The sequence below is a fragment of the Aulonocara sp. 'chitande type north' Nkhata Bay genome, linkage group LG11, assembly GCF_057382095.1.
Source record: "Aulonocara sp. 'chitande type north' Nkhata Bay isolate Kocher_YH1m ecotype deep benthic linkage group LG11, A_spYH_male_GT1.1, whole genome shotgun sequence".
Lineage (NCBI taxonomy): Eukaryota > Metazoa > Chordata > Actinopteri > Cichliformes > Cichlidae > Aulonocara > Aulonocara sp. 'chitande type north' Nkhata Bay.
Window position 1 is genome coordinate 11198824 of NC_141354.1, and position 117290 is coordinate 11316113.

A 117290-nucleotide genomic window follows, 5' to 3' on the forward strand; every position below is an offset into this window, starting at 1 on the left:
AAATATCTTCTTCATAATAATAAGAGCTATATTTTTAAAAATGTGCAGGGAAAACATCTTCTAGATTGGGGGTCAATAGTGCTAACAAACTAAGCTAAACGTGTGCTAACTAATAGTGGCCCTACCTATGTAATACACTTCACTGTTATTTTACCAGTCTGTTGTTCCACTGAGAGTCAACCTAGTAAGTGTTTTTCAGGATTACATTTACAGTAAGAACAGTAAGTGGAATCATTAACCTTGAGTACCTTGAGTGTTTCACACGGCTCTTTAGCATAACTATAGAGCAGCAACATTAGCTAAAGTGCGTACACCTTTAAAATACTGCTATATGCGGATTCGTTTATTTATTATTTTATTCCTGAGTTCCCTCTATCCAAAGTTTATTATACCATATGTCAGCTACTTCTCTATCTTCTATCTGGAAGTGGCTGACATCCAGAAATCCTACCAGTGGCTGGACAAAGCTGTACTGAAGACACCTCTGTGACATAGAGGCACTAATCATGGCAGCACAGGAACAAGCTCTAAGTACAAGATCCATAGAGGTTGGGGCCTATCGCACCAGACTAATGCCCCGGTGCAGGCTGTGTAGAGATGTTCTTGAGACAATCCAGCACATAACAGCACAGTGCAAAATGCTAACAGGCAGGGCATAGTATACAGAAACATCTGTGCCTGAAAGTCCTGAGGTTAAAATGGGAGATGCCCCCTAGCATGGTTGAGAATGACTGAGCTAAGATCCTGTGGAACTTCCAGATACAGACAGACAAACTGGTGATGGCTAAGGTGGCAAACCGGCACTGCATCCCTGCTATAACTCATACCTCTAGCACAGAAACACCTGATGTTATTCTTACTGAAGTGCAAACATGGTTAGCTTTATGTAATGCAAATGACCTTGTGGCACTGAAGCACATTATAGTATAAAATTGTATAGTGACATGTACAAATTGCTTAAGAACTGAGAGACTGGAGGATAAATGGGCTGTTTTGATTATTTTTCTGCTTTCTCAAAGAACCTTTCCAACAATCGGAATATACTGACTTGCTAATTCTCCACTTCTGAATAAAATCAATTCATGAGCTATGAAGGAGGTCACACTGCGGTCTTGGGATACAAGTCTTCTTTTATCTAACTGCAAATAAAGCCCACCACCGCTTCAAGGTTTGTGCTACAACAAAATTTTCCAGTGGAGAAAACTGGAAACTCAACAAGGGCAAATTCAGACACTTTTGACCGTACACAGAGATTTTCACAATTAATCTTGCAGTACTTCTGGAAAAGGTAGTTTGTAGGTGTCACAAAGGTGAGAGACATCTGAGGTGGGCTGTAATTGTGTGTAGACGTATATGTGGTTCCTGTGAGGATTTGAGGGGGGGTTGCAGCTACGGGGAATCTTTCTGGCCATTTAGCCCAGCTAATAGCCTTTCTGCCATGCCAAATCACCCTTCTTGCCAAACATTCAGACCTGAACTCCTGACATCCCCTCAGGGGACCGAAGAAGCGCTTTAATTGATATACTGCATCTCAAAGCCTTTGAATGTAAAGGAAGGAGGAAACTGGTAGACGAACAAAAGGCTACAGCCCAGAAAGCAGGATTCATCTTCTTCTCAGCATTGCTGGTGTCACACTCGGTGTTCTTGCTGCCTCAGATCTCCACAGCAGGGATAATGCTGGCTGTGCCCTAACAAGACATACAGTTATGGTTGATTTCTTGTTTCTCAGGTCTTCTCACAGACTGGAAGAAAATACTCACTTTATTCACTTCAAATGCGGTAACTACACCCGTCTGCTTGTTCTTTTGACATGTGAAGAATAAACAGAAACCTCAGATGAACAAAAGACCAAAATCACCAGCAGGAATTAATATGCTGGATTTTCTTTTCGTACAGATTTTCATTTGGATGGTCGGCTTGTCTGTGACTGTTTCACATTGCTTATTACAGCAGGGAAGTGAGGCATGTAATAGTCATCCCTTCAATAACCTCTGAGCCATACAAAAGCTGTTAAGTCTGGAAGAGAGAACAGCACGAGTGCCACTACGCTCTCTCACGGCAGGTAGTTTTACTGCGAAAATCAATAACAAAGACTTTAAGACACTTAAAGGCTGTGGATTTTGTATTAAGAACTTATTGGCATTAGATTTGAATACACTCACTAAGGGTTAATATTACTAAGGGTTAGGATTTTTAATTTTTAGTGCTTTGTCCAAACCACCGAGTGAAAGTGATGGCAAAGGAGTGAAAACACATTAAAGGAGCAAGTGAAAACAAAGCCCCTAAAAAACCACACAGATCACAGCTGACTAACTGATAAAGCTTCAACTTGGCCACTTCCAAATGAAGACTTTAGTCCTCTTTAAAGGAGGACTGGTGTCTCTCCGTGTCCTCTGCACAGAGGCACCAAGGCCAAAGGACAGAGATTACTAGCAACCTCTGACAGAACTTGAGATCAATATGATTCAGCAAAATGTTGCAGAACACAGAACACATTGCTCCCATCACAGCAGCAAATCTGCTGTGATGGGAGCAATGTTGTCAAGAAGAGTGGGTCAAAATTCCTCCACAATGATGTGAGAGACTGATAAAGTCATACAGAACACCATTACTTCATGTTAATGTTTCTAAATGTTTTTGCACTAATTTACTCCAAGTTGCAGAACCACAAACCAGTATGTCACACAACGTCATACAACGTCTTCCTTGTCAAACAGTGGGTCCTACATTACCCATGATACATCTCCCTCACCAACACTGTTGATTTAGGTGCATGCTAGTGCATGTTTAGGTAGCTTATAGATGAACAAATTAGAAGCTGCACACAGTTGTTAACAGATTTGTCTCTTTAGAATTGTTTGTTTGAAAGATTTTGAGTAATTAGTAAGAAAGACCAGATAGAGAACCATGGCTTGTATTAAACACATTTGTGATTAGATAATAGTGTTGGAGATAAACACACACATGCACAGACACAGTTGTCGTGTGTATTACGTGCTAAGAAACCGTGGCTCCTAAATATCTATTTGCCGCCTGCAGGCTGAAACAGGTCACAGTGTCACGCTCATTTGGCCTGCCATACTTTTCACACTTGTACACGTGCCGGCTAATTTACCATAATTACCAAATTAACTGGTGAATAATTTCATTTTAATTATTACATTTTTTTCACTTCTCGTTCCTTCATCTACCTTCATAGTGTTGGATTTAAAGATGAGGCCTGTTTCGAGTGTCATGTTCAATAAAGTGGGATGGGAAGGGACCCAATTAATATCAGATAGCTGGAACCCTCAAACAGAAAAAAAAAAAAACAGACTCTAACAGGGACATTTCCTCAGGACATATCTGAGCCTGACTAGACTAGCTTTAATTTGAGCAGTGAAGCCCACAGGGTATAAGGTTTGTCTTGAAGGTAAGCACTTTGGACCGAGAAAAGACCCGAATTAATAATAATAATAATAATAATCTTCCGATAGTAAGCTATGCACCTGCAAAGCTCCTGTTGTTAGCAGGAGATGTGGTTAAAAGAAGCAAATCTAAAAAAATGAAAAAAAGAAAGCACATGCTTCCATACTTTCCCACCATACCCTGTTATATTTGTGTCACTTTAAGGATATCCAGCTCTGACCTGATTAATGATCAAGTTCATGCTCATTCATTGATTTGGTGAGCTCGTTTTTTTGACAGCTACTTTAAAACTCGGACATATTAGATGAATCCACATGACTATACATGGCTACAAAGGTGAAAGGCAATTTTTTCTATGGGTGGGATGTCACTGTAAAAGAAAAAAAAGGAGAAAATGTAATATTTAAGTGTACCTATATTCTCTAATAGTAATTTTCTGCATTGAATAATTTTTTTAAATGACGCTTTGACTTACATTTTCAATGAAGGGGATTTTCTCGTAACAGGTTACTTCTGTTCAGTGATGTTGTCACTATAACGAAAGAAGAAGACTTCAAGACTCCTTCCACAGTTTGTGTGAGCTCCTTCGTCTTTACAAAAGATGTCTGTGCAAAACCTCTAAAACTCAGACAAATATTTTCGGTGCTGTTTTGGTGCAATTATGATTAAATACATAAAAACTTAACTGAACCCTAGTGAAAGCTCAAACCCACCCTGTGCCATGAATGACCAGTGCAGAAGTTGCTGTGAATGTTTTTCTGCTGTGCTTCCGCTTCTGCTTCCACGTCCCAACCCTCTCGCCTCTTTCTGTCTGTCATTCTGATACTCTAATAGCTCTTCTGCTCCCTGGTAGTCTTAAAAGGATCTCTGCGCTGTGGTCCTTCAGCTCACATTACCCAAGGCTAGTCCACACTCTTGAAATTGTAACCTTATGATTCTCCAGGCCAAAGTTAATGGGACACCAGAGTCCTAACCCGCCCCAACCAGCACCGTGGATTAGTGCTACTCGGATCCAATCACATCCAGGCCCGTCACAGAGGCACTTCAGACCAAGTAGCTGCAAATCTGAGGTGGCAACTCTGGGCCCAAGACCTGCCTGAGTTTACCCATAGCCCCAGGTCATGTGGCTTTGCTCACCAGCCTTTGATGGCCTCAGGGGACTGAAAGAGCAGAGGCAGAGAGAGGAAGACAGCTAGACTGACCCAGAAAGTCTAGCATGGTGAGACACATGATGGTCCCATGGTGATCTCCCCTGGTTTTCAGTTGACGAAGATGTGGACTAAAGAACATCTGGAAGGCATCCCCATGAGCAGCAAGAGGCATGTCTGTGGCTGAAGTAGGGCTGGTCAACAGACCAAGATGAGGGAATGCTTCCTGTGGGTCACAGAGGTAATCTAAAGTGAGCATGTCGATAAGGTAATCTAGCTAAACTCACTACCTTACGAAACAGTTAGCCACTAAAATAAATACCATTAGCCCTATGAGGTGAGTTGGTTGTAAAGTCTGTGTCCTTTTTTAAGATACAGTCATGTGACAATACAACCGCAGATAACCTACAAAAATTGATATATATGCACTGTGTTATTATTTATTTAGCAAAAATTGAGCCAAAATGCAGTAAATAAAAAGCTTAGTAATGCTTCCATTGGAATAGGAATTAAGAGGGTAAATAGCCGCCAGGTGCTGCAACATAACCACCCCTAACATAAGCAGAGGATTTGGCAGTTTGTTAAGGAAGAAAGATGCAATGAGTTTAGATAAGCAATAGTTGCTGCCCATCAATCTTTGACTTTTTAAGACAATTTCTAAACAGTTTGAACTCCATTAGTGCAGTGAGAAAGATTATTCACAAATGGAAAACATATAAAACGGTTGCCAGCCTTCCAGGAGTTGGAAACTCACTCCAGTAACCTCACTCCAAGATCAGACGGATCTTGTTTCCTCAAAGAAACAAGGAGAAAGCCTCATCTCTCTAAAGAACAGTTCAGCATGATTTAGATTTGCAAAGTTGCATCTGAACAAACAAGACTCCTTGAATAATGTCCTTGGGACGGGTGAGACAAAAGTGAAGACGTCCGGCCACAATGCAAAGCAATATGTTAGGTTTAAAGGTTTGGGGTGGGCCACAAGACCTGGGCACCTTGCAGTCATTGGGTTGATCGTGAGCTCCTCTGTACACTAAAGTGTTCTGGAGTTAAATGTGACTATGACAGCTAAAGCTGAGCTAAAACTGAGTCATGACATGGTAATAATCCCAATCACAGCAGAGCAATGTTGTCAAGAAGAGTGGGTCAAAATTCCTCCACAATGATGTGAGAGACTGATAAAGTCATACAGAACACCATTACTTCATGTAAATGTTTCTAAATGTTTTTGCACTAATTTACTCTTAGTTACATGGCACTCGAAGTCAGAGGTAAAGTCACAAATGAAGGATAAAGTTGTATTCCGGAGGACGACACTCTTAAGGTCTTTTTGATCAAATCTTGCCAATTTATTCTTAATGAACACAATCTCCAAGCCTTATTTTTTCCAAATACTTCTAAAAGTTCCTCAAAAGCCACAGAAAATGTCAGATGATGCCATTATCCCACTATTACACCTGTTTTGGGGTTTTTTGTTGTTTTTCTTAATGGCGCCCTTAAATCCGTAGACAGTAGAAGGCTGATGTATGCTGCTTCCAGGTCTGTAAAGAAAGGCTATTATGAAAGTACCTTAAACCTTTCGTCACCAGCAGGGGGCAACTCCTGTAGTTGCAAAAAGACTTCCAGTTATGTACAAGTCCATGTGAAAACAGCCCTTGGCTCACTCAATCCATGCCCTCAAGTAAACACTTTCCTGATGAGATTATAGGCTCGATGACTAGTTTCAGGTCATACTGAACAGAGCTGGATCACTGCGACTGTGAACCTGTTTATTTTCACCACTGCTTCATTAGTTTTCTTTGAACATCCACAGTCCATTTCACGGACATTCAAGACAGTGTGACCGTGAAGCTCAACAGCTGAGCAGCAGCATCCACGAGATGTCAGATACTACAGTAACCAGCCAGTTGCCTTGAATGAAAGTGCACTGTAGAAACGAGGACAAATCAGAACAGAGGAGCCACTTGGTTACAGAGACAAAGAGATACATTAAGAGAGTACAAAGACAGAAAGGGAAAGCGAGGTGAGGCTGATTGCAAAACTCACTTAAAGAGAACGTCAAAAGAATTAGGTCCATTACATCCGACTGAGCGTAATGGAAGCCAGCGGGTTGACGGGGAGCTCGTGAATATGCGGTGGGCGTGCAACGGCTGAAATAGCAGGCAAAACTTGTATGTTGACTAGTCTTTTATTTGACTGGATTAATGTTACTTAGCCCACATGCAATGAAGCGCATGTAATGCAAAGATCTTCATACAGACTGACTTGATTTCTCTTGTTGTTTTTAACATCCTTAAAGATCAAAGTGTAGAGACATACACTCAATGACCTGTATGATGGACAGTTCAACACTTGTCATTCAAAAGACCCCACAGAACTGTTCTAGTTCTGATTTTAGTACCAGGACGCTCATATTAGGGCCACATTGCTCAGTCAACTCAGCGGGAGCTTAATGCTAGTGAGCTGATTCATAGCATCCACGGTGAATCAATCAATCAATCAATCAATCTTTATTTATAAAGCACTTTTCATACAGAAAAAATGTAGCACAAAGTGCTTTACATAGTTAAAAGCAGCCCACCCCACCCTCCAACTCACTCCCCACACTCTCAATACACATATATCCCCCCACCCCCACCCACACACACATACACACACGCGCACACTTAAAGAGTAAAAATTGGGCTGGGCTCGCATGAGCCAAGTGAGGAAACATTATAACAGAGAGCCGTCTGCACCTGATTCTGCATTACGTTTTGTTAGCACATCTGTTAAAGTCATACAGTGGTTGTTTATGTTAGTTGTCAGTGCAGTGTGATACAAACTACAGTTTGAAAATCAGTCATCAGTTTCACTGCTGCAGCCATTCATTTATGGAACATGCTCCCACCTTCAACACATAAAGCCTTTCGTTTTAAAAGCCCACCTCCCTATTCATCAGCGTTGTCATTGTGAGACAACATGGTCATGCTAGGCCGTGTTTTCAATGCTGTTTACAGGTATTGTGTTCAGGGCTATTGGGCCAGCGTGGCCTGGCCTCCAAGCCATTGTGCCTGCCCACAATAGATAATGAGCTATCCACCCATATGCAGCCAGCAGAATATGGACATACACCCACACACGCACGCAGTATGATTACACCAAGACAGGGACACAAGCACTCAGTCGGTGTTGTCCACAGATTTCATTGATTGAGCTATTCTGCTCACAGTTATTTTCTGTCATGAAATATTCTGACCAGGGCAACTTTGTCAGAGTATTTGGATTGAGATTTGTGCCTGAAAGCATTCAGCGGAAGGTCAAGAGCCCGATCAGGTGTTGTTCACAAGCCTGTGAGACATTCAATGACCAGCACAGTGGATGATTAATTTCAGCCACCTTTGGGGTGTAAAAATGGTTATTCAAGCTGCATGTTTTGAGAAATTTATATTGCAGCAACTTTATAATGAAATACCTCACATACTGATTGTCAGCTTGTCAAGTTGATATAATAATAACAATAACACATACAAGCTTATGTTTCTGATGCTTCAACTGAGATTAAATATGATGATCTGATTTTGGTGTTAAAATATTATGCTAAATTACTGGACACAATTCAAATGCAGCCATTAGAAGTTTCACGTGAAACAAATGGCCTGAATCTTCTTTAAACCTTCATACTACACTCTCAGAGTCGTGTAACAGTGGTTTGCTATTCAACATTGTGACATATTCGCATTCGCATCCGCTTATCCTTTTCAGGGTCGCGGGGGGCGCTGGAGCCTATCCCAGCTGTCATAGGGCGAGAGGCGGGGTACACCCTGGACAGGTCGCCAGTCTGTCACAGGGCCAACACACAGGGACAGACAACCATTCGCACTCACATTCACTCGCACATTCACACCTATGGGCAATTTGGATTAACCAATTAACCTATCCCCACTAAGTGCATGTCTTTGGACGGTGGGAGGAAGCCGGAGTACCCGAAGAGAACCCACGCAAACACGGGGAGAACATGCAAACTCCACACAGAAAGACCCTGGCCTGATGGTGGAATTGAACTCAGGACCTTCTTGCTGTGCGGCAACAGTGCTAACCACCGTGCCCATTGTGACATATTGACTTAAAAAAATAATACAGCCTTTGTAGGTAGGTTCTTTAAATTACCCACCAGGTGGACAAACTTAGATCCTCGAGCAGTTAAGGAGGTAACACAGCAAGTGGATTTACATGCCGCAACTGATGCAAAAAGAGAGGCCACCTCGCTCACGGCGGCCACATCAAAGGGAACCTGGTTATTAATGGGCACTGGAAGCTGCATTACCATCACATACACCTCGCTGTCCTCATTTACTCTCAGCAGCACACACAAATACGCACTGAACATATGTGCGGCAAGATGGAGACACACACCACGACCACACAAGCTACGAGGGACAAACTGGGTTCTATAGTCAGAATAACCAGAAGCTGTTGTTGCTTCACAATTAATTAGGCAACTTATTGAGCTCAAGATGCAATATGCATGTTAATTTAATGGGTTATGTCTGGTTTTAGAAAATAGAAAAAACGCTTTGATGTTCACAAAACTTGGCAGTAAATCACTGGCAGCAAACAATTACAGAATTAATGAAGATGGAGAAGACAATAGCGCAGGCTATTGTTGCAAATACATGCATGTTATTATCTTAAAACGCATGCATGGTAAATGGGAATCAGCCAGTATTGTGCCATCGTGTTTATTCAGGCTTAGTATCAATGCTCTCTTACTGGTCATGAGTGCATCAAGTGTGATGGTGGGCTCAGCTTTCTTTGTTGATCACTTTGATTTATTTTGGAGCGGTTCCATACCATAGACTGTATATAAATGATGGATGTGGCCACTGTGTCATCACCCAGTGCTTTGTGAATTGTCATTTTGAACTTTTCCTTTATGTTTATCATCATGTTGTTATTTTTGGAGCCAGAAATGACATGACTTTGACACTTGAAGCTAATTTTTCAGCTAATGCTAGTAAGCTAGGTTAGCAACGCACTTCCAAAGATACCTGCTAATAACCAGGAGTAATTTACAGGTATAATACTAGTATTTCAATCATTCAATCACCAATACTGGAACTTAGTCTTCTTGGACAGGTTCTTAGTACAAAACGATAATAAACAACGCCCCCTTACACACACACACACACACACAAACATTTTCCTCCACTATTCAACCAGACAAACGGAATTGGATTAAAAAATACCATTCGTGCTGCTTGCCTGTGCTCTACATGGACATCATCACCTCTCTGCACACCTTCCTGGCTGAAGAATTGTAAAATATTATTACTTCTATAGTTGAATAAATATCTACTATATCACCAAAAATTATTTACTATTAGCTGACAGTGCTAGGTGGTGGAGGAATGTTTCAAACCATTCCTTTAAGAAAAGAAGCAATAAAACCCCATGAAAACACCTCATTAGGTATAAAACTGCATTACTGGAAAATTATGCATAAAATATCAAATATGAAAATAATTATTTAGCTGGAAAATGATCCTTATCAGTGTTAAATGTATTAATATTGCTGCTTTACGTTGCCTGTTTTATTATCATCTTGTTCAGAGACGCTGTCCTCTCTCCATCATTGTCAGAGCGTTTCTTGCTAATGTACTAAAGGAGTTATTAACAGCTTTTTTATACTTCATCTTCTTGTGATGCTAAATCACTGACTTTCCTTTACTTGCTAATGCTAGCTGTGTTTTCAAATAAAAGTGCCAATCATAACTGATCTCATGCGCCCCAAACCATCTGTGAAAGAACAGAGATTTATCCACAATGCCCAAACCACCAGAAAACAGATTTCCCAGCCAACCAACTCAAGTCAATGCGATGGTATATGGACTCGGCTGTAACACAGAGACAGCTACATTTTCCTATGAACATGGAACGAGCAGAGCTTTCAGGGACAATAGCTGACTGTGGCCACAAGATGGCAATAACGTGGCGGTAAAGGATGAATCCAAACAGGCGAGGAACTTTGTGACAGCACTGTGTGAGATGAAAGGAGAGCGATCGCTTTACTTTGGCAAGATTTAGATTATGTCTATGTTTAGATTTCATTTGCCTTGCTTATCCTGACAAGAGGCCAAAATCCCAACCCAACTGAAAGGTCCAGTTTACTAACTCAAAGTATCTACCATACCTGCCAGTCAGTCAGTGGGCAGACAGTAAGCAGAAAAGCCCGTAACTTTAATAAACTTTAATAAGGTTTAAATTTGTAGGCCATAGAGACAACAAAATAATTTAGTTTTTGATATTACATAGACCTACATGTTCTTACATGTAGATACAATAAGGCACACCAGTAACGTTTTAACACACACATTAACATACAGTGGGGCAAAAAAGTATTTAGTCAGCCACCAATTGTGCAAGTTCCCCCACTTAAAATGATGACAGAGGTCAGTAATTTGCACCAGAGGTACACTTCAACTGTGAGAGACAGAATGTGAAAAAAAAAATCCATGAATTCACATGGTAAGATTTGTAAAGAATTTATTCGTAAATCAAGGTGGAAAATAAGTATTTGGTCACCTCAAACAAGGAAAATCTCTGGCTCTCACAGACCTGTAACGTCTTCTGTAAGAAGCTTTTCTGTCCCCCACTCGTTACCTGTATGGATGGCACCTGTTTGAACTCATCATCTGTATAAAAGACACCTGTCCACAGCCTCAAACAGTCAGACTCCAAACTCCGCCATGGCCAAGACCAAAGAGCTTTCGAAGGACACCAGGAAAAGTATTGTAGACCTGCACCAGACTGGGAAGAGTGAATCTACAATAGGCAAGCAGCTTGGTGTGAAAAAATCAACTGTGGGAGCAATCATCAGAAAATGGAAGACATACAAGACCACTGATAATCTCCCTCGATCTGGGGCTCCACGCAAGATCTCATCCCGTGGGGTCAAAATGATCATGAGAACGGTGAGCAAAGATCCCAGAACCACACGGGGGGACCTGGTGAATGACCTGCAGAGAGCTGGGACCAAAGTAACAAAGGTCACCATCAGTAACACACTACAACGGCAGGGAATCAAATCCCACAGTGCCAGACGTGTTCTGCTGCTGAAGCCAGTGCATGTCCAGGCCCGTCTGAAGTTTGCCAGAGAGCACATGGATGATACAGCAGAGGATTGGGAGAATGTCATGTGGTCAGATGAAACCAAAGTAGAACTTTTTGGTATAAACTCAACTTGTCGTGTTTGGAGGAAGAAGAATACTGAGTTGCATCCCAAGAACACCATACCTACTGTGAAGCATGGGGGTGGAAACATCATGCTATGGGGCTGTTTTTCTGCCAAGGGGACAGGACGACTGATCCGTGTTAAGGACAGAATGAATGGGGCCATGTATCGTGAGATTTTGAGCCAAAACCTCCTTCCATCAGTGAGAACTTTGAAGATGAAACGAGGCTGGGTCTTCCAACATGACAATGATCCAAAACACACCGCCCGGGCAACAAAGGAGTGGCTCCGTAAGAAGCATTTGAAAGTCCTGGAGTGGCCTAGCCAGTCTCCAGACCTCAACCCCATCCGGTTGTTCAGTGATGACGCGACGAATCCTACTTCCGGGTCTAAAGTAGTCTGCGTTTAATATGGCTTTTGTGTTGTTAACATGTTTAATGTTACGTATTTTCTTCTATTTGATCTCAAAAAGCTCCTAAAACAGTCAGTGATCACTGTTGACCTCCCTCGGCTTTTATTACCGCTAATCATTTATTTAAGCTCAGTTTTTAAAACCTTAGGATGTAACTACAGCCCAGCCCATGCAGCAGTATATGAATGACTAACCTCGTATTGTGGATGGATTATCTCAGTTGTTCTCCTGGCTGAAGTTTGGTCCTTTTACAGCATCCTGCCATGCGATTACATTTGTTCCTGACCACCGACAACACTCACGTTAACTTTTATCGAGTGGAAAAAAAGTTAGCTTGTTTATATTATGCTAACATAGCTGTGTCGCTAGCGGTCAAGCAGCACATCATTATATACCAGCTAGCCCAACTTCAGTAACCCTACAAACGTCACTGCTGTTTAGTTTTCTGTCTTCATTTATGTTGGAAGTGATAGCAGAGCTGTACGTTTTAATTTGTTTCCAAAACCCCGCAGTCAGGACATGCTATATTGTATTTAGATAGAAGCTAGCGAGCTAACTCCCTGCTAACTTCTAACTCCGTTAAATGTCATAAATTCCGTTTTCATGGATGCCTGGATGTTAAACTCAATTGTTACACCTGGTAGAGCAGAACGCTGATCATTTTATTAAAGATGAAAGACTTTAGACAGTTTTTCAACTCTCAGTAATGCCATAGTGATCGTTTGATATATGGACCTGCAGCGGAGTTTAGACCCAGACATGGCTAGTGACGTCAGACTGAACAACCGGATAGAAAATCTGTGGCGGGAGTTGAAAGTCCGTGTTGCTCGGCGACAGCCCCAAAACATCACTGCTCTCGAGAAGATCTGCATGGAGGAATGGGCCAAAATACCAGCTACTGTGTGTGCAAACCTGGTAAAGACCTATAGTAAACGTTTGACCTCTGTTATTGCCAACAAAGGTTATGTTACAAAGTATTGAGTTGTATTTTTGTTATTGACCAAATACTTATTTTCCACCCTGATTTACGAATAAATTCTTTACAAATCCTACCATGTGAATTCATGGATTTTATTTTCACATTCTGTCTCTCACAGTTGAAGTGTACCTCTGGTGCAAATTACTGACCTCTGTCATCATTTTAAGTGGGGGAACTTGCACAATCGGTGGCTGACTAAATACTTTTTTGCCCCACTGTATATCACATAATACCGTTACACTTAACTTCAAATTCAAATTATACTTCAAATTATAGCTTCAAACATTTACAAAAATCATTCAAACCTAAACTATATTTCTTGAATTTCCAAGATGCGCTCTAAATTCTCTGTAGGTTATATAGGTCTCCATGTGTTTCTTTTATCTGTTTATTTAATCATTTGTATTAGTGTCATTTCAGTTATCACATTATATGCAATATAGTATAGTAGAGGTGGGACCAAGTCATTGTTTTGCAAGTCTCAAGTAAGTCTCAAGTCTTTATCCTCAAGTCACAAGTCAAGTCTCAAGTAATGTCAGGCAAGTCAGAGTCGAGTCTCAAGTCACTGGTGTAAAAGTCCAAGTAAAGTCACAAGTCTGAAATTTTGAATTTCAAGTCCTTTCGAGTCTTTAAAAAAAAACGAAAAAATTATGTTGCAGTTATATGCTAAATGTAAATATTAGACCATGTAATTTTTAAATCTGTGTTTTTCTCAACACATGACGAAATAGTGAACGTAGAAAATATACACAAATTGTGAAATTGCACCTCTATACAATGCAGCTCAATTAAACCTAGCTCCTAGAATAATTTTCACCGACGGTTCTGAGATAAGCTGCATGTTATTCTTGGATGCGGTTGTAGGACTGGCTTTAAAATCGCATGACAAAAATATCATACATATTAAAAAAAACTGCATCACCAACGTAGCCTGGACAACATTTGCTAGTTAGATGAAGTCAGCTATCTCATCGTAGCATATTTATATGCATATTTATAATCATATGGTTCTTGGAGTGAGTGCATACACTCATGAAGTTTAGTAACTTCAGGTCACTGCAACAAGCCCAGGTACAGTTTACCGACGGATGGGTGCAGGACCTTGAAATGCACCGTGTAGAAAGTAAAGACCATCGTACGTATCATAAGTTTACCAGTCTCACAAATCGTCGTCATAAATACACATTCGTTAACCGTTTATTAATAGGACCTTTGAGCTCAATGGTAATTAATTAGTAGTGGAAATAATTTCTGGTTCGCATTACAGAAATGTAGCAGTGACAATAATATTGTATGCTGTAATCGCACTGGGCAATTGGCAGAGGTGTGGACTCGAGTCACATGACTTGGACTCGAGTCAGACTCGAGTCATTAATTTTATGACTTTAGACTTGACTTGAAAAAATGTTCTAAGACTTGTGACTTGACTTGGACTTTTACACCAATGACTTGGGACTTGAATTGGACTTGAACCGGTTTACTTGAAAAGACTTGGTATTTCACCCCAAATATAAAATTTAACATACATATTACACTCAACAAAAATATAAACGCAACACCTTTGTTACTGCTCCCATTCCCCATGGGATGGACGTAGAGACCTAAAATTCATTCCAGATACACAATATAACCATCCCTCCCAAACAGTGGTCACAAATCAGTCCAAATGTGTGGTAGTGGGCACATCTGCTATATTGAGATAATCCATCCCACCTCACAGGTGTGCCACATCAGGATGCTGATCTGACATCATGAGTAGTGCACAGGTGTACCTCAGACTGCCCACAACAAAAGGCCACCCTGGAATGTGCAGTTTTGTCTCACAGCAAAATGCCACAGATGCCACAAGCAATGAGGGAGCGTGCAATTGGCATGCTGACAGCAGGAATGTCAACCAGATCTGTCGCCCGTGCATTGAATGTTCATTTCTCAACCATAAGCCGTCTCCACAGGCGTTTCAGAGAATATGGCAGCACATCCAACCGGCCTCACAACCGCAGACCTCGTGTAACCACACCAGCCCAGGACCTCCACATCCAGCAGGTTCACCTCCAAGATCGTCTGAGACCAGCCACCCAGACAGCTGCTGGAACAATTGGTTTGCACAACCAAACAATTTCTGCACAAACTGTCAGAAACCGTCTCAGGGACGCTCAACTGCATGCCCGTCGTCCTCATCGGGGTCTTGACCTGACTCCAGCTCGTCGCCGTAACAGACTTGTGTGGGCAAATGCTCACATTCGATGGCGTCTGGCACGTTGGAGAGGTGTGCGCTTCACGGATGAATCATGGTTCACATTGTTCAGGGCAGATGGCAGCTGAGAATGTCCCAGTTCTTGCATGGCCAGCATACTCACCGGACATGTCACCCATTGAGCATGTTCGGGATGTGCTTGACTGGCGTATACGACAGCGTGTACCAGTTCCCACGAATATCCAACAACCTCGCACAGCCATTGAAGTGGAGTGGACCAACATTCCACACGCCACAATTGACAATCTGATAGACTCCATGCGACGATGTGTTGCACTGCATGAGGCAAATGGTGGTCACACCAGATACTGACCGGTTCTGGGTCCCCAGACCCCCATTTGCGCAAAAAACTGCACATTCCAGGGTGGCCTTTTGTTGTGGGCAGTCTGAGGTACACCTGTGCACTACTCATGATGTCAGATCAGCATCCTGATGTGGCACACCTGTGAGGTGGGATGGATTATCTCAATATAGCAGATGTGCCCACTACCACACATTTGGACTGATTTGTGACCTCTGTTCGGGAGGGATGGTTATATTGTGTATCTGGAATGAATTTTAGGTCTCTACGTCCATCCCATGGGGAATGGGAGCAGTAACAAAGGTGTTGCGTTTATATTTTTGTTGAGTGTATATAGAGATTGAAAATGTGACGTCATTCAGGGGTAAAACCGCAAAGGATTCTGGGAACTCGTGGCAAGAGGTACTAACGCACGCAGGCTTTCAATTGAAATCAGTCACACAGCGATAAAAAGAAACACAAAAATGGCAAGAAGCTGTTGTATTATTAACTGCAATAGCCGGTCGCATGACAGCCACGGGAAGCCGACGGGTAAAGAGATCGGTTGTTATCGGATTACGTCGTTGAAGAGAAATTGTTCGAGCCATGTTTCCGAAGTGACAAACAGGCGACTGGATTGCAGCCATTCAAAGACCAAATATAACGTCCCAGAACACTCCAGCTCACAGGTTAGTCTGCTCCAAGCATTTACACGAAGGTCAGTGTTTTTTAGTAGTTAACACGTCATTTTCATAACATAATTGGTGATATAGGTTACAAGCAAGTCTGGCGCTCAACAGAAATTGTCGCGCTATGCTCCTTTGTTTATTGTGCATAAATGGTGAATTGTCCTGACACAATTTTGCGTTTCGCTTCTGTTATTATGGTACATTGACAAAAACATATACTTTTATTCACAGGGTAAAACAGTTTTTTTGTATCACCAATTGCCCAGTGCGATTACAGCATACAATATTATTGTCACTGCTACATTTCTGTAATGCGAACCAGAAATTATTTCCACTACTAATTAATTACCGTTGAGCTCAAAGGTCCTATTAATAAACGGTTAACGAATGTGTATTTATGACGACGATTTGTGAGACTGGTAAACTTATGATACGTACGATGGTCTTTACTTTCTACACGGTGCATTTCTTTTTTTTTTTTTTTTTTTTAAATGACATCAGAAACAGCAGTATGTGACATTACGTGATGGCAGAGCTTCAGTTCATCCTTTGTCATTTTTTTTTTTTTTTTTTTTTAATAAATAGGACAGGGGGAATGAATGAGAGAGAGAGGGGGAGAGAAAGAAAGAAAACCAAAGGGGAGAAGAGACGGTGAGAAGGGGGGGGAAGAGAGACAAAAAAAAAAACAAAAAACTCCTGGGTCACCTGTATGGAGAAAAAAAAACAAAAACAAACAAACAAACAAACAGAGGAGACAGCAAACAACAAAGAGCAACATAATAATAGAGAAAACAAAGCACCATCACAATAAACTAGCTAGTCATAGATATCAGTATTTACTAAGTAATAAACGATATTGTGCAGCACGCAAGATAGACAGCGCACAGTGTGCTTTGAGGCAGCAGCCAAGAAAGCTTTAGTCCGCGTCTGTGAATACCCATGTGTGCATACCTGTGTGGATCAGCATGCTTGCATTCCAAAGGTTTCTCCATGTAATGATCTGCTAGGGAGTGTGGGGGGGCCACAGCCCCGTCCTCCAGGGTGTGAAGCGGGTATGGAGGAGATCAAAACTCCAGACATCCAGAGGCCCCCAGAACACGGTGCATTTCAAGGTCCTGCACCCATCCGTCGGTAAACTGTACCTGGGCTTGTTGCAGTGACCTGAAGTTACTAAACTTCATGAGTGTGTGCACTCACTCCAAGAACCATATGATTATAAATATGCATATAAATATGCTACGATGAGATAGCTGACTTCATCTAACTAGCAAATGTTGTCCAGGCTACGTTGGTGATGCAGTTTTTTTTAATATGTATGATATTTTTGTCATGCGATTTTAAAGCCGGTCCTACAACCGCATCCAAGAATAACATGCAGCTTATCTCAGAACTGTCGGTGAAAATTATTCTTGGAGCTAGGTTTAATTGAGCTGCATTGTATAGAGGTGCAATTTCACAATTTGTGTATATTTTCTACGTTCACTATTTCGTCATGTGTTGAGAAAAACACAGATTTTAAAATTACATGGTCTAATATTTACATTTAGCATATAACTGCAACATAATTTTTTCGTTTTTTTTTAAAGACTCGAAAGGACTTGAAATTCAAAATTTCAGACTTGTGACTTTACTTGGACTTTTACACCAGTGACTTGAGACTCGACTCTGACTTGCATGACATTACTTGAGACTTGACTTGTGACTTGAGGATAAAGACTTGAGACTTACTTGAGACTTGCAAAACAATGACTTGGTCCCACCTCTGGCAATTAGTGATACAAAAAAAACTGTTTTACCCTGTGAATAAAAGTATATGTTTTTGTCAATGTACCATGGTAATAACAGAAGCGAAACGCAAAATTGTGTCAGGACAATTCACCATTTATGCACAATAAACAAAGGAGCATAGCGCGACAATTTCTGTTGAGCGCCAGACTTGCTTGTAACCTATATCACCAATTATGTTATGAAAATGACGTGTTAACTACTAAAAAACACTGACCTTCGTGTAAATGCTTGGAGCAGACTAACCTGTGAGCTGGAGTGTTCTGGGACGTTATATTTGGTCTTTGAATGGCTGCAATCCAGTCGCCTGTTTGTCACTTCGGAAACATGGCTCGAACAATTTCTCTTCAACGACGTAATCCGATAACAACCGATCTCTTTACCCGTCGGCTTCCCGTGGCTGTCATGCGACCGGCTATTGCAGTTAATAATACAACAGCTTCTTGCCATTTTTGTGTTTCTTTTTATCGCTGTGTGACTGATTTCAATTGAAAGCCTGCGTGCGCTAGTACCTCTTGCCACGAGTTCCCAGAATCCTTTGCGGTTTTACCCCTGAATGACGTCACATTTTCAATCTCTATATAATATGTATGTTAAATTTTATATTTGGGGTGAAATATCAAGTCTTTTCAAGTAAACCGGTTCAAGTCCAATTCAAGTCCCAGGTCATTGGTGTAAAAGTCCAAGTCAAGTCACAAGTCTTAGAACATTTTTTCAAGTCAAGTCTAAAGTCATAAAATTAATGACTCGAGTCTGACTCGAGTCCAAGTCATGTGACTCGAGTCCACACCTCTGTAGTATAGTATGACCATGTCTAAGCTGACAGGAAGGAAAAACTGCCAATTGCCTCACTAATTTTTATTTTTCTCAGTACTGAAAATCTCAGTTAATGCAATGTTCTAATCCAGGACCTTTATAAGGGTGTCTTTGGACTGACTCGTTTTGCATGGTGGAGCAGAAGTGATTTAGTGAGTGATTTAGGTCACATGCAAATGTCTTGCTTGTAATATTTTCAGCATGTGTTGATCCATCTGGAGCTTGCAGCAAAATAATAAGCACAAGCCTGGCTAGCATGTGCCGACATTCAAAAGGCGGCAAAGACATGCTTAAGAGCTAAAGGCGCTGTAGAGAGACTTTACAGAAGTAGGTTAAAACATTTTCCTCCTCTTGAATTTGTAAAACACTGAACAATGATCAATGATAAACCGCACATTTGGACCTATCACTTGTTGATTTTTGTCTAAAGAGCAGGTTGAACTCGGTAAACGTTCACGTAATTGTTCACAAATGCTACAATGTGGCCTATTTTAGTAGAACACTGTTTTGTTTGGTGGCGAGAGCTGCAGGGAATGATGTCTGCGCACCCTGTGTTGCAACAAAAATTAATTAAACACGACTTTGGGTCGTGATCACACATGTCATGTTAGATTTCAGTGCGAGAATGCCCACGCTGAGCGCAAGGCCTCATCTAATTATGGAAAGGTTGTCAAGGCGTTGGCGCTCCTGCTTGGTATCTGCGCGTGGTACCCGCCCGAGAAACAACAGGCTGTCGGAAACCTGCGCCCACCACTGCCTCTCAGGCTAAAACCTGTGCGACGTGCAGGCCTCACGAACTGTCTGCGAAACAGAGACGTCCCTCCGAATTAGTCACAGAATCACTCACAAGGATGGCTGAACGGTAGGGAGCTGCTGAGCAGAGGTTCCTTGATAACGGTCCTCATTCAGTCTACTACCAGCTAGGTAGGGCACCGAATTTGCTGAGAAAATAAAAGTCGGTTTTGGTAGCAACTTGTGTTGACTTGCATCACAAAAGGGGTTGTTTTTGTCGTGATTGCAGGAGGTTAATTAAGTTTTAGCTACTAAACTAAGGCCGAGTGTGCCAATCTGGTGTCTACTGTCCACACATCAAGATGCAGATTTCTGTCGCTACAATCCTTTTGTGACACAGTCACAGGTAGGAAACGTTGATATTTGTTGAAGAAGTTTAACGTTGTTGTGAAGATAAACACAAAGTTATAGCAAATGAAGAATTTTATTTTCATTTTGTTGCGAGCTTTTGTGCGGTGATCCTTTCACACGCTGAGCAAGGTTAATTCAAAAGGACAGAAAAGCTGCATGTTGGTTGCGTCCTGTTCTTATTTAGCGGTGGTACTTCACAATCAATACATTTCAATTTTTAATGCAGCCACCTTTATTGAGGAAGAACAAAAAGTGGCATAGTGGTGCAAACAGAATCCTTGAAGTGTAAACTGCTGTCCAGATGACAACAGAGCTGCTTTAGAATTCACATAGCAGATGTTGCTAGCTGATACACAAACAGGTTACACAAACAGGTTTTACAAAACCTTCTTCTAAATACTTTATTTTCTTGCCAAGGCTTATAAGTTTGTGAATGACTTGGGGTTTTATACAATGTACTTACAGACAAATCAAATTTTGGCAATAGAAAAAGATGCCTAGAGAATTTGTTTTCTTCAGTATCCACTTTGAGCTGTGAGGTCATGCAGTGTCTTACCTACCAAATAATTCGATTTAACATTTAAAAAAAAAAAAAAATCATCTAAACCTTAAAAATTACAGTTGATAGAGAGGTGATGACACGCGCAAAATAGCTTCTGTTATTTGATATATATTTATTTAGAAAAATCTTTCCATTCTATGGTAAAGTACTCAAAACATACTTTAATATAATAAAATATTGTTCAGAATCAATAAGATATTAAGTGATGTATTCTATTTAGGCAATATTAACCAGTTGTTTTCCACATACTGTCGATGATTATTAAACTGGATAACACCATCTCCACCACTGCCCTCGAGCTGGTGCAATGAAGGAATCTCTTCATTCTTTTTTTAGACGTAGGTGGTGAAAATCATGGAGGACTTCGTTTTTGGGGGTTATTACTGTACGTATAGTAGTCATTATCTTCATGCATTAGCTACACAAGTTGCAGTAGATGTAAGGGGAAATGACAGTAGAGAAGGTGCTGCTTGGTTGGAAATATAAAAGATGCACTGTGGTGACATTTAAGGCCTTTTATCGAGCTCTGCTTGAACAGTGAATAAAAGCGCCCTCTGCTGGCACAACATCACCTGAGCAAGAGCATTTTTTTTTAAAAAGTGTATAAACACAGAATAGTAAAGGCTGGTGTTTAAGCCCTGGGGACTGTTTCACAGCATCAGGCGATCTCTGCTGATGCACAGGCATCTAAAAACTCACAAAAAAATTTCTTTATATTGTCATTAAAGTCCAAGGCTGACTGAACTGTGGAGACAAACTCAGACAAATAGGAGAAATTGCATGTCCTGTGAGGAATGAAAGTTATTCTGACCAGTTGTGCGGCCTGGTGGATGTGCAGATGGGGGAGGTTGTTTTGATAAAATGTCAGACAGGCGAGTGGGAGGATGGGTAGACAGATTCACGCGGGCGACTTTCCCCTGGGGGTCTTTACTGATTGGCACTGATCAAAAGGTCTTAGCAAGGTGCCATTTAACATGAGACTGTAAACAAGGTCAAAAGGATGTCGGGTTACAGCTGCCTGTTACCATGTGACCAGCAAGGTGCTAGAGAGGGCTGCAGGGTGAAGCAAACATGGAAAGGAAGTAAAGGAGCACAAACAGAATAAAGTTCAAACTAAATAAATAAATAATTATATTTCACCAGCTATAAAATCTCTGTGTCTATTTCTCAATGTGGAAATCAACTAGTTACCTCAAAGTAATGAAGAACTGTTAAATCTGTTAGCTAAAAGTCTCAAGTTTACCTTAACCTCCTAAGACCCAAACTCTTTCATGGCATGCATTTTTAATTTCTCTTTGATATTTGGACTGATTGGGACATGATGAATGTAAAAACAAAGAATTACCTGATTTTTTTAACATGATTTTTGTTTCTAAGAAAAATGAGAGCCACATATGAGGATATTCGTTTAAAATTTCAATAGGACAGTAGCAGTATAATGTCCCCGTAAGTGGATATCAGGCCCTTGTATAGCAAAATTGAGTATTTTGGTCTAAATAACCCAAAATGTGATGTCCTCATATGTGGACACCAGGTCCTAGAAGGTTAAAGAATGGTTGTAGCTGCATGAAGTAAAATAGCTCAAATCGTTTACAGTACCCAAGCTTATCTTAGAAATTCTGAAATGGCTAAAAGTAACAGAAATACAGTGAAAGCTGCTGAAATATAAATAAACAGTTCAGCTAGCTACCAGTAATAAAAAAGAGCTATAACAGCTAAAAGTAACGGACAGCGAAAGCATCAGTTTTGTTAGCTCATGGTAACACATGCTAAAAATATAGAGCTAAAGCTAAAACAGTTCAAAAGTGTAATAGTAGGTAAAAGTATTTGTTAAAAATGCTTAAAGATACGTAAAAGTAATGAATAAACAGTATAAGTATAAATAAGTTGTATATTGTTTGAATTGAGATACTAAAACACTAGCTAAATAGTTAAATAGCTAAAGGATAGCTAATAGAAATATTACATTTTTTAAAAAGGAGGAAATGTTATCTAAATGTTGTTACTGGGTTCTAATCAATAAAGAAATGATGCAATGAGATCAAAAACTGAAACAATAGACCGTCTTGCTACATGAATACATTTGAACCTGACAATGAGGATAAAGGGTTTCTTCCTCAATAATAGGAAGTGCTGTTAACATTCGGCATTTTGCACATAACTCATGGAATTACTGGTGTGTTCTGCTTGTGCGATTCTAAGGTTGAATTATATCCTTAAAAATTTTAACCATGTTAAAATTTCCATATTGTGCTTTTATGTTTGTGAAGACACATCTTGAGTAAAATAAGCAGTCAGCAGCACCACTGATGAACATTTACACCTTTGAACTGCATCAGGAACAGGATTTACTTGCCTTTAATGACACATTAGTGGCTGTTTGATAAAGAGGTCCTGGGAAGTAGTAGAGGGGTTGGCTGAGACTGTCCTGTGGACTAATTTGCATATTGACAGACCTGCACATACAAAGGGGTAAATCTAAGCCTTTTTAGGGCATGGAGAGACACGTTTTTGGGGAAAATCTAAACAACAAAAAGGTAATTTAATTAAAGAAATGACCGGTTTAATTAATTTTGAAAGAGGAACTTGAAATCCTTCCCATGTCTTTTTACAGTCTTTATCAAACACCTTCTAGTAGCAACTCTTCACTTTTTAACCTCAGAAAAAACATTTGGTCGGTTATTTTGAATCACCGACTTCATTTGTTCTAAAATAAGGTTTCAAAAATGTTTTTTTTCCCCCTTGGAAGATAAACTTTTTGTTATTCTTTGATGTTGTGGAATTCTCTGTTTTCAGCTCTGAATTCTTTTTGAGTGCTACAACTCTGTTAGACTGTCTGGCAATAAGAAGATGTTAATCCTTTTATCTGCCTACAAACCAAACACAGCCTTACAAAAGTCAATTATGTGTTAGTTTTATAGCTCCTGGGGCTCGCACAGCCACAACTAATAACTGGATGGTGTTGACATTGAGACATATTGATCCTCAGGTCAGAGCAGTGGTTGCCCAGGGCAGATTTGGGGATTTTAAATGGAGGCTGGAACAGTGAAAGTGTAAGGGGAAATTTTTGTTTTTTAATAAAGATTGTCTCTCAGTTTTTTTGCCCCGGGCGAGACGCTGAACACTGGATGCTGACTGGTCTGGTTGTTTCTTTATTGATTTCAGACTGGGATTGGCAGTGGGCTCACCATGGCCTCTGGTACTGACTGTCTGGCGAGTGATTGATTAATTAATTCATGTAAAATCCTCCTCAATTTAATTCAAAAGGCACCAGAAGGACAGCAAATCACAGCTGGACAATAAAATATTTGGATTGAATTTGGCTCTCTTTGATACATGTGTGCCTCTTTTTTTCTGCGTGACACAGTTTGTGAATGCATTTCTTTGTTTGAATTTGCTATTAACAAATATGCGCCAAACGGGTTTTCAGCTCAAATTACATTACTAAAAACATACATAGAGAAAGGTGATTCAAAAGCCAAGATATGTTTAAGCTCCCTGTTCCACTGCAATGACATAAGGTGGCCCCTAGAGGGAGGCACAGCACCATATCGTTCAGTGGCAGGACCTTTTACACAGCGATTCTCTACAAAACTCAGTGAAGGTTTTATTCAAAGTCTCTGTCCATCTTTGCCCTTTTGTCAGTACAAATGTGATCACTGAACATGGAAAATATTAATCAAACAATGTTTATTTGAGAAAGAATTTTTTGATTTCCACTGGTACAGTCATAATGCAACATCATGTTACAGACTTTCCTCAGATTATTGTGAAAAGATGCCTTTGGTACAACACTTCATGACTGCTTTGTCTTCCAGTACTTTTTTTAAAAATTCCAGCGCTTTTCAATATTTATGTGTTGTCGTCACTTATTTCACAGTAACGCATATCAATAAGAAAATTCTAAACAGAGCTTCTCTCATATCCCAACATCACATCTTGATGATGACAGTGCACATCAGTAGTCACCATGCCTTCCCAGGGTTTGCCTGGTCTCTATATCCAGTGCATTAAAGTTTGCATGACTGCACACTCATGCTGTCCTCAGGCCAGCGGTACGAGTCAACAACAAAGTCATCATAGTCACAGCTGTAGGACAGCGAGCGTATATAGGCTCCTTTGTCGGACGGTTCAGGGCGAAGTGTGGCCATGTTGTGCTTGTAGGCAAACTCCATGATCTGTAACACATAGGTTTTCATTGTTTCATATAACTGCACCCAGATATGACAAGATGTATCTCCTGCACTGTGTGCATCTGCTGAGCTCACCTTGACTGCCAGTTTGAAAGAGACATCCCTGATGGTGCTGAGAGGAGGATACAGTCTTCCCTCTGCTAGGTGCTCCTCAGTCACCAGCTGAGCAAGAGCCTGTTTCAAAGCAAAGAAAGAGCAGGTACTAACAGAGAGCACAACAAATTGAAAAGGATGCATATAGACTATAGACTGTGTGAGTGAATGTTTCACCTCTGCTGCAATGAGGAATATTTCCTCAGTAATGTGCGGCAATGAGCAGGCAGTGACGCCCAAGCCCACACCAGGGAAGATGTAGGCATTGTTTCCCTGACCTGGGTAGAAGGTCCTCCCATCAGGCAGTGTCACAGGATCAAATGGACTACCACTGGCAAAAATGCCACACCCCTGCATCACAGAAAAGTATTTATAAAGTATTTACAATGCCTGTTTTCATTAGGGATGATCCTTCAAATTGGACACGCATTGGGATGCACAGTCTTCAGCACCTCTGTGAATGTATAGCACTGTTCAGCAGTACATTCAGCTTTGCTGGTCGGGTTGCTGAGGGCAAAGATGATGGGGCGTTCATTGAACGAGGCCATGTCCCTGATGATCTGCTCAGAGAAGGCTCCAGCAACAGCTGCCACACCTGGGACAGTAATGTGCTGTTTATTCCATTTGGCAACTTTTAGTTGTTTTAGTCTTCATTTTCAGCATATTCAAAATGACCTCACATTCTCACTGTAGTCTACAAATGCATTGGTGACAGATAACATCATACAATGTTTTACCTATGATAGCTGTAGGTTTCAGTTCCCGCACCACATCCTCCAGTTTCTTCATCTGTGGGTGCTCATGTGCGAAACTCTCTTTCTCATGAGTCAGGTGGTCCCGACCCTAAGAATGAAAATTAAAGGTATTCAGTTATTAGTAGAAACGTCAGAGAACAGAAAAAAGAATGGGTCTGAGTTAAATATGCATGTTTATAACAGATGTTTGCAGGTTAAGTAAGGTACCTTGACAATGAGACCTTTAGAATCAACCATCCAGATCTTTCTCATGCACTCCTCTTTGGAGAGCCCCTCCTTCACCATGGCCATGGTGATCAGTTCAGCAATCCCCATCGCTGCCTGTGAGCAGACAGAAAGGATAACAGCTGATTGGCAGATTTAGTTTCACATGACTAATCCTGCCATAAAATCGCATCAACCTCACAAAAGAATATTAAACCGTAATGTCTTCTTTGTGTTAGAAAGTGCTGCTAACTGTGGTGAAGAGGATTGAGAACAGTTTGATTAATGGTAATGAAATCACTGTACTGTTCACTAGTCAGAGTGCTGGTGCTCTCTTTTTACAGCAGAATTAGGTATGTTCTGTCAGCATTAACAAGTCTCTTCTTCAGAATGAATTTTGCACTCACCTCTCCTGCTCCTTGGAACACGACGGTATGGTCACTCATTTTGCTTTTGGTGATGCGAAGGGCGGCCAGTAGTCCTGCTACTGCTACTGCAGCAGTACCTGCAGATTAAGACAGAGGAACTTTAGTGCTTGGAGATAATGCAGCTTCACAGGATTTTTTTTTTTTTACCAGTTTTACATTCTGTGTGATAGAAACATGATTCCATAACCAAGCGGGACACATGGGATAAGAGACTTTGTATGCGAGCCTGTCACATGATCACGTCATGTGTCATCCAATCTTAGCTGAATGATAACTAAAGTATGAGCTATTGCAGGACACCAAAGTGGTATAGAGCCCAGATATTGAGAGGTGAGGTGTGCATTTAACTTTCTGGGGACACTGCATCATTTTGACTGCAAAGCCAAGCAAGTGACAAGACTCTCAACATAAGTCAGCAGAGGCATGTATGAGGGTAGACTGCTAACCTGAGTCTGCTGCTCAGAGGCCAGGAGAACTCTGCTTTGAGAGACATTTTTAAATAGAATCTAATAACTATTTTTGAGATTTTCTGACTCATTCTTATCAGGACTCAGCTTATCTTAAAGACCTCATAGTAACATATCACCCCATAAAGCACTCCTCTCCCAGACTGCGGGCTTACTTGTGGTTCTTGGGTATTTGAAAGTAGAATGGGAGGCAGAGGCTTCAGCTTTCAGGCCCCTCTTCTGTGGAACCAGATCCCAGTTTGGATTTGAGACACAGACACCCTCTCTACTTTTCAGCTTAGGCTTAAAACTTTGCTTTTAAGCCTAAGCTTCTAGTTAGCGCTGGATCAGGCGACCCTGAACCCAAGCGTAGTCACATTTCTATAGGCCTAGGCTGACGCTTAGTTCTACTTTACTAACCTCTTTTCACTCTATTGTATTTATACATCACTCTGCATTTAATTATTAGTTATTATTAATCTCTGGGTCGGTTTGACAGCGTGTCTTTTGTTATGTCCCTCTCTCCTCATCCCCAACTGGTAGCAGCAGATGGCAGCCCCTCCTTGAGCCTGGTTCTGCTGGTGGTTTCTTCATGTTAAAAAGGAGTTTTTCCTTCCCACTGTCACAAGTGCTTGCTCATAAAGGGCCATCTGATTGTTGGGGTTCTCTGTATTATTGTGTATTGTATGGTATACTGGGTTTTTACACCTTGAGGCAACTGCTGTTGTGATTCTGCACTATAGAAAAAAGATACAATTGAATTGAAATGTAACTGAATTTTTTTAACAACACCTTACAGAATCCAAAGAGGCTGTAAGTAGAGCAGAATGTGAGCAGATATTCCAGGAGCAAACTTCAGTGCTGACTGATTATTGTTACTGCTTGTTTTTATTCCTATTGACTTAATTTTTTTTTTTTTACTGTATTCAGTATAAAACCTGAAGTTAAAGTAGGAGTTTACTATCCTTATAAAGTCTGACTGTTTTTCATGTGCAATTAGCTGCCCTCAGTGATGTAAAAGTAGAGACTGTGACTCTGCAGTAACATTCCCTTCAGCAGTAGAAATGTACCTACAGCTAAAAAAAAAAGCTGCCCACTTTTTACATAGCAGGAAAGCTGTCATTAACTTAAGTGTTTTTTAGTCTTCTTAGGGCTGGTTATTAAGGATGCTAATGAAAAAGTCACAGGGAAAACTTTTGGAAAGTTAAAAAATACAAGAGCTGAAGGGCAGTTTGGTTTTGACATCTGGTGTTTTTCCTCAGCTTTTTATCAGCTGTACTGACAACTGGTTTATCCATCCTTGTGTGCGTGTGTTACCTTGGATGTCATCGTTGAATGTGCAGTACTTGTTGCGGTACTTGCTCAATAGGCGGAAAGCGTTCACATTGGCAAAATCTTCAAACTGAATCAGGCAGTCCATTCCATACCTGTGAACACAAGAGCCGCATTACATCAGGCTGAGCCAAAACGGAGGATGAAAAGGAGCAGGGGAAGGAGAGTCGCTATCTTAACATCTCAAATTCAGCCCACACGTGTACAAAGAGCATTTTTTTCACTCCAGAGGGAGGTGCTCGGCAACAGCACTGCTGGCTTTTTGGTGCAAAAAGTTAACAACTGATTGAAGGTCTCAGCTTACAGAAGAGCACTGCTTTGTAAAATGTACAACAGCTGGTCACAATGAGCTTCAGTGAGAGAGGTCAAACATCCAATAAAAGTCACAAAAAAGGTGAGATCGGAGCAAAAGAACACCGAGCAGTGTTGGGCTCGGACCGCCTATCACATGCAATCAACACAGGAGCCGGAGCTTATGAGCTCCTACAAAAAACTTTAAACAACCAACCAAACATCAGCCCAGCATTTCACATCTGTAAACAAGATAAAGCAGCCAAATGAAAGTTTCCACGTCTTTCAGGGATTTCCTGATTTTTGGAGAGCAGAAAAAGGTTTGCAGATGTAGGAGAAGGAAAGCTTGGCCTGGTGTTTGTTATCAGCATACTCGAGCTTGTTTTCTTTTTTTAAAGTGTTACCTGTCTTTGACACTTTGGATTATTTTTATGTTAATTTTTTATTTCTGCTTATATTTCATTATTGCTATGTTATTTGAGTTCTGATCCTCTTTAGTTTTCTAGGGTTTTTGTACCAGTTTAATTAGTATTTAAATTCTTGGTTTCCATTAAGCATCAGTTCCTAACCCAACCATGAGGGGCTACAAGCCAGTGTACTCCTACAGCAGTATTGAGCCCAGGCCTGTAACAATGTGGAGGTTTGCATCAGGATGGGCATCTACTAGAGCTGGGCGATATGAGATTTTTTCATATCACGATATGTTTTTTTCATTTCAGGCGATAACGATATCTATCACGATATGAGCCAAATAACTATTTGTAAGATTTAAATGTGCCGTTGCTCACAAGTAAAATGTGAAATAATCAGCAGCTTGTTTTTATTTAAATATTTATTTCCCATAATAAGTTCAACTTATGTACTTAAGGAACATGAGACTTTTTCAGATAAAGGCAAATATTGCAAACTACACACAAGGCAGCCGCTAAAGCGTTTAAGTTTCAAAATAGAACAAACGAAACAAACTAAATTGTCAATTCCACTTAGAAACAAAATATTAATTCTAAAAATAAATCTTAGTTTGTTTTACAGAAGAACAGACAAAACTGACTAACTTTTGTCAATATCAAATAAACTGAGAACTAAAAGGAAAATCTCAATCTCTCCTTGTTGTATAGCTGAGCTTTTCAAACAGTTTTAACAGTTACTTTAGTCTGACAAAAGCCGAATGACGAATCAGCGCTTCCAGTCAGAGACTGAGGCTACGTCCACACGTACACGGGTATTTTTGAAAACGGAGATTTTCCGTTTTCGTTTTAAAAAATAATCCCGTCCACACATAAAGGCAGAAATGAAGGAAAACGCTGCTATGAACATGCCAAAGCAGCAGGTGGAGCTAGATTCCTAACCGTGCCGAAATGTTGGCCAATCAGAAGTCTAGAAGCCTCGGTGGGAAAAAGTAAACAAAGCTGGGGCATAGAAGCAGAACCGAGTCGTATGTGTGGAGGGACAGTAACTGTGTATATGTAAGCATTTAAACACTGCAGAGAGTAGAATTAACAGTAACAGTATTGTAGAAATTCATTTCACCGAAACAATAACGTGGCGCACAGTGTGACGCATGCACCAGTTTATTGTATTTCCAGACTTGTTTTCGGCACAATTTACAGTGCACGCTACTCTATTTTTTGTCAGACTTGAAATAGCCGAAATACCTTCACACTACGGAACTTCTATGGCTCTTCCGTTTGACAATCTCTCCGGCACTGGAACCATCATCTGTTTTCTCTTCGGTCATGCTCGGTTGATTTTTCTAGTCGGCACACTCATTTCCTCCATTACCCGCTGGCTGCTTCCCAAACAAACACACGTGCGGCTTGGCACTTGTGCTGTACGTAACAAGTCACGCTACGTGACGCTGCGGCTGTGATTGGTTCGGCTCTGCGCTACTTAATTTGGATTGGCTGACCTTTTTTTTTTTTTTTTTTTTTTTTTCTGAGGACAAGAGCGGCGAGGTCTATCGCGATAGCTTAATTTCTCTATCGAGTAAAAGTTATATCGCGATACATATCGTTATCGTTCTATCGCCCAGCTCTAGCATCTACCCTAAAATCTTTACTAAAGCAGACATACAGATCATGAAGAATAAGATTTCCATACACTGGTTAACAATGAACACCACCGGTTCTGTTGACTAGCGGACAAGCCGCTTTGGTGACCCCTAAAGGGAGCAGCCAAAAGAAGAAGAAGTATTACGTTCAATTTCTTATTCTGAGTTTCCTCTGTGTTTATCACTTAGTAAACTGGGTGAATGATGCTGCATTCAAAGCTGAACTTTATTGACAGCTCTAGATGGTCCAGCTAGTGCTAAAAAGTCCATCTATGCTGAAATTTCAAGGATATAGCTCTGTAGTCAAGAATCACGAACTTCTCTAATTTTGTAAGAAACAGCTGTCACAATGGCTCTTAATCCTTTCTTTTTTAAGCATTTTATGTAAAATACAGTCTTTAAATAATTTACACCAAATTATACTCTCTTAAAAAAGCAAAAAAAAAGCACATCTCTCATCCAAAAAACTTCAGACTCCTTGGGCTCAAATGCAACAAGCCCACCAACTTTGAGTTACATCGCATGAATCGATGTCATAAAAGTGAAAAAACAAGAAACCACACACCTGCCTAAACACAGATTCCTGAATTTTTAAATGAGATGGCACTCTTACCTAAGCACACACTGTAAATAGCTGTGTTTTTATTTGCTCCCAGACATTCGCTTTGCCCCGTTCTTCTGTGAGGAAGAAGACTAAAACAGATACAGATGTATATAGTCGCAGGTAGAGAGCTGAGAGCTTTGCCATTCTATTTTATTTTGTAATGGTGTTTTAATGAAGACAGCTGGAATCTATAGTAATGATTGTGAAGCAGTAGCACATGAAGCTAGTAGCTGCTATCCATGAATGTCCACTAGCTCCAAACATGCAGCTTTTTCTCTTTGAAGAAAAGCCTTGCACTAAGTAACGTTACAAGTAAGACCCTGCAGCAGACTTTGAAACTCTCACATTAACAAAAGATGTGTGAGATTACTGCATCAAAGTGCTTTAAGTTATGCGACTCTCTAAGAGTATTCAAGAACAGCAGAGAATTGCTTGTGCTCTAAGTCAGTTTCAAGACCATAGGAACATTAGGAAAGGGTGAGCTTGTCCGAAACCCGTATGAAAAGCAGAGCTCATGTTTCAGCAACTGAGTGATGGAGGAAATTGGGGACAGGCCAAGCAAACAGAGCGAGTCTCTTCTAACACCTGCAGCCCTGTCAGTGAACTGAGCAGAGAGAGAGGCCAGACATTTTAAAATCCAAGTTCCTCACTTTCTTTTTTCTCTCCCTTTTCAGTCATTTCATAAAACTCCCATCTCGGACCACAAAGGTGTGAGATTGTCTGCGCTGTTACGCAGACGTCTCACTAAAGCTGTTTCCCACTTGTTCCAGTGGCTGCTAAACTGCTTAGATTTGGAGGACGGCGGAGGATGGAGCTGAGCGGAAGCGAGGCTGTAAAAGAACGCATGAGAAGCAACCTGAGTTCAGCTGTAATAAAACCTGATGTCCTTGTGAGAGAGTGCCATTCCTTGGTCAGTGTTAATCCTCGCTGCAGCCACCAATGTCTTGTGTAGAGACTGACAGTGTAGCTGACTTACTGCCAAGACTACAGCAGTGCTGAAGAGAGAAATGTGTTTTCTATAAAGCAGTGAGCAGCATTAAAGCACTGAGAGCCTGTGCAAAGAGGAGGGATAATGAGGCCAAGAAGGCAGCTATAAACTTTTCATTGTGTTTGGGCTTCAGGAAAAAGGAGACAGGCGACGGGCGAGGATAGATGTGGCCTTGCCCAATCGCCAGCACAGCGCCCTCTGGTACGGTTTGGTGTAACTCTCTGCCGGAGAGGTCACACCAGTTCACGTAGAGCAGAGGGAGCGTAGTCCTCTGTGAGGGGATAATAGTGCTCACTCAATGCAACTATTCTCAGCAAAACCGTCAAAGCGCTGACAGATCTGGATTCAAGATCTGAATTCAAGACAGGTCTTTTGAGAGATATTTCAGAATGACTAAGCTGGAAACACACGCATATTTATGTGCATTCACTGACCATAAACTACAGACTGACTCTCTGTGGTTGTGGCAGAAAGAAACGAGCATCTTCCTGCTCCAATAAAGATAGGGGAAGTGTTTCTGACAGCATATATTTGTGTGCCTTGCTTAAAACACAGCTCACATTGGAGGCCGTTTGTGAAAATCTGTTTTTTTTTCTTGATGACCTGCTGAAACCTGACAATGTACTGCTTTTCCAACTGAATTGAAAAAGTGAGGAAAAAAACTGGACAAAGAAGCAGGATTTGCTTTTATGTCTGCTTTAAAGTATCAAGGGCAGAAACCTAACCAAGCCCAGGCCCACCCAAAAGATGAAAAAACATTCGCCATACTCCTGACTGTGCTGTGAAAAATGCATTAATCTCTGAGCACAACTGGGGAGAGGTGCACAGGCTGTGCTAACGCAGAATGAGCCGTAATTGTACAAAAACAAAATGCAGACGTTTAAACAGAAGGTTCCACTGTGGATCCTGTGCCATCGGTTGTTACGGGTTGGCAGCAATTAAATTAATCAGTCATTCAAGTCCACTTTAAACTTAAGTAACACCATCAATGAAACAGTCAGTGGGCATCAGCACTGGAACAAAGAGCCGTAAAAAGAAACAGGAGAGTAGTAAATGCTGAGAACAAGGAGTGAAAAAGCTGGTATTTGAGGGCAACTCACATGTTGTTTTAATTAATGTGTACTTTTTTAAACACTTAAAGGGCTGTGCCTGGGTAACAACACAGAAAAAAGGGTCAATGTAACGTTGATAATATCTCAGTGTCATTTAGTTTTACAGTTATTTGTATGAAGTATAATTATGAATCCTACTAATATACTGTAAAATAATTTATATGTTTCTTGCATTTACTATTGCTTTAAAGTTCAGCTTTGAAATGCTGAAATGTAGTGCGTAAGAACCTTACAATTCAAAATGAAGAACAGGACTTGCTGGGAGGTTTTGCGACTTGATGCTCATCTACATTATATAAAACAGTGACTTTTTTTTTCTCTGGATAGGGGTGAAAGGTCACGTTTGGTCTTGGAGCCTTGCATTGTCAACAGCGGTGTCTGTTCACAGAGTTTCTGAGTACCAGAAAGGGCCTCGTGGGAAAGCCCTCAAAATGGGACAGAGGGTAGGAAAAATCAAACAGCTGTTTAAGAATGTAAAACAAGACAGTGAAAAGTGTCAATTCTCCTATGGCTGAAACCAAAGACTGTATACAAAAGATGGACTTTAACACCATGAACCAGAACAGTAGCTAACAGCAACTTGTGGCACATAGTCATTGTTTAGTCTGGTATAGAGTTTCATATGAAAGTTACTGTTTTATTTAAACCAATACATCATTTTCAACTGTAAGACTAAGCAAAGGACAGTCATCAGCCCTCAAATTTTATATACCATCCTTATCCTACACCACTGGTTGTCTCTTTTATTCCTTGATTATGCTCTTAGAGGTTTCTGATGCTGACTGAGAAAACTGGTTTTCAAAGCTTATTTGAAGATTCTGCTATATTAGTGCTAGCTTTTAGTGTAAGCCAATCATTCATCCTCCAATTCAACAATATAAATGATCATGTGAAAGCAGGTGTTTTAGTCAATTTAAATGTATAAAAACAGGAAACAACCACACAGGCAGTAAAGCCTACAGCCCAAGCTTTCCTTTCATGGGACAGGAATCTGAGCTAGTGGATTAGAAAAAAATAGGTCCTATTTTTACTTAAAACCTTCTTTTCCCTGTGATTTGTGACAAAATGTTGTCAGAAAAAGAAAAGGAAAGACTCTCAGGCTCATTGTTTTCAGATTTTATAGTCTCTTGGCACTTACTGCGAAAGCAGTCTAATATATTGAGAGTAAGTGCTTACGACAATAATATGAATGTTTGACAGTATATAAAAAAAGAGAGACAAGAGCCGACAGACGCATTCCCATGTGGCGAATCACTCAGACGTTTGGTGTTATGTCTGTATTTCTGAGGAGTTAACGAGTGACCCAGCTCCCACAGGAAATGTGATCTGGCTTCATCTGAGACTTAATGAAACTTGACTCTCCACTAAGAGGAAGTAGGTGGAAGTCATTTATGCTCGCACTGGTCGAGGAGGGGGAGACTGAAATCAGAGGAGAAGATTTGAACTTCCTTTGGTGCATTCATGATGGCTGCAAGAGCCAAGGTGGACCTCAGCAAAGAAGGTCACGGACAACGGTGCTCTGTCCAAACACAGCTGTCGAACCAGTGTACATACACGTGTGTTTGTGTACACACACACGGCTGTCTGCTCCCTCCGTCCCTACAGGGGTTTGTGGCTGAGGCCTTAATAAATTCCCAGCCCCTTCTCACTCTCCAGAGAGCAAGCATCTCTCAGCACACATTATTTCCTCAAATCCCTGAGCCGTCATTAAAAAAAAAGGCACATTCTGCATTCTTTCTCTTTTCCTCTGTTGGTCCTTTTATCCATATATACATCCATCAGTCTGTCTGGCTGTTCCTTAGTCTCTCATTTCAAAAATTTTAATACATTTGATTGCACTTCTATAGTTTTTGCATGCTAGTCAGAATTATCCATGAAATACCCTTAAGTCTATTTCTGTAAAATATAGCACAGCCCTTCCTATGAAATGAACAACACTATATAGTATGTCAGAGAGTACTTTGGCCTCCAAGGGTCTTTTAATGAAATTTATTCACCTAGGGTGTTTTTGATTTCTCCTCTTTCAGCTCTCTGCATGGTTTCTTCATACAGGAGTCTCCAGGTAGGGCCCTAAAACTTTTTTGGGCACACCTTGCAGGTCTCCAAATCGAGCTCAAATACTTTTGGCCTATCCATTGTCTTTCTCCCCCTCCTACGATCCATGCCTTCTGGTTATTAGTCTGTTTTTACTTTCCATAAACTGACTTTTATCTGATTATTGTCACCCTAACTGAAACAATCAAAGGAAAATTGTTTTCCCCATTTGCAATAATTTATGCTTGGCTGTATGGCTCTGTTCTGGGATCTCCTCTCACTCTAAGCATATGTGAAAAACATCAGGTAAGGACAGCGGCAGCAAGAACAGCGTCAGTGACAACACAAAGCAGATGTGGATGTGTGTGCATTGCATTGAATCATATCTGTTATTAACCTCTGTCTCTCTTCCACAGCATGTCTTTTATCCTGTCTTCCTTCTCTCACCCCAACCAATCACAGCAGATGGCCCCACCCCTCCCCGAGCCTGGTTCTGCCGGAGGTTTCTTCCTGTTAAAAGGGAGTTTTTCCTTCCCACTGTCGCCAAAGTGCTTGCTCATAGGGGGTCATATGATTGTTGGGTTTTTCTCTGTATCTATGAAGCACCTTGAGGCGACTTTTGTTGTGATTTGGCGCTATATAAATAAAATTGAATTGAATTGAGTATTTCAGTCGGCTATCTGTTATATTAATTATACATTATTTAATATAATTCATTATCATCTCAGTGTGTTGGTCCAGTACAGGACTGAATTCTTGAATACAGCTTACTTTAGGCCTTTCCTTTTTGAATTCCTGTGTCTAATACTAAAATGGCACAGATGGCATCTAAATCAAACAATTTCCATTTACTTGTTTATCTCACTGGCTTCATCTGATTTTTATTTATTTATTTTTATTTTTTTGCCCAAATCTATCTTTTAAAGTAATGAACACTTTATTGTGACCTCTCTGGGTTTGGATAACTTTCTCATTCAGACCACTGTGGACAACTGTGATTTCACAATAGACCACAAACTTGCACAAAGGGCAAAGATACTCTTTTGTGTCAACCCCACGTGGCCTTGTGCTGGTGGTCACCACTGGTGATGGGACGCGGCTATGACCCACAGACAGAACAACCTAAAAAGTTGAGATAATTCTTAACAAATCCAACAGAAAAGATGTCTGCCCCAAACTTGGCTCTGTGGGACTAATATTTAAATTGAGATGCACTGTTTTGACACAGTGGAAGAAATCCAGGGTACACCAGAGTATGCAGGTAGCCATCTAAAAGTAACAGCAGTACCTGAATAATCACAGTAGTTCAAAAGGAGCTGACCTTTAAGTAGAAAGCAGAGAAATTTAAATCTGGTAGCCTATGTTTTGGTCTTTTTATGGCCATTTTTAAAATGGTATTCTTTTTTTACTTGAGTCTAAAAAAGTTTAAATCATTTTCCAGCTTTTTAAGGAAAAAACCTGTAGCGCTGCAATGACGGTTGCAATGAAATGAAAGTGGATTTCTAAGTTTGAAGTAAATTATCAAAATGCTGCGCAGAAATGTGAAGTTCAAAGTTTCCGAACCTCGGCAGAGCTGTGGCTTACCCTGTGCTGTGGGTGTGTGCAGCAGCAATGAGATTATGAGATAATTACTTTCATTTCTGCTAGCAGACAAAAGCACCACTGAACCTGATTCTTTTGTGGAGTTGGGAGTCTGGCCTGAAATCAAACAGCGGGTTGCATCACCAACCATTTGCCTTCGAACTAAGAAGTATTTCTGAAACAGCGGATTAAAAAGACTTCTTCTTATTGATGATGAGTCAATCTGGAGTATTTTAGTTCACGTTTAGTTTCTTAGAAAACTAAACATGAATATTACTTAAAAGACTGCAGAGCTGTAATCATTCATTGAATCTCTGAGCCCATAATTATTCATTTTCCGCCAATCTGGCTCCTTTGGGGAAAAAGCATTGCTGTTCCCTGTAGTTGGGAAGCTACCCGGTTATTAGAGTCGTGGCTTGCTGTTGCCAGCTGGAGGAGGCCCAGACCCAGACTTCTCCCTCTGGACTCCAGCCTCCCTGGGTTAGGATGAGGCTCTACCAGCCGTGTGTGTGTGTGTGTGTGTGGTTGTAATGGCTCCATGGTACACAGACATGTCTGAGACTCCAGTAAACACAGGAGGTACCAGTCCCAACAAGAAGCAATAGCACGTCCACAATAATTTTAGGTCAGAAAAGCAATAAACTTTAGCTCTGATAATACAAATCAAGTAAGTGACCATATAAGACACTAAATAGTTCAGTGCCTTACTGTGGCTCCAAGTGAAAGAAGCCAAAGCTAACCACTAATAAGGTTTTGCATGTCAACATGACATCACAGATCTCAATTACAAATTCTCTTTGATTGGGAATAACACGACCAGATACTTTCCCTGCACTGGATTACTGGGGTAAACACACAGAAAAGGCACATTCCTCCACAAACCAGAGGTCTCCACCAGTTGTGTGAGCGTCTTTCACATTCTTTGTCACATTCTCCAACCATTTAGTATAAACCAGTTTATGACAAACAACAAAGCTTTCCCTTTATCCTTGAAAGAAAAGAGCTCGATCTTGATTTATTAATAAGAAACAAATGTTTGTGGACAGGTCCAGAATAGTTGCTGCCTACTCAATAGCTAGTCAGCTGGTTTCAGTCATCTGTCTGAAAGAAACATGCCAATAAAATAAAAAGCTTCACTGACTCTCTGATCACTTCTCAATAAGCCAATGCTACCACTCAGCCAGTAAGCAAGAGTTTTGATGAATATTTCTTAGCAACCTAAACTTCAGAAAAGTTCAAAGAAGGTGAATCAATGTGACTCAAATTCCAGACCCCTGAACCCCATGAAATTTGGCTGCATGGTAAAGCATGCACCGACCATGCTAAACTGCTTAACGTTTTCCCTTTAAGAGCGCAGCGCGCTGAAATGGCGATAGCAGGCCCCAAAGAGGAAGTGGGCAAATAATAAATTGAAGGTAAATATGACCATACCTGTCTGATACAGCCTTCATAAATTCATCCAGCAGGTCATCGTAGGCCTGGCCTCGCACTCTCTTATGTCTCAGTCCGATGTAGAGAGGGTCTTTCAGCAGAGCCTGTAAAATCACAGGAAGGAGAGGAAAGGGCAACACATGAGAGAGGAACGTAAAAATCCTAGGAAGACTGAAGCTATGCAAAATAGCACTCCTAAACTGATACTGCAGAAGCAGAGATATTGCCTATTTTTTTTACCCTATTCTTTGTCAAACTATGCAGTAGTTTTGGGGTTTTTTCTAACTAAAGATTGTAAAGTGAATCCAATTAAAAATTTCCACTTTTCCATCATTTACAATGAAAGATAACAACTGATGGTAGAGACAAATGAAACTAAGAATGTAAACGTGTGACTGCGTGAGCTATAAAAAAAAAACTGTTTTCTAAATGTACAGCAACTAAACAGTCAAAGGGACCCTTCAGGCTGAGGAAATGAAGGATTGACCTTTGACCTTTGAGTGAAGTGATAAAAGCAAGTGTGTGTTTAAGAGACGGGGAGCGAGGGGGACACTGTTGTTTGTTAGGTGAACCAAAATTCCTCACTAGAGTGACAGAGTGCCCACAAAGTCTGCTTTGATGCATCAGGGCATATTTCACCTGAAATCTGACATGGTCAGGGATGGAGGAAACAAATTACAATTGCTCTAATGTCAGTGACAAAGCTGATTTTCGTGTGTGCACACACAAAAATTAATTGGCAGGAAAACCTCTGTAAACACTCTTCAGGAGAATTCATGAGCTCAGTTGCAAGTTTTCAGGTCATGAAGTTCATTTTGTAAATGATCAAGTAAATGTGTAAAGTAGTACTTTTTAAGAACAAACATGACAAAATGTGTTTCGATACAAAATAAGATAAAAAAAAAAAATTGCTTATTGGGTAACGACTTTTCAGCTTGCAATGTCCTTGTTTTCATGGTCTTGTTTCCCCCATTTGTGAAGTCTATTTCAATACCAAGATAGCGACAGTGAGAAACCGTTTCATCATTAATGGTTTGTTTTTTGTATCTCGTCGTCCAGCAAACGATAGCTATCTAGTTTTGCTTACTTAAGCCTGAGTTACACCCACCACCATTCTGGCTTGATCTACAACCTGCTTCAGATGATAGATAATGATGGGTGAAGAGAACTAAAATTTAAGACATTTGTAATAATAATATCCTGTGATAACAAGTGTTTTCAGAACACAACCTGAAGCACAAATTCAGGTCTTTCATCCTCCAGCATGGTGCACCTGTCACATGCAGTGTCTAATAATACAAAAAACAATTTCTAGCTAAATCTACACGTGCTGCACTCTATAAACACTGACTTCATTTGTGATGTCCAAATTTGGGGGAACTGCTCCACAGTGCAGTCATGCCTCGCTGGGACAGACGACCTTTACTTATGGAAATGGATAATTAAAGGGTGGCACTACGATCAACGCGGCTTGGAGAAGGGAGAAGCCACCTTTCCATGGCAGGGTCAATAGTCACCATGTCCAAGAACAGCTCAAAAAGCTTATTTAAGACAATATTTATTTGAAGTTGACAAGTCATTTCCTGGCAGTAGTGGCCAAGTTCAACTGTAACCAAAACAAGCAAAACATTTTCATGTGGTCCCACAAGAGTTCTGATATCCCTGATATCCGAGGGAGCAGCAAAAGTTTTTTGTGTCACTCAGTTCATTTAGTAACTGCAAAAAAATCAAACCCCTGCTTTTTAAGGTGAAAGAGAAGAAGTCGTGAGTGATTTTCAAGTGTTCTGACCCCGTTGACACTGTGCTGAACTGTTGACATGAGTTGTCTTTCTGTCCCAGATTATCTGCTGCTGATTGGCTAAGCTGTCCTTTGTGCTGCGCAGGCCCTCTTCTCTCAGAGGGGATTAGTCCTCGTGTATGGCTTTACAGTCTGTGCTTGTGAGACACAGGAGCTCCTATTTCACTCGTTTCCACACTAAAGACTTCAACTTCAAGATAATAATATAGATCTATATTCAAATGACTTGTTGTGCCTAGTTGAGTTTATATACGTGTCGCATACAACATTAAACTTTGAATAAGAGGTGAAACAAAACTGAACATTAACACTGCACATCTTCTACCTGTCTGAGCCAGAAGACACCCAAGCGCTGAAGTCTGATAGCCCACCCAGGACTCGCACAAACAGCATATTGTTCAGGATGACATCACACTCTCATTTCAGCATGAGTCAGACCCAGAAACAGACAGACAGACACAATCAGGGGAGATAACAGGGTGAAGCAGAGAAAAAAAAATGAGACTACTGGAGAAACTGTTTACTTTCCTTCATGCTGTGTATCTGTTTCTGAAACCCTCTCCCTGCAAGCTCAAGCTGCTTTGTTCGCATCTTCTCTGTGCGAGAAAGCAATAACAACTGTCCAGATACAGATATTTTATTGCCGGGTCTCACTATAGTTTACACAGCTCACACATGTGCTGCTTAAAAAATAATAGCAAGATAGCTACAAAGCATGCTCATAAACTAGCCCAGTTCTAGTTATTAGGAGGAGCGGGCTCAACACTTCCTCGCAATCCATCCATTATCTTAAACACTTTTTAAGTTCAGGGTCACAGAGGGTGCTGGAGCCTATCCCATCTGTTCTAGGGTAAGGGCAGGGTACACACTCGACTGGTCGCCAAGCTATCATAACAGTCGCTCACACCTACAGCCATTTTAGAATCACCACTTAACTGGGGGAAGTCTTGGGACTGTGAGAAGAAGCTGGAGTATATAGACAAAATGCAAACCTCACACAGAAAGACTCCAGTTTTGATTACAACCAGCACTGCTGTGAGATGTCAGTGCTAACCAGCACACCACCAGGCCAACTAAATCTAACATATAAAGAATAAAAGTGCATTCTAATTCCTGCAGTGACTGCTGTCCTTCAGTCCAAAGAAAGCAACATACAGCTGCAACACATAAATAATGGAGCCATTGTGCTCGCCGTGTCGTGTGCCGAATTTGGCATCACATTCTGTGTTGCGCGCCACAATCTTTGTGCTTCGGCCAATCGTGCACCTCTCGATTTTTGTAAACTGGTACGCTGCGCCGTGGTGAAGACATGAGTTTACAATCGTGTTGCTTCAATGATTTTGCTGTACAGAAGCTCAGAGACATACAGATATACAGAGGGAGATGTTGGGACAGTTTGAAAACTTGAGAGTTTGTGGAAAAAACATTGCAAAAAAACACTCGAAAAAGTCTTGGCTTCCAGTTCTTAATAATAGGGTTCTTAATATTTGTAGGTTGTTTTACAATCCTTATTTGTGTCGTGGATTATATACAAAAAGCACTCATCTCAGGGATGCTACAGGAAACCTCCACCATACTAGTTGGCTGCTCTAACCTCTGGTCTTTTTTTCACTCACAATTTTTTCACCCACCTAGGGTTTTTAGCTGCCCACCAAAATAGCTAGATTCAGCACCTCTCATAAGGTGAAACTATCAATATAATGTTAGTTAAATTCAGTTTTATTTATAAAGCATTCAAATCACAACAACAGTTGCTTCAAGATGCTTTGTATTGTGGAATACAGTATTAACAAGAAAGTCCAAATATCAGACAGCCCCCTATCCTCATGCACTTGGAGACAGTGGGAAGGAGAAACCTCCAACCGAACCAGGCTCAGCCGTCTGCCATGACCAGTTTGGGGGTGAGGGGACTGAGACAGGACAAAAGACGTACTGTGGAAGAGAGCCAGAGATTAATAATAACTAATGATTAAATAAGTGAAAGGAGATAAGAGAAGAAGAACTACGCCCCACAGTAGTCTAAGCCACTCTGATGTTTGTTATCAAGACAAATATGGAGCTATAGTCAGAGGCTGGTTAGCTTAGCTCAAGCAGAAAAGGTGGAAACAGATTAAAACACCAAATTTACACGCTGGTACGGATTACCATGTAAGGTGTTGGAGTGGTGTGAGTTGACTGTGTTACCTCTGGACAGAGACGTGCTTTGGTTTTGCTAAGCTATGCTAAACAGTAAAGCTGCTGGCCTTACAGTGGCAGCAATCTTTTCATCTAACTCTTGGCATGAAAGAAAATAAGTCAGTGTCACAAAATGTGAACTTTTGGTTTAAAGAAAAAACAGAGGTATGTCTAGCTTGTGGGGGCCTGCATTCTTGACTGTTTGGATGGATGCCTGCCTCTCTCTACCCCTACATCCACTCAAGGACACACATAATCCCATAATAACAGCCATTTTAATAATTAGCTAGTGCTACCACTACCACATAGCCTTCCACCTCCATCTGCTCCCATCATTCCTGCAGAGTGAAGCGAGTTACCAGTGGCAGCAGGCAAGCCTCCCTTCCATATCAAACTGGTCCTGAAGAACCACACATGTACACACTCACATAGCAGTCTATTTATCCTATTACGTCTCATTTATTCTGTCATCTCTTTAGAATAACAGAAAAATGGAAGTCACCCATGGCCAGGCAGACCACAGCAAAAGCTCTTGTACAGCTATGCATAGGTTGAATGAGCAGCAGAAATATATATCTGTATGTTTGTGAGTGTCAGACATGTATAGTAAATCTTATATCTAACACAACATTAAAGGAATGTGCTGACAAAGAAAGACTCTTGAGCTCCTTTTCAAGATTTAAGAAGATTAATATAAATCTAATATTCAGTGGTGGTGAAGTCACTTGAAAAAGCAATACATTTATCAGTGTATGTGACTCAACATGGAGCAGCAACACTCAAAAAAAATCCATCTGTTTCATAAGGCCTTCAATCTTAAACATAAAAATAGTCTGAACATATAAATATGAGATATGTTGAGTTCTCCTCTTTGTACAAGCTAACAAAGCATCTCTGAAATAATCAACATCCAACTGAACTGAGATTAGCACTGTACTACAAGAACTTTATAAGATGGCACATACTTAAGCAGTCAAAAAACTGTGTCACTGTTTTGGAATGAGGTAAAAAGACACTCTGGGATAAGAGCAAGTATGGCTCAAGACATTCTATAAAGACCTGTTAAAGCTGTGCTGTGATGCCCATAAATGTCTAAAACTGCTGTCATGTACCCAAAGATCCGCAGACAGTATTATCACCCTAAAACAACATCACTTAAACAGAGCAGAAGATTCAATGTGGAAAACTAGAGTCTGTAGCGATGACAGTACGGGAAAAGGTCAAAAGGTAGAGCAGGCTTATAAAGATAAAGAACTGAGGTGCAGGACTTGGAAGAATGACTTATTCCAGTTAAAATGGCAGGAAAAAGACTAATGTAATATTTTTTTTTATGAGGTTTCTAGGAAGAGAGCAGTGTTTTTGTTGTTCTTATACAGGGGATTTTTGCTGTGAGCCTAAATTCTCTGATGACGACTGCACTGAGAAAATGTTGTCTACAGTTCATCAAAGAAGACATCACCTGCATGTTCTCAAAGGTTTTCTTGGCCTCTGTCCAGTCTTACTGCTCTTTGAATTTCTTCCTGCTGCTTAATATTTCTTCCTACACTTTATTTGCGCACTCCACTACTCTTTGAAACGTCTCATCCTTAATCCACTTGAGACATCTGCTTGGAATGAAACTAAAGCCCAGGACTGAGTCATCCAAAGATGGTCTTGGAAAAATGAAGGATATCTACTGACGGATGGATCTCAGCTGTGCTGGGCACACAAGCATCTGAGTGTGCCACGCCCTTAGCCAAGGCCAAAAGTTGTGTATATATAGAAGCACACGAAGACTATTCTTAGTCTGTTTAAGGCTACACAAACACGTGCTCCATGCCCGGTTTGCATCGTCTTTCAGAGCTGCTGACATGCAGAACAGGGTCCATAGATGGATGACTACAGCTCTGTTGGCTGCTACTCCCACAAACTGGCAAAGAGGAAAGGTGCTTTCCCAACTGGCACCCATCAATGGAGCTGCTAGCCTTGGTTAGGTAAAGGGTATTTCCTGGTTGTAAAGTGTGAGATTTGTTTTCCTTTCTCGGCTGACTTCTAGTCTTGCCCACCAATGGGGGGATTAACCGCTCTAGCCCAAGGCTATTTTATTGAATTAGTGCCTGAAAAAAACATACCTTAATTTAATCTGTAAAAGCCCCACACTGTTGGACCAACGTGAACAATCTTGGGCTTTATGGATAAATGACACGGGAGAGAAGTTTAAAAGACGTTTTTCACCATGGCCACAAACGAAAACAACTTCAAGAGGTCAAATACTTCTAAAGAGATACAAGATACTTCAAGAGACAACAACTTAATGAGCCCGTGATACAGAAGTCATTCTTCATCATAACCATGTAGACAGCCAAGTGTGCCATATTTTGCACTGCTTAGGGTTTAATACTAAATATCTCTCTCAAAGGTTACAAAATGCACCTCGCAGTACCTCTAAAGCTCACAAATCAACATGTCTGTCTGTTTGTTTAAGTTCTTTTCAATTCAGTAGAGTATTATAAAAGTACCAGAAAAGATAGAAAAGATGCTGCTGTAGGGACTCAGTCATATTCAGAGCTCAGCTCTTACCTCATTGTCTGTTCCAACGTCCAGCATGACAGGTAGGCACTGCTGTGGTGGCATACCTCCACAGGCTGTGTAAAGGGCCAGCTTGCCAACTGGGATTCCCATGCCATTGCAGCCGAGGTCCCCCAGCCCGAGGATCCTCTCTCCATCCGTCACGCACACAGCCTGTTAATAGATTAAACTGTCAGCCATAAAAACAGCATACAGAGGTCACACCAGAGATCTTATTATCTTATTATTTTTATTAAAAATCTGTGCGTGGTTCAGCTACATTCTGGTTAGAAGAAATCACTCAAACCTTTTTTTCCCGTATTGGGGATATCAGATTCTTGCTAGCCACATTAAATCTGATTAAATAAATGACTTTGCTTCACCTTATTTTGTTTCAACTCCAAATTTCTTCATCAATACAAGTCCACCCCACTACCAGAAAACATGTTTTTTTCCTCAGAGTGAGCCAGGCACTCCTACACCACCTGGCTTTCCACTCACAAGTCACTTTACTTATTAAGAGATAAGTTTCTCAGTGGGTTGTTTCCACAGTACATATATATCTATATATAAAACAGTTGTGTAATGTTTAATATCAGCAGCAGAACAGTTTAATGCAAAATGTTCCTAATTTGGAGCGTTTTTCTGTTTTTCTTTTTTTCTTCAGTTCTTTTTTCCAGCATTGCTATGACGCAGAAAACTCTGGCCCAGGGATTTAACAGCCTTTTTCTCCCATAATCTGAATGTTTAAAAAGTGCCGCTAGCTTTCTGAATTTAAAATCCACAGCACCCTTACTAAATACCATTAGCAGCTTGTTTTTTCTATCACTTGTTAATATGTGACAGAAAAGCAGCCAAGTCCTGTCAGTGGATGGCTACCTTGGCTCCAGCGTGCCCTCTGTTAAAGTAGGGCATATTAGGCGAGCTTATCATAAGACCACCCTGACAACGAGAGGCGGCATGTCAGTGCCGAGGTAAATGCCCTGCTGTTGACAGCTGCGAACAGGTGGCTGAGGCTGCAGGTATATTTGACATGCCAAGAATGCCTTCTGGTGTCGTCATTCTAAATATGGCTAGATTATGACTTGCACATAGTTGTGCTATACACAAGATTAAAGAAATAGTTGAGGTTTTTGGGAAATTGGCCAGTAAGACGGGTCAAGGGAATCAATGCCAAAGTCTTCCAAGCCCCAGAGACTACTGGATTTAGAGAGAGCCCCTCTAATCATCTTGAAATATTTAGTGTAGTCATACTGTATTAAATGGATAATCATGCATCTCACCATTAAATATCACCATCTTATGGTTTGTATATGGTCTTATTTTTAAAAGAAACACCTTCAGTATACTTTAGTAAACGGTTCAGTATTTTATTTTCTTTGCATTAGCAAACAGTCAGTATTCATTTAATTGCATAAAAGGACCAAAGCCAATACTTCCCAGCTTCACAACCCTGTCATGTAATAATGTCAAGTCCCATCTTTCATTTATCATGAAATCTCCATATAAAACACAATGTAGCTGACACATGGTCATGCACATTTCCATACCTCGTAAATATTTCACATCTTGCCTTATTTCAGTCACCAGTATTCTTCCGTCCAGCTGGTAATCACTTCGCCGGCTTTCAAGTTGAGTAAAGTTAAACACACCACCCATTAGCTTGTTCTACATCAATCACCACAACACTACAGCACTACTCTCTTTCTGTTTTCACACCCCTTAGTGTTAACACAGCACACAAGCACTACACATTTGAAAGTAGTGGTTTTTTGCTATGCTGTAAATCTCCATGCATTTCAAACTGACATGGCCCTGGGTCTGTGACCCAGCATTTTATGTTCTGAATTATCATTAATAGTCTCTGATTTCATTGTTATTTATAGTTTCTGGTCTCTTGGTTTCTGTCTCTGTGCTTCCCCTGTGTTCCTTGTGTCACGTCTAGTAGAAGGATGTTTTCATGTCTGTACTTAAGATTGTTTCAGTGTCAGTCTGTGTCTCTGCGCATCTCTTGTGTTTCCTGTTTTACTTTGATAGTCTTAGTGTTTTCAGTTTTGCTTTCCCCGGTCTCGTTGTGTGCGAACAAAAGAATATAATAACAATCGTACCAGACTTTTTCTCTATCTGGAACACATGACAGCAGGTGACCAGAAGACATCAGAAAAATAGACCTGAGCCAAAGATCACCAAAAATAATTACATAATTTTTGCATCAGTGTTTTTATGACTCTATCACTGCTAACCTTATGTTTGAGTTATTTACCCTTATGTCCTTTTCTGGCCAGTTCTGTAGTATTGAAGCAATGTGACCACGGTCGTGAATAGTGATAAACAGCCCCCTAGAACAGAGAAAAGCAGACATTTTACATTTTTAGATATTAGACAGTTAACCAGAAAATCCTCTTTCTCAGTCTTTAACTTTGACCTTTCTGCTCTATCAAAGCAAAATGTCACTAAGAAAGTCTTGGCAAAAGAATGGCAACACATCAACACTTTGTGCTTAAAGAACGAGCCTGAAATCTTTACCTCAGTAACTGTTTGAAGTGAACCGCTATTTCATTTCTGCTTCCTTTCTTCTGAACAAAACTATGTTGAGTATTGGAGTAATGTTAAGCCCAGGGCTTCTTCAGGGACTTTGCTTTGGACCCCAAATATTCACTGATCTTAGTCCACCTAACCCACCCAACCCTACCTCCCTTACCAAACCTCCGTCTTTGTTTTTTTCTCACTTACATCAATGTCCTTTGCTCCAGGACAAGGATAAAGAGATCTCCTCAGTGTGTGGGGTCCCACTATAGTACCTTTCCTATTTTACTGACCCATCTGGTTATAGTATGTAAGGGCAAAACCTCCCTCGTATGCCAACAACAGTAAAAACATCACTATTTATAAGGATCTGCTCATAAAATGAAAAAAAGCATCCCAGATCAGTGCTTATGGTGGAAACCAGGAGGAAAATGCAAACAGTATGAGACGCTGTTAAATCTAAGAAAAAACAGAGTGAGATGAAGAGAAAGACATAAAAGTGTCAAATAAAAAAAAGGCTGTGATATGGCAGGAAAAAAACACAGCAGAAAAGATTATATTAAAAATTCAGTGGATATCCCACATGTGAACAGCCTTGAAACAGATGCTTTAATTAAGTGCACTCGATATAGTTGTTTTCCTTATTTTAAAATAAACTTTAAAACTCTATCTATGTATCTATATATGTTTTATTTATAGGCAGACAGGTAGATAAACAGATAGATCCATCTTCAAATAATGAGCGTAATACTAATTGTGAATCAGTTAGTGTAATACTCTGGTACTATCTGTGAGGACAAAGCTCAGACTCAGGGACAGCCAATAAGAGGAAGGTTGGGTTAGTGGCAAAGTGGCAGAGTATAAGATAAATATGCAATATTTTGAATTGTGAATCAAAGGTACTCTAGCAGAGTCCTGGAAATGAGCAAAATGGATTCAATTTAAACAGCTTTAAAACCACATGCTCAATAGCAAATCTTTTAAACCAAACCATCAGCTTTTAGGATAAACTTTAGCCACTTCTGAATTAAGATGTGTGTGTTTGGTTTAAGCAGGGTAGCTGATCATGCGATGACCACATTTAAATGGAAGAGATGCTTATCAATCAATCAATCAATCAATCTTTATTTATAAAGCACTTTTCATACAGAAAAAATGTAGCACAAAGTGCTTTACATAGTTAAAAGCAGCCCACCCCACCCTCCAACTCACTCCCCACACTCTCAATACACATATATCCCCCCACCCCCACCCACACACACATACACACACGTGCACACTTAAAGAGTAAAAATTGGGCTGGGCTCGCATGAGCCAAGTGAGGAAACATTATAACAGGGAGCCGTCTGCACCGGGAGCCGGTCACAGACCGCAGCCTCCGGGCTGGGCACACAGCAGGAGGGAGGCCAAGGAGCCCCCCAACCAGGCTGAGAGGACCCCAGAGACCCAGCAGCCACGGTCAATAACAGCCCCGGTGCAGAGAGCGCCCTCCGAGGAAACACTGGAGATATGACGCAATACGATATATACAGGGTAAAATGATAAAATAAATAAGAACAGGATACAATATAAATATAAATATAAATAGAGTAAGAAGATTAAAAAATGAATAAGAATAAAATCAAAAAATATTAGGTAAATCCTAAATTAATAATAGAATAACAGGATAGAATAAATAAGCATAAAAAAATAAATAAACGCTAAGTAAAAGCTAAATTAAAAAGGTGGGTCTTGAGCCTGTTCTTAAAAACACGTACGTTCTCTGCGGCCCTGAGCTCCTCCGGCAGGCTGTTCCACAGACGAGGACCATACCACTGAAAAGCTGCCTCTCCGTGAGTATGTGTCCTGACTTTAGGGACAATCAAAAGGCCAGTACCAGAGGACCTCAGGGTCCGCGAGGGTTCGTATGGTAAAAGCAGATCTGAGAGATAAGAAGGCCCAAGACCATTAAGACATTTAAAAACCAATAAAAGAACTTTAAAATCGATCCTGAAACACACGGGGAGCCAGTGCAGCGATTCTAAAACCGGTGTAATGTGGGCCCGCCCTCTGGTCTTCGTCAGCACACGAGCTGCCGAGTTTTGCAAGAGTTGTAAAGTTGAAATATTCTTCTTAGGAAGACCAGAGAGCAGGGCATTACAGTAATCAATGCGACTGGTAATAAAAGCATGCATCAGCATCTCCGTGTTGGCCCGAGAGAGAATAGGGCGGACTCTGGCTATATTTTTTAGATGATAAAATCCAATTTTGGTTACATGTTTAACATGTGGGATAAAACCAAGCTCAGAGTCAAAAATAACACCCAGGTTTTTCACTTGTAGCGAAGGACATAGTGAAAATGCCTCTAATTTAGACAAGAGTTTCTCTCTCTGAGCCTCAGGACCGACAATTAAAACTTCAGTCTTGTCCTGGTTAAGCTGTAAAAAGTTTTCTGCCATCCAAGATCTTATATCCAAGATACAGTTAAAAAGGGCATCCATTGGTCTGGTGTCATCAGGAGACACGGAGATGTACAGCTGCGTGTCATCAGCGTAACTGTGGAAGTTCACTCCATGCCTCCTGATGACACTGCCGAGAGGCAACATATACAAATTAAAAAGTACAGGGCCTAGAACCGACCCTTGAGGCACACCACATGTCATTTTATGGATCTTAGAGGAGCATGTATCCATACTCACCATAAAAGTTCTGTCAGAGAGATATGAAGTGAACCAGTTGTGTACAGCACCAGAGAGGCCCACCATGTGTTTCAGTCTGTTTAAAAGAATAGCGTGGTCTACTGTATCAAAGGCTGCGCTTAGATCCAGTAGCACCAGGACTGAGAGCTTTTGGGAGTCCCAGTTACATCTAAGATCATTTAAAACCTTTAGGAGAGCCGTCTCTGTGCTGTGGTTCACCCTAAATCCAGACTGGAATATCTCCAGGATCTGTCTATCATTGAGAAAATCAGTAATCTGAGTAAAAACAAGTTTTTCTAAGACTTTACTTAAAAATGGTAAGTTGGATACAGGTCTGTAGTTATTAAAATCATTACAATCCAAATTGCTCTTCTTCAGAAGGGGCCTCACCACCGCCGTTTTAAAGGCAGCAGGGAAGACACCCAACTGAAGAGAGCAATTCATCATGTATAAAAGCTCAGCCTCAAAAAATCCATAAAGTGTTTTAAAGAGTGAAGAAGGGATTGGATCTAAAGGACATGTGGTGGGTCTCACTGTGGAGAAAACCTTCTGAAGGTTCTCAGCATTAACCAGGGCAAAGCTGTCCAGTGTCTCCTCAGGTACAATCGAGGCCTCAGATGTGTTTACAATCATATCGCGATTAGATAAAATATCAGATCTGATGGCGCTGATTTTTCCCCTGAAGTGGTCTGCAAACTGCTCACAGAGCGAGTCTGTGGGGGTTCTTTTGGAGCTTTTAAAATCAGGGTTAAATAAATGATCTATGGTGGAAAAGAGGACTATGGGATTATTTTTGTTAATACTGATTATTTTGGCGAAGTATGAATTTCTTGACTTCCTTAGTGTATTATTGTACATTTTAAGTTGCTCGGAAAATATTTGATGGTTGATAGTATTTTTATTTTTCCTCCATCTCCTTTCTGCTGCCCTGCAATTTCTTTTGAGTTTTTTGACTTCTTCGTTTCTCCAGGGTGATGCATGTTTTACGTTAATCTTTTTGGTGGTGAGTGGAGCAACGGAGTCAAGGCTTTTCTTCAGTTTGCTGTTGAAATAACTAAAAATCAAATCGCAGGGTGCAGGTAAAATCACAGGGGGGCATTTGACTAAAACCCTGGTAAAATTTGCAGCCACTTCAGAGGTTAGATAGCGCCTCCTCACAGTTCGCACTGAGGTCTTCCGCTGAATAAAACCGGTGATGTTAAAAAACACACAGTAGTGGTCAGAGACAGCCAAGTCAACAACAACAACAAAATTATCATATTATATTTTGAATGTATGTTTGTTAAAAATTCTGAGAATTCCTTGATAAAAGCAGCACTGTCTTTAGGTGGTCTATAAATTGTGACAGATAAAACTGGAGGGCTGCTGAAAACAATAGCATGGAATTCAAAAGTGGTAAAATGATCAAATAGAATTTGTTTGGTGGTGAGTGTGTTGTTGGCTAAAGATGCAGTCCCACCACCTCTCTTACCACTTCTAATAGAAAAAGAGAAACTAAAATTTGGTGGGGAGGCCTCAGTGAGAACAACTGGTGCATCCGAACCCAGCCATGTTTCAGTTAAAAATAAACAGTCAAGTTTATTATCTAAAATTAAATCATTAATAATAAAAGACTTGTTCGACAGAGAGCGTACATTTAAAAGTGCCATACTGATTGAGACTGGTGGATTATTGACAATAGAGTTGGATGGATGTTGATATTTTTGAAGAGGCCGGAGGTTATTAATGTTTTTGGAGTTACTGGATTTATGATAATTCTGTTGCTCTCTGTTTGTGATTATGACGGGTATTGTGTTGACTGTGGGAGAGAAAGGTCCTAGTCCAGAGTTTTGTGTATTACTGTTAAAAGTGGAACAAATATAGGAGCTGGGACCAGGGGAACATCAGTCAGTGGCAGACAGTGGCGATGTGCGGGAGTGCTGTACGCCAAATGCCAAATTGGCGGACAGCAAACGGCGTCCCCAGGCGTTGAGGTGGAGCCCGTCTGCCCCAAAAAGATGCCTCCTCTCCCAGAAGGCATCAAAGTTGTTAATAAAACCCACGCCGTGGGAGACACAGGCAAAGGAAAGCCAGGTGTTAAGGCTGAGTGGTAAACAGCATCAGTAGTCCCGCGGCTCTCCTGGCTCTCCACGTGTCCTTCTTAATCTGTTATCGAGGAGGCCGGGCTCATACACAAAACGCTTTTTTGAACTTGTTGTTTTCAGGCTTTTTGCTTTGTTTTATTTTATAGCCACTACACACAGGGCTCACCTTTAAACATGACTATTGGATTTACTATACAGCAGTGCAACTACTCCATGAAGCAGATACTTCAAGTGTAGACAGTAGTGTTTTGTTGTGTAGCATGGCAAAAGCTGACATTAAGAGACCATACGTTTGCAAGAAAGTAAAATGTCAAAAATGTCATACATATTTTTCTTAAATGTTTTTTGAGCAAGACCCCAATGTATTAAAACTCAGTCACACCCAACTCTGTGAGCACTCCACCCTATACCAGCTGAAAACCTCAGACCTGGAGTTGGTAGTTCTCATTCTTACCATTTCACGTTTCTCAGCTACAGACTGCCCCAGTGTAAGCTAGAAGTCACCACCTGATGAAGCCAAAAGAATGACATCATCAAACTCCCATGCACCCTTAATAATCATGAAGAGGACAAAGAGCTGATATAGAGTTCTACAACCAGAACAAAAAACACATTCTTCCTCTTGAATCTTAGTTCACCTAATTGGACAGATTCTCCTCTTCAGTATCTGGGAGCTTCCCAGAGAGGGTGAGGAGTGAGATCCCCCTGAAGTTACAGCATAGCCTATCAGCCATGACCTCCATGTCATATTGGAAAGAAACATCAGCCAGGACAGCCCCACAACATCCAGAGCATTAAAAAAAAGCAGGACAACTGTCATACACCCCAGGCACCCTGTCACTTAGAAGTTGTTTAACTGCTTCAGTGACAGGCGGCCTGGATTGATGGATGAGTTTCTGCATTATGTCCAGGAAAAAGAAAGTTTATTGGACAACAGATACACAAATAATAAATCTGTCAGGCTCTAAATAAAACAAACAGCATGAATGACCTAAGACACTGCCTGTTGCAAAGCCTTTAAAAAGTGCAGTGGTTCCTCTAATAAAAAGAGGCCTGGAGGTCAAATAAAGGTCACATGGCCACAGACATCTGGCATTCAAAAAGTTTTAACTCTTCTGACGCACATCTGCACGCATCTGCACATCTATGCACAAAAATGCTTAAGAGCCGGTTCAAAAGCAGCGCATTAAGAGAGTCTGCAAAATGTCTGCAGCTGTAAGGGGCTGTAGGGATCAGGACAAGAGCGAGGAGAAGGAGTGGCCTGCTGTGTGTGTTTATGTGAGGCCAGAAGGACATGAGCCACTGCCAGCAACAGCATTATGATGAATTTTTGGGAAAAGAGAGGTGATGGAGCTGAAAGGTTGACCTCAAAATATGACTGTTGGAAAACAATTTCATACAATGAATCAAAGCAGACAGGCTGGCTGGCAGTAATTCCTAACCTCTGTCAACCTGAATATTACCAAAAACATTTCAGGTTCATGTTTTTCATTATTTCTCTTCCTCCAATACTAATTTTCTGACACTTTGTACTTTCCGGGGAGCTGTAGACCTCATGACCTGAGCCACTCCTTTGAGCTTAATCAGGATTACAGCTCATAGAATAGTAAATAAATGTATCTCATAATGTCACAAGTCATAGTGTTTTAAATCCATCATCACTGTCTATCTAGGATAATACATCTGGAACACTGATTTTACATGAACAAACCAAGCTGGATGAGTCACTGTCAATATATGGTAGCTGTAAGGGAGTTGTGTACGATATGAAGCCTTTCACCCACAGATCAGGGAACAGTACTGTAAACTGTGTGTGCAGTGGACATCAACACACAAACAAAAGGGAAAAGAGTGTGTCTTGCATATTTGTGTGAGAACATTGTTGCAGAATGAAGTCATTGCTGCTAGTTATAGGTTCCGATTTGGGTTGAGGGTAAAGGAAAATTCCACCCTCTGATAGTTTGATCGTTGCTTAGCTAACAAGAAAAAATAAGGTGAACCGCATAATTTCTTGGCCATAAAGATTTGTGGCCAACACTGATATTGTTTTTCCTACAACAATGATTTCAAACTTTCTTTGTAAGAAGTAAATCTGCTGCTCTGTCAGATGAATTCAAAATGTCTTGCAACTAAACCTTTCAGCAGTTATTTATTCTGTGTATTTATACCACATTTTTTGTTATATTCGTTTCCTATTTGAATAGCTCATACATATTTATATCAACCTTTCATAGAAAGTTTTATGTAGTCTGGAGTTTTAATGTTTATTCTTATCTACATTTAGTCTTTCTACCATAATTTCCAGCTGAGGAATAACCAGCGTACCCTTTTTTACTCTTTTATTCATTTTATCTAGCTATTTCACTATTAATGCTAAATGGACTGATTCTTATATAGCGCTTTTCTACTCTTTTGGAGTACTCAAAGCACTCTATACAACATGCCATATTCACCCAATCACACCCAATTTTACAAGCACTTCCTCTAAACTGAGTGATCCTAATTCAGACATTCATACTCCGATGAATGCATCGGAAAGCAACTTGGGGTTAGTATCTTGCCCAAGGATACTTGACATGCAGACTAGAGGAGCCAGGGATCGAACCACCAACCTTCCGTTCAGTAGGTGACTAGCTACAGCTAAGATCATCCCTAATGTATGTTTGTTCCCTACTTTAAGTTAACCATTCTGGCCATCTATCTTATCAATTTAAAGCTTAACAATTAAATGTTTCCTCTAACTTTTTACCTAATGGTTCCTCCAACTTTTAGCTAACTTTTAGCTAAGCAACTTTAGCAATTGTTTTCACCAAAAGATTAACAATAACTTGGCAACTATAACTTCAATTCTTATTTAATGGGTAGTTTTTCCAACAATATAAATTCCTGTTGTTTAGGTGTAACACCTGAAGCAGTAAGTAAACAACATTTTAAAAATATTTTCACAGTAGTTGAACAATCTTTAGGCCCATTCCCAACCACTGGAGTAAATATCTCTGGTTAAGAGGCACATTTTCATCCTCGGATTGATGCTTTGGCTTCTACTAAATGATTTCAATATTCCATTATTTTAAAGTTTGCTTTTTAATGTGCCTGTTTGTGTGTGTGCATGTGTCTGGCTGCTGCTCATATAATAACCACAATGAGTACCAGACGCCCTATTTTCTAGATGAGAGGACAGCCACAAAGCATTGAGCAGCCACGTCTGGCTCCTCCAGTGTAAGAGTGTGGAGTGAACACAGAAGGTAAAGAAAACAACCTGATGGGCCGAAACAACCCAACGGCTGACCTGCAGCCCCATACAAAACACACCCCAGGGATTGTGGCTGCTGGACGCCGTCGGGAGGGAAAGCTGCTTTCTTCACCATGACCCCAAAACACACCAGAACCCCACGAGAAAAGCAACCTCCAATCTTTGACCCGTGTCCACACCAAACCAGCCACCATTCTTCTCTCCCGCTGTGTAACCTTAATCTTCACTGTGCTGGACGCCCTCAGTTAGCAAGGTTCAACTGACACAATGGACACAAATCACTGAGAAAGAGTGTGAAAACAATGTTAAAGGTCACAGCCGCGCAATATGAGAATTTGACAACTAATTAAGCAACAAATCTAGCATGAAAAACTTTTTTATGGTTTGTCTCTGGCGACTGAGGAAAAACAATATGACAGGATTTAGTTCTTGATTTTAAAAACTCCTTTGAAGAGTCTAACTGAAGCTGAATGTTGCCTGCATGTTATTAGTGTGACTTTGCCCAGAGTCAGGAGGTAAATGTCCATTCAGTCGAGAGGATCCAGTGGTGACTGTATGACTTCAGGTTTTTCACTTCAAAACTAAATTAACGAGATTTTCTTGGCAGAGCCTTCAAACACACACAACACACAGCATAAAGGCTACTGATTCATTTAACAATTAGAAGTTTATTTAAAAGGTATTAAAGAATAATTAGAGATTAGAGTTAGGTTTTACAAATTGGGCACAGTTTTAAAAGAACTCTATGTAAACCGAATCTTATGTTTCACTTCTGACCCCACCTTTTTTAGCATTTATTTTGCTGTCTCTAGGCCACAAGATAAAAAAATAATAATACACAATATTTTAGAATTTTAGTCTAGCTGATCCTTCCTTAACTGTGTACACTGTCTAGTAGGTGCATAATGTAATATGCATATGCATCATGGAAAATTCTGGGCTCACCAAAAATTGTATTTGGTATTTAACCAAAGTTGTGATAAAAACAAATGGCACCAGGTCAAAATGGCATTCCATAAATTTCTAGACTGCTTATCCAACTTGGGGTTGCTAGAGCCTATACCAATTTTATTTTAGTTTTTAGATGCTTATTTTTATATACAAAAGACTGTAAATCGCATGACTAGAAGGCTAGTCATGCAATTTAGTACTGAGCTGCTTGAGATCACTGACATGCAAAAGCTTAAGGGTTATGTAATGAGAATAGGTATCTAAGTTGTATAGCAGTAACTGCATACCAACAGATTCACACTGGGAGGTACAGAAGGAAAACACATTTAGCTCATTAAATGACATAATTCCATTTCACCTTCACATACTGTAGTGGTGCTGCATATGCACTTAATTACCAATGACTTGCATCCTCCATACACAGATGAGGACAAAATTATTAGCCCCCCTGCATAAAATTTTAAATGTTTGTTAAAGTTTTTTTCTAACATCTTTCCCACGAATTTCAAACATTTCTCAGCATATTACTTTTCTTTAGAAAGCATACATTATTTTTCTTTGCACCCAATAACAGAATTATTTCAGAAATAAACAAAAAATACCAGGATCAGTACTATTTGTCCCTTGACAAACTAACCTTTTTACTGAGCCATACTGTACCACAAACCACTGCTGTGCTCAAAGCAGCTTCTCTTTACACAGTAAAAAAAACAAAAAAAAAAACTTTAGCAAGTGTTGGAACTGTCAGTAAATAAGACATCATGCCAAAAACAAAAGAATCTGTTTAGATTTGAGAAAAAGAATCGTTGATGCTCAAAAAACAGGAGATGGATACAAGGTTCCTACAGCATTTCCAAGTGTCAAGAATTGGAGTATCATAAAGCGACCCACACAGTACATAACAAAACTGGCAGAGGTGGGAAGCCCGAGATTTCAAAGATTCTGGAAAGCCGGAAAACTAGTAAAATATGTGTCTAAAGACCCCAGAACAACTGCCAAGACATGAATGAATAACTTAGCCAAGTTAGGACTGTATTTTCAAAGAAGACATTCACTAGAACCCTGCACAGGAATGACTGCGAGGTTACAGACAAAGACAATCTTCAATTCTGCAGAAGAAATACCTTCGAGCATGAATGACATACGATGAGGAAAACCTGGAGAAAGAATATGCATACTGGAAGTGCATCTTTTGGACTGAAGAGAAAACAAATACGAGCTCTCTTGCCAGAGGAATGGGCATACAACCCAAAGAACTGTGTGCCACAGTGAAACACAGAGGTGGGAGTATTATGCTGTGGGAACGCTTTAGTACATCTGGAACTGTGAATCTCATCAAGGTGGAAGGAACCGTGAAGAACAAAGGATGTGTGAAGATTTTGAAAGAAAGCCTCAAGCAGTCAGCATCAAAGCTGTGTCTGGGTCATCACTTCGCTGTCTTCTAACAATACACAAGCGGAAACATCTCTCTCATGCAGAACTACCTCCAGAGAGCCAGTGAGAACTTTGTTGACTGACGTGCACAAAGCCCTAACTTGGATCCCACTGAAAATCTAAAGATCAATGTCCATGCCAGAAGGCCGTCAATTCTGGATCCCCTTTGTTCTCTTGAGAGATTCACAAAAGAAGAATGCTGAAAACTAGCCATTAAAAAGTATACACAATTAACAATTAGCATCAGGGAACTAATGACTGGTAGTTTTTGAATATTGTTAAATAAATGTGTTTTTGTATGAAAAGTAAAATAATGGAAATAACTGAGAAGATGTCATAAAAGTTTCTTGTTCTGTTTAAAAGCACTCGGAAAATATAAAAGGGGGCCTGAAAATTCTGTCCCGGTCTATATAGCTGGGGTACATATTGAGAATGAACATGTCATTCATTAAACTGCAGTTAGCACATTGGGAAACCTATAATATACAAAAGCTAAGGCGCTCCAAAAACACTTTTCACTGGAAAATATTTATTCAGTGCTTGAATTCTCTTGATATCATTGGCTTTTCAAAACAGATTCAAAGACAGAGTATTTATTTCTGAAAGACCAATGGCTGAGATATTTAAGGTATCATTTTATTAAAGTTGGGAAGGTCAACAAACGATCACAGGAACAAAAACAAACCATTTCCCATTTTTTCATCAGAATAGATTAATCAGTTGGCCAAAGGGTTCAAGAGATGAAGAGTTAAAAACACAAAGATGAACCACAAATTTAAATGTAATGCAACTGGATACCAAAAACACTGCTTTTTTGAAAAACTGTTAAAATAACAGTATGAAAGGAGTTATTATTTCAGCGCAATCAGTTCAGAGCTTAAATTAAACTGGATTTACACTGATGCAGAGCAATGAAGATATTCTACAAATACACTGACATATGGAGTCCGGTCTACTCAGGAAAAGAAATTAATGGACTATCAACTAATTAAAATTGGTCCTTTAAAAACTGACCAGATTTGTTAATATTTTGAAGGTATCGTGGAAGCCAAGTACACTACATGTATATAATGGTCCGTTCCACATAAGGTAATGTTAAGAAATAAAACAAGAGACTATGAAAACAAGACTAAATGCTGAAATACTAAAAGACTACCATCCATTTTCAACATTTTAAGGCAGTACCAAACAGGAAATCAGCTGATGACAATTTTGCAGGTATTTAAATTTTTGACTCCAAATTTCATGGTGATCCAACTCCAGATATCCTGGGGTCATATCCATCATCTTGAAAATCCAGCGAGGAACTGTGCAGTTATTGAACAAACCAAATTACATTCAGAAATCCACACACACATTTTCCTCCTCTCCAGCTGCTTAACTTGCTTTAGTTGTAGCTCTTCTGACATGGGCGTGTGCACTTAATGCCACAGTGAATCACCACCAAACCTCCATTGCACCTTGGTTTACCAACATTAAAGGAGGAAAACACAGAGACATAAAGGGAATTGAGCCTCCAGCTTCTCATTCGCCACAGGGTCAACCAAACAGTCAGTCCTGATTGTGACATGAAGATAACAGTGTTTTGAATTTTTCTGCATGTTTCAATTTGGATTGAACATCAGTCTCCTATTGTAATTAGACCAGAAAGACAGTCATCCTTCTCTGTAAGTGAGTTCAGCATCTTCTACGGCACACTCATAGGCGGACAGAGGCATTTCTGTTACTGGATGTGGTACCACCACAAGCTGTAGAGAAGGACAGACAGCACAATACTTAAGGAGCAAAACTGCCGGTTTCGACTTACTCGCTTCCTTTGCTGAGAGGTATTTAATAAGTTAATGGCTTTCTAAGAAAAGAGAAGAAGATTTTTGTGGAGAATAGCATTGCACAGCAGAGATTGTTTTTTTATTTTATGACAAAATGTATTTTTGTCCTTAGCTGTAAGTTAACTACCGCATCCATATACTATAAAAGCAAAACAGGAAAAAAAATCATCTCTAATGCTTAAAAACTGAGGTCATGCTGTTTGTTTTGGTCGACTGGTCATTTCCAGAGCAATTTAGTAAGTGAGGCCAAAAGGAGTGAAGCTGTCGGTATTAAAATAACACCCTTATGCTGCAGCACCTCGAGCAGCCAAGCAACTGACTAATCCAATAGCGCAAAAGAGGAAAACTGTGAGAAGACCAGGTCTGGCAGACCCAATCAATAACCATGTTCCTGCTGCTGCTGACGCCAATGCTGTCCACTTTTAAAATAACTAATTGCAATGGAAATGATGACCATCAATGAAGCAGGGAAAAAAAGCAAAAGCGCTCTGGGAATGGGTAAGAGAAATTTGCAAACACAAAAACAACAGGACATGGAATCCACACAGTGGGTGAATAGTTTAGAATTATAATGAATAAATTCGAATCAGCTCAACAAATACAATTCCTATTTCCCTGTCTTAGTACAGCCACTCGGTTGTTGTTAGAGCAGAAAAAAATGTTTTGTCGTGTTTCTTCGAGGAATTTATCATAGCAGTAAGTGAACTGTGCACAGAACTTTTGCTCAGCACCTCTCTCATGAGTCGAAAATGAAATGTGATGGGAAGGATTCTCTTTCCAGTTCCTTCTTTTTTCCCTTTCTCTTCAAACCCATCTCTCGAGGCACTGTGACTCTCCAAAGACAATGCACTCTTCTAATGCTTCCCACTTTCCGTGGCACGCTCACACTTTGACAGGATTCCATCACATGAAGAGTGTTCAGCACGCTGCCTGATTCGCCCACAAGTGAGAACCAGCTCCAGTGTTTGGCCTCAGACACTGGGGCTGCCCCCGCTTCATTCCACTGCAGCCCACTGATGTTAGCCGGGGCTTCGTATAACTAATCTGTCATGAAGATTTCGTGACTTGGGAGCTGTGCATGTGGGGGTTAGCGCTAGGAAACTCAAGTCCAAAATGAACACAGCTCAGCCAATTTGATCAGCCTTTCATCACTCCAGATATCGTGCTGAGGCAAAACATAAGAAGACATGGAATCTCTGACAAAGGCCAACCTGCAGGTGACAAAAATAGCAAGCAGCCAGTGTGAGAATCTGGGCTTTCATAGCCAGTCGTCTGCTCTAACTGTCCGGGTGAAGGACTGTCCAGTTTCTTACATAACTAAAAGGGCAAGAAACAGCAGGAAAATCCTGTTCCAGCACAAAGGCCCTGCTAAAAGAATCAGAGGCACAGACCTGATGAACCCAGCTGGTTATTAGATGAGTTTCAGTCCTGTGCAACCAGCTTTTCCATTCATTTGCTACTTTTCACACACATCCTGACATTTGATTCATGCCAATGACGTTTTATGTGGGATGCAAACTCAAATTCAACTGGTTTTGCCATGGCCAAAAAGTGTAGAAACTGGTCAAAGTGTACTGTGTTTATTTGCAAATTCTCTGTCTTAGCAACACTGTGTTACGTGAAGTATGCAAGAAGCCTAAACTATATAAAATTCAAATAAAGAATAGCTTCATGAAAAATCAGACTGATGTTTAGACAGAAGTGCTCTAAAATCACTGAGCACTCTATAGAACGACAATGATTTATGACCTATTGTATGCTCAGGCTTTCACAGAAAAAATGTGGATTGCATTTTAGGGATGTCTGGGGTGGTGGCAGACTAGATGCCATTGTGTTCACTATTAACCAGATGGGAAAGTACTTTCAGAGTATCCAATTCTTCATGGCTTAGAGCTGCAAAGATAATTCATGTAATATGTGACATGAAGTGAGAAGGTAAAGCCATTACTGTATATTTTACAAAATATTACAGGTCAATGCTAAATGAAAGGTGCGTTTTTCTCTCCATAGTCATGGTCTCTGGTGCTTTTAAGTCAGCCAAAAGACAGTCCAGTGCTGTGAAATTCATACTGTCATTTGATAATTAACTGGAAACTTCAAATAGTTCATAAACCTGGTTGTCTGGTTTTAGAGAACGTTAATAAGAGATTGTGTGGTTCTGCAGCAGCTCACCTGACGCATGAGGCAATATAAGCATACTAAAGCTGTTCATCCTGACTTTCACTACTGAGATATGGGTTTGTGCCATTTGAACCCAAGTAAATGTGAACTTCTTTTTAGACTTAATGAGCCTATTATTTTCAGTATCTGCTTGTACCTTGGTTAGACTAAGGCAAAAATAAAAAAATCTTGGTTTGGTTTAGGAAACTAGAACAAAAATAGGATGGAAAATTCTGCTTGTTGAGGTTATTAAGCATGGCTCGTTGAACAACTGCAGTTACTCAGTGACTGTCAGACACTGAATTCTTTGCACATTCTGCGACTAATTGCAAGCAGTTGCAGCAACTAAGTGACCACCGTGAGGTTGAGCATCTAACACCTTCAATCTCTGGACACCCACGGGTCTCCAGTCACGGTCTGAATTGGGCTGACTGCCGTCACTCTCAGATAGATAGTCAAACTTTTGGAAATAACTGCACTCTAATTTCGAAAAACAGATTGCCAACATGTTGCAATCAGTCTAAGTCAGCCTGGTTTAGTTTTTCAAATCTATGAGGTTCTGGCTGGATTTTGAGTGTAAGGAGTTAATGTGAATTTCTGTGCATGCAGACATCCACAGATTTACATTTTGGATAATTTATCACAGTTAATTGCCCTATTTTTAAAAACAGATTACATGTAACTGCCAACTTAATCCCACTCCAAAGAAAACTGATAGCAGACTGTCTAACTGTGCTATTCTTCACGCACTAAATTTGTTTTGAAGACAGCAACTGGCTACCAGTGACTGTAGACTTGATCCCCATCTTTGAAGCAAATATTTCAAAGCATTGTGTTTGCAAGTACATTTCACACAGTTGCAATACTTTTGCTTGTCATGGTTATACCAATAATTATGTGGTTAAAATGTCCCATGTTAAAATCAGATGTTTTGGGTTGTTTCACTATAAAACATAAGGAATACATTGATGCAGCACTTAAGCTTTTAGGTTACATTAAATGAAACTAATTAAAAAATAATAAAATCTTTGTTCTGTGTAATTTCACATAAAAAGAAGCATTCAGCTCAGTGTGATTTAACTACAGGTAAAATATTAAACCAAGTCACTAACATTTTGATTATAATTGATTTCACTTAACATATCTACAGACAGAATTGTAGAATGGATTATACTTGTGTTAAAGAAGCATTTGAGCAAGTCTACCCAAAAGAAGAATGTGTGCCCTGTTAATATGCTCTAAGAAGGAAACTGAGCTCAGCCCTAAATCAAAGTGAACGTTCAGGGGAGAGTTCAAGTGTCCGATAATTAAAACGGAAGAAAGGGAGTCACCTGGGGTCAAACCTTGTTACTGCCGAGGTCACACGGCATGCTGAAGAGGTGAGGTGTCTGCAATACTACTTACTAAGATTAGTCGTAATAACCACAAGGTCAAAGTGCATTTGGTGTCCTGTAAGTAGACACTGAAACCCAACACACCTCACTTGAAGTATTAACAAGAATGTATATCACTGTCATAGCCCATGTCATACACAAATTCAATCAATATAACAAACACTTTATGCAACATTTCTGTGTTCTATGCCACACTCCAGAGGAAATATGAACGGTATGAAACAGCAGGATGGTTTCAGGCAATTGACTTCCAATGAGCTCTGCAAAAATACACTCTAAGTAAATCATGTCATGTGTATTTACAGTATACATCTTGGTGTTACAACACATTGGCTGGGATCAAATAGGCTTGAGCAAGATAAACCAAGGTTTATTGTATTTATTTTATCTACAAATAAATTATAACAGCAGATGCAACAAACTGTGCAGCAGGTTTGCAGAAGCACGTCGACTCATTAGGCGCTCAAAAATAAGCATGCCTTTGCCTCTCATGTCAAGTAATCTTGTTGTACGTTTCTGGCTCACTGCACAGGGCCTTTGAGTGCTTACCATAATTCTTACAGCAATCACACTGAACAATGAATAATCATTATTTATTTACTGGACTGAGGTGCAGCGCTCTGGTTTCCGCTCCATTTAAGCCAACTTTCTTCTGATTGGTTGACCTTCCCAAACAGAATATTTGAACAGCAGGTAGGGTGGGGCTTCTGTGCTCATAACTACAGCTGTGTTTTGCCTGAGATGACAATATCCAGGACATCAACTCTCAAGCTAATCATTTAGAGAATTTTGACTTTGCTTTGAAAAAAAGAAATGAAGCTGTTGTAATCACTAAAGACCTCCAAACTCTGTATGTGCTGCACAAAGCATGCTCTTTAATCAATGTATTCTTAACACTTGACCATTCTTAACACATTTAATAGACGTGAGTGTTAGTAGAATCCATTATTGTATCCACAGTCAGATGGACTGAATCATCTCCAATTCCCACTGCCTGGAAGTACCGGAAGATGTGAGTTCAGGCCCTCTGCAAACACAAGTGTTTGAAATGACATGGTTTGATTTCCCAAGAGCTGCATTTAAGGCTGTGTTTATATTAACATTATACTATGTTCTCCAGGACAAGCACCACAGGAACTAACAGGGACAGTTCATGGAGAGCGGTTCACGTTCCTGCACACTCACAGAGAGGTTTCCCACTGTGCGACAAAAGTTTGGACAGATTAATGTATTTTTTATTGAAATAAACTGAGTTCTGACTGTCTCAGTTGAAAGTGAAATACCTAAAGCCAAAAAGCATTCCCTAATCCTCTCAAATAACACACTTTAAATGCAGTACGGTGATTGTGTGTGCAAAGCAATCCAAGTTTGGAAGCCGTTTGACTGATTCCACAACTAATATGGCCCATAAGTGCAGATGGATATCTTCAAATTTTCCATTTCTAACTTCAGGCCAAATATCTGACAGGTCTACAAGCGCTCAATGCCAAAGTTGAGCTGAGAGCTGATGGAGCTGTCAAAACAGAGAGAAATTAGCCTTTAGTGCTTTCTCACCATTAGCTACAGTAAGCAGAGGAGACTGCTAAACTGGCTAATAAGAAGCAGAGCTGTTTAAATATATTGGTGTCAGATATCGTAGCATCTCATATTTCAAGACAAATGGTCTTCTCTAAGTGCAAATATGAAAGCAGTGATTAATGACTGATCTGTTGACTTAGTTCTTATCAGTAAGGAGGGTGTCCCATGTCAGAATGAAGCTGACCCAGTTTCAGACGTAAGCTGCACGGCTCTAAATTAAGATTTCATACCATTCTGTACACACCGAATAACTAAGGGGCAACAACAGAGGAAGATTCTAGCTGAGTTGTAGCAACCACAAACCACTGAATATGAATGAAATTCAGTGACCTTTAGCAATGACAAGCAAAATACAAGCAGGCAAACTTTGAGTTTAACTGTTCTCATCTTTGAAAGGATACAGCTTATTGACATATGAGGGGGTGTAAACACATCATAGAGTTGCCCACATAACCCACATGTTTTTTTCCAATTGTGAACAGAATATATTGCTCAAGAAAAATGGGTCATTTAAGACCATGACAGGAAATGACAAACATGATCCTTAGTTGCAGGACGTACACAGAGTAATTCTTGGTAACACAGAAAAATAACTGTATATGTAGCTGAAATTCTGCCACACCTGGAAAAACTCGCATCATAGCAAATCAAACAGGCAGTTGTGGTGTACTGTCCACAAACTGTCAAGCAGACTCAATCCAGCTCCATTAGACCAAGACTGAAGTTATATAGTGACACTATCCTTCTGATGTTGTTTGGTGTGTCCCAGTGTTTGCATCATGCCATTTGGTCACATGTTTTTTTGGGTTGTTTTTTTTTGTTTTTTTAATACCAGAACAGAATGGGAAAGAGAACACCAGAGATTATAGGTGACAAAATGCAGGCGAGCTTGGATTCAGAGTCTGGGAAATTTTGCTTTGGAATTTCCATTTAATCCAGGGGGAAACAAAGGTGGATTCAGCAAACTTCTCAGACACTTTCCCATGTGTGACGCTAAAGATTTCTATGTACCACCTCTAAGATACAACACCAGTCTGTTTACAGTGTATTCTCTATGTATTTTAACCCTTAACATTAAAAATCTTAAGTATAATTTTTAATTCAAGCTTATTTTAAAGCTGACTGCATTTTTCACTCTGAAGTGTGGCTGTGGAGATTCCTTGGACCATTTTCATTTTCAGAAAATAATATAGAAAATAGTAATGAAATAGATAAAGATACCCCACTCATTTCCACAAATCTAATCCGTCATGGGTTGGCTCTTGATAAGGTACTGCATTAGATAACACACCTGTCATTATACATTACACAACAGTGAGGCTTGTGCAAGCCAGCTGTGTAAATCAACTCTGCTGAGGTCTGGGCAACCCTCGTATACTAGCTTTGGACCCCTCCAACATCTATTTGGGCATCCAAGCAATACACACACATTTGAGTCTTGACAGGTATAATAAAGAAATGATATAGTTTTGTTTCAGTTTGCCGTCTGTCTGTTTATAGGAGCTCTGCGACAGCAGGCTTAGAGAAAACATAACATTGTTAAAACAGAGTGCTAAGTAAGAAGTGGAGGATGTGGGCAACAGTGAAAAATCGGGCTATCCCATAAGGCGTCGTATATAACTCGTCACCTTCTGCTGCTTTTCACTTTTATAGTTCCATCACGTTTTCTTAAAGAGATGACAGCTGCATCAACTTTGTTCTAGCTGGGCTGCATTTAGCCATTTGCGCAACTTCTTTGACTCACTGTCATCAGATTTATTATTGCATTTTTTTTCTCTCATCCCAAGGCTCTGTGAAATTCCCATTAAAGCTGTGAGAGAAGATCTGACCTTTCAGTTTGTGTGACATATGCTCAATACATTTTCTGCTGCATGCTGCTAAGGCACCACTGGGTATGCTTTAAAACTGCAAACCAGGCCGAGTGTGATTTACAAAGAGTATCAGATAAGTTTCATGGGGATGGTCAGCAAGTCGTGTTTTCCAGTGTGGGCTGGTGAAATATTACTATTCTGCGCCAAAATCTGAACTGTGGAGATGATGTGGGGGGGATAAATGCCAAACACAACTATGGTCTGTAATTTTTGTGTTTAGAAGAATAGGGACTTTTACTAATATGTCATTTGGCAGTTCCAGTAAGGTCGGACTGAAATTGATTTTTTTTATTCAGCTCCTTTGGAGCTGTGTGTACACTTCACTACTGATGAGCTAGGAACTGGCTGTCTTTTGATGGACATCATCAAAAGACTTCTTTCGGTGCTTTGCTACTGGAAACTGAATTTCCTGGAGGAACCCACCCGAGGGATTAATAAAGTTTCATCTAATCTAATCATCAGTAACACTTGCATTTACCTGCTATTTCAAATCAAAACGATTGCCTGCAAGACACCTGTACTGTGGTTCCTGTGTTTTTGGGAAAAGACACTGTTCATTTTAAACCAAGCCATCAAAATGTGATTGAAGTGCAGACTTTCAGCCTTAATTCAAGAGGTTTAACAAACGTATTGCATTAACTGTTTAGGAACATATAAACATATACACTGCATAGAGAATGTCACATCATATAGTAGAGCTAAAGAAAAATCATCACCTACTGTTATCTCCTGATCCATCCTGTCTCTGTCTGTGTTGAATATGGCACAGGTTTCAACACTATTCAAAATGCAGTTACTCATACTAGTTTGTGTCTAATATTAGCACTGTAAACACCAGCAGCCGTCAATGTCCACATAATTTTACTGAAGGTGGTTATGCATTGAGAGACTGAACTGAAAAACTGACCATATGTCAGTTTATTCTGATGCCATCTATATACATAGCAACGTGTAGAACAAAAAACTGCTGATGATTTTCAGACATATCACGATACACTGGCAGTAGTGTGTTGTTCTTTGGGTTTGTGTAATGTTGCTCAAAGCAGTTTCTGAGGTTTGAAATTTGGGCATTTTAAGCAGATTTTTTTTAAACAAAGTCAGAATCTGAAAAGCAGTGAGTTCAGACCGTGACTGGATGTAAACCAACAGAGAGTGTGAGACTATAGCCAAACTTGAGGTGAGACTTGGACAGAACTGGCCAGGCAGGCTTTTAGGCTGACAGCCATTAGCCAAACCAAACCCCAACTTAATATCACAATGATTTCATGGTCATTTCTTAAAGACACAGGACAGCAAGCATACTTTCTAAAAAAAAGAAAAAAAGAAAAGAAAAGGCCAAATCCAACCACCTGGGTTTTCAGGCAGGCTACACTGCTCTCAGTCGTGGAACGTTATGGCAGTTTAAATTAGCAATGGTCCCTGATAATGCAGGTCAAAGACGATTCAGCCAGGTAGTCTTAGTCCAGTACACACAGTTATTCAAAAGATATATTTAGTCTGATTACTTTCCATGTTTACACAGTAAATTGTAACACTAAAGTGTATTTAAACTGTATATGAAATCATAAAAAGGGATAGTGCAGGAAAAAAGGAGTTAGGTCTGCTGTGTCCGAAAATTTCTTTGCTTTCACTGGCTTGAACATTTCCTTGGACATAAGCTCTATATTGTTATACAAAGTCCTCAAAGTCCAGAGTGGAATTATTTCCAAATGTTTGCCACTTTCTTCATGAGGTCAGTGTAATTCCAAACCATTTCTCTGCTCCCCACTTCTTCATTACTTCTCCCGATCAAACAAAGCATATTCTGAGTTCTCTCATGGTCTACCAAAAAGAAAAAAATGCAGTAAATAAACTCATCATTAAAAGTCTTGCAATCACTCAAAATCTTGAAAGAAATTCCCTTAGACTCACATATGTGGGGTAAGTGAAATTTCTTTTACTTGTGGTTCATCACGGTTCAGTAGTCCTGTGTGGATTAACAATTCAGAAGAAGAATGTAGTTCTTTTTTTTAATTTGTCCTGCATGCTTATCAATCTAAATGCACACGCTTGCAGTGTAACACTGTGTGTGGGCCTGAATAATGTGAAGTCACAGCTCAAAAGCCCATAATCTGCGATGTTGGAACACTTCATCATTCAGCACGTGTCCCTTTAGGGGCGGCTTTAAGTCTTCAGCTGATGCCTTTCATTATAACCTCCTGTAGCTCGACTTCTGACTTAATCAAAGAACAGCCACTCAAGACTTAGCTTGGGTCTGTTGAAGTGATGCTACAGTACAGTTTTTATTATAAAGAAAATGTATACACACAATTAGATTTAAAACACAAAGCATAATTAAGACACAAACCTCAGCTTTCAGGTTTACATTTTAATACTTTAAACCACTTCTGTCCCTGCTAACCTCATTCTGTCCAGTCATGGCAAAAACAATCTTGATCGAGAGCACAATGCAAAAGCACATGAGAAACTCAGAGATTTGGTGACACAACCAACTGTGGACAACTGTTAGTGATCGATAGGTTTACCTACAGAAACCTTTTACGATTTGTAAATCTTCTAGACAGATCTTTTTTAAGTTGAAATTCAGTGTGAGTGAGTTTGGGCTATCAAGGACTGATGAAAAGTGCAGTTACCTTCCAACTTAAGTCAAAATGAGAGTGTCAGAGGAAAAAGAAATGTGAAAAAAAAGAATAATTTCATTACAATAAACTCATTTTTACATTGTTCATTGAAAATAATAACACAATCCATCTTTGAAAGAGCTCAGTGAAAGGGCCTAAGGGCTAAATGTATAGGAAAAATAGTTTCTATATATAATATCACATGGTGCACACTGGTGCTAAGAAGAAAAAAAGGTTCTTCACCTTGCCTTCAAGAATGCCTCTTAGTTTTAAGAAAGCCTCCAGCTTCTGACAGATAAAACTATACAGATCTCCTCAAAGTGGAATCCACTCCATCTCCATCAGGATAATGGATTGGTTCGTATCGTTTATGACAAGGGCCCCTTGAAAAGGCACGGTTGGTAGTGGTAAAAGGGCCTATGAGGATTTTTTTTAGACACACCAAAGAGGTCACAGGAGCACTGGAAATGGCTCAGCTAGAGGTAATTATTTTCAAACTACACTTGGAATCATGTTTCTGCTGAAAAACATTTTCATTTATCACAAGTGGGCTCTTTCAACTGTCAAACAAAAGTACACAACCTATATTTATGGTGAGAACAGAAACAAACTTTGTGTGATGAAGACAGGCTAACATTATCTGCTAAACACTATCTGCTCACAAGCTTACAAACCAACAAAAGTAAGCAGAAGCACAAATCTTCTCATGATGTGAATGTATTCCTTTGTCCGACTGTCTCTCTCCTATCTTAAGATCAGTGAAAAAAGCCTTGGTTTGACAGTTAATAGTGTTCAACTTTGAGCCTCTGCTACAAGTCCTGGTGTCAGAGTGTTTAGTCCAAGAGGTAGATTAGCTGCTAATCAGATGAGACAAAGAGGGGTTCCTGCTTCCACACAGAAAGTCTTTATACCTGAATGCCAGTGATTAGAACCTAATCTGCTGCCAGGGTGGTCAGTATAGAAGACATTCGTGTACATATGCACTCACACACATGGATGCATGGTGACATCAGTAATCCATTATGAAGATTTCTCAAATTTCCTTTGAGTAAAAAGCAAAAACAGAAGCATGGATTTTTACACCAGATGTACCCAGAACAAATCTGAAACCTGACCTTATCCTTCAGGATCATAGAAAAAAAAAACCAAACACCAAAATGACGGCCACGCGTCCTCAGCAGTAACACATAGCAAATTGTAAAGGTGGTGTAGTTCCTTACAGTCAAGTCCATGGAAAATGCTATTACTCATATTTGCTTGTGGTTTTTCAATATGACACAAAGGACGTGTTCATTAAACTAAGATGTCCACTTTTTGCTCCATAACGTTACAGAGAAAAGACAAAACAGGAGAGGGGCTGGAGGAAAACAGGTGAAAGAAGAGTTTATTCAAAGGATCTTTAAAACAAGCACAGCCCATGTTACCATAAGTCTGTCCAGTGGATGGATAGTATGCTTTTGCAGCTTGTAGACTGGAAAAATCACCCTCGCAAATGATTTATGTTTGCCATTCACAAGACAGCAAGACAGCAACTAACCATAAACTGTCCCAGATCTGGTCTCCTGTCTTCAAAGGCAACAATATTGTAGCTCATTGTGCACAGTTGGAGTAATTTTGGTCATGCCATGGTCTTCGACCACTATTTTTACAAGTGTGACTCCAGGATTAGTTGCTTACAGCAATCATTATTATAAGTTCTGGCAAACTTTTTTCCCCTCTTGTTGACATAGTAATTCATCAGTGTTCATATTTAAATTTTATTTGATCTGCAAAGGGACATGTATCACCCAAGTTTCTCCAAAAGGCATCACTTCTCCTCAGCAGCAGCTTTTTTCAGGGTACTTATATGAACCACAGATTATATGAGATCATCATGCAATATAACCACCTGCAGCTGTTAAAATAAAAAAAAAGAAGCTCACTGGGATAGCAAATGCTGTTCACTTATTTAACCTCTGCTGAAGGACTTCTATAAAACTACAGACATTTGTTTTATAGAAGTCCTTCAGTACTTCAAGTCTTTCAGTCAGCATGGGATTTAAAATGCAGCAATCTAGATATCATTGTTCTTTTCTCAGGCTATGTCAGTACAGAGCAGCAACCTGGCTGAAAATCCAAATCTCTTAGAGCCTCTTAAAGGCAGTCGGATTCGTCCCCGGTATATTCTGCTAATCGACCCACTGATGCGCACTCAAAGAGGCCAAGCTCCCAACCCCGGAGGCTCTGGCAGCACGTTCTGGCTCACTCTGCTCTGAGACAGAGGGAGTGTATAAAATGACTCCTCCAGGCAGCTCAGTGTGAGAAGAAGGCAAGCATGCTAGGAATATTTTCCAAATAGTTTTGCAAGGATGGGGAAACAGCAAGATGTTGGATAATGTTATGTGCCTGGGAGAATTTTGGTTTCCAAGCACCTTAAATGTACCAGAGGTAAGTGTTTAAAATAAAACTGTTTGGACACAATTTGGAAAACTGCGGTTTCACAGCTCATCCAAAGAATCCGAAGAGTTTGTATGAAACCAGGACTCAAAGCAAAATTCTCCCGCTGCTGCAGACCAGATTCCTGATAGCAGGGAATACTGGTAGATCCCCATTGCTACTTGGTATCTTTAAAATATACACTCCCCTTCTGACATCATTCTTTGATTTCTAAGGTTATTACTGTGTTTCAGTTTAGGTCAGTTCTGTTAGTACACTACATATGTAGCTATGTAGAATAAGACTTTTTGAAAGGTTAGTGTTGTCTTAGATTGAGTGAATGGGGTTATGTCAGTGAGGGTATCTGTGGTAATCTCCTGAATGAAGTTTGTGGAGTTACCCTTTGTAACTTTGGAGTAGCAGAAAGTAACTGCTTCCAAGACATGATTGTAACACTTGTAACACATGACTATAACTGTTGTGGTAGCTACTGCAGCGTGATTATCAGCTGTACATGTTGTGCTTCTGACCACACATAAAACTAGACAGTTCTACAATAAAGGTGACAATTTAACACACATAACAATTCTAGGATAAATGTAATATGTGGTTTCAAGTGCAATCAGGCACTGTTAGCTAGGTAGCTTATATTGGCACAATCATTGGTGTAGACAACATATCCTCCTTTTACTTCCAACTGCACAGCCAAAATGGCGACCTTTGAAAGTGAGCAATGTACAGCATTTCATGTTCAGCAAATGACTATTATGAGTACTCAAACCAAGTACTTCTGGAGCACGTGTGGCTGTAGTTGACATTGAGGGCACATCTCTCCATCGGACAAAGCATGTGTAAGTATGGAAGGAAGTAATGTAAGAGCAGTGTAAGTTTTACCATTCTATCAGGTTAACTGTCTAACTCCAGCTTCTTTGTTAAACTATTTTAGTAGTCACCTTTAGTTAACCCTGTTAGTTAGTTATCAGTGATATCAAACCCTAACCCTATGTTTTGGAGACAAGAAAGTCTCTTTTGGAAATATGCAAATGGTTTTTGTGTGTCACTTAGAATGATTGTATTTTCACCCATGATGGCCTAGACTTGGGATAACATTTTTTTCTAAATGTAGGTTCCTAAGATTAAGGTCATCATTGATGAAGATTCATGTATATTATGAAGGTTTATATTTTTTTACAGCTCCTGACAGTAGTTTACTAACAAAGAGTAGGTTTATATGTCTATATTTAGGATTACATAAATACTATTAATTCTTTCACCTTAAAGTGACCAGTTGATATCATTTATGACCCGAGGTCCATATTTACATGTGCCACTGTGATATTTTAAAATTGCCAAGCTGTTTCCAACCATGCATTTGTTAGTCTAATTCCAGACGTTTTCATAAGTCTTGTGATTGGACCATTGGTGTGATGGGGTTTTTTATGACTCAAGAATTATACATATGTTTTGTACATTACAGATTTGGATTTTATTGTAATTTTCTACTTCTAACTGTTGCCTTGTAATGTTTTGCAGTGACCATGGCTAACAGATAAAGAGCACAAGATTTGCAGCTGCAGAGAGGTAGCTACTTAATACCTAAATTAGCAACGATGAAAATAGTTCAACCGATGGAAAGGAGTCAATTAAGTGAATTTGTTTTGCCTTAAAAATGACTGAAATCATGGAAAACAGAACAGTTACAACATGTGTTGTAAGAATGGCTAGAGCTTTGATAAACACAAATAAAGCCATTGAGAAGCATTCCACTTGAAAATATAAACTGTCATAAATGACCCCACTCCTGTCATTTTAGTAGTTAAAATTGCTTGGTTGCTTGAGGCTGAACAGAGTCAATAATTATAATTCCAGTTAAGTGAGGTTAAGGGCCTGTGGAGGACAGTAAAATGGTGGCCTTTTTCAGTGGGAAGCAAACAGAGCACTTGTAACCACCTGAAAAAGGTTAAATGCAAGGAGAAGGATCCAAGAAAAACAGAACGAGAGTGAAAGCAGTATCAGCTCAATATCTAGTAGTAGCTGCTCAGGGAATTTATTTGTCAGATAGTGAGAGACTTGGACCAGATGAACCTAGGTGAAAGAAAACAGATACAATCAGAGAAATGTGTGTGCATGTGCGTGTGTGCGTTTACAGTAGAGAAGAAAGGGAAACCTGTGAATGTCTGTCTGCAAGGAGCAGAGATCCAGTCAAGGTAAATGCTGGACTGATTTCAACAGCTTACTGCGGTTTTGCCTCAAGCTGAGCAGTCCAACCAAACTGCAACTTTAAGGCCTACCGCAACCTCCAAGTTTGTTTCAGATTTTATAGCATCAAAGAGTCCAGTTCCAACATAGCATACACATAGGTTAAGAGTCTTTGAGCTTCTGGTTTTGTTACAGTACAACCAGTCATTTGTTGGCACACATGCTTGAACATTTATATGGCTTTTAGCCTTGGGTGAAATAATGATCTACACAATTGATTAAATCCCAGATTGTGCTATTCAACAATATTATTGTTGCTGCCTGTCAACTTTTTTAGCATATTGTCTCTCCAGTGAATCTCTCATCCTTTTTGAACACCATAATCTATCTGCCATGTACATTTAGATTGCATTTTGCCTTTATCCTTATACCATCAGTCTATGGTATGTTACTAGCTGACACCTGTGACCAAGCACTTCTTTTCAGTGGGACTCGGTGTGTAAAAGGGCAGCCTGAAGCAGTGAAATATAGATGCCACACAGCCAGCAGTAAGAAAAAGACAGAAAGAAATACTGGCTGATACTGAGCACAACAACCAGTACCATAAAACACTTAATAACTGAGTGTTAAAAGACCAACTGAGGGATAACAACATTGCCTGAAATAAGCTGATAATAAATGTAATGTTAAGTGGGTTTATTGGTTTAGGAATGTACCATTTCACAATATAAGAGGAAGAAAAACACTGTGAGAGTGACTCACCTAGGCCTTTGGAATATGAGGCTATACTGTTGGCAGGCCAGACCCACAGTGGGGGTGTAAATGATGGGCATAAACCTTTCGATGTCTGACAAGAGCACCCGATAGAAGAGCTTCTCGTTGTGGTCCTGGAGCCCCATTAGGAACACATATCTGGGAGTGACAGAGAAGAAAACAGAGCATGTTAATCTTAAGCATCTTGACAAATGGTAGCTGCTAACCTAAGCTTATTGAAGTCAGATGTTAAATCCTGGATGTTTGCGAGAGACTATCAAGGAGACTGAGGGATGAGAGAACACTGTGTTCACCTGGCTGCAACAGTGCACAAACCAGGGAGATTAAAGGAACTGAAGCTACTGAAAAAAAAACGAGAAAGAAGGAAAAGAAGAGAAGTATTCCCCCTAAAACCTGATTTGTGAAGAAATTTTTTACTTGTGTTCCAAATGACTGAAACAAATAAAGAGAATAAAAAATAGTTCTCAGATAACCTACACAAGCTTTTGACTGTGATTATAGATTTACTGGGAACTGAAGGTTTGCATTTGAACCAAATTAAGCAGAGCATGCCTGAAAGGGCTCTACTCCTGATCACAGAAGTTTCCATGAAGTCAAGAGCACAAGGGTGCCTCTTGTTGAGACGATAAAAAGCATGCATGGCCTCTCTGCTATAGGTTAGGCCACAGCACCTGCACAATGCACGGTGCTGACAGCTGCTCTTGAAGAGATGTGTTTTCATATTGATTAACCCAAATATAACCATAGAACGGCTTGCTTTTGCAGTATCATATAATTAAAAAAAGTTTAATTAATGTAGCCTTCAATGTGTTATTTACTGAAGACTCAAAAACCGTATGTATCTGTTTCCTACAGTAAGAACCAAAGTGATGAAACCGTGTCCATGACACCTGAGCAAACATGATCTGCTGAGGAGAACCAAAAACTACAGGAAAAAAAGCTGCCCTTGAGGTTTTCTGGGGGTTTTTGCTCAATGGATTTGTTTCAGGCGAAATGACAGATTCAAAACTTCAAAACTCACAGTACTAAAAAAAGAGAGTGGAAAATGTTACTCTGGGGCTCTTTGTCTGGCCAGAGTGGCATGATGAAAGCTTGTCTCTGTTGCTGAAACACTAGAAAGAGAGTCTGTCTTTTTAAAGGGAAAAGGAAATGGTGACAAAACAGTTGTGAATGGTTTGTTCTAGTTTATACTAATGGCAATCTCTAGGGCTGAAAATGAAGAGAACTTGGAAGTGCCAAAAGCTGCAATTCCAGAAGAGCTGATTCCAACAGACTTTCACGTAAAAGCTCACAGATTTGCAACAGAAATTCCTCCATAAATAGTGACAGTTTCTGCAAAATGATTTCCTGCTTAGCAGACTGGTTGAAACATTGGCAACCTTTCACCAATCTCTTTGAGAATGATTGCAGTCAGTCCAATTTGACCTTGACTAACTGAAGACAGGTTGCTTCCCACCAGGTGACTTGCTTTATCGCCTTGCAATTTAAAGCAAGTCACCCACAGCCTGAGGGTGTTGCATGATGGGTGACCGGTTGGTACCCAGAGGTTACCAACTGCAATTCATTAATTGGCAGGTGTGCTGACACAGTCTATGGTCCACACTTAAAAGACACTGAAATGTTTTTATACTCATATAAATAGCCGTTAGTAATGTCATTTGCTGATAACATGTGAATATTTATTTTTACCTTCAAAAGCTGCTATGGAACAGTACAGAACCCACATCAGTGCCAGGGGGAAAAGTAGAGAGTAAATTATGGACTTGTAAAAAAGGAAATTAAAAGATTTCCTTTTAAAAGAAAATTTAAGCAATGGCTGAGATTAAAGCTATGTAAATTAGTTTTTAGAGTTACAGAAAATCATTCACACTCATCAGGTTTTTCAGTTTCATGCAAATAGCAGATAAGCTGTGTCAGATATATAAATTTCCCTCTGGAGTCAATAAAGTTATTATCATTATTATTATTATTATTCTTTTCTAGAAAGCTTTCTAGAAAGTGTCTAATTGGCTCCAGTTTTCATCAACACAAACCCACTGGCCCTGCAGTAAGAGCATACCTGGGTAGAAAAACACACAATGGAGCACTGTCAGTCATGGATGGGCCTCCCCAGAGCCCGGAGCTCGACATTATTAAAGCAGTGTTGGATCTTGACAGAGAACAGAACAAAAAGCAGCTAATGAAGAGTTTTAAATGTCCTTCAAGAAGCCCGGTGAACTATTCCTCAAGACTACTTAAAGAAATGACAAGAAAGCTGCCTCAGAGAGTTCAGGTGTTGAATAAAGTTCATGCAAAATATTGACTCTCAAGTTCTGCTTTTGCCTTATACACTGTATTTCCATGTACAGTGGGGCAAAAAAGTATTTAGTCAGCCACCGATTGTGCAAGTTCCCCCACCTAAAATGATGACAGAGGTCAGTAATTTGCACCAGAGGTACACTTCAACTGTGAGAGACAGAATGTGAAAAAAAAATCCATGAATTCACATGGTAGGATTTGTAAAGAATTTATTCGTAAATCAGGGTGGAAAATAAGTATTTGGTCAATAACAAAAATACAACTCAATACTTTGTAACATAACCTTTGTTGGCAATAACAGAGATCAAACGTTTACTATAGGTCTTTACCAGGTTTGCACACACAGTAGCTGGTATTTTGGCCCATTCCTCCATGCAGATCTTCTGGAGAGCAGTCATGTTTTGGGGCTGTCGCCGAGCAACACGGACTTTCAACTCCCGCCACAGATTTTCTATGGGGTTGAGGTCTGGAGACTGGCTAGGCCACTCCAGGACTTTCAAATGCTTCTTACAGAGCCACTCCTTTGTTGCCCGGGCGGTGTGTTTTGGATCATTGTCATGTTGGAAGACCCAGCCTCGTTTCATTTTCAAAGTTCTCACTGATGGAAGGAGGTTTTGGCTCAAAATCTCACGATACATGGCCCCATTTATTCTGTCCTTAACACGGATCAGTCGTCCTGTCCCCTTGGCAGAAAAACAGCCCCATAGCATGATGTTTCCACCCCCATGCTTCACAGTAGGTATGGTGTTCTTGGGATGCAACTCAGTATTCTTCTTCCTCCAAACACGACGAGTTGAGTTTATACCAAAAAGTTCTACTTTGGTTTCATCTGACCACATGACATTCTCCCAATCCTCTGCTGTATCATCCATGTGCTCTCTGGCAAACTTCAGACGGGCCTGGACATGCACTGGCTTCAGCAGCGGAACACGTCTGGCACTGTGGGATTTGATTCCCTGCCGTTGTAGTGTGTTACTGATGGTGACCTTTGTTACTTTGGTCCCAGCTCTCTGCAGGTCATTCACCAGGTCCCCCCGTGTGGTTCTGGGATCTTTGCTCACCGTTCTCATGATCATTTTGACCCCACGGGATGAGATCTTGCGTGGAGCCCCAGATTGTGGGAGATTATCAGTGGTCTTGTATGTCTTCCATTTTCTGATGATTGCTCCCACAGTTGATTTTTTCACACCAAGCTGCTTGCCTATTGTAGATTCACTCTTCCCAGTCTGGTGCAGGTCTACAATACTTTTCCTGGTGTCCTTCGAAAGCTCTTTGGTCTTGGCCATGGCGGAGTTTGGAGTCTGACTGTTTGAGGCTGTGGACAGGTGTCTTTTATACAGATGATGGGTTCAAACAGGTGCCATTCATACAGGTAACAAGTGGGGGACAGAAAAGCTTCTTACAGAAGACGTTACAGGTCTGTGAGAGCCAGAGATTTTCCATGTTTGAGGTGACCAAATACTTATTTTCCACCCTAATTTACGAATAAATTCTTTACAAATCCTACCATGTGAATTCATGGATTTTCTTTTCACATTCTGTCTCTCACAGTTGAAGTGTACCTCTGGTGCAAATTACTGACCTCTGTCATCATTTTAGGTGGGGGAACTTGCACAATCGGTGGCTGACTAAATACTTTTTTGCCCCACTGTATGTTTCATTGTGTGTGAAATTTAAAGAGAGGCAAAAGTGAGATGGGATGATCACATTTGTTACTTTTCACAATATAATCCTTTCTTTCTTTGGTGGGCTGAGAGAAAAGTAAAAGATTTGAAAGTAAACTGGTCTTCATGAGTAAAATCAACAGAGATCCCGAAACACAAAGAAGGGCACGACTGAGAAAAAAGGTGGAAACTGCGTCGACACGTAGCTTCAGTTGAGCACAATAATAGACATTTTACATTTTTCTTCAACATTTTAATGACTTCAATTGTGACTGTCAGTCATCAAACAGAACCACACAACTAGTTACGTCTCCATAGAAAATCCTAATAATTTCCTGTGGGGTGATATGGTTTGATCTGATGCTGGCAAATGTTAAGAAAAAATTCTTTATCCATTTTTAACCTTAAAAGGGAGCACACTCCCACACCCAGGAAACAGCAATATTTACAGTACACACTGCTTTATAAAGCAGTATCCCTGCTGACTTATTGGATGCATTGTTTCCTTTAAAGTCAACCTAGTGGGGCAGCTGACTTAGGACCTCATCTATCTCTTCCTTTATCTGTCTTAGCATGAGTGATCAACAAGCTCTGCTCAGCCTTGGCTCATTTTAAATCTATTAATGCCTTTTAACAACATCACTGGATGTGAAGTTCCCCTTCAGCTGTACCATTTTATGTCCTGCAGTATTGTGCTTGGCGAAGGCTTTGAACATCCATTTCCTGTGTTGACGGTGCAGTCACAGCAAGCATTCGAGTCGCTCCATCATCTCAAATGGCAAACGCATGTGATCACAGTGCCGTTTCTCTTTTTTCAAAAAATTCAAAACCAAGACAAATTCCACACGTGGGATTAAAATAGTATGGGAAGATGACATTTTGAGTTATGCTCAATAAAAAAATGAATGACAACGTCTAGCGTTAAACACCAAAGAAGGATTCAGAGTCACAGGACAGACTGTATGTAAACACAGCATGCTTGAGCAACGACAGGCAAAAGCAGTCTGTGATCTACGAGAGCAAAACTCATAGTTTGGAAGATGCTCAAGTCCCGGAGAGATTGTAAATGACACCGATAGGGCATGGGAATGGCAATGTCAGGCTTGTAATAACTGATTTTATATGCTGACGCTGCACTGTTGCTATGGTGAGAAATGAGGAGGCTGTTAAGAAGCTATCTACAGTAATTCCTGCTGACCCTGAATCCTGTCTCACAAGCATTATAGTGACAGCTAACTAGAGCAAGGGGAAGCTTCACAAACACATATTATTCAGTGCGCTGCAGATAATTCAAAACAGTAAACCAGACGATGACTTTGACTGATCAAAGAGCTCGAACTGAAATGTTTGCAAATGGCACTTTCATTGCACAATGGTAACAGCATTGAGTCTAATGAAGCATGTAAAACTGTCTGCACTTTTCATTTGGACCACATGGAGGGTATGACAACAAGAAAATCTGGCAGGAGAGATGGGGAGAATAGCGTGCAGGTTTGTTAGGTAACATCTATGGGGTTAGGAGATGGATGTGGACTTTAGAGGGGTGGATCACTAATCCCTTCCGTGTCTTGAAGGCTTCCAGATGTGGAACTCTCTGCGTGCACTAGGAGGATTAGTTGAAATTCAACCCTTCATGGGCTGCTGATTCGAAGCTGATAGAAGGTAAGGTGGGTAAGTCATTGCAGCTTGACTGTGAAGAGATTTCCCATCTGTGTTAGACTGTGCCAGTCTCACCTGTCCAGATCATCTCTCTTCATGTCATAGTTCTTGAGCACTCGCAGCAGCTGCATGTCCTGACTGGCGAAGCAGGGAGGCAGCAGGCCGTGGATCCCCACCTGGAGACGCTCCTCCAGGGAGAAAGCCATGCCCTACAAACACACAGGCACAAAATAAACACACAATCAAAATCCACTGTCTGCCATCATAATAACACACACACATGACCTTCAGACTGGGCGAAACCACTGACTGAGTCCCAACTATCTGGTATAGTAAGCATACAGGAATGCAAAAGTCTGTTTTACTGAGCTCTTAGTATTTGACTCTCCGTTAATGGCAGGTAGGCATTTTTGGAATTTTCTAAATGAATCATAAGAACCATTTAGACACACACTCATGCATCAGTCTGAGTGCATCCCTATGTGTGAGCTTCATGTCTGACTCAGCTCCTCTGTCACTTTTCATTACCCTCAGCAACTTTTCCAATAACATTTACTTACCAGTCACTGTGCGTGTCTGTTACACTGTTACTGTTGACCCTAAACAGCAATACTGTGTATATAAAAACATTTTATGCCATGGTCTCTGTTTCTAGTTTTGGATTAAGATATTTAGCTATGATCCGTGATGGCTGTTCCTAATCCAAAAGAGAGCTCACTCTGGGGAACCTGTGTGTATGAGGCAGAGGCAGCTTTCTGCAGCACCGAAAAATTGAAATGGATTACATTTGAAACAGCAGATGAGTGTAGATCGATTGGTTCAACCTTAATTACTTTCTTTAAATGATAGAATTATTTGTGTTTTTCTGCATGTCCTGCAATTAAAGCAGCACTAATCATCATGGTGTGTGTTGCAATACTGCTGTGAAATGTGAATAAATGAATATTTTATGGAACACATTCACCACTTATTTGTGTTAAGGTGGGTTAAACTTGTCCTCAGCTCCGGCTGACTGCTTGCTCTCAGACGGGCTCCTCACTCTCAGATATGCCGCTGCTAACTCACATTCTGGTGTGATGTCAACATTTACTGACAAAGCCACGTACATAACGGGGCTCAGGCTAATGACCTGTTTCAACTTTGACCTCTGCGTTGGCTTTTATCTTGTTCACCCCCTGACCTGAACTGGAATACTGGAAAAACATGCATGAGTGGAGCATACAAAGAAGAGACTGATCACACTCAGGAGAAGTAATGCATCTTAAAGTGACAGTAGAAAGAGGTGGGGTACTTTGGATACTTCAGCTCCTCTGAAAGGATGGCTGTCCCCAAAAAACCCATAACAAGCATCAAGCCCACGTTTAAGACTGGAACAGCTTTGACTATTCTCTGCAAGTGAGGCATGATACGTCGAGCATTTTCAATCCATAAAAGTGCAGCGACCTCAGAAACCTCAGCTTCAGCACGCCAGCTACTGTTGCTGACTAGTAAGACAGAAGCGAAGCCCGGCTGTAAACGTCCCTGTGCTGGTTTCCATCCCCGGGCCACCAACTATTTACATGCAACCCTGCCAAACCTCTGGCACATTTATGTTTCTGGTTATGTTAAAATGGTTCTGAAGTTGTTAAAAAAAGGCACTTGATCACAGGACCCGCTGCTAAAGAAAAGCAGCAAAGCATGAGACACAGAATAATAAAATTCTGCAATTTTGACGTCACGTGAACCATCAGTGCTGACCACAGACACGCTTCAAATTAGCTTTGCATTATTTGAATAAAAAAGCAGATGGTTTCCAAACTGTTGGTTTTAGATTTAATCTAAATGATTCTGGGTAATGAGGTGAAAGAAACAAGCAAAGACACGCCTTTGCCCTTTTTGGCGGGAGATCTGAAAGAAAGGGATTTTGTGTTTTCTTAATTACCTACCAGCAAGCAGGAATTACTGTATGTAACTACATAAGTTAACAGCATGTAAACATGAAGTCTCATAAATCTGTTTTCTTTTTTTTAGTGACAGTACTAAATCTAAACTTGACTCAGGGAAAAACAAGGCATCAGTCATTTGAGATACTGAATTATGCACCCCAATCCGTCCGTCGTTAGCCGAGGCTCTGTGTAGCCTGTACTTAACGGACCTCAAAAGGACAGAAGCAGTTCTGAATTACAACCTTCCCCAATTATCAAAAGAGATTTTCTATTTTTCAGAGAGCCAGCTGTTCTCATCAGACTCTATGTGAGTTTGGAGCAGCAGCTGGACATGTCTGCAGCAGCAGACTATGCGAGAGTCTTAAAATACACACGGCAAAATGAGCTTAATATGAGCCTATAAAATCAGATTCCTCACAATGTTCCTCCATTAGCTGAGATTCACTGGCTGCAGCACACACTGGTGTCCTCTGGGGACTGGCTGCTTTAGACACAACTCACATTTGAACACTAAAGTTAAAAAACACTCAACACACACCCACATAAACAGACAAACGGGAGCCTTTAATTAGCCGAAACACGCTTTATTTGCGCTGGCTTACACTTCCTTTGGGAGAAATGGTTTTCTTGCACAGATTAACTGAGCAGATTTGCACACGTCTAGCTCTATAATTAGCCTGCCCAATTGTGCGCTTACGTCCTACTTTCACAGTGCTTTCACAGCTCTCAGACTCATTAGATTTCACTTTCACACTGTCAGATTGTATGTGCAGGAAGGGTTTTAAAACAGCATTTGCATGCTAACTGAGTGATGTTTTTGGCTGCTTAATGACTCAAATCAAACACGCCCAAAACTTGTCCTGACTGAGGACATTTCTGCTGTTGTTCATTTCAGGCTATTTACAATACGCATGTTCTATTTTTACCTCAGTTTACAACAGATACACATCAGTCATGAGACTGTACTTTAAAGAGCCAACATATTAGTGCACTTAAACCCAGCGACACCTATTTTTGGTACTTCTAAAGAACTTTTTTTACATGCTAAAGTAAGCTGATTGTTCCTTTAGTACGAGGAATGCTAACCACTGTGGACATTAATAAAGGATGCACTCCATTCCTGCATGCACTTTGTCGCGAAATCGATCAATGTAGAGCAGTGTCACAAACCACGGAGGCCCCAGAAAAGTGCAATCAAACATTGAGTTTATTAACAGCCTGGAGAAAACATCAACATATGTCTTTTGACCAAAATACATGTTGTGGACACTTATAAAGCAGTGGGGTATGATGCAGATTATATGGCAGCAATAAAAGAATTTCTGTATCTCCACAACTTCCAATGTTAGAAAGTAACAGAGCAGTTGTGCTTATAGTCTTGTGTTGAATCTGGTGCATGTATCTCCACTGAACTGCAGCTGTTGATGGCAGCCAGCAAGCTTATAATGGGCATACTTAATCCAGTTCAATTCATTTGAGTTTTATTTATATCACAGAGCCAAAAATAATACAGAGAAAAGCCCCAATAATGGAACAGCCACCTATGAGCCCGCACTTGGCAACAGTGGGAAGGAAAACTCCCTTTTAAAAGGAAGAAACCTGTAGCAGAACCAGGCTCAGGGAGGGATAGGATAAATGTTTGCCTTACTCTGCTCTGCTGCCTTGGTGAGCTTTGCAAAGCAGCACATGAACCAGTTGTCCACCTACTGGAAGACTACTTCAGCATGGTTCAGGCTGAAACAGCAGTTGAGACCGCCACATCTCGTCTAGTTCGCAGACAGGGAAACAAAAGACAGAGATATAATAGTGTGGAAGGAAACTTTGCAGTCAGATGTGCACGGCGTACTTTACTAAGGTGGATAATAAAATTAAATATAAAAAAGTAGGTCATCAAATATAATTTTCGCATAATGTCTTAATCTGTTCGCTTTAGGTCTCAGGGTCTAAAGAGAAAAGAACAGAAAAAGAAAAATACACCAGAAAAAAGCAAATATTGAATTTACACTGTACAATATATCACAGCTCTTGCCCATTGCCACGCTTCATTAAGAATAATTACCGACATGGTTCAGAGGCAACCAGTTTCACATGTGAAACAGATACCATCCACTAAGTCTGGCCTTAAATGACCAATTAACATCCCTGACAAAGGATCGAGCAGCTCAGCAGTCCAGAGAGGGGAAACACTGTGCTCCAGAATCATTTCATGATTAAAGATAAAACCTAGCGGCCGGGTCAGACCTAGCCACTTGGGACAACAGAAGAAGAGTGCAGGGGTGGGGTGCATAAGATGGCTTTATGGTAAGAAGGATTAGCAGTACATGGTTCAGAGAGTTTGGCAGGGCAAAGCATGGGAACCACTAACACCAGATTTGACATCTTTTTGACTTATGACTTGAATATTGACTCTGCACCACCCGTGTTGTCAGCATGACAACAAGAACTGCCAATCTCTTCAGTCCTGGCGTCTTGTTTGTCTTTCCCTCAACATGCTTGTCGATCGACCTAATAATGTATAAAGAAGACCGTTCTCTCAACACGAGCCAGGGTAAATACATTTAAGGAATGGTGGCCTGAGCTTTCATCTAACAGCGGAAAAGTTAAGATAGCTGCACATGGAGAAAAATGTGGACCATTGCTCTCCTTTAGTCCAACCGAAAGTTTGCAGAAGAATTTCAACCGTCACTCACATATATAGCTCAGTTAATTATGTAAGAAAGTCTCAAACTAAATGACGCAGCATGCTAACAAAAGATCCACATATTCTTAATAGAACAAATATCAGCATTTGTCTTCACTATATTTTCTTGGTTTATATTCTTTAAAATGAAAGTACAGTGACAAACGTAGACACTTGTGTATACACACAAACCATCTCTATGTTTGTTTGTCTAAACACAGGTTTCTGAGTTTCACTGCTGCTGTTCGGGAGCCCTAAACTGGGCTGGGCGGGATAAACCCTAGAAAGCTTCCACATGGCCCTAACCACATCTGAAGTGCCCGCACCCTGTGCCAACACATGTGATGCCCGCAGCCTCATGTTCCAGAAGCCGCAGTAGCAACCTTAACCTGTAATCTACCCACTGGGCAGTGCCAGCTCTTAACCTTGGACTGGTGCCATGCCCACCCCTAAACACTCAGTGGATAGAGGAAACATCTAATTAGATGCCAGAAGGCTAAACAACAGAGATGAAAGTACAAGTCCTTTGAAGCTGATAAAATGCCTTTCTGTTCTTCCTATGGAGTTCAAAGGGTGGGCTTGGTGCAACTTTTCAGCATGAAGATTTAGAAACCTAAACATTCTGCTGTCTCAGCCTTTTAATTTCCTTCAGGCCACTACCACACAGAGTTCAGTCTAACATTGAGCTTTTAAGGTTGACAGTAAAGCCACTCCCTTCAATACAGCCTTCAACTATTCCTTCATGTAGAAATTCTTTAATGTCACGAGAGGAGAGGGCTTCTTATCCCAACAATAACACGGTCCAGAAACACTTTCTCACACTGATATTTCACTGTGAAAAGCATGCAGTGAATGCTGTATGATGGAATTTCCTGCACACGATGACAAATTACAAACATGAGTGAAACAAGTATATGACTGTCATGCATTCAATGCAGTGTGATATGAAACAACTGTTTCCTCATGGGGCTGATAAAAGGGCTGTATCTGCTGGGACAGGCGAAGCATTTTAAAGCTTAACAGAGTCATCAAGGATAACTTGATTTGAACTAACTTATATTCCGAGGTATAAACAAACATCAGATCCAGTTATGTTACGCAAAGAAACAATGTGATATAATTAATAATGTAAATGTAATGTTGTAGTTCATTTTAGGGAAACTGAGTTCTGGCTGCTGAAGTGAACAGAACATAACAAATCAAAGCCTTCCATCACATCCACCAAATCAGATAATCATGTAGGAATTGAGCTCTGTATTAGCTGTAATGTGAGCTGAAAAACCAAGCCCACCGAGGAAGCAACCCGAAAAACGACATCAGAAAAACAAACAAACAAGGAAAAACAATTCTCCCTTCTGACATCTGTACATGTGGGAGACTTTTTAACTCTCTTATTTAACTTGCATTACAGGTTAAAGCTGCATTTTTAGTAATGTGACTGCTTGAGTAACAGGTTAGTGCCACCAGCTCTTTCCCATATTTCAGTGTAGCGGAACACAATCTCACAACCATGCCTGTGGTGTTATTGTTTTTACTGGCATTTTTTTCAAATATGAAGCTGTCAGGCTGGAGAAAAAGAGGAAGGCCACAGAGAAGATTCACGGATGTAGTGAAAGATGACATGCAGAGGATTGGTGTGTCAGAAGAGGATGCTAGGGACAGGCTGAGACGGAGGCTGATGATCTGCTGTAGCAAGTACCGACACCATTTAATATCATAGACGCACGTTTTATTTTTAAATAATAGCCAGCCACACAGACTGAGTTTCATTTTTCTCCATTTCTTATTGTGCTCCCTGAGCTTCAATGTTTCTCTTGCAGAGACAGCCCCTATTGAAAGTGACCAGAGCCTAGCACGAAACGGAGGCCTTTCCCCATTGAGCCTCTCTCAACCACAATCACAGATCAGACAGGGGGACAAAAGCCCACAGGCCTTTGACAGGGAAAGGGCTCAAATGTTTGGCACTGAGATAAGACCTGGCAGAGATGTGTGTGGTCACAGAGCACTTCTCTATTCAGGGCTGTGTGGGAGAGGGAGTGTGGGAGAGCCAAGGCAATACACAACATGGCCTTCATGTACAACATGTTTAGCACATAGCACAGCATAAACTGCTGGATGAAGGTGGTGTATAGTGATAGACATCTTAACCCCACTTCCTCTCATCCATCTGTTGCATCCTTTTTTCTGCCTTTTAAAAAAAATGTTTTTCTTGCTGTTGCAATGATTCAGCAGTATTTATGAGAGCTGCAAATGTAGAGTGAAAAAAAATAGAGCAGAAAAGGGTTTGTACATAATAACAGGTAAACCACATCATATACACTGTAAAGCTATAAAGGCAAAGAGGTTTATGGGGTGTTAATGCATGTCTTTAAAAGAAAACTAAGGCAGAGTAAGCTTGATTTGCAAGTCATAAGTACAGTAAGTCTCTAATCTGAGGGTTGGGCTGGGAATCAAGTAATCTTTTAATTGCATGTATTCAGGATCCTCAAAGGTTTGATGTTTTGGCACTATTTGACCCTTTAATAAAATAAATACTGGAGCTATTTTTAAACATGTCAATAACATTTCATTTGCCACAAGTCATTGAAAAGTAGAGTTTCAAATCCTTTTAAAAGACTGTCTCAGAGACTACGGTGCTGTTAAAAAGTATTTGGCCCTTTCAAGTTTTCTTATTTGTTACACTTAGATGGTTAAGATCACAAAATGCAGTTTTTAAATTATGATTTTATTTATCAAGGGAAAAAGCTATCCAAACCTAACTGATCCTATTTGAATTTAGCTTACTAAAAAAAATGAAATAATTAAATACTTCACAAGGGGGACAATTACTTACTTACAATTACTTAAAAAGGGTTCAGGTAGGTTTGGATAGCTTTTGTCCTGTAATAAACAACATCATTATTTAAAAAACGCATTTGCATTTACTCATAATAATATCAAATCGACTAATTTCAAAATTCTCTAAATTATTATTTTAATGCAAGAAAAGCATTCAATAACTTGTCTGGTTTCCCTTACAGAACTTCTTCTTTTAGAGAGTTCTGGGCTGGATGGTTTGCTTCCCTGAACCCTGCTAGCATTTTAGTGAGTGAGTGGGCGAGAGTGGTAGGATATATTTCACAACTTGGAAAGCAAAAAGCAGAAAAACTTTATCCTGGCAAAAAGAAGACACCCTTTTTAAATGGCTGGCAATACAAAAGTTGACTTTGAATAGACCTGAAATAAAACTGCAGAGGGGGGTAACATTTGCGTAACATTAAACGGCACTGTGAGAAAGTCATCTACAGCGGTTAAGTTCACCCACACTGCTATTACACCATAGACCAGTGGATCTGGATTCACTTCGGCTGGTGATGTCAGAGCTCCTCAGACCAGCGATCTCGCTGCAGCTGACCAAACAGGGAACAGAGGACTGCTGAGGTTGTTCCCATAAACACCACCACCAGCGCCATCTACTCTACCCCTCTATTACTGCCACGTGTGCGCCCCACAATGCAGCTTAGACTCATACAGTTAGATGTGAAGCCTACAGTAGCAAGTAAGACCTTAGTTAACTATGTCAATGTGTCTGCTAAGCCAAAAACAATGTTTCTTTTCCTTGCATAAAAAAAAAAAAGTTGCCTTGAAGCTTAAGAAATACCCACGTAGACATCTCAATTCCTGAACCTGAATACAATATGTGCCCCAGACATGCCGAGTAATCCCATTCAGACTCCAAAACACATGCAGGAGACTGGTAAATATCAAGAGTCAGCTGAAACTGAATTAGAAACTTGCTATCACGGGAAGCGTCCTGATGAGTTCATTCGGTTGGCTGACTGTGACCCACACCGGGGGAGACTCTGGCTAACAGCTGAGGGAAAGACTGAGTCATACGCCTCCTTTTCCTCCATCACAGTTGCAGTGTTTAGAAACACACACATACACACACACACTATAAAGAAATAGTGATTTTTAATGCAAATTTAAGTAAAATCATCATAAGCACGTACAGCTTGTGCAGACAATGTGCACAGGGTTTTGTACGTACTTCACAAACACACACACCACACTCAAAACTGTCCTAAGACCTGGTTTTGAGGCCCAAAAACATGAGCAGTGAGTCAGTTTAATCTCGCCACAAGAGAAGAACCACGCCGCATGACGTCGTCATTGTCATTGTCATCATCGTGCCATCCTCTTGTTTAATCAATAGCGGCATGTATGTCTAGACGCTGTGAAAACAGCTGGTGGGGGTAAGACAGTAGATATCCCAGTGGAATGACAGATTTATCCCATTGTTATCATAGCTGGGATTAGCAGATAGAATCCAAAGATTAGAAAAACAAGGAAAAGTGACAAAAACAAGGAAAAGAGCGGGAAAAGAAAGAAAGAACGTAGGGGGCACGGCTGCTGTTTTATGAGGTCAAAGGCAGAGTGCTGGGGCAGCCAGCGTTTGGCTGGTGGGGTGACTGGCTCACTGGATGTAATGGGCCAGTAGTCGCAGCTATTTAAGTCTGTGATCAGTCAGCCGACCAGGATTGTTATATAACAGCAAAGCTAACCACCACCAACACCGACACACTCAGCTCAGCCTCTCTCTGGTGCTGCCACGTAGGAAAAGAGAAAGAAATTTTATAATAAGCTGAGCTGTAAGCAGAACTGAACTCATCAAACTTCTGCTTGTTAGTGGCAAAAGCATCCTTAGGCTGTCATGGGGCAAATTTTGATATAAAAATCCAAACTCCAGTCCCTTTAAAAATATTACAAACATTCCTCCTCCTCACTCATAATTTCTCTCTTACCTCCCATCTGACTCCTCTTTCTTATCTATGCATATCTTAGAAAAAGCAAGTAGTCTGTGTATGTATGTGTGTCTGTTTTAGAGCATGATCATCATTTAAACTCCATATGGAGTTGGCTCATAAATGGTCTAGGGTTTCAGAGTTCTTTATATCCTCAGGCAAAAAGAAAATCCAAAAATCTTGGGTTAGCCGTGGCTATCTGGGTCAGCTGAGCCTGAATAGCCTCCTTCTCCTCCTCCTGCTTCCCTGCACAGGAAATAATCCAAAGTCCGCGAAGTTGCGGAACACGAATCTTAAATTCAAAAAAAGTCACTGAAATAAATGTTCGCTGGGTCCAACATGGTCAGGTCATTCTGTCACAGTCTGTGGGAGGCAGACTGTATGGATGACGAAAAAGGGCCCAAAATGCAGACACCAAGATAAGCGTAAATAACTTGAATTAACAAAAAGCAAGTCGTTTAATATGGCTGATAGAGAAACACAAAATAATACATGCGGCAAACAAAGATGAGAATAAACAGTAATCTAAACTGGCGAAACTAAAAAGGAGCATGGAGCATGGAGCATGGAGCATGGAGCATGGAGCATGGAGCATGGAGCATGGAGCATGGAGCATGGAGCATGGAGCATGGAGCATGGAGCCCAACAGACGACCTGACACTGAACAAAGGAGGACAGAGCACTTAAGTACACAGAGAGATAATGAGGGGATGGGAACAGGTGGGACCACAGCTGGGACAAATCAGACCTAACGAGACGGGGGAAGCAAAACTAGACACACCGTACATAGGACAAGGACTTTCACAATAAAACAGGAAACAGAATGGAAAGCAGACATAACACGAACGTGATAACATAAGACAAGCAGCATGAAGCACATAAAGGGTGAAGGAAACTTAAATACAGGGGAAGAAAACACAAGAGGAATCTAAAAAACAAATGAACTTAGCTAACGTAATGAACTTAAACATCAACATTAAAATAAACTAAAGCTTAAAACGCTGGGTCAACAGACCCAGGAATGTGACAAGATGTATTTTGTATTTTGCATTTTGTAAACTATAGTTTTATGTAACTTTCTTTCAGTCATTTTCAGCAGACATCTTGCTAAATGTTAATCTGTTAGCTTGCTTTGGCTGTTGTCCCTATGGTACTTACACTGAAGACAATAAGCTAAAAGAAATTAGGCAGGCTCACTAACACGTATACATAATGTGTGAGCCCTGCATTCTTTCTCTGATTTAGCTTTTTTCCCAAGCTTTGTGGCATTAATCACTATAACTTCAACAGTAGTCTGTAGCTTTGATCTTAAGTATTAGAGCTGGAAAGGAAGCAGGTGGAAAAAGAGAACAAAAACAAGTGTTAATACCCTTTCATAGTGCAGTCTTCAGCATCTAGCAGTGCACAGCCAACAACCTGTGGGGCACTGTAGAGGTGTGTGATGGTGTTCTTGTGTATATTTTACACCACTGTAAGAGCGTAAGTGTGTGATTGATGAGGGATGAAAGAGAAGGAAAAGAGAAAGAAGGAGTGAAGGGCTAAATGAATGCATTCATTCATGCCACCGTGTGCATGCATGTGTGTTTTTGCTCACAATAAATTTGGATTGAGGTGTGCACTGACTGGTTCTTGGCCAACACAAATAATGACCCCTTATACTCTACTGATGACCTTTTCCCTGTAACTCTAGGCTCCTTTAAAAATATTAGAAACATTCCTCCTCCTCACTCATACTTTCTCTCTTACCTCCCATCTGACTCCTCTTTCTTATCTATGCGTGTCTTAGAAAAAGCAAGCAGTCTGTGTATGCATGTGTGTCTGTTTTAGAGCATGAACATCATTTAAACTCCATATGGAGTTGGCATATAAATGGTCTAGGGTTTCAGAAAGGGAAAGTGATGTAGGTCTCAGTGTAAACCTAAACCTGCTGGATACTGGAAACATACTTCACAAGAATACCTTTCCTGATTCTGAGGAAGCAAGGCTACTTGCATCACTGCACCCATTGTTCAAAATGGCCAGGGAAGTCATCCTTTTCCATATAAATTCTATAAGCATCAGCAATCAAGTGGAAACACCAGCAATATTAGAAAACCTTGCATCCTGAAACAAAGGCCTGCTCTTAGAGAAATGTGACCTAAGCTGTGTCTGAAAACCACGCCACACCCTGATCCTCACTAAACCTTGGTAGATGTCCTCAAAAAGGACTGTCTGCACTTTACAGTTTGCTTTTTAAGAAACAATTTTTAACAAGCATCTGTGAAACCGGCTGAATTTTTAACTACACATTGCTCAAACTCAGCTTATTTGCTGAGGACTATTCTCAGCTGTGGGTGAATATACAAAAAGTCCTTCTAGAACACACACGAGCAAAAACTGAAAAGGGCTGAAAGTGGCCTGTTCTAAAAACAAAGCGTGCCGGATGATTGCTGGAAGTCTGTGCTGCTATTTAACTCAATTCCAATAAGTCCATGTTTGTTTCATCACTGATATAAGCAGCAGCACATATCAGTAACCTGCATCATGTGTTAAATGTGTCTCTAAAACATGCCTCTTAAAATAATCTGGATTAGAAGACTGGCGTTGCCCCAAAAGTACGTTTTAAAAAGCTCCAAAATAAGTTGTTTCAGACAGTGGACTGACTGAGGAGCTGTAATTACCTGTGTGGCTTCGGAAAAACAAAAGAAAAAAAATCAATCAAAGAATCCACTGAAATGAAGGGAAGCATAAACACTTTGACTGACACAAGGTTAGCACATGTTCACTGGGTTTAGGGGGGGGAAAACAGCTACTAAAATGCCTGTACATTTTGGAGAATGTACACAGTGCATCAAAAGCCTGTGTGGTTAGACATTTGCTTCAGTCAAGCTAAACTGTTAGTCTCAATAAACAAAGGACAGGGAGACAGTTAACAAGTCTGAGGCAGGAATGTGATGGCAAAGGTCAGAGATGTCTGTGTGGAGTTAAAGCTCACTCGTTCATTTCAGAACTCCACACATGGCAGATAATTATAGGCTAACTGGACCGACCGTGGACTTCAATAAATAGGAGTGGGTTTCTGTTAAGCACATAGCAGGTGTAACAGTCTTTTCCTGCATTTTATAAAGGCCACCCCGAGGACCACTAAAGTGTTTCCTCCCTCTGAAAAGTAAAAGTGAAGGGTTTCTTAAATGGTTATAAAAAAGTACACAGAGTGTAAATGGGAAGTGTATTTATGGCTTCTGCCTTGCACTTGCAGGTGTAACACTGATGGATGGAAAATCTTGCAGAAATTTAAGCTTGAATGTGTGTGCATGTATGAACGAGTGCATGTGCATGAATTTGAGTCCATGTAAGAAAAGTGAAAGGTAAAATGTGTCAACTTGGCATAGCGAGGGAAATACTGAAACTCTCCAGAAGGATCTTGAGTATGGTGAACACTATGTTAGGGGTTTCCTCTTTTAGTAGAATTTTCATTACAAATAGTCATGATCAATCCTATGTGAGCACTTCATGTTAACACAATTGTTTGCTCCAAGTGCCATAAAGTTGACCACATGAAAGTGAAGAGAAAAGACATTTATGTTTCTGCTGCTCATTGTATTTTTTTCCTGTTTGGGTGTCTGTGAAAATACTCGACAGCCGAGGGAAGAGATTTCCACAGACTCTACACAGGATTCACTTCAGTCCTGACTGTTCCACGGGGTGCTCATCACACCCCTAGACCAATAAGACCTGTACCACAATATTTATAATCCCTTTGCAGGTGCTTAATTTAGCAGGACATAATAAGGCTTATGTAAGGTACTTTCTTTGGTTTTGTACGTTTTTTTTTTTAATTTTACAAAAATTGAGCGCACTTTACATTATATCTGTACATAATACACAAACTACACAAAAATTAATTGTTGACATCCTTTTTATTTTTAAATGAAGTAACATTTCCTACATTTCAGAAATTTTATTTAGACTCACTTTACTCAGTTAGCTCATTGTTTCTGGTTTCTGTGGTGTTTAAATTTATGACATTTTACATAAAAATTTCAATTTAGACCAAGTTAAGGTTTTACAAGAACAGCAGTCCTTTTGTTCTGTCTTTCCCAGTTTAATTCACCAACAACACCATTATCAGGATCTTTGTTTCTACAGCTGTTCAGGGTAGAGAGGTAGAATTTTACCTCAGTTTCAGCTAGGCTTGTCTGGGATTTGAACCCGGGACCACTTGTACCCCTAGACCAATGAGCCATGTATATCCACAAAATATACAGAATGGACCCAATCACAACAGGCAGCTTCTACAACTTACAGGTTGAAAAAAAATCACATACATAATATAGTTGATGTTGGTCCTAAAAAAAAACCCTTCAAATCAGCAGTCTGCTACATTGTTAAAAACAAGGAATGCACTGATCTGCTCAGCAGCACCAAAGGGTCTGAACAACCAGAGAAGACAATTAAAGTGCATGATGACAAAGTTATTCATATGGTTCAGAAAAACAACGTCACAACATCTAACCAAATCAAGAACACTTTCAAGGAAGCAAGAGTATAATTGCCCACAATCAAGAGACACCTTAATAACAAACTATATGACCCCTGTGCCACAACTGGAAACAGGAAAGCCCAACAAACTTCTAATAAAACCTGCACAACTCTGAAAAAAAAAATAGATGAAACCATGATGACTTTGTAGCAGAGAAGAGAAAAGTATGGAGAATGAGAGGAACAGCTCATGATCTAAAGCATACCACACCATCTTTCAAACATGGGGGAGGCAGTGTTATGGCATGGCCACGTATGGCTTCCAGAGGAACTGGGCCACTAGTTTATTGATGATGTGAAGTTTTCTGAAGTGTACAGACCTGTACAATCTGCTCAGGTTCAGCCAAAAGCTGCCAAACTGTTTGGACAGCACCCAGTTACTAGTAACCAGCACCTCACAGAGCAGGACTTTCAGCTGAAGATAAAACTGAAGGCAGTGAGACTAACAAACAAGCAGCAACTGAAGGTGACTGCAGGGAAGGCTTGCAGAGCTTCTCAAGGGAAGATTTGGTGATGCGAGCTAGACCTCAGGCAGAAGTCCAGAACAAATGAAAAGGGTTTCTATCTAATTATTAAAAAACAACAATTATTCATAAAATAATGTTAGTTTGTTCAATTACTTTTGAGCCTCTGAAAATGTGGAACTATACATAAAGATAGCTGTAATTCCTAAACAGTTAATGCAAAAAATGTTTGTAAACCATTTGCATTAAAGATGAAAGTTTGCACTTCTATCGCTGCTTAATCTTAAATATGCTGTGCTGGTGTACAGACCCAAAATTACAAAAAAATAAGAAATTTCACTGTCCAAATACCCTTGAACCTACCTGTATGACACAATAATGTCTTTTTTAAACATACATAAAATACACATCTTTTTAGATAAATGTGGGACTGGGTTTAAAAAGTAAAGTATCTCATAATTCTCTACTTTCAGCTGTCAGCTATGCTTAGAATTTATAGCTCGTGTCTAAAATTTACATCCACTATTTGTCCATGTTCCATCAAAGCAACAGGACAATCTGCAGCAAGGTGTAGGTGATGGACATAATTTAAAACACACCAAAGGACAGTTCATAACTTGTAGAGCATAGCAGCAAGTGTGTGGAAATAAAAACTGTACAATGCCTTATAAAACTGAGCAGTGACTTGAACAAATACTACCTTTAACACCTGATGTTGTAGATGCGAATGTCCAAAATTAAAGACTGCAGTGTCATTTTTATGCCCATCTAAGTTCTCACTTTTGAATGTCTGTATTCAGTGTGAAGGTAGAGAGAGCATTACCAGCTTTCTTTACCATTTGAGTTTCTAAGCAAAGGCCAGATACCCCCATCTGTTTCCTGCTAAACTGGAAGCCATAGCAGAGTTCAAGAGGATTACCCTCTGAATAAAGCCCTTTAAATCCATCCTTTCCTCTCAGGAGGAAGACAAAACGTACACATCAGCGCCCAGCTGTCTCCTCTCAGGATCTTACAGCCTGACTAAGCTTTTCCTAAAAAATACCTTGCAGCAAATGTGCCATGTCAGGCATGCATGTGCACCTAATCAGATCTGCTCATTAGCAATCGAACTTTGTTCAGTGGCCCAAATGCATCCATCAGAAAGCTAACTAGTGATTTCTATATCAACATTTTAGCCACATGTTGTTAATAATACTGTCAAAGAAAAGCAATGAGGAAAAAGCAGACTGAGAAAAGAAAATGAGGAATTAATGGACACAGGTGGAGTCCTCACTACACAACCAGAAGTTTATTATGTGAAAATGTTCTTAAATTGTTGACATAAGCTGGAATTGGATTGTTTGTTATGTGCTTGGTAAAAATCACAATGAAACCCATAGAACCATGATGCCTGCCATGATTTTTATTTTTATTTTTTTTAAAATATAAAACATATAACAATTGTTGCATTACTTAATATCAAAACCTTAATCTAAAGGACAATGGCAGGGTAATGGCAACTTTGCACTGGGTATGGGTTTTATGTGCTCAAATAAAACTACTAGTAAGAAGGAAAAAAAAAAACTATACAACTGGAAATATTTCTGCAACCAGGGGAGTCACCCACCGCTGGCTACTAAAGAGAATGCAGGTTTTCAGACTCTTTCAGAAAACTTAAAATCCCCATAGTACTATGTCAGCGACTGCTGGCTTACTTGTGGTTCCTTGGATATTTCGATTTTAATGTAATTCTTTTTTCTTTTTTTTCTTTCTAATAGTAGATACTTTTTTAATTTCACCTGTTGAGAATGAAAAAAGAAAACTAGCAGAAGAAAACGAGAGCAATAGAATAAACAACATCACGATGATATATGGGAATATAATAATAAATAATAATAAATACTAAATATTAAACATTATTGTGCAGCACGTAAGATCGACAGTGCACAGTGTGCTTTGAGGTAGGAGCCAAAAAAGGTGTAGTTTGTGTGTGTGAGCACCCGTGTGTACACCTGTGAGCATGAGCACGCTTGTATTTAAAAGGTTCCTTCATGTAATGATCTGCTAGAGGGTGTGGGGGGCCACAGCCCCGTCCACCAGGGCATGAAGCAGGTATGGAGGAGATCAAGACTCCAGACATCCAGAGGCCCCCAGAACACAAGAGACCACGGAAGACCAACAGAGGGGCAGCTGTGCCACTATCCCAGAAGGAGCTGACGAGAGTCCCAGATGAGGGGTCACTCAGCAGCCGCGGAGCAGAAGCCAGGAGGGGTTGCAGTGCCCGTGAGCTCCGCCGGCAACCAGCTGTGCCAGAGTGACCGAGCCCCAGGCAGAGAGGCCGAGGGCACCCCACCCCCGAAGTGGCCCGAGTGAGCCCCAGGCTGCAGGCCCCGATAAGCAGCCACCAAGGAGTGAGCCGGTGTGTACCGGTGTATCCCCGGACACAAAGAACCACCAACGCACCGATGTCTGAGGGCATCTGTCACTGGTAGGGGAAGTGGTGGGGGAGATAGGCCTCCATACCTTGGAGGACCTGGGATGTCCCCAAAGAGGTGGCGCCTGATACCCGACCTGACATATAGACACAGACAAACAGGCACACACAGATACAAACATCCATTCCCACCCTTATGCTCTCATATGCAATATGCGATTTTAATTTAATTTTTAATTCCACTGGCTTCACCGGACTGTATTGCACAGCTTTTAAAAATGGAGTAAAGTAACATATTTCTCTTGCCCAAATCTGCAGACAAATTCTGAGCTCTGAGTCACTCCTTACTTTGATGGGTCATGTACTCCGCCGAGCAACCCTGAGTTCTGAGACTGATCAACAAGGTCGTCTTAAATCCTCCATCTCAAGCAAATATGCAAAAGCAGAGTTCCTTAAATCAGGAGGTGCCAACTTGCGAATGCAGAGACATGTTGGTCAAACAGTCTTGAAAGCGGAGCCGCTATTGACCTAAGGAGGGCAGCCTTAAAGTGGGTGGAGGCAGCAGACATGCAGAGTTCCTTAAACACATCCAGTTCCCTTGAGACAGCCCTTTTCATGCTGCAGAGCCCAGGTCCCTTAGGAGCCAGAGAGTTCCTGGAAAAATGCCCAAGGCCCTTAAGAAAATCAGCTCTGTGGTCCAAATGTTCACTTTCAGCTAGTACTGCAGCATTCATCGGACACGTTTGGGTGACAGCATGAGCCTTGACAGCAATGTGCAACTCTGCAAGTGTTACCACTCTCCTGTTATGAAACTTCATTTGTACTGTTTATTTTCTGCCATAAAAAGCAAGTAATACCCTCAAGCTGATTAATGCAGACAGGAAAACACAAATAAGACACATGTCTTACTGAAGAGTCCGATGGCTGACCTGTCTTAATGGAACAGGAAATCTCCCACAGACGGCCAATCCAATTTCAGAGTCTGTCCTAAAATAACTGTCTAATTCGTCCGTCAATACCCAGAAGGAAGAACAAATATATTTTAAAAGCAGATTGTGAACAGTCAATTAAAGCAGTCATAAATACAAGAACGGTATACTCTGGGTGAGTCACTGTGTCACATATATTTGTGTCCTCTTTATTTATTTTAAGGTCTATTTATTGATCTGAGTTTCCTTTGTAGTGTCTGCCTGAATTTGCATTTTTTGTTTTTGGGAAAAAACACCTGTGAATCTACTGCTCTAGTAAATTAAAAAAAATCTAAAAGTAATTAACCTCTCTCTTTACTATAAAAACACTGATACAGTTAAAAAAAAATTGGGTCATCAATAATGCTATATATCATGGTCAGATGTCAGAGGTAACACATGTCTTTCCATTTAAAAAAATGTCATAGTTTTTTTTAATCAAGGGTGGAATAAATTTTAGGAAATTCACATAAATTTCACAATTACTCAAAGTTTTTGTAAACTTTATGTGTCATCAAGTTTGTTCTGTGTATGAAGGGATTTGCCCTTGTGAGGAAACCCACTGATTGCTGAGCGAAGTCAGCAATTCCTTTGGAATCAACTGACTTTGCTGCTCAATTTCACCACTCTATCTGCAGGCGTGACCAGGCCTTTACCCTATTGATTGAAGGGCATTAAAACTAAGCACCTCCTTTTTCATGAAGCTGCAACATCACAGAGCCTGTCAGTCTGCATGCCATCAGTCATAATGATAGCCATCTCTTCTGTCTCTGGAAAAAAACATTTGCACATAATGGTCATACACTCACAAGCTGCAGAACACTGAAACCAAACACTACTCTTAAATTCTGATGCATCTTTGTTAAGTCATGACAAGACCTCCAGCGTGCTAATATAACAGACAAAAGCAGCATTGAGGAGGCGAGGGGAAAACGACAGGCTGAAAGAGGAGGGATGAGCTTCATAGGAGGGTGATGAGGCTCAGACAGTCTCCCTCTTTCTGTCTGGGACAAGCTAATGGCTTCTCCGTTGCACTCATGTGAATGAGTAACACAAACACCCTCCCCCCCCATAAAAAAGTGAGCTGAGGAGGGACCGCTAGTTGGAAGGAATTGCTGTTAAACACACACGAGAAGTGTATGTGTGTGCGTGCAGACAGTTGAATTGACAGTCTGATCACGTTACACGAAGTTTATTTGAGCCAGCCCTGGAGAAAACACTGATTAAAGCACTCATGGTGCAGCAGGTTAACAGCACAGCATAGACATGTGTGTTCGCCCCTGCGTGTGCACACATGTGTGCGTGTGAGTGTGTAAAGCTCAGGTTAGCGGGGTGATCACTGGAGGGGAAACGAGGGTCCACTTTCTCTCTCGCTGCCCGATCCACTCCAGTCTATCAGAGGAATGTCTGTTCACCCGTGATGTGACCTTAAACACCTGGCCACACCTGGGACAACTCACACACATGCATGTCACACGCACATCTCCATACGAAGCGCATTAACAAGTGTAGCTGCTCACTATGGAGTTTAGCACTGAAACTCTTGTATTATTTTCAGTGCTTAGGCTTGTAATCTGACTGACAACATCATCCCTAGTTTAACCACAGACAGGCACTAAACAGCTTGTAACACCCCCCTCCCATACACACACACACACACACACACACAAACACACACACACACACACACACACACAAATTGACGCAACAAACTTTCTCACACACAATACGATCAGGATTAAAATGAAAAAAATATAGAAGCAAAGACAGTTATGATAGCTATGATGCTAATCTGGATACAGAAGAGGACTTTGTAAACCAGGACTTTGTAAACCAGTAGCTATGTCCATCTTTGATATACTGTGTATGGTTAGAGGAAGCTTAGTTTATCTGGGTCTTACAAAATGCAGAAACAAGCCTGAGACAGCCCAGCTAGTAGCTTATTCTGCCATCTAAAACACTTTAGCTTGAGCTAAACACTAATATCAGCTTATTTACCATCTTGCTTGGTTTAACTTTTAAGCATGCTAACATTTGCTAATTAGTGCTAAAATTACAGCTGTGGCTTATGGGATTTTTGTTTTGGTGGTATTATTATCATAATAATACCAATAAGAACATAGTTATTTATCCTGTGTCCGTCTATCCTCAAACCATACAAACGTACTAGAGTAGAAATCAAATGATGTTAAGAGTTCTTCATCTTCATCCTAGGAAAACATTGCTGTCTTTATTTGTCTTTTATTTATGTCTTTGACTCTGGGTGCCGTCAATCTGCTCATCCACAGAAGCAAAACAGTGCAATTCCCATACTTCTGAACTCCTCATGTTGCAAAAACTTAACATTTGTCAGAATTTGGCAACACAGTAAGTACTCCTTGTTCATTCCTGCTTCCATCAAGAGATCCTCATGAAATGCTCTAATTTAAACCTAATGCACTATCATCACAAACACTCAAGGATTTCCCCTAGGATGTGAAATGTTGATTCTACAATAGGTGGGTGCTAGAAAGCTATGGTAATGATAAATGCACAAAAATTCCCAAGGTCCATGGGAACCTTGGCTAGCAGCACAAACAAAGCATTACACTAATGCTTCCCCAAAACAGCAAACTGTCAGCATGAAACTTTTCCAAGTCGTGACGGTGCAGAAAACAAACTCTGTCCTCGTGTCTCACTGGCACGGTGAATCAGCAGCCATCAAAGTTCCAGACTCCACTGGCTAAAATCAGTGCCATGTCATTACTGTGTTTTCTTTTAAGGAACTGTGACACAACTCAGTTAGAGAGCATGCAGGCTTATGAAAACCTCATCAGGTTTTGATATAGATGCAGAGCAGCTGGAGCTCATTATGTTTCAAATGGAACAAACACCAAAGCACAAGACAAATGCCCAAAGGAGAGGATTTAGAACCAGACAACAGCAGCAATATTCCCACTTCCGAATTAAAGGCAGTTTTTATTTGTTGCCATTTGTTCGTTAGTTGCTAAATTTATTTATGTCTCAGTTTGAGGAAAATGCAAACCCGGCGAAGGAAAAAACAAAATCCTTTGCTGAAACAAAGTTACAGCCAAATGGGAGAAAATCTAACATGAGAGCTTAATGACTTCCAGTTGCTTGAGGGTTATCAGAAAGGTTTCCATTTTGGCATACCAGGACATCTTCAATGCCCAATCAGATAGACTGCTGTTTGCTGCTCGCCAAATCTGAGCGAGCAGCAAACAGCAGCCATCTGAGCGGCCATCTTGCAACATTATATGTGGAGGCTGTGGTTACAAATGAGGCATCCACATGGACTTTCCATTTTGCTCAGTATTCATGGGCTCAAATGATGCAGAATGTTAGTGATCTTAATGAACTTAACAAACAAAACATTATTGTTTAATCGAGGGGATAAGTGTAGGTTTACGTCAAGTTTAGCGCACAATTTCTCTCTCAGAAGCTAACTGTATTTGAATGCAAGTCTTTGTGAGTCTGCTATTGCTAAGGTTGATGTTTTTTTTATGCAGACAAGGTAAAGACCGTTCAGATCCCGTGAATGAGGATCTGTTAGGAACAGCATCCCTGATTAGGCGCTAAGAGCATTTTTAGGGATGTAGTTGTTGTTGTTGTGTTTTTTTGGGTTGGGTTTTTTTTTTTTTTTTTTGAGGCAGCAGCAGACGGAACCAGCGTCATAGAGAGACGCACTGAGTGCCTGAGATTCACACAGATGCCTCATTTAAGTGTGTTCAAGCAGAGAGACAGAGAACTTCTGTGGAGCGAGGCCAGCGCTCTCTTCACTGCCACAGAGGACCCTTTCTACCTCTCGCACCCCACTTCATCTCATTATTGCGTGGTGCGCACACACAAAACACACCTATAATATCCGGTTCCACCTCTGGAGAGAGAACATTAACCATGAAGTAAGTTGAAGCCGTGTTTGTGCGTGTTTGTGCGTGTGTGTGCGTGTGTGTGTTTGTATGTCCATACATCAGCTGCGCAGGCTTACGTGCATGTATGGGGAGATTAAAAGGAAATCGAAGCCTGTCGATGTGAGGACAGGCTGCTTTCAGCGCTACGTCCCCTCAGCATCAATTAACAGGTTGTGCAGTGACTGCCTCCTGTTTGGGGTGAAGCAGGCCAGCTGAGGGAGGTAAACACACCTCATCCCCAGGGCTTGCTCAAATCAGGAGGAGGGCAACAAGGTGCCACTGCCTTAACCACAGAAGCACGCCTGTGTATGGCCACTAACACGCTTTAACAGTCATTTCCTAGATTTTCCTCCAATTTCCTCGACCCCTGGGTCATGTACAGCACTGAGAAAAGTTTAGCTGTCTGCATCATTTTCTTTTCTGATATTACTCTAACCTGAGCGTTTGTGTGCTTGGGTTAACGTTAGACAGCTGATGGGAAGGTTACTTCCTCATACAACCACCAATTAAGATTAACCAAGATTATAACCATGATGTATGGGAGCATTTGTGTCCTATCTTCTCCCCAAACCACCAAGCAAAGAACATTTTAAAACTGAAACGTTTACATTTGTCCAAACAGTTCTCTCTGAGAAAATGTTTGTGCTGAGTACATTCACAGCAGGCTCTGCCAGTGCTTGCTTCTGAAAGTTTTGTGTTCACATAATGAATCTTATTAATTCTTTCTTCCAAAACAATATAACGCCACAAACTGTGAGCTCATTCGGGATGGCTAACTTTAAAATGAGATGAAAAGCCATCTAGTAAAATAAAGAACAAAGGACTGGGCTGCTTGTTACATTCCTCCTTGACACCACTGCAAAGAAAGAGTGCAGAAAGAAGAAGACAAGGGCAGTAGGCAAAGAGTGTGAGAGAGAAATTATTTTAAAATGGAGATAAGTGTGTTTCTGTGTTACTTTAGCCTGGATTTCTATGTTTAAGGTCTTTGCATATCCTTTATTTAAAGAGACAAACTAGTGCCACAAGCTAAGTGACAGACAGCCTTCTTTACGATCCTTCCCCTACACTGCGACCATTTAAGACCCACATGTGTAAACTGAGTCAAACAGTTTACTGGGTCAGCTCTAAACACAGGGTCAGGCATCCACAATGGTCTCTATGACAGTCCTCTTACTATAAAGAAAGGGTTAAAACACACACACTCACACACACAATTTCAAATTAGTTCTCTGAGAAATTCAACCAATAAAATTCAATTTTTTGTAAGAGAAAATGAAACTGGATGTTCAAGATGTTGTTGGTAATAATGACGCCCTGAGAAACAGTGCAGAACTTGGCAATGGACACGTAATGGTTGTAAGTAATATATTAGTAGTACATAGAAGTAGTATTGTAAGAAGGAGTATATTTAAAACACAGGGACACTTCACACACTAAGGTTTTATTCTTTCTGTACAATAATATCTGGGATATAAGGAAGAGTTGGCTAAAGTTGTTAGAAAACCTGCGGAAATATGGCTGACACTTTTTTTTATTTTGTGGAAATGTTTTTGAATGAATTGGCTGACAATTTGAATGCAGCACAAGATCTCCTCAAGATGTCTGTGGTATTAACAGAGTTTGCTTTGTGAGCCACTGATTTAATCAGCATTTCTGAACCAAGACTCACCCTGGTCACGTCGATTGCTGCCAGGACTGATGTTAATATTTGATGCCTATTTGGTAAAGCACACAGACAGCATGCTGGCCAACAGTGACAGCACCAAAGTTGCCACTCGGGAGCTATCCTGGCAGTCCCCGTCTTCTTTTTGTGTAGAAAGCTATAACTTTAATTTCTCCTGAAGTTGTATTTTTGGCTTTTAGGCTTGTATTTGTAGTGACAGTATCAAACAGGAAACTGGTGAGAGGAGGCGGGTGGGTCTGGTCGCTTGGTGACTTTCTCCAAAAATATGTTTTTCCCCTACAATTCATACTTCATAACAGCTTCATTAGTGTCATGTATTTTCTTGTATAGATGTAAAGATTATGACTTATATTACATTTTAAACTGCTCGCAAAGTCCACTTGAGGAGGTAAAGTGGAGACTAGGGGTTGACTCATTGGTGGAACCATTACTTTTAATTTTGTGTCATTGTTAAACTTTTGTTCGACTTTCAAGCATTGTTAAATTTGGTGTCCACTTCCTGCTTGAGCAGCTTTATGTATCAAAACTAAACACAAGACTGGGCAATAAGGGAAAAATCTATTCATGACAATTTTTTTCACATCAGTCGATAGTAATATATATCTCAATATACATCAAGTCACTATTTCATTAATATGAGATGAAAGTAGCCTAGTGACATCACTCCGAGATTAGTGACACCGTTTCCACCCTCACCCTTCATGGTGTTTTTGTTTTGAAATCAGCTAATTTACTGTGGAAATGCATGATTTTTCCCCCAATGACTTTACAGTTTTGTTTTTTAAAGCACATATTCTGTCAATTCACAAATATTACCCATTTTATAATTACAGGACATCCTTTGCAATGACCTATAATTTTACACATTTATTTCAGTGAAGTTTATTTACACTGACAGAAAGGGGAGTTTCACTGGTTCAGGACACTTAAGATCTATGTGGGCTGGACAATGTAGCCCACAACGTAAATGAGTTTGGCATCCCTGTTCTTTACCTTAGACTGTCACTTTCTATTCCTTTAGCAGGTAAAGTGATCTATAATTAAGCTGTGCAACACAGCATTTCCCATAAACCATATAACTTGCTGTCACAAGGAGGATGTCAGTATATTTATTGCAGTTGAACAGATTTCATACTAAGCATGACACTGCATAAAATGACACAAAGGTTGCCTGTTTACTCTGCAGCAGTCTGGTTTATTTGATCAAACACTGTTTGACATTCATGCAGAGATCAGTCAGGGTTACATATATACAAACAGGACTTTTATAAAGGAAGACTAACATGATCAATCTGTGTCTTTATTTCAAAGCTCACAACCACCACACAACAAAGGATGGCCTTTATGAGTCTCGCTGGACACACCCACATTACAAAAGGTGCCATAATTTATTCTTATTAGTCATATTGCATTTGTGTATACACATTTCATTTTGCCCAGCCACTCTATACACACTTAAACACACATACACAGGGTTGACATGCAGCGCGAGGTGCTATCAGGAGTGGAGTGATTAACCTGCCTAACAAACAGGCCTCTGTGCAGCCACCATTTCTCCACCCCTCACTTCACACAACCACACACACACACACACACACACACACACACACACACTGGCCTGTTTGACCTCCACTATCTCACTTATCAGTTGCCAGGCTGGCATCTCCTTCATCTGCAGTAAACCAACTGCAACGTTTATCAGCCCGGAGCAGCTTGTATTTAGAAAACAGGCAGTGTTCGTATTTACAGTGTGTATTATGTATATTGTATCTGTAATTCTGGTCAAATAAATCCAAACAGCCCAGATGTCAACCTCAGATAGGCCTACTGTTTTGAATATTTTCAGATAGTTTCCAAGAGTCAGACATATTCGTCTACTGAGAGGCCAGAAAAAACAGACAGCAAGAGCGTTCTAAAATTAGCCTGAAAAAGGTCAAGTGGTTGTGGGGCACACTTGACATAAGAGCGAACCTGAATTTAGCCAGTCATTCTGAAGGTCAGTCAGCACCATGGACAGAGATCCTGTCATCACAGCCTGACCTCTGGGGCCCCATCTCACCACAAACACCAGGAGAAAACACTGGAAAGGCTCAAAAGCTGCCAGACCCTCATTGTTTACTGTGTTTATGGGAGGAATGGACACAAGTACATCCTACTGATGATACAGCAAAAGGGTGGTCATAAGGCTTGAGTTAGGTATGTTTTTCAAACTTTAAAATGTAAAGTCATCCCTTTTTCTCATGACCTGAAAAGAAGCAACTCAGCACAAATTATTTCAAGAGTAAGCAACTTCCAATAGCTTTCTGTTCCTCATTTTACTTTAAAACAAAGAAGAAAAAAACAAGCTTTCAACTTGATGTCTCGTTACATGGTGTCAGCTTCTGTGACTATGTGCTGAATCACGTTTTAGTGTTACAGTAAATGGGATGAGCTGAGTCACTCTTATATATGCAATATCCCGCCATGGCTGTCCGGGTAAAGCGATATGTGACAGGGCAGTATAACAAAAGGCCAGGCTCTCCGTGTAAGCGAAGCCTTTGGTCTCTTTAAATCTAAATATAACCGCGTCTAAAGCTGATACCTAAAGCGCCTAGCCGCTGTTACATTCACTTACTCGCCTATGGCTCCGACATGGGTCCTGTCACATCACGAAGATTGTTATATGACTAAATAAATATATCAAATACACTGGAGCTTTTGTAGTAAAATAACAACGACACACGAATTGTAGAAAACAATTAAGCTAGGTGTGAAACTTTATATTAGCAGCTTGATTACTCAATACCAAAAAGTCGTTGTGGGTTTGTACCAAATCACTGCCACAATAAAATAATAATAATGATAATAATAATAATAATAATAATAATAAGTTGCCGTGTTTCCTCGCCCCGTTCATATCGATTTTTGAGAATGAACTTTCCCGCTGTATTTAGGGTGCTAATATTTCCCGTAGCCCCCGAAGGCATCAGCTAACTTGTTAACCTTGTTCATTCAGGAAAACTGAAACCTCGCTCGTGCCCCGCGCGGGCACGAGCGCTCACCTTGTTCAGGTGGGGGTTTCGCGTCACATCGTAGCCCCTCTTCTTGGTGTGAACGAAGTTCTTCCCCTTGTCCTCGGACCTGTGCATCTCCGTTTCCACTGACTCTCGTCTGACTAGTCCGTGTGTCATGTTGTTGTCGCTTTAAATAGAGCGAGCCCCGTGAACTGCTGTTTACTCAACAAGTGGATGCGCAGGTCCAGCCGCAGAGATCTGGTCTTCACGTCTGCCGCTCGGGGAATCTCTCAGCCCAACAAGAGCCAAAGTCTCTTTTATCAGTGTTTTATCGTAATTAACCGAAGGTCTCGTTATGAGCAAAGTGCCTCCGTGTTACCTGACCTGGCAACCGTTACCAGGTTACATGAACAAAGTTACAGACTCTCATAAGAAGACATCATGTAATCCCTTATAACTGGCGTAGTGACACATCTTAAGACTATGTATAAAGGCGATATTAGGCTATTTAAGGAAAGACTGCAAGGTTATTAATGTAGCCATATAGTCGTGCGACCATTTCTTTATAAATCAGTAAAAAGGTTAGATATACCTCCCCTTTTGTAAAGAATACATTAGCCATAGAGTTCAGGCAAAACAGTTCATATAAGTAGTTATTATTTGCACGTGGTTTATATGATAAATGCACTTGTGGGTGACCGTGGCTCAGGGGGTTGGAAATCGCATCTGTAACCGGAAGGTCGCCGGTTCGATCCCCGGGCTCTCTGTCCTGGTCGTTGTGTCCCTGGGCAAGACACTTTACCCTACTTGCCTACTGGTGTTGGCCAGAGGGGCCGATGGCGTGATATGGCAGCCTCGCTTCTGTCAGTCTACCCCAGGGCAGCTGTGGCTACAACTGTAGCTGCCTCCACCAGTGTGAGAGTGAATGAATAGTGGTATTGTAAAGCGCTTTGGGTGCCTTGAAAAGCGCTATATAAATCCAATGCATTATTATTATTACTTAGTGCACTAGCCCATTGATAGCAGAATATATGTAAAACTCCTTACTTTTAGTTATTATGCTCAGTGTTTATGGAACAGTCTGCCCGACGACCAGAGGGCTGCTGAGATTGTTGAGATTTTTAATATCCAGGTAGGGGGGTTGGGCTGGTGGGGTGAAGAGAGGGTGTAGTGAAAGGAATTAAGTGAATTGCTGTATAAATAAAGTTTTGCTTGACTGAAGTAGTCACAGCAGTAGGCCCCTGTTAGTAGGCCTTGTCGTAGCAATGCTTCTGCAACAATAAGTGTTGCACTGAGCAAATAGTTTCTCAGAAAAATACTGTCAGTTCATAAACTAGCATAAAATATTCAGTATAGATATTGCCTTGGATTATTTCAGACTGCCCAACAAGTCTCTGATGAGTTGTAGTATTTGTTACAAACACATAGCTAAGATCATTTTCCAGCACGGTGAGTCTGAGGCCCATGACAGCACAGACATTTGAAGCCAAAGTCAACCTCCAGCCTTGACACAGTCACAGAGTTATGTAACAGCAAGCACCAATGATGTCTGACAGTCAGGAATACACCGGCATTCCTGGAGTGAAAGCGAGGTTATTCAACCCTCACTCCATATGTCTGGTGTTTATGGTGTGACTGCTAACAAACCAGAGCAGACTTTACCCACAACCGGATGATTTGTCCGGGTTGGTGAACTTTATCCTAGTAGGGATTTGGAAATTGGACCCATTTACACAAACACAACACATAAATTTTTGTTCCTTAACAAAAAAAAGTTTTAAAGTTATATATATATTTTTTTTTTCACGTGACTGCTAGTGCATGTGACTGAACGTTGAGGTGTTGCACAACTGAGGCTGGTTTTTATGGCACAGTGTTTCGCTCATGTTGCAGGTCTAAAGACTATCAGACTGATAAAGTTATCTTAAAATGCCTGCAGAATGGAAAGTGAAAAACCTCAGGTGAGTATGAAGTGCAGGAGGAGAAAACTTCTTGAGCCTTATGAACAGTATTGGTGTCTTGTATATTGGTGTAAGGTTTTAAAGACAAAAAAAAGGATGTGCTTATAGTTATGGGATTAGCTTATAGTTAACACTGCATTGCTTGCAGTCACTTTAAGGCCAGAAATATTGAGGATAGTAGTGCAAAATTAGTCTGAAATATAGATAAAGGCTATTTCCATGAATTTGAACTTTAAAATGCTGCATGCCCAGAGGTACATATGGATCAGCTAAGAATGATTTTTAATTACTTAAGTTAAAAGAACATTATTATTGCACCTTATTCAGCTGAAACAATTAAACAATTAAAGCTTGGACAGTTTAAACAGGTCAACAGCCTTTGTCTAAAGCAGGGGTGTCCAACTCCAGGCCTCAAGGACCAGTGTCCTGCAGGTTTTAGATATCACCCCGGGTCAGTACACCTGAATCAAATGACTAGTTCGGCCTCTGGAGAACTTCAAGACATGTTGAGGAGGTAATTTAACCATTTAAATCAGCTGTGTTGGATCAAGGACACGTCTAAAACCTGCAGGACACAAGCCGTCGAGGCTTGGAGTTGGTCACCCCTGGTCTAGTGTATCCACTACCCCTCCTCTGTACATTTCTAGACTATCTCAGCCTTGTCTCTCAAACTTTGCCTCCAAAATGCCAACCCGAGCTGTCTCTCTGACGTACTAGTTTCTAATTCTGTCCTTCCTGGTTGCTCTGGCTGAAAATCTTAACATCTTCAGCTACTGTCACCAAACCATGCATGAAAGCAGGTGTCACAAACCTTTCCTTTCACTAATGCTGCTGTCATTCTGTCACAAATCATCCCTGACACTCGTTTCCAACCTCTCCACCCTGCCTGCACTCTCTTCTTCACCTCTCTTGTGCACTCTCCGTTACCTTGGACTGTTGATCCCACATATTTAAAGTCATCCACCCTCGCGAACTACTCCTTGCTTCTTCACCTTTCCACCTGTCTCCCTCTCATTCACACACATGCATTCTCTCTCACTTCAACTGACTTTCATTCTTCTTCTCTGTAGAGCACGCAACCACTTCTCCAGTCTCTGTTCCACCACTGTTCTCATACATGTCCTGCACTACCCTCCCATATTTCTCTGCGACTCCTGTGCCACAGATCCTCTCTTAGCACGCTATCATATGCTTTCTCTACGTCCAAAGTGAAGCTCCTTCAGACCTTCCATATATTTCTGCATCAACACACAACTGTAGTGCTCTTTCTCCACATGAACCCATACTGCTGCTCATCTCACCTTCTGAACCGAGCTTCAACAACTCTTTCCCATGGCTTCATGTCATGGCTCATCAACTTGATCCCTCTGTAGTTACTTCAGCTCTGCACATTACCCTTGTTCCCTGTTCCTTATTCGGAATAGGTTTATTTAATATGACTTATATAACCATTTTCCCCCATAATAACTTAATATACTTTATTATGGAAAAATGGTTTTCCTGTCTTCTAGTCTGTAATGAATCACAAATTGAGTGAACTTTACCAGATCTGCACTGTAACGTGAGAAAAGTTAGTTTTTCTTTTTTGAAGATGCATTTTTGGCATTTGGCTGAAAGAGGCTGGGGAGAATGACTTGCAGGAAATGGTTTGGGGCACACTCAGACCCAGGCCCCTGCAGCACCCAATAATATATCCCAGCAAGGTTAGGTTTTAACTTAAATGATAGGTACAGTGGATGTACCTGCACATCTGATTTGGCACAGATTTTACACCAGTTGCCCTGATCATTTAAGGCTCTAATGTCAACTTAAGATAATGGAAACTGCAGATTTTGTAGTGCTTTATAACCCCCGAAATGTTTGTCTGCAGTATCCCAAGAATACCTGGGTAGAGTGGTAAAAACTATTGGCTTTCTGCTACATATTCCTCTCATCAGTTGAGTCACATGGTAATTAATCTTAAATCAGTTTCAGCTGCACTCAAAATATGTTCATGATCAGGCTACTGGGGTTCACCTGAGGTCACACAGTGTTGCACAGTGTGTTGCAGGCAGTGTTTTCATCAAATCAATGTCAACTATAAACTTGGACAAACCTGGCTGAGCTCTGTGACACAATGCATTTGTATTTCTCTGTCATTCCATCATTAATTAAGTACTGATAATGAAACAAGCCAAAGAGTTTGAAGAAAAAACAACCTTAACAGAAAGAGTTTAATGCATAGATGCTTAATTAGGACTGTAGGTGTGGCGGATCACACAAATCAGCTTGCATAATGCCACCATCCGTCATCACATTTTAATTTAAATTGCTCCTGTTTGTGTATGATTCCATCACTTGTAGTAAGATATTAATGAAGACAAGATTTTGCGTCATGAGTATTTGAAGACAAATAAGATTCCAGAGGATATAAAATGACCTTTTAAAAAGTATCTTTGAGTTCAGGTTTTAAATGCCAAATTTGATACTGATAAAACAGAAATATTATTTTTGGCTAAATATAGAAATGCAGAAAAATCAGCTGTGCAGGTGTTGAAAAACCGAAACTGGCGTCATGTCTATCACATGGGTCAGCGCTTGATATTGATCAGTGTCTGCAGCCAAAGTGTTTCCAAACTGATAAAAACCTCCTTTTTTTTTTTTTAAATCAGACTTACACTCTATGTTTGAGGAGCTAATCTGTTTAGCAAACATCTGCCGACTGTTTCTGTATCCGGCTGGAAGTTATTTGGAGGGTCAGGCAGGACGCCAGTTGGCAGTGTGAGGCATGAGGAATGCATGAGAGAATATGGGACGTACCAAGAGCCCACCCATTAAAGGTAATCGCAGTGCTGGAACAGCTGGATGTTCTTCAGGAAGTCATCCAACTGGCTGGATGTGTTTATGAATAAACAGAGAAAGAAAGCCTACAATATAATTTTTTCTAATCCAACATCAAAAAGAAATATGTGCTTGTGATGTGCTTTTACACTTTAGTTGTAAACATACACACACTGTAAATGCCTGTGCCAATTTCCTCTGTTTATTTCAATTCTGCCACTTGTAATGGAAGTATATATAATAGCCCAACGTCCTAAAATTACCAAGCAACAAGCGTTAAGGAAGCCATGTGTGGATTAAAGGCTTTTTTTTAAATGGAGGATTGTGTCACTATAGTGTACATCAGTTACACATAGTTAAAAAATAGTGCCAGCCTCCCATTTCATAAAGGATTGTTGGTAGCAAGTTACAGATCCAGTTGTTGATTGAACACATAGACAGTATATAAAAGATAGAAGTACTCACTGTTCTGTCACCCAGTGGTTGGCATGGTTCCGTTACAAAGTCTCAAACTGGGCATCTTGCTGTTTAGCTATGGTGCTGCCATTTTGCTGCTGTTTAAACTGGTCACAAAGAGTGAGATACAGTGTTTGTTTATAGGGTCGCAACCTGTAGGGCCCTAAATCATGGCCTGTATTATCCTCCTTGACCCTACCAGCGAACACAACTTACAAACTCGTGTTGTATTAAGCAAGACTTTGCCACTAGTGAGTGGGGCCACTTAGACGTCTGTACAGTTCTTTTTGAAACCAGAGGACTCGCCCCCTGCTGGTCATTAGAGATAATGCAAATTTATGGTACTTCCGTGTCCGTTTTATATATACAGTCTGTGGTTCACTGTCCTGCCCCTGCTTGCAGGTATTATGAGTTATTAGAGCCAAACTTAATAGAGAGAAGACAAAAGGAAAAAAAAAACAGAACTCAACAGACAAAGAAAGACTTTTACCCTTTGGTACAAAACTTTTTTTGGTGTTTCTGTACCACAAATAAGGCCTTCTTGAGTTGGACAAGCTAACACTTCACACAGAAGAGAGAGTAAGACAGGATTTTGCGTGTGTGTTGAAGACAGGTTTAATTATTTATTTACATTTTTTAACTTAGCACCCGAGCTTGTGCCTTTGCCTGTCTGATATAACACCGTATAATTCAATACAGTGCACAGCTACTCTTGCAGCTCTACTGGCTTGTTTTTTTTATCCACAAGTATGCATGCACAAATGATTTTCTTTAAACAAATACCCCAAGTAGAAATGCTGTGAATTCTGAGAACATCACAGAAGAATGACTGTTGCTGGAAATTAGCATCCAGCAACAGATGTGGTGAATAAATTTCTTTGAGATCTAACAAAGCTTTTGTTCCACTGGAAAGAAGCTCGTGAGGTTATGCATGCTTTCATTTTTTAGCACTTAATAAATAAATAAATAAATACAGCTGATTTGGATTGGAGTGTCTTCAGCCTAATACCTGTTATAAACCAAAGCATAAGGAAAGACTGCCATTTATTGTTAGGTTAGATGAAAGGCCAAGAGACCACCAAAGCTGGGTGACCACTGACATGTGGATAGATTTTTTTAGTAAAAGTCTATTTAAAGTGTATTTAAAGTCTGCAATGATAAAAGTCTAGAGTCAGCATTACAAATAATGAGATGCCATAAAATGTCATACCAGTCCATCCAATAGATATTGTGATATCTGGAAAGTGTTGGAAATAGCAGCTGACTGGGCAACATGTTGACCAATGATAAGGCTTAAATTGCACCTCGGCTAATGATGCAAGCGTTAGATAAATGGCGGTCAGACAGATCTGTGAGAATGAAAGATTACTTTAAGCACACAGGCTTTGCAGATAATGAAAGACAAAGAATAATGACTGCTTGTGATGTAACATCATAAAAAGTGCTCCTTCCAACAATAACTTGTTACATCATTAACAGAATGATTGTATGCAGTTTACCTTTGATTTCAGTTGCAACACCTTCCAACCCTATGACCCTGCTGTGCCAGCTGTTTTAAGAATATAACCCCTTGTTAAAGCATCTTAATAATGGGCTTGTTTTGAAGAGCTGCCTTAATAGTCACTGTGAAATCATGCAGTGTGCATTATACACAGTAGCCCCTTTTTGTGTGTGTTTTAATTCTAGTTTATCCCTAAGGGACTTTTCTGTGCAGGAAAAGGATAAGACAGCAGACAAAGACAAATACAGTTACTAGCAATCCAATCAGTCAGAAACCCATGGTTTTCTCACTTACCTCCATTAATTCGACTGCACACTGACATCAACACCTGGCCATACTTCCTGCACAGTAGCTGATGGTAAAGCATTCACAGACATGTCCATTAAATGTAATTAGAGGCAGACTCATGGAGTGGGAAAATGATATCTACTTGTCTGCATATACTGTAGAAAAGAGAGCTCAGATCAAGTTTAATCACAGTGTCTGTAAGACTGATCTAACGGGTGGACACCTTTTTAAAGTAGACAATAGAGATACAGATGAGTTCCAAGTCATTTATTTTGAAGGTAAGATCACTTGTAGGATTTCTCCTGGCAGAAAGGTCGTCATAGAAGCGGCAGATATAAAATTTAAATGCTGCAAGTGCCTTTACCAATAAACATGTCGGAGGATTATACAGATCTTATATCAAAGATGATATGAACCACACACACTCTTTCTTTTTCCTTTTTCCCTTTTTTTACCCACTGCCTTCATGGTGGTGAGGAGCTCATGCATATCAGACTCTGCATGTTGACATCGACTGGGTTTGTGGGAGGTAGAGTCTGTGTACATGCCAATCCATTTCCATTTCTATTACTACTCACCTTAAAAAAACATGTTTTTAAAAAGCCTAAAAAAGGCAGAAGTGTAGTTTTCTCTCAGATTTCCATATGCTGAAGATGATTATTTTTCACCCATGATTATTTTTCTCCTTTTTAAAGAGAAGTGGTAAGAGCAGATCAAATGTGTGTGTCTAACCTAAACTTACCACGCAAGGAGTTTACTTCTGATTGGATCACTTCCAAACTTGTCCCGCCTTTCTACACAGCTTCATTAGGTCTGATTGGATCTCATCTCTCAAGAATATTTTCATAATTTTTTAAAATCTTGTTTTTGTCAACAAAACTGTCAGTACATTTCATTTTAGTTAGGTGTATTAGATTTTTATTGAGCAGCAAAATTCAGTGGGTGTGACCTTTCATGAATCCTTTTAAGAAGAGACTGTGTAAAAATGCTCAAAATTGATATCGATGTTAAAAGACACAACTTCTAAAAATGAGAAATGGATCACTGAACATATTAAAACAAGGGATCGCTTTAGCCAACAGATGAAAAATGCAAAGGTCAAAGTGCAAGGCGACATGAGAGCTTCAGGTGAAAATGTTAGTCCGTTGTGTGAGGCCTCAAAATCATGTTGACCTTTCTCTCCTCTTTGAATATTTAGAGGCCTGGGCCAATTAACTCTACCTACAATGACCTTTGTGTGGTTTGTTTGTGGTTTGTGAAGAACAACTTTTCCCATAATTAACCGTTCCATAACTCCCAGAAGCCATTCCGCTTTTTTAAAAATGCCAACATTTTAGAGGAAAGTCTGAACAAGAACCACATTTCCTCCTTTGAGGTACGTTTAATAAGCTATAACTGTTGTTGTTTGGACTCTGAACAGAACAGCTCAGAGGCGTCGGGCCTGCTGCGCACCTTCAGCAACAGCAGAGGAAATGGGTGGATGCTTTCAAGGGGTTCCCGAGGGACGCTGCACTTCCAAGTATGCTACATACATACATGACTGCTTTCCTTCGCTTCTACTCCCTCTCCTTTGAGTCCATACATGACCTTCCCCCAATCCCGCAAATCAATGGGCCCTTTCACTGATCACGCTTCATAATGACCCACTGTTTGGTTGCATGGATTTTTGGGGATGTGGAAAAAGAGAGAGCTTTAAGCTGCAGCCTTTCTGTTTTGTATTATTAGAAAGGGCTGAAGGGACATGCATATACTTCAAGAAGGAGTTGATCTTAATACATCATTCCGTTTCAAGTTGGCCCTGAACAGATCCTGAGGAACATATTACTGAGCCTTACAGATAACATACTCTATGAATGTGTCTCAGGATGAATCAATGCTTTCCTGTTTTTTACACTTCCAAATGTCACAACAGGAATCGAGACTCATCAGACCAGAAAACATAAATCCAACATCATCTTCTATTGCCCACTTTTGCTGAGTCTGTGTGAATTGTAGCTTCAGTTTCCTGTTCATAGCTGACGGAAGTGGCACCCAGTGTGGTCTTTTGCTGCAAGGTTGGCATTGTTTGACATCTTACACATTCAGAGGTGACCTTCTACGTACGTATGTTGTAACAAGTGGTTATTTGAGTTATTGCTGTCTCTCTCAGCTCAAAGAAGTCTGGCTATTCTACCCTTACCTCTGGCATCTGCAAGGCATTTTCTCTCAGTGAAACACTGCTCACTGGATATTTTCTGTCCTTTCAGGCTATTCTCTCTAAGCCCTAGAGATGGTTGTGTGATCTGCAGTTTCTGAAGTACTCAGACCAGCCCATTTGCCAAGAACAACCAACCAGATTCACTTATATTACTGTTGTCCTTTATGTTCATGCTCAGTTTAACCTCAAGCAGGTCGCCTTGACCATGTGCATTGAGATGCTGCAATGTGAATGGCTTATTAGATATTTGCATAAAACAAGCAATTGAATAGGTGTACCTAACAAAGTGGCCAATGAGTGTAAATGCTACTTAGCATGCTTGCTATCACCCATATCAGATGCTAATTTGATCACTTGCTACTCCAAATGTTTAATGTCTATAAGAAAACAAACTAAAAAATGTATGGATTTAAAACGACAATTTGATAAATAAAAAAATACATAAATTGGAAAGCACACAAATATTACAAACAATAGACAACTCAATGGATACAGTTGCAAATTAGATACAGAGATAAAAATAATAATAATTTTTTATTCACAACATATTGATTTATTAATACCTACATTTCGTTTTAATATCCATTTACATGCATTTTTAAATGCAACATTTAGTTATCTAACAAGTAGGTGACTTGTTCCTTATTTTATTTCCTTTTTTGGATTTTGGCAGGCAGAACTAAGTAGTATTGCACTTTTGCATATGCTTTACTTTTTAAACCCTGTAACGACTTCCTTTTTTTATAACAGCTTAACCTGATGCTGTGCCTTGTGTGTTTGTTTAAGAAGTTGAAATAAAAATGTCTTGCAGGGTGAGAACATTTTCTGCTGAAAATTTAGATTATTGCATTTTACAATTTCTAACAAACCACTGCTAAACAGAGACTGTTTCTGGCACACTCTGGCTCTCTCTGTGTGTTTCTGTCTGTATGTGTGTGTGTTTGCATGCAGGAACATGTGAATAGGGTTTTGCCTCCTTAATAATGACTTTACTGACTGTGGCAAGGGTGTGGTCTTTGGTTCTGCTGCAATGGAGGGGGGTATGGTAAGCTCATAGGGCTGTGCGGGGAGGACAGAGGGGACAGGTAAGAGGGATTACAACAAATGAACTCTGCCCTTTTTAGTGTCTGGAGTCAGAGTGTGTGTGGTGTGGGAAGGAGCTGGAAAGCTGGCTTCCCAGTTGAACATGTACCGTGCAGAAGCGCTAGGAAACACTGTACTTAAAAATAAAGGCACTCAGATTGACACTCGATTGCTGTGTGGGTCCTGATCATTTCACACTAATACAACGAGGAGTACTATTGAACTCAGTGTGACTGCAGGATTTAAAACAGGCATGCAGAAGCGAGGCCAATGTTTCTCATAAACAAGTGAACAGAAGCAAATGAAGCTCCAGCTCAAGAGTCAAACTGCTAAATGGGATTGGACAGAATGATCCAAAGATCCATCATGCATTTCAACAAAACCCCCTTTATTCTCCAGGAAAGACAGCAGAGATTAGTGCATTACACTACTCACACGGTGTGTTTATATAACCTTTTTGTTCCTGCATAATGTCCGAGTCTCCTTCCATCAACATAAAAAATCT

The 117290-nt window shown here is 40.4% G+C and overlaps 1 protein-coding gene across 1 annotated transcript; it reads right to left on the reverse strand.

Moving 5' to 3' along the window:
* Positions 1–24348: 24348 nt before the first annotated feature.
* me1 (malic enzyme 1, NADP(+)-dependent, cytosolic) lies at positions 24349–106866 on the reverse strand. Its single transcript, XM_086310555.1, has 14 exons — positions 106528–106866; positions 80212–80345; positions 74504–74653; positions 47012–47087; positions 44761–44922; positions 38229–38332; positions 28123–28232; positions 26339–26436; positions 25935–26048; positions 25710–25815; positions 25425–25567; positions 25150–25323; positions 24955–25053; positions 24349–24864 (listed from the first exon to the last, which is right to left on the reverse strand). The coding sequence occupies exons 1-14, from the start codon at positions 106654–106656 to the stop codon at positions 24697–24699; spliced, it is 1767 nt and encodes a 588-aa protein (XP_086166681.1). The 5' UTR covers positions 106657–106866; the 3' UTR covers positions 24349–24696.
* Positions 106867–117290: the final 10424 nt, after the last annotated feature.

What these genes read in the sequence shown, in the direction of transcription:
- me1 (XM_086310555.1), bottom strand. Translation starts at nt 106,656, where the DNA reads ATGACACACGGACTAGTCAGACGAGAGTCAGTGGAAACGGAGATGCAC. An exon ending in TGTTCCAAGGAGCAGGAGAG is followed by an intron (nt 26,049 to 26,338) that starts GTGAGTGCAAAA and finishes GTCTGCTCACAG; the next exon opens with GCAGCGATGGGGATTGCTGA. An exon ending in AGTGCTATACATTCACAGAG is followed by an intron (nt 25,324 to 25,424) that starts GTGCTGAAGACT and finishes TCTGTGATGCAG; the next exon opens with GGGTGTGGCATTTTTGCCAG.